Source organism: Ceratotherium simum, chromosome 3 (assembly GCF_057802395.1).
Source record: "Ceratotherium simum simum isolate JZ-2026a chromosome 3, ASM5780239v1, whole genome shotgun sequence".
NCBI lineage: Eukaryota > Metazoa > Chordata > Mammalia > Perissodactyla > Rhinocerotidae > Ceratotherium > Ceratotherium simum.
Genome location: NC_141902.1, coordinates 92,457,950 through 92,602,128, shown reverse-complemented (window position 1 = coordinate 92,602,128; position 144,179 = coordinate 92,457,950). Strand labels below are relative to the sequence as shown.

General features: G+C 43.9%; 2 protein-coding genes and 1 non-coding gene across 6 annotated transcripts; 1 reads left to right on the top strand and 2 right to left on the bottom strand.

The window, feature by feature from the left end:
• Positions 1-29,806: 29,806 nt before the first annotated feature.
• Positions 29,807-29,879, bottom strand: TRNAR-UCG (transfer RNA arginine (anticodon UCG)). Its single transcript has one exon. It is a non-coding gene; the product is annotated as a tRNA-Arg (tRNA).
• Positions 29,880-30,114: 235 nt separating this feature from the next.
• Positions 30,115-48,118, top strand: POLG (DNA polymerase gamma, catalytic subunit). 3 transcript variants are annotated; one of them, XM_004431939.3, is made up of 23 exons: positions 30,115-30,270; positions 31,006-31,755; positions 34,577-34,772; positions 35,658-35,822; positions 35,926-36,072; positions 36,221-36,300; positions 37,138-37,320; positions 37,424-37,578; positions 37,736-37,862; positions 38,800-39,036; positions 39,998-40,118; positions 40,331-40,417; positions 40,710-40,817; positions 41,549-41,709; positions 42,512-42,565; positions 42,674-42,791; positions 43,255-43,390; positions 43,496-43,742; positions 45,150-45,272; positions 45,401-45,569; positions 45,699-45,907; positions 46,860-47,020; positions 47,601-48,118. In XM_004431939.3, the coding sequence occupies exons 2-23, from the start codon at positions 31,154-31,156 to the stop codon at positions 47,675-47,677; spliced, it is 3,663 nt and encodes a 1,220-aa protein (XP_004431996.1). In that variant the 5' UTR covers positions 30,115-30,270; positions 31,006-31,153; the 3' UTR covers positions 47,678-48,118. The 3 variants fall into 3 exon arrangements, with proteins under 3 accessions (XP_004431996.1, XP_087285050.1, XP_087285051.1); XM_087428924.1 differs by having other exon boundaries at positions 37,397-37,578; XM_087428925.1 differs by lacking the exon at positions 46,860-47,020 and having other exon boundaries at positions 37,397-37,578.
• On the bottom strand, positions 47,305-139,910 carry FANCI (FA complementation group I). 2 transcript variants are annotated; one of them, XM_004431940.3, is made up of 38 exons: positions 139,772-139,910; positions 137,014-137,116; positions 125,142-125,214; positions 116,051-116,181; positions 115,454-115,610; positions 115,317-115,374; positions 113,894-113,935; positions 113,426-113,549; positions 112,451-112,536; positions 110,499-110,625; positions 106,068-106,160; positions 105,030-105,166; positions 100,194-100,374; positions 98,420-98,507; positions 81,901-82,031; positions 81,350-81,420; positions 79,956-80,070; positions 78,326-78,448; positions 73,736-73,804; positions 70,599-70,700; positions 69,416-69,589; positions 69,218-69,339; positions 68,536-68,700; positions 67,257-67,436; positions 63,013-63,179; positions 62,597-62,673; positions 61,502-61,618; positions 58,356-58,407; positions 57,393-57,520; positions 57,226-57,294; positions 56,950-57,043; positions 56,449-56,636; positions 55,317-55,370; positions 55,175-55,234; positions 50,959-51,027; positions 49,457-49,552; positions 49,059-49,166; positions 47,305-48,032 (listed from the first exon to the last, which is right to left on the bottom strand). In XM_004431940.3, exons 2-38 carry the CDS (start codon positions 137,095-137,097, stop codon positions 47,952-47,954), a joined length of 3,993 nt encoding a protein of 1,330 aa, XP_004431997.2. In that variant the 5' UTR covers positions 137,098-137,116; positions 139,772-139,910; the 3' UTR covers positions 47,305-47,951. The 2 variants fall into 2 exon arrangements, with proteins under 2 accessions (XP_004431997.2, XP_087285049.1); XM_087428923.1 differs by lacking the exon at positions 139,772-139,910 and adding an exon at positions 139,396-139,765.
• Between the last annotated feature and the right edge of the window lie 4,269 nt (positions 139,911-144,179).

Here is a 144,179-nt window from a genome sequence, read left to right as displayed (position 1 = left end):
GATTCACCTTCCCCCACCAGCCATCCATGGGACGCAAAGGATTAAATATGAAAAATGCAATATCTTTGCTCCCAGATGCCCCCAGAAAAAATGTCAGTCCAAGAGCTAGGGAGAGATTTGGCCGCAGAACAGTCCTGTTAATTCCCGGCTTTCAGCAGTCAACACTTGGGTTTTCTCTGCCCAGAGACTCCCACTGCCCAGGTCTTCGCAGAGCACGGTGGGATGGACAGAGGTACCCATCAGGGTCCATTCTGGTGGGTCCTGGGGCGCTGAGACACTCAGCCAGGCAATCCTGGAGATTTGCCTTTTTTCCAAACAGGGCAAAAAAGGATGGTTTGGAAAGGATTTCATGATTTTTCTAAATTTCCCGTTCTCCCCTAAAAATGACACATCTCCATTTTGTCAAGTTCCCGATTTCGTCAAGTGCCTGTAGCCCCACCGCTTGTCTCAGGTTTGTTCTATTTTCACCTGACCCTGAATCTAAGGCAGCCTGCATCCCACTCCCATCCCATCCAGCTTGTGCCAGACCAGGCCTGGCATATCTCCCTCCAAATCCCATTTTGCATACACATCGCTTTTTCCAGAAGGAGCACAAGAGCTAGGCAGAGCAGCAACGGTGGAGAAATGGAGAAGCCGGCAGCAGCCCTGAGGAAGAAGCCACCACCCGAATTTGGGCCCGAGACAGTTAATTCCAAAGGATTGCCATAATTGGGAGGGACCCCTTGCCTTCCTTCCTCCTGCAGCTCCAGGAACCTGCACTGTCTCTCTCTCTTGGTGTGTGTGGGCGGCCTCCTGAGCCCTAGTCCTTCTGGGCCACCCTGGGTGGGAAGGGTGGGGCTGTGGAGGCGGGAAGGGGCGGAGAGGCACTGTTCACCTGCAGGAGAGGGAGGGGAGAGAGGGAGTGAGGGGGAAGAGAGAGCGAGGAAGGAGCCCCCCCCCCCCGAGTGTGATTTAAGGAGGATGCTGCACAAAATGGCTCCTCAGCGAGGCTCACGGTAACACAGCGGCGCCAGAAGCCCGACTGGCAAGCTGAGGGCGGATGGGGGCTCTGGGAGAAAGAATTAAAAGCTCGATTTGGATTCAGTTCAGATGCAGGAGGACACTGTCATCAGGGCCACATCTCTGCTACCCTTTTTGGGAAACTGAGTCCCTTGGTGAGGAGCAGGTGAGGCCAGCTAGGGAGGCTCCCCCACCCTGCTTGAGTGGGACTGTCCCGGAATCAGCAGTCCCTCCATCTCCACCTCCAGCACCCGGCCATCATGCACCACTCCCAGGAAGGAGACCATGGTGAGACTCCGCCTTGAGAGCACAGGTTGTTGGGGGGAGGCTGCTCTGGTGGGTCAGGACTGGCTGCAGGTCTCCGTGGGCTGGTGGCCAGCCTCCACACACAGCTCAGACAGGGGCCCAGGAAATGGTCCAGATTGATGCCGGGCAGAGGTGCATTGTGTGGGCTGGGCAGCGACAGCTGAGAGTGGCAGGCCGATTCCAAGCCTGAGTGGGGAGAACCCAGTCAGCCCTGGCTCCAATCACTCCCTCATCTGCACGTTGGACCGGGTTTGGGTTCTATGCTCTTCATCCCACCCCAAGCCCCTGGCCTTGGCTTGCAGGCCTTAAGGTCACAGGGAAGTGGGCACTGGGTCTGACTGAGTGCCAGCGCCGAGACCAAAGCACTAGTGGTGGCGCCCGGGCCCTGGCCATAGGGCTGAGAGCTGCCCGCCGAGCCTCTCTCACCACCACTCCGTTTGTCCCAAACTTCCTCGGCCTCCTGGCCTCCTCCCCATAGTCCCAAACCCAAGCTCTAGGGGCACCAGCATCTATCAGGGGAAAGGAACAACAGCCGGAAAGGGAGCCCCGATGGCAGGTGGCTTTTCAAGAGGAAACTTCTCTCCAAAGCATCCCCACTGAGGGCCAGAGACTCCATTTTTCATATTCAAACCTCCACCAAAGGACAGAAAGATTCCTGGGCCCCCCATAACTGTATCTACAGAAATGCCCATTCCTGCTGCAGCCACATGTATGCCCTGTACCCCTTCCGATTCACACACCCTGCAACCCTCCCACCCCTACACACACACTTGGCCCGAAACCCATCTAGCTGCTGGCCTAAGGCAAGGGGCAGATGCCTTGCCGGTGCATGCACAAATGTACACAAGCACTCTTGCTCTTGTGCCCACCGGCAACCTCAGCTGCTTGGGCTCTGAGCTGGCTTTGGCCCAAGTTCCTGTTTCCTGTTGGTGGTTACACAACTCAATGCAGGGGCCCAGACGACCCACAGGAATGTGCCCACCCATTTCAAGACACAGTGAGTTAAGAGGTTAAGTGGAAGGAGAGTGGGCAGTTCTGACCCCAGCCAACAGCACTATGCAAGGCCCCCTGGTATGCTGTGACCAGATTTGCCCTGATCCAGAGGCTCGGAGCCTGCGACGGACGCAGCTCCCCAAGCTCTGGTCCAGGCACACGCAGCCACCGGAGCTGACTTTCAGCATGGAATTAGCGCGCTCCTTTCCCAAGTCCCTCTGGGCCTTAATTAGGAGACAGTGTCTGCGGTCACAACCTGGCTAAGTCCAGAGTACCCTTTCCCCACTGCTCCCTCCCCCCCGTTGCTCCTTCCTCAGGCCCAACCTTGGTTAAGCTGATCCTTCTATTGTCTGGAGTCTGGAAGTCCAGCACCAGACTAGCTCACATGGACCCAGCCTCCTGCACCCAGGGCCCCTGGGGCCTCCACGCCCACCTTCACATCCATGTGGTCAGCTGGGCTGCAGTGCCCTCTCTGGCTCCCACATCTTGCCTCCCTTTCCTCAGAAGCTGAGGCTAGGCATCCAAGGTATGAGGTCTAGGGAGGCCGAGGCTGGTCAGGAGCCTGGAAATGCCCCTCCTGCAAAGGCCTGGGCAGAGCAGCCCTGCCCTGGGGTCTCCAGCAGCTGGCATGGCTAGTGGAGGCTCCTGCAGTGGGACTTTGCATGACACCCCCTCAGTGCCCACCTAGCCTATCCTCCGGCCTCTGTCCCTTGATTGAAAACCAGACTCTCAAACTCCATCTTCTCCCTCTCCATAGCTGAAGAATCCACCTCTTTCAGGATATGGGGGCTCAGAAAAGGGCTCTTTTTAGCCCCAGCATCTTGATTTCTTCCCTGTCACAAAGAATCAGACTGTGTATTTCTGGATGCACTCACTGCTCCCATAATCTGACCCTGGAGCCTCTCCCAGCTTCTGCCACCTCCCTGTTCTGCTGGGGGCCAGCCTGGACACCCCCCCCCCCACCGGCTTTTCCCAGAGAACACCCTCACCACTGCCTCAACCTCCACTGCCGCCCTCATTCTTCCCAAGCTCACTGGAGCCTGGGCTGGAGGAGGCTGCAGAGATACCCTCAAACAGATCCAAGAGGTCTGTTCTGGGCCACGAAGAGGGGAGCAGAGCAGAAAGGATTTCCCAGCAACTTCCCACTACAGAGGGGAAAAGCGTGCCATAAATCTTGTCTAGAATGGGTGATGTGTGTTGCATTATTTTTAAAAACATTTTTTCAAGAAGCCACTTTCTGGGTTGTTTTTTGTGGGGGAGGGGATAAGAAGGAAGAGGAGAGTCGGGGCAGAGTGGAGGAATGGGCGGTCTGAGGACTGCCGGGAGCCTCACTTTGGAAACATTCCCTTCTTCCTGCTAAACCTGTCTCCAGTCCCACAACTTCCAAACGGCCCCGCGCCCCTCCCCTTTCTGCACACCCAAAGTCCTCACCCTTGGACGCTTCCCACTGCCCCACAACCCTTGACCTTGGCCTTGATGATTTGCTGGGGATGATGGGTCAGGCCCCAGAGGCTGAGCCCTGCCCTCCGCCCGGAGTCAGAGCGCACCCCTCACCCCGCCCGGCGGCGACGGGAAGCCCCGAGCAGCCCGTGCTGCCCAAGGGGGCCAACCAGGGATGCTCCAGCCCGTCCCCCAGTCCCGACCAGCTCCCTGACGCTGTCCTAACCGAGGCACCCGCCCTCGAGTCCTAGCCCCCGCTCCCCAGCCTCACCGAGACACAGCAGGCAGCGGCACTTACGGACCAGGAAGGGGGCCGGGGGCCCGCGAGGCAGCTGCGGGGGTGGGGCGGCTGCGGGGACAGCGGCTCCGCTGCCCCTGATTTGGCACGTCCCCGGGCTCAGGCCCGGCTCCGGCCGCTCTCCAGGCGCCCCTGCCCCGGCGGGCGCGGGGCGAGAGCCGCGGGAGGCGGGCACGGTGGCGGCGGTGCGGGGGCTCCTGGCGGCGCGCGGCTTCTCCGGGCTCTGAGCGGCTCCCAGCGCCGCCTTCTCGGGCGGGCACGGCCCGCAGTGACGTCAGCGCGGCTCCCCCCGTCCCTCCTCCCCTCACCCCGACCAGTGCGGAATGGAGGGGGCGGAGGCAAGCTGCGAGGGGCGCCCAGCCCCGCGCCCCGGTGCTTCGTTCTCCGCCCTGCTAGCCTCCCAGCTTTTCCCGGGGAGTCGCGGCGCCATTCGAGCCCTTCATTTCCCCCGCACTGCCAGGCTCGTCCAGAGCCACTAACAACCTGGGAGGTGGTGGCGAGCAGCGGGTTGGAAGCCTCGCTGGCTAAGGGGATCCGGGCTGCTTTGGGAGAATGGAGAGCTGAGAGAATGGGGGCGTCTACTCTCCGGGCAGAAAGGGGACGTTTTCTCTTTTCCTCCACGCAAGTGTTGGTTAGGCTAAGGGCGTCCACGCTGGATTGGCCGGTCCCAGGGGCCGCCGAGTGAGCTCGGATATTTTAGCTCCGGGAAACGTGTCCCGTCCGGAGGCGAGGGTGCCCTCCGGGCTGGGTCCTGATTCCCCAAGGCCCAGAGCTGCCCCTTATCCTCCCAACCCGCCCAGGGCTGTGCACCTGCAAACTCCACGCGCTGGGCCGACGGCGAGCCGGAGCCGCTGTCCAAATGCTGAACTCGGCCTCCTGAAAGGCTCGCTCGGGCGCCCGGTTCTGCGTCGCTCCGCATTGCCCGCAGGGGCGGGAAGAGGGTTCTGGGACACACAGCGCCGAGCCTGGGGAAACTTTGGTGCTTCAGGATATCGAAAAGCTCCAGGGGAGAGGGCAAGCGGCCAAGGGGAGGCGGGAGCCTAAAGGGCAGGCAGAGCAGCGCGCCTTGCTGGTCGCCCTGCCACACCGAACCACCGTCTTCCCCCCGCGCCCGGGCTGCTCGCAGCGGGTCGCCTCTGCCTGTGCGTTTCTCCTGCCGCCACAGCAGGGGAGGTCCCTCCGGCTGAACTTGTCAGCGGGTCTCACCATCCATCAAGAGCCAGACAGACAGGCCAAGTTCACGAGCAACGCTGTTAACCCCTTGCAAACCCAGCGCCTCCCGCAGGAGGGAGCTGCCCGGCCGGGGCGCACTCTCTCCGATTCCAGAGACGTTGCGTCCTAGAAACAGTGCCCACCACGGCTCCTTTCTTCTTTCCTATTTCTCTCTTTTCTAAACAACTTGGGGAAAGGACTAGAAGAGGGAAAGAGGACTCGTCTCCCCACTACGCCATCCCCCAATGCATTTCCTGACCATTTTTTTTTCTGTCATTTTATTTACTCTTCTGGTCTCCCTAACCTCTCTGGTTTCCCCTCTTCTAAATTAGTTTGACACGGTGTAACTGACTACTTTTCTAAATGTCTTTCCGTTCTCCCATTTTGTGACTGTGCTCACTGTGGAAAAAATTAGAAAGTTCAGAAAAATAGAAGAGATAAAAATAATAATTGGCTTTAAAGTCTACACCTAGAGGCCTGACTTTAAAAGAAAAAAAAAATCCTCATTAGAAGAATCTTGATTACTGGCTGTGTGGGGTAGGGCAAGCAGAGGATGGGGGCACCCAGCCTTTCTGAAATGGATGGGGATAGAAAAACAAAATGAAACTCTGAGAAAGGGATCAGAGAGGGAGACCTGTCCAGAGAGATCCTGCTAGAGGCGCCCTGGGAGAGATTCAGTGAGATGGAGGGTTAGCCAGGGACCCCGAGAGAGAAAACACTGAGAATCTGGCTGGGCAGGGCTGAAGGCTCCCTCTCAGTTCTCCACCCACTGGCCCCCAGTCTAGCCTCCAAAGCACAGAAGCCTCTCCTAGCCTCCCTGGCAGCCCAGCTCCTGAGCCTGGCCCAGAGCCTGGGGTGGGGGGTGTCCCTGCACAGGGCAAAGGTTTGGCCCTGCTGGGGAACCTCGGCCTCTTCCTGGAGAACTTTCTCAGCCTCTCCCTGCGGTCAGACAGGCTGGGACCACCCCCCCTCCCCCATTTCCCATTGAATTCCTGGCGTCTGGTAGCTGGCGGCAGCAAGGGTGACCTACCAACTTTTCCCCTGGGCATTTTCTCACCCCCTCTGCCCCCCCAGTGCTTTCTTTTCTTCTCCCTGTGCTTTTCTTGAAAGGAGGCACCCAGGCCCAGAACGTGTTCTGCAGTTTAACTACTTCCAAATTCTTTGTTCAGGTCACCCCGGGACTCCATTGTCCACTGTTGAGAGCTCGGGCAGGCAGGCAGGCGGGCGCGCCTCTGCCCGGCAAGCCTGAATCCATTAGGCCGCCGCTCTGGCCCCTGCGGCCCATTGAGGCGCCCGCCAAACCCGGGGCCAGCGGCCCCCGCCCGCCTGTCCTTAGCACTCCCACCTTTGGCTGCCTTTTTTGGAGGCGACGGTGGAGTCACAGGACGCTGCAGGTCCGCACGCGGTTATCGGGGTCTCCCTCTGTTTGGAAGGACTGGGCACAGGCGCAGGCCTCGTGTGATTCCTGCCGACTCTGTCGCAGCCTGCAAGCCCTCACCCAGGTACTGCCACTGCGAAACCCTGCTGTTTGCCCACCGGATGCTCGGGCAGCTATTGAGGAGTCAATAGACCAGACCTCAGGATTTGGGGTAAGGGGACAGACAGTTGCACACCTCCTCCGCCTTCTCTAGCCTCCCACTTGCACTCCCACAGCCTGGATTTCCCCTTCCTCTCTTTTCTTGGAGCCCAGACTCCCAGCTTCCAGTTGGGTCAAGTCTCCCCTGAGTTAAGGGCGTGAACGGAGCCGGTCCAGTTTAGGAAGGAGGCGCAGGAGGGAGCGCCAGCCCTGCCCTACGCCCAGCGTGCGCCCCGTGTTACCAGCAAAGGCCGGTCTCCCCAGCACAGCGACTCTTTCCCAGCTAACTGGGAAAAGACAAGAGGTGCCTGCCCTCGGCGCGACTTTCAGGCTCCCAGGGTGCTGGGGGTGGTGCCAGGGCTACCTCCTCCTCGGGCCTCACCCCTCTCGCCTCAGGACCCACGGAGACAGGTACGTATGAGGCCCCCAGGGAACTCAGCTCCGTGGTGCGCGCCTGGGGATCAGGCTCCGCCGCCTGTGCCCTGTCCAGTGCCCCCGCGAGCGTCCCTCAGGTCCTGTAGGGAGGTACGCTGTCTGGGCCAGTGAAAGGCCTAGGAGAGACAGCGTTCGGCTTGAACCCACAAAAGAACATCGAGGTTCAGAGGGGCTGGCACATCCAGAACGAGTGCCCAGGAAAGGGCTTGTTGCTATTAGCGGGTCTTTTCCTGGCTCCTGAAGCCTCTCTTCGTGCCGCCCGCATCCTGTCCCTCCTACTCCGGGATTATGGGTCACTGAGCCCTGGGCGAATACCAACGCCTAGCTCTAGAGGTCACTCAGACCTCTGGTCCCGCCTGTCCAGTCCCGTTCGAGGATTGGCCACGCCCTTCCCGGGAGGTGAACTCAAGACGAGAGCCTAGGAGGAGCCCATGGGCGGAGCGGGGATCCGGGGCTGGGGCCCCTGGCCAAGGACAGGCCGAGGATGGAGGCACAGGGCGCAGAGGAGAGAGCTGGAGGCGGGCGCCACTCCGTGCAGGTCGGGGATGGGGGGAAGGCAGGCGGCCTCCTCTGCACGGCCCCCGCCCCCGAGGCCCCACGCCTCGGATCCCAGGCCAGGAGTTCGGGGAACAGGTTGCGAAGGCTTCGTGGAACAGACCGCGGTCTTGATGGATAGCGGAGGAGGCTCGACTAGCGCCCCCTGGCGTCTCCGCTAGAGCTCGCACAATGCTGCCCTGCCATCCCTTTTCCCACCGGGTTCCAGACCCGAAGACGGGGAGGCTGAAGCCCGCGCACCCCTAAGACCTGGCTGGACTACGCCAAGGCTCTTGCAGGACACAGGAGCTCCTGAGGGTCTCCCAGGCTCCCACCCCACGTCCTCCTCTTTTCGTCCTCCGCACCCGTCCCGGATCCTCCGGGTGGCGGGCAGTCCTGACCTCCCCGCTCTCCCTCCTCGGAGAGGGGCTCGGAGCGCTGTCCAACAGCGCCCTCTGGGGGGAGTTCCTGGGAGGTGCAGGAGCACACGATTTAGGCTCCAGCTGCCTCAGGCTTTAAAGTCTCGGAACCTGCTGGGCGCCTGCCTGATGATCTGGGGTCTGGATGGAGACAGTAGCCTAACGAGAGCTGGGCACCTCTTCCCCCTCCTGACTCCTCTCTGCCTCTCAACCTGCACGCAAAGCACCCGCTCACGTGCATGGGGCCCTCCCACCCGTCAAGAAACAGGACTCATGGTAGTGGGGACACCAGTGAGGGAGGCAGCAGGACTCCAGGCCTAAAGCTCGTCTGCTCTTCTCCCTGGGACTGCGGCCTCTGCTATCCTGGCCTCCTCTGGGAAGGCCCTGTGGAGACTGGGGTGGATGGGGCAGGCTCAGGACCTTCCCTAGGTCCTTGCAGCCAGGCAAGCTGTGCCCCTGGTCCCTACAGCCGGCCATCAGTCCACTCCCAGCTTCACCCTCGCGATCTCAGCAGCTTCCCTTGCAGCCAGGGTCTCTCTCTCTCTCTCTCTTTTTTTTTTTTTTTTGTGAGGAAGATCAGCCCTGAGCTAACGTCCGTGCCCACCTTCCTCCACTTTATGTGGAATGCCGCCACAGCATGGCCTGACAAGCACATAAGCGGTGTGTTGGTGCACACCCGGGATCCGAACTCCGGCCGCCAGCAGCGGAGCGCGAGCACTTAACCGCTATGCCACTGTGCCGACCCCGCCAAGGTCTCTCTTACACCTGCAGGACCTCAGAAAATTAAGAAATAAAAGCCTCTTCTCTAGGTCTGAGCCTCTCTTGTTCCAAAGGTAAGTGGGAGATGGGCAAGAGGAAATGGTGGGACGTGCAGACAGGCCTGGGGTTTCAGAGTCCTGAGATTTCCCCCAGGCTCACGCTTCCAGTGGCAGGAGCACCTCTGCTGGCCCAGGCATGAGGCTTTGCTTTCAACCTGGTCATAAGTTTTGATGGGTTCTTGACATTGATTCAACAAATTTGTGGTGAGTTCCTACCATATGCCAGGCACTTCTGGGGACAAAACTCAGAGAGGGTAGGTAACTTGCTGAAAGTCACACAGCTAGAAATTGCTGGAGCCAGGATGCAGCCTCAGGTATGTGCCACCCTACCCCCACCATCTCCTCTCCCCCCTGAATGACTTCAGAGGTCTCCTAACTGGAGTTCCACCTCAGAACTCAGCCTCCTCCGACATGTGGTCCACCTGCTGGGCAGGGCCCCTTCTCAAGTGCCAGTCTGATCGTGTCTCCTCCACGCTTAAAGTCCTTCAGTGACATTCTCCTACTTTCAGGGTAAAGGCCGAAGATCCTCAGAGGCCTACAAGCTCCACGTGGGACCTGACCTCTGTCCCCTCTCTGTGAACCCGACACTCCGGCCATGCTGGACATCTGCATTTCCCCCGGGCCCAGACTCGGGCACCACTCGCTCCCTGCCTTCGTGTGCACCCACAGCTCCTCTGCCTGGAATACTCCTCTCGCGCGCGTATCTTTAAGAGTCTGGGCAGACGCCACCTCCTCCATGAAACCGTCGGACACAGACCTATCCTCTGTGGCCTCCTCCCTCCGCTCAAGGGCCAGACGGGCCCAAGCGGCCATGTTTGCGGCTCCCGCACCCTCCCCTCCTGACAACCCATTAATTGGATCAGGCGTGGCAACTGGCCCGCCGGGGCTCCTCCCGGCCCAGCCTGAGCCGGCCAGAGTCTCCCCTGAGCACTGAAGGGGGAGCCTGGCTGGGAAGGTCTGCCATGGGTCTGATGGAGCCTGTGCTGTGGTTAGCCCAGGAGACGAGCGAGCAAAGGAGCTGCGAGGAGAGCGGAGCAGACGGTAGAGAGGCCACAGAGGGAAGGCCACAGAGGGAAGGCCGTGAGGCTCCAGAGAGAGCGCCCGAGACTTTCTCAGAGGGCCCCGCCCCTCACCGGCAGGAGCCTCCGTCCTGCACTTTATAAGCCCCTTTCCACTGGCCGGCTTTGAACAGGACTCTGTTCTGTCACTGCCAGCTCCCTGACCCACGCCCCTCCTGCCGAGCCGGGCCCTCCTCCCCCTGCGCCCGCCCGCCCGCCGAGGCAGCGCCTGGCCGATGCCGAGGGGCGGGGTGCGCACCTCCCGGAAGCGGCCCTCCTGAGGACCCGGCTGGGGTCAGAACTGGCCTGATGCGCGTGTTTCTGTTGAGCCAGCAGCAGCGGCGCCACCTTGTGGCAACTGTGAGAAGCACCATTTACAACCCACTCCGCCGCCAGCTCAGAATGACGCGCATATTGATTAACGTTTAAAATGTTTTAGGATTCGCGTTTTTCAGATTTGTTCACAGGGTGAGAATTTGCTATCAGTTAGCGCTTACTCGGTGGATCTGTTGTACCAAACGCTATTCTAAGCACTGTATTATTAGTCTTCACCGCGTCTTTATGCCACAGATGCTCTTACTGTCCTCATTCAATAGATGGGGAAACCGAGGCACACAGAGGTTAAGTAATTTACCTCAAGCCACAGGTAGTCAGTGGCTAAACCAGGATAAGAACACAGAGTCCAAATTCTTTACCATCAGGTTACACCACCTCTTAATAATAGTTTTCTATTGTCCCACTTCCGGTTCAAATAATCCAAATGTCCACAAAACCAAGCAGCCAGTACTTATCAGGCTCTATTGTAAGTCTCTCTCTCAACTCATCGGTTTCCCCCACATGACTGTGAGCCCAGTGAAGGAGGGAATCCTGTCTTATTCATCTCCACATTCTCAGATCCTAACACAGAAGACGTGTCAACATTGGATGTACTGCAAGTCTGCACCCTTCTAGAGATAAGAAACAGTTGAAATGCCGCGCATGTTTCTGCTTATTTTCATTAATCCCATGATAAATTCTGGCACCTCTCTTCCAGAGACTGCAACAAAAATCTTTGAATCATTGCGCATACAACATCCCTATGCAGTGTACTCTAGGGCACGTTTTGGAAGAAAAAAAAGTCTAGGGTTCCTTGTGAACCACAGCTTATCCAACAATTTGGTGACAAAGGTGCTAACAAAGTTCCTAAAATGCCAGGCTGTACTGCACAACCTGGAAAGCAAAAACAACTTTATTCAGACTCCCTCGAAGCTAGCATTCTGGATAGGAATTAGGATGCACTAATTAGAAGCAGTTTGCAAGAGGGAAAGTGGGGGGGCATTTTCCAGCTGCCTTTGAGCAATGTAGTAGAGATGTGGGGCTTTTCCGCCGAGATCTTCCAGCCTGCAGTCTTCAGCTGCCCGAGTGTTGAGAGGCAATTTCCTAGTTGACTGTGGTAACCCTGATGCCTGGATCACAGCCACAGCAGTGTGCTCTTGAAGTCAACAGTTCCACTGGCCACCTCCTAACTTCCCACCTTCCAGACAGCGGTGAGGGCAGTAGCTCCTCTGGCAGGCCAGTTCTGCAGCGTTCTGAGAGTCATTCCTGCAGGCCCAGCCCACAACAGCTTCTTCAGTCCTTCTAACAGTTTTGTAATTGCTTAATTCCCTATATTAAATTCTATTAAATTCCTTTCTGCTTAGAACGTCAGACGGATCCTGTGCAGGCATCCTATGCAGATGCCTGATTGATATTATTTTTGCTCCTTCCTTTATTACTTTCCCAAATATTTCTTGAAAATATGGCACAAGTGTTCATGCCAATGCCGTGGCAAAGAAACAGCTCCTGTCCGCAGGGAGCCCCAGCCTCAGCTGGTCTCCTAGGGCTGTGTGGTCACACCACAGGGGGCCACTGCAGTGGACACTGTTGGTTCTCCACTCAGAGCCCCTCCCGCCCCTCTTACCGGCTCTGTCCTTCCGGCGCCCAGCACATGGGAGGCCTGGAACTTCCTTAGCTGCATGAGCGGAGAGCTGCAATTCTCTGGGAGTTTATGTGCCACTGCAGCCCCAAAGCCACCCGTAGCCAATGATGTCTCGTGCGGGAGTACGGAAGCCCAGCTTGCTCTAGGACGAACTCGCAGGTGTAACTCACATCTCATCTTTGCTTGGCTTCTGCCCCTGCCCTCTCCGCTTCCCCCACTCCCTTCCTGGTTCTCCTAGAGCACTCCATTAGCATGCAAATCCTTGCCTTGGGGTTGGCTTTGGGGGAAGCTGACCAAAGACGGCACCACAATTTAAAAGGGGCGTTGACTGACAGTGATCAGGCCAGTGGGGAGAGGTGTGTTGACGTCCCTGGTGCCTGCCAAGGAGGGGGCTGGAGTACCCAACAGCACCACCAGGGCCGCCAAGCCTGAGACCAGTGTTCTCACTGGTCCACCCACCACTTATTTGCTGTGGGACTTTTGGCAACTGATAACTTTTTTGTACCTAGTTTTGTCTGTAAAATGCGGCTAGTGGCAGCCCCTCCTGGTGGGGGTTACTGAAAAGATGAAATGGGATCAGCGTTAGAAAGTGCTGAGGACAACGCCTGACTGTAGGCGACCGATCCACATAGCCCCCCGGCTTTCCCTGTGCAATGGCCCCACTCCCCTGTGGTGTGGCCTCAGAGACTAGGATTACATGAGCAAGAGATTTTCAGTAGCCTGCTCTGCCCAAACAGGAAATGGGCTTCCTGCTGAGGGGGTGAGCTCCCTGTTGCTGGAGGTGTGTAAGCAGAGCCGAGTGGATGCGTGAACCAGACAGGGATGCCCTCAGGCCATAGTTCATCTGGGGCTTCAGGAACCATGTTAAAAGCCTGTGTGCTGTGCGCCCAGCCCTGTGCTGGCCCCTCTGATTCTAGGCTCTAAAGGCTGCTGGCCTCCATCTCTGTGCTTTCAGGAGCCTATTTTCTGTCTCTGCCAAGCCCTTATGAATTGGCTGCCTCTCTGGCCCTTTTGGTGATTGAAGCCACCCTCCCAGCTAAAGCCACAGGATGCCAGCCAAGGCCTGGGTACCTCCCTCAGGCCTGAGACAGGGAGTTTGTAGGTCCCTGCTCTGGCTTCAGAAGGAGCCTGGCAGGCATCCTCCCTCTCTGCAGACATCTCACCCATCCTGGTGACCGCAGCCCCCACACTGTGAGGGGTCCTGCTTTGACAGCTTATAGAGCAGCCAGGGTCAGCTGGGGGTGCCTCCTGAGCCAGGACCCCCAAGGACAGCTGTGCAGGTTGGGTACTGCATAACTCCAGGGGGTGCCGTTCACATGCGCCCTGGTCCCTCCTCCCAGGGGCACATGTTGCAGAGGGAGGGGATGTAGGGGAGCGGGTGCATATCAGAACTTTTAGGAGAGGTGGAATGACATTTTAAAAAATATACCTAATATTGGGATATAATTCCACTTGGAAAAGTGAAATTCTGCATTGTTTATGCAGTGCAACTGTAGAAAGCCAAGGTGGACAAAACCTTTTCTTCTGATGGAGCATGTGGAGAGGATCTTGATTCTCCACGGTGCGTGCCGCTGACGGGAGAGAGCAGGAGACGTGCATGTCTGTTGAAAGGCGATAAAAGAAAAAAGTTGAGAAACCTGGCTGTCCCAAAGAGTGGGAGAACCTCCTGGCTGCCACCCCCGAGAGTCCAGCAGGAAGTGACTGCACAGTGGAGGGCCCTGGACAGGCTTCCTGAGGGCCAAAGGGGCAAAAAGGCAGGGGACCCAGCCCCCCAGCAGCAGTGGCGGGTCAACGGGTGGCGTGAGGCCCCCATAACCTCCAGCAGCCGTCTACAGCTGTTACCGCACAAAGGGCACGATCTGCTTGCCGCGAGACAAAAGCCAATCGTCAAGACGCAAGACGGTGGCAGAGAAAGGGCAGCTTATTACAGCTTGCTAGCAAGGCGGAATATGGCCAACTATGTCCGAAAGAACCATCTTACAGAACAAAGACTACAGGCTAGTTATATAGAGGGCTGGTCTCCAGGCACGGGAGGCATCTGGTCCCAGGGTGGGGTCATCTGTCTGGTCTTAGTTCCTGGCAGTCTTTTGTTTTACTTGGCGTGCATCAAAGAGGGAGCAACACCCTCTACCCAGATCTTTCAGTTGTCATTGATGATGGCTATCAGCACAGACTCTCTGCCCAGGGGTCATCACATCACATTCCTAAGGAACTCAAAAGAACAAAGTTATCAACTTATAGCAGCTGGGAGGGGCCATAAAGCCTAGAGTTAGTCAGAGATCATTCCAAATCACAACACGGTTTCCCCTCTACAATATGGCTTCCCTTATGTCAACCCTGTGTTGAGCCAGTATCACAGCCGCCCCAAGGACACCGGGAATCGCCATCGCATCCTGCATAAAGAAGAGGGGGATGACTAAGTGGACAAGCCCGCTGCTGGGGCATGCTAACCTCGCTCCAAGAGCAGTGTGTCTCCGGGCAGGGCCCGCGGCAGGCATTCTCCTTGCGTCCTCCGAGCCTCAGGCAGTTCTGGACGCTGGTGGGTGCTTGGAAAACTAGGGTTGGCTTCCCCTGAGGCCTCTCTCCTTGGCTTGTGGATGGTCGTCTTCTCCCTGTGTCTCCCTGTCATCTTCCCTCTGTGTGTGTCCCTGTGTCCTAATCTCCTCTTCCCCTAAGGACATCAATCAGACTGGATTCGGGTCCACCCTAATGACCTCATTTTAACTTAATTACCTCTTTTAAGACTTTGTCCGCAAATACAGTCACGTTCTGAGGTGCTGGGTATTAGGACGTTAACACATGAATTTTAGGGGGACACAGCCCGCAACAGATGGGCTGCACCCCAACTCTGTTTCCCGTCTTGACTGGTGAAGTTCAGTCTGCTGGGGCCAGTGTGGGTTTCGGTCGCAGGGACTGTCACATCCCCATCCGTGTCCCAAGGTGTGTGGTCCAGGCCCACAGATCTTACCTGGTCACCCAGTCACCACAACTATCTTGCTCCCCCTCCCCCAAGTCACCACCACCCTTCCCTGAAGCTTGATGTGGCCCCTCACTCCCTGAGGGACTTGCTGTCATGTCCTGATTGCCACATGCCTGTCCCCATCTCTCACACACTGAAGAATCTGCCATCGGCTCCTTCTAGTCATCAAGTCCCCCATTCACCCTGTAAACTGGGACAGGCTGACCCTAGCCCTGATTTCAGCCCGGCTGGGGAGGGAGGCGCCGTTCTTTTGCATTTCTCCTGTGCTCTCCCTGCTCTGAGGCCAGCAGGGCCAGCAGGGCCAGCAGTGGACATGACCTGACTCCAAGTGAGAGTGGGTCATAAGGCCCGTCTCCCCAAAGGTCTGTTTTCATCTGTCCAAAGCCTCTTTGTTCTAGAGGCTGGTTCAAGATCAGGAGGGATTTTATGGTATAAATCAGGGCCCTGTCCCCGCAGCCTGTGCAGATGGCGTCCGTGGGTGTTTGTGTCTCAGCTAAATGGAAACGCAGCAATGCCACCCTTCTGTGCCACAGGCGCGGCTCCCAGCCCTGCCCCCCAGTTAGTCATCACCTTGGCAGAGCCCACGGATCCACATAAACCATCTGTGGTGAGGAGGACCATGTGAAGCAAGAAATCAATGGAAAACAGCCCAAGCGTCCAGGCAGTCACAAACACTGTTGTGTAAAGGGTTATGCACGGCCACAGAGAAATAATCACTCTGTAGTGTCAGTTGAGAAACAGGTGTGTGGGTACACTGCATAGACAGAATGACAAATATAGCAACATCACAAAGTGTACTCACCACTGGCTGGCCCGGTGGCGCAGCGGTTGTGTGTGCACTCCGCATCAGCAGCCCGGGGTTCGCAGGTTTGGATCCCCGGTGCGGACTGACACGCCGCTTGTCAAGCCCTGCTGTGGTGGCGTCCCATATAAAGCAGAGGAAGATGGGCATGGAGGTTAGCCCAGGGCCAGTCTTCCTCAGCAAAAAAAGAGGAGGATTGGCATCGGATGTTAGCTCAGGGCTGATCTTCCTCACACAAAAAAACGCCAAAAAAACCCAAAACACAGTGCACTCACTGCAATGTTAACAGTGATCATCTCTGGGTGATGGGTTTATGGAAGGTCTGAAGTCTCTTCTTTTTGCTTCTTGGTATAGGAGGTAGTGGTGAGACCAGCTTTGGTCTAAATGGGATTCCGACAGCCTGGGTTGACCTCATGTACTGATAGGATTTGCAGCCAGATGGGTATTTTCATGTTCCTTTGGGAACTACAATTCTAGTACCACAGTCCCACCAACTAGGATTTTGATCCCCAATTCCATTGTGTGTAAGGGGTTTTCCAGTGCACCAAGCAACTGACAGACCCCAGCTGAGTGTCCTACAATGCAACTCACTGTTGACACTGTCTCCCTGGAGACAGCATCGGATCCCACAGGTTAAGGGCTCAGTCCCACAAGACCGCTCTCCACTTCAGACGCCAAGTGCAAAGTCCAGGTCGTCACTGTGTTTCTGACCAATTGGCTATAAATCAGAGATTCCCCTGACCCCCTCCTTGGGTTCCATTAATTTGCTAGAGTGGCTCACAGAACTCAGGAAACCAATATACTCACTAGATTACTGGTTTGTTACAAAGAATATCAAAGAATACAAATCCATAGCCACAGGAAGAGATGCGTAGGGCGAGGTCTTGGACAAAGGAGCTTCTGTCCCCAGGGAGCTTGGGAAGTTCGGGGCCCAGCACAGTGGCACGTGGAGCACTCCGGGTCACCAACCTGGAAGCTCCCCGAACCTGCTCCTGTGGGATTTTTATGGGGGCTTCATGACATAGGCACGATAGATTACATCATTGACCATTGGTGATTGATTCAACCTGGTGGGGCCCTTGCCCCTCCCCAGAAATCAGGGGGTGGGACTGAAGGTTCTACCTCTGTATTCATGGTTGGTTCCCCTGGCAACCAGCCCCTCCCCATCTTTAGGAAGTTTCCAAAAGTCACTTCATCAACACGAGCTCAGTTGTGGTTGAAAGGGGCTTGTTATGAATAACAAGATGTCTATTTCACTCTATGGCTCTGAAGCGATTTCAGGCACTGAGGACAAGAGGTCAAATATAACAAAAGGTGCTCCCCTTATCACTCAGGAAATTCCAAGGGTTTTGGGAGCTGTGAGCCAAGAACCATGGAGGGAGAGCAAATGTGTATTTCTCATAAATCATATTATCACAGGAACCATCTGAACGTTCATAAGTTCTGTAATAACAATAATAATAGCTACTTTTATAGGTCCTTACAAAGGGCCAGCTATTTGCAAGCAGTTTGCTTTGATTTTGATGCATAGGTACCACTGGTATCCCCATCTTACGGACAAGGAAACTGAAGCCATGAGAGGTTAGGCAACTCATCAAAGGTCACACAGTGCTAAGAGCCCAGCTTTTACCCACTCACTGTGATCACCCTCCAAATTTCCCCAGGGCCTTGGCAATCACTGCCTTCCCTCTTCTCACCAGAGGAGCCCGGCACTCAGGGCGTGCGCTGGGGGCCTGCTGGGGGCCTGCTGGCATTCGGACAGGCCTCGGTGGGTCTACAAACTGTGCAACTTGTCCCTGCACCCAAGTGAGATGTCCCCAGAGGCTCTGAGAAGTGACTGGGGGGAGGGCTGGTGTCCCCCCTCAGAGCGCAGGAGCGGGGCTCACTAATGTCACCGAGATTCCAGCTGTTCCCACACGGTGGGGCCCCCGGGGGAAAGGCCACGTACAGGCCGCAGTTCCTGCTTTATTCCTGTTAAATGAAACTTTTAAAAATTACAAAAGTGACACAGGCCTCTGTTCACAATGCAGAGGTGTGTAAAGAAAAGGCTGTCATCTCCCCACTCCTTGTTCTCCCTGCCCCCGGGAGAGCCAGGTCGAATCTCTCCACTCTCTTCTCCTTGTTCCAACAAGCACAAAACACACATGTGGAGGCCTTTTTTTTTTTTAAACTTTGCTCTGTTTGTTTATTTTTTACCACTATGTGATCATGCTGTACCCAGTACTCTGCAACCTTCAGCTTCCATTCAAGTGACCATCCCAGGCACCTTCTGGATTAACAAACAGTCGAGGCCCATGATTCGCTGCAGTCGCGTCCTGTAGAGGCTCAGAGAACACTGAGTCAGTCAACGCTGGACCGCTGCTCCCAGGGCAACACCGGTTCAGTTCCTGCAGGCCTCGGGTCATGGCAGGTTCGTCAATCCATCCATACATACCTACCTAGCCTCGTTTTATGTACGTTTCTACTTAAAGAAACTTTATTTAATAGCTGTTGCTGGTTCATTAACACTGCACTCAGGGTCAACAGCACTGTGACTCACGTCTGAACAAAGCTCACCTAACACCCAGAATTCCTCCTTACGGCCCATGGTGGCCTTGCGCTCAGAACACCAGACGGTGCTTTAGCACTATGCTTGGGGGTCAGTTTTTTGTTTGTTTGTTTGTTTGTTTTTGTGAGGAGATCAGCCCTGTGCTAACATCTGCCAATCCTCCTCTTTTTGCTGAGGAAGACTGGCCCTGGGCTAGCATCCATGCCCATCTTCCTCTACGTTATATGGGATGCTGCCACAGCATGGCTCGACAAGTGGTGTGTCGGCGTGCGCCCGGGGTCCGAACCGGCAAACCTAAGGCCGCCGCAGCAGAGTGCGTGCACTTAACTGCTTGTGCCACCGGGCCGGCCCCTGGGGGTCGTTTTAAACATCGAAATCACCGACAAAAAGCACAAAGGTGAAAAACATGGCCCTGAGTAAACTGCCAAAGTGTCACATGCTGGCCGTACGGGGGCCGGAACAAGAAGGCAGAGCGTTGCCTCGCTGGACCTCAGCTGGAAACGCCAGCACCCGGCGACTCGAAGTTTCCCCGGCTCCGCGAACGTCTGCAAATGACCGGGAAAGCCTGTGTGTATTGATTTTGGGGTTACGAATAAATTTTAGAGAGTAGGTGAATTCACAAATGCAGAATCCATGAACAATGACAATGGACTGTATATTGATTAAAATATGTTTTCTAAAATTTCTACAATCAATGTGTGGGGGGTTTTCTTGGGGGGCGGAGGGTTGTTCTTTTGTAAACAGACAAAAAAATATTGGTTACTAAAAAAAAAGGCAGGGGTTGGGGAGTGGTGGAGCTTTCGTCTCCCCTGTTAACTCCACTTGACGTCCGGTCCTTCATCCAGAGTTAAAGTGGAAGCAAACTAGCTGGTCCTGGAGGTGGCCTTTGGGCCATGGTGGGGGATGTGGGAGGCCACAGCTCTGCCCACACGGCACACGGAACTCTGAGAAGGGCAGGGAGCTGAAGTGTCCTGAAGCTTCCACACCTGAGGGCTCAGCTGTTGTGAGGGAAGCAAAGGAGGCATTTTATCCTATTTTACAGATGAGCAGGTGGAGGGTCTCAGAGGTCCCAGCCTGAGGCCACACAGTGCTGGATGTGGCCGACCACCTGGGCTCCAGCCTTTCAGCTTGAGGTGTCATGCCAACATCCATCAAGTCAGTGCTTTGGGGCCCCTGGTGGGCAAGCCACCGGAAAAGATCCCTTCCAGGTGGGTCTGGCTAGAGAGCCTGGAGGGCGTCAGAGTCTGCCCCAAAGAGCGTCAGAGCCTGCAGCATGGCCAAGTGGGGGTCTCTGAAAGAAACGAGTTTAAATCCTGGCTCCACCTGTCCAGTTCTGTGACCTCAAGCTAATTACACTGGATCTCCCCGGGCCTCAGCGTCCCCACCTCTAGAATGGGACAGTAATGGCCTCACGGGGAGCTCATGAGGGTTAGCTGTGGAAACGTGCGCTGATTCCCTACTCGGAGGAGGCTTTGGTTGTGTGCCCACTCTCCCGAGCTGGCTGGCCCAGGGACAGGTAACGGCAGGATGGGGCCAGAGAAGGTGGCCAAACGCCTGTTCTTCATTTAGGCCAGCCTCCTGAATGCAGCATCCTAGGACTCAGCCGTTCCTCCTAACACTGAGGGGAATGGTCAGTGTTGAGGTCCCTCTGCCCCTGAGCTCCTGGAGGGGGCAGTCACAGCAAGGCCAGGCCCTGGCTCACTTCAGGGCTTGGGGGCGAGGGCTTTGGGACCCTGGATGCCAGAGCCACCAGGCCCCCCAGGCCAGCCCGTCTAGACCTTTTATTTTTTTTTTATTTTTATTTTTTTGTGTGAGGAAGATCAGCCCTGAGCTAACATCCATGCTAATCCTCCTCTTTTTGCTGAGGAAGACCGGCTCTGAGCTAACATCTATTGTCAATCCTCCTCCATTTTTTTCCCCCAAAGCCCCAGTAGATAGTTGTATGTCATAGTTGCACATCCTTCTAGTTGCTGTATGTGGGACGCGGCCTCAGCATGGCCAGAGAAGCGGTGTGTCAGTGCGCACCCGGGATCCGAACCTAGGCCACCAGTAGCGGAGCGCACGCACTTAACCGCTAAGCCACGGGGCCGGCCCTAGACCCTTTATTTTATAGAGCAGAAGGCCAATCACTTAAGATTCTTTTGGCTCCAAGCACCAGAAACTTGATTGAAACCAGTTTTGGCAGACAAAGGAGGAATTCATTGGCTCCTACAGCCAAACTGCAGAAAGGGAAGGGACGACAGGAACCTGATGTCATCAAGGTCTTGTCCAGCTCTCCCCTCTTCTTCCTGCTGGTCAGACCAGCTCTCTCCACCCCACAGGTGCACAGCTGCAGCAGCTTCAACTGCTAATTCACCCACATTTGAGACCTGACCCTCTCTTTAGCTATAGTTTAAAAAAATCACAGGCAAAGACCCTGAGGGCCCCGTTTGGATCACCGGCCACCCTTGGACCAGTCCCTGTGGCCAGGGAGGGGCTGCAGCTCTTTTGGGACCACCTGTGGGAGGTGGGGGCCTGCATGGGGCTGGGTGGGGAGCAGTAACACAGATGTGCCTGCTGGAGGAATCGGAGTGACTTGAGTGCCCAGGTCCCCTGAATGTGTGTCAACTATGGAAATGGATAGTATGTGGAGAGGGAAAATGACTGTTCTTTTTCTTTTTTAAGTTTTAGTTTAATGTATTATTTTTGATCAGGTAACAAGTTCACAATTCAAAATTCAAAAGCTACAGCGGGACTGAAGTGAAAAGGCTCCCCCTTGCCGTGTCCCTGCCCCCAGGGGCCATCCTTAGTGTCAGTTTCCTGCATTTCTGGAAGGGATGGAGCCTTTGGAGCTCCCCCAGGAACTTCCAGGGTGGAGGTGAGGCCAGGAGATGACCAGGAGCCAGTGTTTGCTGCTCCGACCTGGCCGTGGGGGCGCTCGCCCCTTGGTGGGCCGGCCTCCCCTCCCCGACCCTGTCATCCCCAGCGGAGCCCTGGCGGATGCCCTGGTGACCCTCTGTGCCATTTCTGACCCGGGCTGGAGTGTGTCATCTGCTTCCACAATGCCCTCCCCTCTCCACCCCCACCTGACGGAGCTTGGATTCCTATTCAGAGGCTCCAGCCTGACCACGGCCTCCCCCATCCCAGGTCTCTTCGTAGCCCGTCAGACCCGGGACTGGTGGGAGACTAGAGCACCTTGTCTGGGGGGTGGGGTCTGCCCTCTGCCAGGTACGAGTTGCTGAGGAGAGCAGACACACACGGCCCCACTCAGGAGGCACCAAAGGAGATGAACCACAATGGCCAAATTCCACCAACCTTGGTAGTTGAGGGGCAAGGAGCCCCAGGTCAGCAGGTGACGATAGCTACCTTTGTTCTCTGACCCTTGCAGTAGGGGCACAGTCCTCCCCTGGGTCCCTGCCTCTCAGACACTGTCACACTTCAATGGCCTTTGCTTACATCTGGGAGCCACCAAGTCTCTGCAAACCCAAGGAGGGGCGGCTGAGCCCTGCCTTCTCTTCCTGTGGATTCCTGGGGTTACACGGCTTGCCCAGGGCCCCACATGCTGGGCATAACCCTTGTCTGGAACCACCAGGCTTCCTCAGCAGGGTCCCCAGAGCTCCTCTGTCCAAGCCTGCCCCATGCCAGCTCGTGTCCTTTCCAAGATGCTGCTGGTCCCTGAATTGAGGTGGTTCAGGTCCCAGGGCCTGGCATTCAGCTGCTCCTCTCTGTCGCCTCGCAGCTCCCAGCAGTAAGGGTCGGGGGGTGGTTGCTGGCAGTTTTTAAGGGTAGCCAGGCAGCCCCTCTCCCAGATCCCCATTCCTGGGAACCCACAGAAACTGGTGGAGAACTTGGCCAGAAACATCGCTGGAGCACTTGTTCTCTCTGACCCTGTGCCGGGCCCAGGAGGCGGCAACGTGATGAAGAAACAGTCCTGCCCTCAATGCTGGGAGCCAGTATGGACCCTCCCAGGTCCCGGTCCAGGCAGACAGTGACAGTGGCAGGTCCAGGCAGACCTGTCACAGTGGAGGTGCGAATCAACAGTACAGGCGTGTCTGCTAGACATTGCCTGTTGGAACTTGGCCTCATTCCCACCCTCGTCTCTGTTCCCCCAGGAATGACAGGGGTAGAAGGCTAAGAACCACATTTCCCAGATGCCCATGCAGCCAGGGCTCTGGTTGTGATTGATGTTCCGCCTGTGAGACAAACTCACGAGAGAGACCAGGCCCATCTCCCACGGCCTTGGAACAGACCAGCGAGCTTGGGCTGACAAGACAGTTGTCGCAGCCCAACTCGGTGTGTCAGTCTCTAGCCCTGGTTTTGCACTGTGGTGGCAGCAACAGTGGTAGCCGTAGCAACAGTGCCTCCTTTCCTCTACAGTCTGGCTCCGGATCACAGCTTCAGTGGTGTGACCTTGAAGCAAGTCACCCGCTGACATCCACTCTGCCAGCCCTTCCAACCGTCTTTATTCATGTGGAAAAGCCCTGTACCACATCTCTTTTTGCCTGAAATAACCGGTGTTTCCTAGTGTTTGCTCTGAACTCTGAATGATACAATGGGTGTGGAGGTGAAAAAGAATTTAGTCTCACTGGGGAGAATCATGGGTTCATGTAGCAAATATTGATCGGGCACCTCCTTTGTGTAGGCACCACGCTCTGTTGCTGTTAATGCCTTTGAGTTGATTCCAACTGCTAGTGACCATGTGTATGGCAGATCCATGTGGACAGCAGAGTGGAAACCTGCCTGGTCTCTTTGCACCACCCTCTCACCTTCCAGTGCTATATCGGATAATGCTCTGCTGCTATTCATAGGGTTTTCACGGCCAATTTTTTCAGCAGTGGGTGGCCAGGTCCTTCTTCCTAGTCTGTCTAGTTTGGAAGCTCCACTGAAACCTGTCCACCATGGGTGACCCTGCTGGTGTTCAAAATGCTGGTGGCAGAGCTTTCAGCATCACAGCCACACGCAGCCGACACAGTACGACAACCGACAGACGGGTGGTGTGGGTCCCTGACCGGGAAATGAACTTGGACCACGGCAGAGAGAGCACCGAATCCGAACCACTAGACCAGCAGGGCACTGTGCTAGGTGCTGGGATATAAGAGGAACTAGACACAGCCACAGGGAGCTCAGGGCTGGGTGCGAGGAGAAAGCTGAGCCACCACAGCACGTGGGATCCACATACCACAGGGTGCGAGGGGAGCCCAGACGAGGGTCCTGGCATCATTCAGGGTTCAGTTTCAGGAAACGGAGACCTTTCTAGATATCTTAATACGAAAGAGTCTTAATACAGGGAATTAGGTGCTTACAAAACTTTGGAAGGGTTGGAGGGTGGGCTTTCGGCTGAGCCTCCAGAATGCCTTCCAGAACTGACTCTTTAGCAAACGACCACCCCTGCCACAATCACACCGTGACTGGAGCTGTTAACTTTGCTTCAAGCATCGTAGGGAGAGCTGCCTGGGCTTCCCGGGCTAGGATGGCCTGCTGGCCTCATCACCATGTGGGTGCAGAGCAGCTCTGGTGACCCTGGGCGTCTTGTCCTCTCAGATGAGAATGGCCCTGGTCCCTTCACGATTCCTGAAAGAGGATGCCATTGGATGCTTGGTCGCCATCTGGTTTGGATCACCCTGTTGACTGAGCCTCACTTCACTGACGTTTAGTTTCTCTCAAGCCTGCTGGTCCACAGCTACTTTGGCTCAGGCACCTGCCTGAGTCCAACCAGGTGCGGCCTGGGGAGCATGGCCAGTGGGGCTGCGCGCACGGCAGGCCCTTGTGAGCCTCCTGGCAGGACCCTTTGGCCTCTGACCCCTCCAGATGCCAACCTGAGCTGCTTCCCTGCTTTACGCTCAGACAGTGATGATTATGTGGTCACAACTAACCTCTGCCACCTGAAAGTCTTTCTGGAACAAAGCAGGGAATAAATAAATAAATGACCAGACCAATCCAAACTGAACGGCACTTTACCGTTACCAGATGTCTGTCATTTTCCCTGAAGGACAGAAGACAGAATCTTCTCTCAGAACCCTGACAACTAAATGCCAAGGCAAGACGGCCATTTTCTTCCAGAAGCAGGATGCTGGAAACATTCCCCTACATATAAACACCTGCTCTCGGAGAGTCTTGCTCTCATTTTTTTCCCCGTTGAATGAATGACAAACTTTTTTGTATTCCTGGGGTGGGGTGGAGTGGGCCCTTTTAACAGAAGAGCAAGACCATTTCCACAAAAGTTCTTGGCTCTTCGAGTTTAGGCCACTGTACTCCTCAAAGGAAATGTCTCTGCAAGAGAGAAATACGCATTTCTTTTCATCCCACAGCCTATGTTTTGAACTTAAAATCTTCTGTGACAAACACACTGCAAGAAACTCACTTACCATCTCCGGCAGCTGCCGTAGGTCAAGGCTGACCCCTGCGGGCAGTGCTGGCTCACCCCGCAGAGGGCACTGTTCCCTGGCTGGGCCTGGCTGGGATCTAACACACTGGGACAAGGGATCCACAATTTTGTAGCTGGCAAGACAGGCCCCAGGCCCCTGGCCAGGGCTCGGAGCCTGTGGATGTTTCAATCCTTTGGGAACTGAGGGTTCTGCCCTTCTGTCTGGAAGGACACACTGCACTGACGGCACAGCCCTCAGGGAGGGTCCTTGTCCGCAAATGCCCGCCATCGTGCGGACTTTCTTTTTTCAGTAATCTATAGAAATGTCACTTCCAGATGTCGACAATTGTTTAGTGCGTGAAGTATGTGTAAGTAAGCAAAAATATATCAGAAAAGGCAGTTCAATATCTTTTGCCTTTCTGGTGACATACACATGTGGATTGAGATTCTTGGGGCTAACATGAACATTTTATAAATGAAATTATCTTATTGACTCAGAACCTCATCTTTATCTTAAACTAAGGCACATTTACTGAATGCCTCCTTATTACAAAGTATTCATACTGTTCATTCTTCTGATGGAGGAACTTATCTTCAGGTATAGATTTTTGAAACTGGTTGAATTTCTTCGTGGTATTTGTTACTTTTAAATTTTATACACTAAATTAAATTATATATTCAATGATATTTAATATACAAATTACGTATTATATAGTAATATATAGTTGTATACATTAAAATTATAACGTCAGAGTTTCCAATTTATGGTAGAAATATACCAAGTTTTCTTTTGAAACACTCGCTTGTTTCAGAGATACCTGCAGTGTCATAAAACTGTGGAGCTGAGGTAAAATGAAAGAGTGTGCAAACTGTCAACCACAGGGCACTTTGCAAACATAAGAATCTCGTGTATAGCCCAGTCTTATCTCAGCGAAATTTACTTCAGTGAAATTTAGCTACAGACATAAAAAGAAAAGCTCAGTCATTTGTTCAGCAAATATTTAATGAGCACTCAGTCAGTGAGAGCTCTTTCCACACAAGTGACAGGAAATCCAACCCAAATTAGTGAAAGCAAAAAGGGGCTCTCCCATTGGAAATTTCAACACTGACCGACTATTTGATGATATGGAGGAAATAGTGTTCAGTTTTTGGTGGAATGCCTAATTGGCTCGGCTTAGTTAATAAGCCCTGTCCCTGGCTTCGGGGACTGAGTCAGCTCGTCAGCCCTGGCCAGGAGCCAGGGAGGGACTATCGGCTGTGGGGACAACAATCGTCTGCCTCTGTGTGCCAGGTCTGTGCTAGGGACACAGAGGTAGATGTGGCACAGTCTCTTCTCATCAGGAAGCTTCTCATCCACAAAACAATGATCTGCATTTCCATCAATTCCCTTTTCCCCATCCTTAAACTGCACAGGTGTGGCATACCAATTATCCCCCTGAAATATGAAGCATATTTTGAAAACAGCTTCTGGCTCTCATCCTGAATTTCATACACATGCCAATTTGATCCCATGCATGATAGACTGAGACCTGGCATGGCAGGAGCTGACCTCAAATGAGCCCTCCCCGTCCCATGTGTTTCTGCTAGAAACAGCTCAAAAGAGATAGGTGCCTTCTGCGTTCTGAAGCCCAGTACGGCAGGCCTGGTTATTTCAGGGGCAGATGCCCTGGAGGGCTCACAGCCCTGGTACAGCTTTTATGGAGGTGCTGACATAAGAATAATCATACCTTACGCTTCTCGAGCAATTACTCTGGGCCCGGCGCTGTTCTCAACACTTTACATACAGAACTTGTTTGACCCTGGCAGCAACTCGATGTGGTTGGTGCTATAATTGCCCCATTTTACAGACGAGGAATGAACTGCAGAGTAAATAATATTTGGTTAAAAGATGCCCCCCCGCCACCTTTTCCTCATCCTGGTCCTTTTGCTTAACTCCCTTGGGGGTCCCATTGGTCAAGCACAAAGGAGGAGTCTCATGAAAAATGCTAATAAACTTGCATGGTGCTTTCTGACAAATATTGGAGGGGCAGACATGACCATGACCTGGGATCCTGTGCCAACCACTGTGGCGTGGGCCAGCAGGAGCTGATGATTGGGGTTGGCTTTCTGTCTTCTCAAACTTGCTCTCTGGCCTGTGTGGTGTCCAGTGGGCAGGCAGAAATGCCTGGTGGCTTTGGAATCATCCAGTGCCTGGATTCTATCCAGACCCTGGACTCACTGTGTGATTTTTGGATAAATGAGTCAACCTCATACTTGTTACTGGAGCCTTTCTTTTCTCCTCTATAAAATGGAATAATAATAGTACCTATGCACCAGTAGGTACCAATGGGGTTATTGAGCGGATTAAATGAGATGGTATCTGAAGCATTTTGCCTGGTTCATTTGGAAGTGGTAGCTCTCGATAAAGGAAGAGCAGTGATATTTTCTCCCTGAGGCAGAAACTGCTGAAGCTGGGTTTGGCAAACATGGCAGAAACCGGTCACTGGGAAGTAAGCTCACTAGGGGGACACTGGAGGATCAGGCTGTGACCAGCGAGCCCAGAGAGTCAGCAGCGGTGATGTAGAGTATACACCCACCTGCACCCCCAGCGCCAGCCCAGGGCCTGGCACACGACCTTGGAGCAGGGATTCTCAGCTTTCAGGGTTCATGGGTAGTTACTGTGTAACGCAGTTGTTGAGATTCTGGCCCCTAGAGCGGGTCTCCCTGGGTTCAAATCCCAGCTCCACCACTTACCCTCTGTAGGGCTTTAGGCCCCTACTTCCCCTCTCTGTGCCTCAGTTTCCTCATCAGTAAAACGGGATAGTAACAGTAACTCTATCCTAGGGACAATGTGAGGATTCATGTAGCGGACTGTGTGAGCCCTTAGAATAGGACCTGACATCTGGTAAGTGCTGGTTGTTATTACCAAGCTACAGCCAGGCCCTGAAAAACAGCATACGATGAGACACAAGGGCAGTCTTCGTGGGAATGTACAGCAGTGGAAGCAGAGATTTTTTGAAAATCAGCATTTCTTACAACTGAGGTAAGTGTGTTGCAAGAAGGTACAGAGTGTTTTGATTCGGACAAGGGCTGCTGACGAACTCTGTCTCCTGCTACATGGGAGGAGAGGTCCAGGGGATTGTGGGGGAATTTATCTGATTTCTCAGGTATTACCAGCAGGAATAGACTTTTCTAGAAGGATGTGAAGGAGCTCCCAGAAAAGGAAGGAGGGGAGGTGGAGGAGGAGCTGGGCTCTGAATCCTGGAAACGGTGCAGTTTGGCAGGAAGGGCTCATGGCTCCGGGTACCCTCCCTCAGCAGGAATCAGTGTCAACCACTTTGTCCTTGCTGAAGATTCTAATTCCAGGGCCAGGACACCAGACTGGCCTGAAGTAGCCTTGTGAGAGGGGCAAGTATCTTGATGGACATTTGCTGGCACTGAACCTAGGATGAGGGTTGTTCTCCCAATGGATATCAGGCAGGCCCAAAAACAGCATCCCTTGGAAGTGACATTCAGTTAGGCCAGGGGTTCTTAGACTTTTTATGCCATAGACATCTTCTTAGAATAATGTTTTTAAATGCATAAAACACTTAGGACTACAAAGGAAACCAAAGGTAATGAAATATTAGAAAGAATAGGTGATACAATATGTATTTTTCTGTTAACTCATTAAATAACAAGATATAAGGGTGGCCTAGTAACTGTTATTTGAAGTACAGATGAGTGTAAACAATACCTTGAAAATCTGCAGCCACCGTAATGTGTTATGAAAAGATCTATGATTGCTATTGTGGACAAAGTCTCAGGTACTGCTAACACCCCTGGGGCTGGTTGCCTAACCCCATGGTGGAAGGAAATGCTAAATTTCAGGAGAAGTATAGAAGAAATAATGAGAATATTTTTCCCACTCGGGGACTCCCTGATTTAAGTTGAGAACCTCTTCTCTCGGCATTATGTAAAAATGTCAACGTTACAAGGTGAAGGGAAAAAACCCCAGATTACAAGATGGTGAGTTTTCAGTTGATCGTTGTTTTTGTTTTTGTTTTTTTTTGGTGAAAAGAAAAAAACAGAAAACCATTTTTGTGTATGTTAAATATACCTAGAAGAGTGTATGAAAAATATTTCATACTTTAAAAAACATGTATGGAAAGATCAAGGCGCAGTGCTACTGTGCTGCCTTCACAGGCCTTGGTCTGGGGCCTCTCCCTGCCTCTCCGGCGGCCGCGGGGGAGGGGGCCCGGATCGGCCAGCACGGCCGGCAGAGGACCCTATCCCTGTATCCCCAGGTATCTCTGCATCCCACTCCTGAAAAGTACCGAAGTCAGTTCCTCAGGCCAGCTCACGGTGTCCCGGCACATGCACGGGCTGGAAGATGCGGGCTGACTTGCAGCGAGGCCTGAATTTTGTCTGTAATCAGCTATGTGACCTCAGGTCGCTCTCAACTTTCTCTGAGGCTCGCTTTCCTCATCCGCGCAGCTGGGTCTCCAGCCTCTCGTTATTCACGTGGCCTTGATTCTGCGTGGTACTTTACAGTTTACAAACCACAGAGCGCCGAGAGCAGAGCTGTTGAGACACCTGGAGCAACAGCAGGTGGATGCAGAGACCGAGACCGCAAAGACTGGAAGGCACCCTCTGGCTGCTCCCCAGGCCGGAGGGAGCCGGACGCGCTTGGGCGGGGCCTTACGACCAGTGGGCAGGTTTGGATTCAAGGAAAGGCAACGTTTTTACCCATCCGAATTGTCCAGGACGAAAAGAGGCAGCACGGGGCTGGCGAGGGAGGGGGCTTCCCTTCAGCTGCGAACTCCTGCCATTTCCATGAATCCGTTGACTTTACATCGGGATCCGCACAGGATGCTTCTTCTCCATTCTCCTCCACCAGCGGGCGGGTGTGCGCGGCTGGTATATTTTAGAAATGCGCCCGGCGCCTGGGACACGTAGGCGAGTAGTTTCACAGGGACGGTCTGGGCGTCGTGCGTAGGAGCCGTTACTTCCGCAGATCCGGGCGTTCTCAGACCTCTATGTGGGGTGGTAACCGGCGACGACATTTCCTTCCGTCCGGTCACTTTATCCTTTGGAAGCAATAAGCCAAAAACGATAACCAACTCCATCCGACCGCGGCAGGACTCGAACCTGCAATCTTCTGATCCGAAGTCAGACGCCTTATCCATTAGGCCACGCGGCCGCCTCACGCCTAACGTTCTTTGGACAATCTAAAAAGCATCATTACCGCCCACGGGCTTGCCCGGGACCAATCCACCTGCTTTCTGAGCAGGGGAGGTCGGACCTTGGTTCCCAGAGTTCCGCCGGGAGGGCCCACCCGGAAGTCCCCTTCTCCCCCCGCGAGCGGGCCGGTCCACTTGCGGCCCTCCTATTGGTCGCGCCGGGAGTCGCCCGCCTGCTTCTAGGGTAGCCGCGGGACAGAGCTGGGCGCAGAGGGGAAGTTGCGGCTGCCAACGAGGCGAACTGGTCAGGTGCAGGCAGCACGCCACCCCGAGGCTGCGTAGGCTGCGCGGAGGGAGCCTCCACGTCTCCGGCCCCGGGTCGGGAGCCGGAGAAGCACCCGGCGGACCGAGGTTTCCGGCGGGTTCGGCGGGGGGAGGCCCTCCTCCCCTATCAGGGAGCGGGGCCCTGAGCCGGGTGGAGGCTCGTCCCAGGGCGCACCGCGGCGCCGCCCCGGGCACAGGCGGGCGGCCGGGAACGCGGGGCCTCCGCCGACGCCCCCTGCAAGGCGCCCCGGGCCGCTGGGCCTGGCCCGGGCGTGGGTGGGGCCCCGGGGGACGGCCGCCCACCCCGCGGGTTCGAATCCGGGCGCTGGCACCTCTCGGCGCTAGGCCCGCGCGCCGCGGCGGTCGCGGTGATGGATGGCAGCCACTCTGCCGGGCGCTTGCCGAGGGCCGGGCCCCGCGACATGTTCGCCCTGTGTCACGCACCCAGCAGTCTTGTATGGCGGGGAGAATCCGCAACCCCACTTCACAGAATAGGAAATTGGGGCCTAACGCGCTGGCCCAAGGTCACGCATCTCCTAAGAGCCAGAACCGGGATTCAAACCCGCGGAGTCCCACTCCAGTATCGGCACTCTCAACCGCTGCCTTGGCCTTCCCCAAGTTCACTGATGACCCCACGTGAACCTCAGTCTTCTCTGGAGGGGGTTGATATTTCCCGAGGTTGTTTTGAGGCTTAACTGAGAAAATGTGTGTGAAAGTGCTTGGCATGCTGCCTGGGATGCAGAAAGTGCTCAAGGAACGGTGGCTACTGATAGAGCACGTCGTCCATGTGTAATAACGCTGTGTATCATCTGTCTTCTCTAGGATTTGTGGGTGGAAGGCAGGCATGGTCAGACCCATTTCACTGACAGGACAACAGAGACAGGACGTGTCTCACAGCCAGTAGAAGCAGCCAAGCTGGAGCCCAAAGCCAGGTGTCCTGACTCCCAGCGGGGGGCTTCCTGCACCAACCATGAGCCGCCTGCTCTGGAAGAAGGTGGCCAGCGCCGCCGCCGGGCCAGGGCCGATTCCAGCTCCAGGGCGCTGGGCCTTCAGCTCCGCCCCCGCCCCCGTCCCCGGCGACGGGCAGCCGCAGCCGGCATCCTCGGAGGGCGGGCAGCTGCGGCACAACCCACTGCACATCCAGATGCTCTCCAGAGGGCTTCACGAGCAAATCTTCGGGCCCGGCGGGGAGCTGCCCGGCGAGGCCGCGGTGCGCCGCAGCGTCGAGCACCTGCAGAAGCACGGGCTCTGGGGGCAGCCAGCCGCGACCCTGCCCGACGTGGAGCTGCGCCTGCCGCCCCTCTACGGGGGCAGCCTGGACCAGCACTTCCGCCTCCTGGCCCAGAAGCAGAGCCTGCCCTACCTGGAGGCGGCCAACTCGCTATTGCAGGCCCAGCTGCCCCCGCGGCCCCCCACCTGGGCCTGGGCGGAGGGCTGGACCCAGTACGGCCCCGCGGGGGAGGCCGTACCCGTGGCCATCCCCGAGGAGCGGGCCCTGGTGTTCGACGTGGAGGTCTGCTTGGCAGAGGGAACTTGCCCCACGTTGGCGGTGGCCATATCCCCCTCGGCCTGGTAAGTAGGGGCCGGGGTCAGGGGACTTTAGCACACGTGGGGGGCCCAGCTTAATAGTTTGGTTGCGTGAACATTACCAAGCTCCCACTGTGTGCCTGCCGGCACTCTTCTAGGGACTTGGGATTGGATGGAGAGCTAAAATAGGCTTGACCCCAGCTTTCACAGAGCTTACTTTCTGGTGGGAAGACACGGACAGTAAACAAACACCCAGGCACATGCGGTGACAGGGGCTGTGCAGAGACTCACAGCAGAGTGTTGTACTTGAGGTGGACCCGGAGACCCCTTGAGGTCACCTGGATTTGGTGCCTTTACTCCCTCCGGTAATAGTTTCCTGAGAAGTTAGTCCAAGACGTTTTTGAACAGTGTTTCTATTTGGGCACACTTGGTCATTTTAGACAGGAGAGGTCTCCCATTTGTGGGACTGTCCCAGGGAGTATAAGACATTTAGCATCCCCAGCCGCTCCCTTAAATGCCAGACCAAATTCCCCCCTGCGTTTCCAAATCCCCCACGCTGCCAAGCAGCAAACCCCTGACCACCCCCAGTTGAGAAACATTGCTTCCTTCCCCTAGCCTCCCAAGCAGTCATTTTGGTGCCAAAAAGGTATATCCAGTCTCTCTTTTTAAATAAGTGCTCCCCAGGTTTCTTTTTCAGACAATGATGGCAGTACTGTTTCTCCCCTTTTTTATTCTTCATTTCAGGATTAAAATACTATTTACAACCTTAATGCTTTCAGGCATGGCCAGCAAAAAAGTTGGCAGTTTCTTTATTCCTATTGGAAGCTACATCTTTGTAAAGAAAGCTGCGAAATGTTAAATATGCAGTTGAAAATGGTGAAAACATGGCTAAATAGATAAGGTAGGCATTAATGGCTGAAAAGAGCAAAACGAGATGATTCTGCATTGATTTAGTTCCAGTTAGGATGAGAATCTCAGTGCTTACTATGTAACTTGATGGTCACAATAGAGGGAATACTGTCCATAGTTTGAGAAGGTAAAGGAGGCTGTGGTGGCTGAAAGAAAATCAGGAAACCAGTGACCTTTAGAGAGACTTGTTTTTTGCTCTCTTGGTCGTTTTTGGCCAATTGACCTGAAGTCCCCTTTCTTTTCTCTGCCTCCTCCTCCCTCTCCTGACTGTTCACCTCTCTCATCTCTCTCCCTGCCCTTCCCACCCTCCTCTCATTCTCATTCCGTTCTTCCCAGTGGTGCTGGGGGTGTTGCTCACTTTGCCTGGTGGCAGAAGTCATGGATGAGGCCTGGGCTCATGCTGGGACCATTCTCCTGGGAGCCTGACTGGTTGAGGGGGTAGGGGGTGCCAGAAGGGCCTCATAGCAGTCCACTTTTAACCTGGGCACGTCCCTGCCACGTGGCTGCCTCACGTCAGGTACCTGAGTGGCCTGCGGTTTCCATCGGAAGGGGGAAGCTGTGGACAGCCCACAGGGCATCTTCCCAAAGGCTGCTCGTCAAACCAGAGGGACATTACACAGGCCGTCAACATTTATCTAAGATTCACAGGAAAAGTGTAGTAGTAATGGCATTGGTTCTGACTCATCTTAAATTTACCAAAGGCGTTTGCACTTTGGCTTTCTTCTTTTTTTATCACAAATAAATTTATAATAAGATGGCTCTCGTGCACAGCTGTAGACCTGGATCTTGATCCCAATGTGGCTTATAATTTATTGCAACTAAAGTCATCACCATAGCCTCAAGTATTTGACATCCTTCAGCCTCTTCTTCTGGGTTGTTTTTAAGGGCTCTGATGTGCTGAATTGAAAGGGGAGGAGGTTTCGCTTGAGTCTCTGTGCAGATTCCCACCATTTGGAGTTAGAATTTACCGGGTTTAAATCCAGGAACCTCTTTGCTGGTAGCCCCCTCCTCCAAAGAAACTACTTGATGTTTGTTGAAACTGTTGAGGCAGATAACCCCTCCTCCCCCCACAAGGGGTGCAGGGAGCTCCTTTGAAGCTGTGGTGGCCGCACATGGCCTAGTCACTCACTTTCATGCTGAGTGCCCTTGACCCTTTGCTGTAACCTGCAGTTCACAGCAGGCTTTTCCTCAGCAGCCTTTTCCCCATGTTTAGCCTTGTGGATCTTGACCAGACTCTAGCCTTTTCCTGAGTCAGTGTGGGGCCCCCGCAGACAGCACTCGTCCCCTGTCCCTCCCACCCCACCCCAGCACATGTGCATACATTTCCTCCATTCTGGCACTCTCCCTGGTCTCTCACTGAGGGTGGTTGCCCTGAGAGGCCCAGCACCTTCTGGAAGGTGCACCATTTGCTCTTTGTCCTTCAGAATCTTTCCAGCCGTCAGATGATTCATCCCGTACGTGTGTGCAGCATTTGTCTTTTTTTTTTTTTTTTTTTGCCACTCTCAACTTAAAAAAAACATTTCCACTTTGGGTCTATATAGTTGTCTCTCTCCTTTACGAGCACTTTGAACACTGGCTGCTTTGTGCTTATAGACACGAGGGGCTGATAACGTTCGTCAGACACCTCAGAGCCAAGCACAGACTGGGCGCACACTGGACCTGACACACTCAGTGGCCCAGGCTGGATGCCTGTGTGCGACAGCCGGTACTGTGGCGCTTGGCTCCATTTTTATCTGTGAAAGTTGAAAAGTGAAAAAGCTTTTGTAACTGCCCCCTACACTCACCCCCCACCCCACCCCACCCGCCTCTAGCTCTGTGAGGGTTAGGAGCAGCCCCCGTCTATGCGTGTCCCAGCTGCCGGTGCAGCCCTGGCATGTGGTGGTAGGTGTGCAGTGGGCGTTGTGGAGTGAGCTTGAGTGCCTCCGTGCTGAGCCTGTCTGCCTCTTGCCTCCCGCAGGTATTCCTGGTGCAGCCGGCGGCTGGTGGAAGAGCGTTACTCTTGGACCAGCCAGCTGTCGCCGGCTGACCTCATTCCCCTGGAGGTCCCTGCCAGTGCTGGCAACCCCACGCAGCGGGGTTGGCAGGAGCAGTTGGTGGTGGGGCACAACGTTTGCTTTGACCGAGCCCATATCAGGGAGCAGTACCTGATCCAGGTAAGGTTCCTGGGCTGGCCGCGGGTGCCGGCATGGGGTGGGCTGAGAGCCCTGACCTCAGTGGCTAGGGAAGGGGTTGCTCTATCACCTTTGTAGCAGCTGCAGGGCCTCCTGTTGACCAGCCCTGCCTCTGGTCCCTGTCCTCAGGACCTAAGCTCTCACTGAGTACTAATGGCCCTGATCTTGGTGTGGCAGTGTAGAGCTTGCCATGGGTCTTTGGGGGCTCTGGGCCACACAGCCGGAGCCATCCTGCCTCAGCCAGTGACAAGCAACGTGAGCTCCTTACCATTCCTGAGCCTCCGTTTTCTTGTCTGTAAAAAGAGGGAGCTAGTCTGTAAGGAGCTTCCTTACAGGATTGTTAGCAGGGTTTGAACAGCACACATTGTCAGACACTCAGAACCATGCCTGGTATGTGGTGGTGGCAATCCTTAATGCTACGAAAGCACCTTTTCATTGTGTCCCACCTCAGCCCTGGGAGAAAGGCAGGGCAGGCAAGGGCAGCCCTGGCCTATAGCTGAAGGTACTGCGGCTCAGAGCCTGTTCACTTGCCCAGGGCCACAGAGCTGGTGAGTGGCAGGGCTGGGGCTGGAGGCCAAGCCTGAGAGCTCAGGAGGCCTTGTTCTGGCAACTCTGTTCCCAAGGTGCCCCTCAGAGCTGTTGCTGGATGCTGGGAAGGTCTGGGGTGTTGGGATCAAGCCAGGCCTGCGCCTTCAGAGGTGGCTAGGATTTGGGAGGGCAGGCCCCTCGGGTGGAGGGACAAGCATGAGCAAGCATGAAGATGTTGTGTCTTTGGTGTTGGAAGGCGGTGATGGGAGGTGAGGTGCGGGGGTCTGGTGGGTTGACAGCACTGAAGCAGTGGTAAGCTGGCCCCTTTGTCCTCCTCAGGGCTCTCGCATGCGCTTCCTGGACACCATGAGCATGCACATGGCCATCTCAGGGCTAAGCAGTTTCCAGCGCAGTCTGTGGATAGCGGCTAAGCAGGGCAGGCACAAGGCCCGGCACCCCACACAGCGAGGCCAGAAGTCCCAGAGCAAAGGCAGCGGCCCAGCGGTGAGAGCACACCTCTGGAGACCAGAGCAGGTTGCTTACGACCCCTCACAGCCCACCTGTCTGTTCTGAGGCCGAGCTCAGTGTCCCTTGCTCTGGCCCCCAGATCTCATCCTGGGACTGGCTGGAGATGAGCAGTGTCAATAATCTGGCAGATGTGCACAACCTCTATGTGGGAGGGCCTGCATTAGAGAAGGAGCCCCGTGAACTGTTTGTCAAGGGTAGCATGAAGGACATCCGTGAGAACTTTCAGGTATGGTGCTGGAGAGGGGCTCTGGGGAGGCGGGCTGTGGCAGACCCCTAGCTGACCCCAGGGAGTATAGCTGCCAGACCTGACCCTGAGACCCGGCGGTGGTAGTGGGATGGCTGCCCACGCAGCACCTTCATGTTGCCTGTGCCAGGACCTGATGCAGTACTGTGCCCAGGACGTGTGGGCCACCTATGAGGTTTTCCAGCAGCAGCTACCGCTCTTCTTGGAGAGGTGAGAGGAAGCCCCTGTGGGAACCTCAGGGGGTCAGTGGTTTCCTGATACTTGGGCCCACTGTAGTCAGGTGACGCTGGGTCTTTCTCAGGTTGGGGCCTTAGCCTTTCTGGGCCAAAAGAAGGGAGCCGCTGTCCGGTGATGGCCACCTGGGCCTTGGACTCTGGGTTTCTGCAGAGGCCCTGGAGGGGAGGGCTGAGGGCTGTGATTGAGTTCCATGTGCATGGTCCCAGTTTGTTAAGCACCCTCTCTGTGCCCAGATGCTGGTGCAAGGGCTTCACGTCCATCTGGGTTATGTTTGCTAGTGAGTCGGTCATATAATGTGGTCTGAGGTGTAAGCGTCAGGCAGACCTGGTTCGAGTCTTTACTGTTGTATCTAACTCATTTGACCTTGGGCAAGTAACTTGGTTTCTCTGAGCCTCGGCGTTCTCATCTGTGAAACATACACGAGTGTACTTGACTGCCCTAGCTGTGAGGTTCGTACGTGACCTTTTGTGTGTAATGGGGTTATTAGCACAGTGCCTGGCATGTAGTCTTTACTCAGCAAGTGGCAGCCGTTTTCATTTTTGTGATCTGTAATTCCCACATTACCCCTGAGGATGGGATGATTTCATTTCTGTTTTATAGATGAAGGAACTGAGGCTCAGAGAGGTAAGGTGACTTACCCAGGTCTCATGGCTAGGCCGTGGTAGAGCTGGGGTGTGAAGTCACATCTGTCTGACTTTAGAACTGTGCCATGTGGGTGGTTGGGTGGAGGCTTGCCAAACTGGTTCAGGGGTTGGGCTAAAGCCTTGGCTCCTGTGGTCATTTATGTCAGCCCTGGTGTTTGCCCCCCAGGTGTCCCCACCCAGTGACTCTGGCCGGCATGCTGGAGATGGGTGTCTCCTACCTGCCTGTTAACCAGAACTGGGAGCGTTACCTGGCGGAGGCACAGAGTACCTACGAGGAGCTCCAGCGGGAGATGAAGAAGTCGCTGATGGACCTGGCCAATGACGCCTGCCAGCTGCTCTCAGGAGAGAGGTAGCCAGGCCTTGGACTGGTGGCATCCAGGCAGGCGACGGGCAGCGGGGAGGCCTGGCCTTCGACTTGGCCTTAGCCCTGCCCTGGTGGACTGGCTGTGCAGGTATAAAGAAGACCCCTGGCTCTGGGACCTGGAGTGGGACCTGCAAGAGTTTAAGCAGAAGAAGGCAAAGAAGGTGAAGAGGAAGGAGCCAGCCACAGCCAGCCAGTTGCCCATCGAGGGGGCTGGGACCCCAGGGGATCCCAAGGATCAGGAAGGTGGGGAGCATGGGCGAGAGGTGGGGCAGGGATGGGCCCTGGGACCCAGGGGGCCCTTGGAAAGGGTTGCCCCAGCCTCCCAGAGATGAGTAGGCTGGGCAGGTCTTTTTGAGAGGCCCTTCCCCTGGTGCTGATTGTCCTCCCCCGCCCTGCACAGACCCCGGCCCCCCCAGTGAGGAGGAGGAGTTTCAGCAGGACGTCGCAGCCCGCGCCTGCTTGGAGCAGCTGAAGGGGACCACAGAGCTCTTGCCCAAGCGGCCCCAGCACCTGCCTGGACACCCTGGGTGAGCCCTCTCCTCCTAACATATTCAGAGTCTGCCCTTACCCCTCTCAGGACCCCAGCACGGGGTGGCGTGCGTGTGAGCCGTTAGCAGCCTGCTGTCATTGGTTCCTGCCGTCTTCCACTCCTGCTTCCCTGGTTCTCTCTGACCTCCACTTCCTGAACTCAGTCAGCACAAGTGCGCTGAGCGCCTGCTGTGTGCCAGGCCCATGGCAGCCACTAGGGGTACAAATAGGAACACAGCTCCTTTCTTTCCAGTAGCTCCTTCTCCCCAGGAGGAGCTAGGCGTGCAGACCAGCCAGTGCAGCTGGGGTTTCTGTCTATGATGAGACAGAAAAGTGAGCAGTGTTGAGGTAGTGCCTGACTCTGCCTGAGGAAATCAGGGAAGGCTTCTTTGAGGAGGTGACCCTTCATTTGAGCCTTACAGAGTGGCAGAGATGAGAAAATAGGGGCAACCGTGTTGAACAGCAGGGTGCTGATTTTGCACTCCTCCTCCCTGAGAAGGAGGCCTCCCTGAGTTTTGTGCCCTGGGTACCTTACTTGCCTCGTGCTTGTGTTGGCCCTGGTGAACAGCACGTGAGAGACAGTTCTGGAGGCCCAGGTGTGTCGCTAGATCAGAGGGGCGGCAGGTCTGCTCGCTCCTCTGGCCACAGTTACCCTGTGTAGAGTGGAGCTTGGGGAGGAGTCCCGCCCTGGGCTGTGCTTGCGGGCCCTGTTTTCTGACTAGTCCAGTGGGGCTGACCTAGGATCTTTCCTTTTGAGATATCGGAATTATTCTGGGGGACTCCATGGAGGTTCTGGCTGCATCCCAGACAGAGGGGACGGTGTCGATCAGCTGAGGTCACCAGAAAGCCTTGGAGCGTTGGAGGGGGGTGGGTGAGGCATGTCACGTGCTATCCTCCCCCACCGCTGTGACACTGCTCTGTTCTGGTGGGACATAGGTGGTATCGGAAGCTCTGCCCCCGGCTAGATGACCCTGCGTGGGCGCCGGGCCCCAGCCTCCTCAGCCTGCAGATGCGGGTCACACCTAAACTCATGGCGCTGACCTGGGATGGCTTCCCGCTGCACTACGTGGAGCAGCATGGCTGGGGGTACCTGGTGCCCGGGCGGCGGGACAACCTGGCTGATGTGCCTGCGGGCCCTGCCCCAGCATCGACTGGGGTGGCCTGCCCGTACAGGTAAGGCTCAGGCTCGGGAGGAAGGGGCTGGAGTTGAGGGACCCCTTTCCCTCGCTGGAGAAACCAAACCCAGCTCAGGCTAGAGAGGAGAGCTCGGGTCTGGGAGTCTGGGTTCTAGTTCTTTTTTCCATGGCTGCCCTTTCCTCTGGGCCTCAGAGCCTTGTGGGGGGTTGAGGGCGTGGCGCTGCGAGTGGGGAGGATGCGAGCGAGTAAGGCCCTGCTCTCGGGCCCAGCAGCAGAGCTGCCTTCACAGGAACCTGCAAGAGGGCTGTCGGAAGTGGCCAGGGAGATGGTTTTTTTTTTTCTTTTTTTAAGTATAATTTATTGAGCACCAATTATATTCTGTGTTAGTAAACCTTTTGCAGTGCTTCCCTCATTTGTTCCCAAGCAGCCCCATGAGATAGGATAGTTATACAACCCATTTTAGAGTTGACACAACAAAGACTTAGGGAAGTCAGTGGACTTCTCTGAGATCACACAGCCTGAGCTTTTGATAGGCAGATGTTGGGGAGAAGCCGTGACACTGAAGTGGCCCAGAACTGAGAGTCCTGGCTCTGCAGGGCAGCCCGAGTCCCTTGAGGGGCCTTTGGACAAAAGGGCCTGGGATGAGCCTTGCTCCGGGAGCCAAGGGGTGGATGAGTGGAGTAGCAGCCTGGGCCAGGGCCCCGTCCTGACTTCCCACTCCTCTGCTCCCAGAGCTTTTCTTGGGGAAGTGGCAGCTCTGTGGCATATGAAGAGCCTAGATTTGAGTCAGACCAGGCCTTGAACCCTCGCCTGCCACCAGTGTGCTATGTCATTCGATTTGTCACTCACTGTCTAAAACCAGGGAAAGTGCTATCCACTTTCTCCTCAGAGCTGATTCTGAGGACTAAGCAAGGGAACTGTGGAAGGCGCCAGCCAGCTGCCTGGCCCGGAGCTGGCACCCAGTAACCCGAGGCTGCTGCCGCTGTTCTCTGCCCAGAGCCATCGAGTCCCTGTACAGGAAGCACTGTCTTGAACAGGGGAAGCAGCAGCCGGAGCCGCAGGAGGCGGGCCTGGCTGAGGAGTTCCTGCTCACCGACAGCAGCGCCATGTGGGAGACGGTGAGGGGGTGCTCTGCAACTGAGCTCTGGGCCGGGGTCTCTGTTCCCTCCCAAAGAAGCGGCAGCCGTGTGGGTGGTGGCTGGGGCACTGGGTGCACTAAGTTGCTCACTCCAGGCTGGCCTGGGCTGTCTGCATGTCGCAGGGAGGGGGCTGGTGGATTCAGACTGACCCAGCCTCCTGTTTCACTCCCTGGGTACCTGGGCCCATCCAGGTGGAAGAACTGGGTTGCTTAGAAGTGGAGGCCGAGGCTAAGATGGAGAACTTTCGAGCGGCAGTTTCCAGCCAAGCCCCGGCTCTGGTGAGCGGGACGTCTGCTCAGGGTGCTGGGCGGCAGGGCCTTCTTCTTGCACCCAAGTAGCTCTTCCCCACCAGAGGGCTCCCAAGGGTTGGGGGGTTGGGGATGCTGCCCTGCCTTTGGATGGCCCCATGCTTGTTGGAGGCCAAGAAGGAAGCCTGGGACCTCGTGGCCATCCTGTCACTTCCCAGCTTACCTGCTCATCGTTTCAGGCCCTTTTCCACCCCCTGCCCCGTGGCCCTCACTGAATGTAGGTGCTGAAGCAGGGCCTGATCTAGATGTGTGGCCCCCACAGACTGCTGCTGGTGGCCCGAAAGCCAGCCAGCCAGCCTATCACCATGGCAACGGACCTTACAATGATGTGGATATCCCCGGCTGCTGGTTCTTCAAGCTGCCTCATAAGGTGTGTGTGCTGGCTCACGCCCTGTTCTGTGGTGCCCTCACTGCTTGGGGCTCCCAGCGGGCCTCCAGAGTGACTCACGCCAGCAGATTGCCCTTCATACGGAATGACGGTGTAGTGGGGGAGTGTGGTCTCAGACGAATACTGCCATCTCTCTGAGCCTCTCAGTTCCTTCTGAAAATTGGGTGGTGAGGGCCATGGTGGTGGAATTAAATGACATAGGGCAGGGGCCGGCCCCGTGGCGTAGTGGTTAAGTGCGTGTGCTCCGCTGCTGGCGGCCCAGGTTTGGATCCCGAGTGTGCACCGACTGCACTGCTTGTCCGGCCATGCTGAGGCAGCGTCCCATATAAAGTGGAGGAAGATGGGCACAGATGTTAGCCCAGGGCCGGTCTTCCTCAGCAAAAAAAAAAAAAAAAGGATTGGCATGGATGTTAGCTCAGGGCTGATCTTCCTCGCACAAAAATAAATAAGTAAATGACATAGGGCATGTTAGGTGTCTGGCACCACGTCGGTACACAATAGGCTCTGTTGACTGATGACTGTTATTGTGAGGGGAGCCAGGTTGGTTTGTATCTGCGTGTGTGCGTGTGTGTTGCCGTCAGGGATTTGTCCCAGATTGCTGTGCTTGAGGTTCTGGGCTCAGTGTTGGGCAGAGCCCAGGTACACAGGGCATCAGTTCCCCAGCCGGGGGTCTGCGTGCTGCCTCCAGCCACTGATTCCTTTGCCCTCTTCAGGATGGTAACAGCTGCAATGTGGGCAGCCCCTTTGCCAAGGACTTCTTGCCCAAGATGGAGGATGGCACCCTGCAGGCTGGCCCAGGAGGTGCCAGTGGGCCCCGTGCCTTGGAAATCAACAAAATGATTTCTTTCTGGAGGAATGCCCATAAACGTATCAGGTGGGTCACTGTGGGAGGGCAGAGACATGCCTGTCTGTGTCCCTGGCCAGGTTCCTGCAGCCCTGGGACTCCCTTTCCCCGCCTCCCACCCAGGGGTCCCTGACTCAGCTGTGCTGTAGTGGAGGGGTAGCCTAGCTATGGTCTAGGGGCCTGGCTGCTTGTGGTCCTGGTGTCATGTGACTGCAGGCAAATCTTTTTCTCTCTTCAGCCTCAGTTTCCCTGTTGATGTAAAAAGAGTGGTACTGTAGGGCCTTGATGGCCCCTCCTAGCTGTAAAAGAACCCGTTGGTGTGAGTGCTGGAGCCGTGGGGTGGGCTGAGGACCATGGAGGGCTGGTGCCTGTAGGCTCAGTTGGGGGTTGGGAGCTGGCTCCTGTAGGCTGAGAATGGCACATGGATTCATCTTGAAGGCTAGTTTCAAGGGGGTTGTGGCTGCAGCAGCACACTCGTGTGAGACGAGTGCTGTTGTGATGGCTTGGTGAAGGCTTCCTTGAGCGTGGGAGAGGCAGTGGTGGCAGGGCTGATGGTGGACACCTCACAGATACTCCAGGATAGGGGCAGAAGCTGCCTTGGAGGCAGCTGGCCAGTTCTCAGATGGCTTATGCCCCTGAATGGCAGATTCTAGGGCCCCAGGCCTTGGCTGCGCCAGGGCCCACCCTGAGTCAAGTCAGTGGGAAGAGGGTTGAGGCCAGGCAGGGAGTGGGCACAGCAGCCCCCGAAGCTGGGCAGATGAGGGCTGCAGTGGGATGGGGGTGGATTCTGCTCCCATGGCTGTGCTGAGCCTCCACTTGTCTGTCCTCACAGCTCCCAGATGGTGGTGTGGCTGCCTAGGTCGGCTCTGCCCCGTGCTGTGACCAGGTATGGCCTGCTGAGTGGTTGTGGGGACGGGAGAACTGAGTGGAGTGGGTCCAGGACCAAAGCAAGCTGCTGAGACTCATGTTCTCTCCCTCTCCCTGCCCGCCCCAGACACCCAGACTACGACGAGGAAGGCCGCTACGGGGCCATCCTGCCCCAGGTGGTGACCGCCGGCACCATCACCCGTCGGGCTGTGGAGCCCACGTGGCTCACTGCCAGCAATGCCCGGGTACGTGTCTTCTGTACCTCCGGTTCCTGCCATTCCTCACCCATGTTGCTAAAAACTGAGGTCGCAGAGGGCGTTTAGTGAGAAGCTTGAAAAGGCGCCTAGGAGCTGGGTCAGGCAGGACTCAAGTTCAAATCTAGCTTCACAACTCATCCATTCCTTCAGCACACACTTTCTGGGCACCTAGTCTTGTCCAGACACTGACAAGGCATGATAGCCACAGCTGTCATGGAGGTGAGGGGAGCTGGGCATCGGGCTCGCCATAGAGTAGGGCTTCTTTACCTCTCACCCCATTGCTGCTGGGAGGCAGCCCTGGAACTGTGAACTTTGGTGCAGTGCTGTCTGGCATTCCCTAAAACCAGCCCCACAGGGAAGGTGCCAGCATTCTCTGTCAGGTCTGGCTCCCGGAATGGGTTAGCAGTCCCACTGGGGTATCGAGGTAGGGCTGACCTCACTTTTCCTACAGCCTGACCGAGTAGGCAGTGAGTTGAAGGCCATGGTGCAGGCCCCGCCTGGCTACGTGCTCGTGGGTGCTGACGTGGACTCCCAGGAGCTGTGGATCGCAGCTGTGCTTGGAGATGCCCATTTTGCTGGCATGCATGGTGAGCAAGAGCCAGGCTGGGCAAAGTGGAGGCAGCCTGACCCCTCGGGCCCAGGTTGCTAGGCAGAATGGTTCTGAGCTTTTTCACTCCTGCCTTGCCCCCCAGGCTGCACAGCCTTTGGGTGGATGACACTGCAGGGCAGGAAGAGCAGGGGCACCGACTTGCACAGTAAGACAGCTGCCACAGTGGGCATCAGCCGGGAGCATGCCAAGATCTTCAACTACGGCCGCATCTACGGGGCGGGGCAGCCTTTTGCTGAGCGCCTGCTGATGCAGTTCAACCACCGCCTCACACGGCAGGAGGCAGCTGAGAAGGCCCAGCAGATGTATGCTGTCACCAAGGGCCTCCGCCGGTGAGGGTCCCACCTTCATCCATGTTCCCCCCAGGGCCTCAGGCCTGCTTTACTGCTCCCACCTTTTCTACCTCTTCCCATTACCTGAGCCCTCACCTGGCCCCTCTCCCTCCAGATCTCTGTGACCTACTTCTAGGATAGTTTGTCTTTGGGTTGTGACATTTGCTTGCTTAATAGTCAGCCTTAACCAGTTTTCCTCATAAGGTTCAAGCTATACTTTGGTGATGTTGTCACCAAGTGATAGTGGGTTCACAGCTCTGGTCATGCAGAACAAACAGTCGTGTGGGGTTGCAAACTCACATGCCTACACAGAACGAGAGGGAGTGAGGCGGGCGGGTGTAAGATAGGAGTTGACAGGAGGGTGCTGTGGAAAACCAGAGACTTTCAACTGATTTTGATGTAGGAGAAGGCCTTCCCAGGCTTCCAGTTTGTTTCCTCTGATAGTACTACCTATGACGTGCGCAGGGCCTCAGTAGGCTCCTAGGAGGGTTCCTGAAGCAAGTGTGAGCAAGAGGTACGTTTACAGCTTCCTTAGGTAGGCTAGATAGTGTCCACATGTAATTAGCTGACCTCGTGAAAGACTAACATTTTAAGTGGTAAACAGTGTAGCGGTGACTGCATAAATGCAGAAAAGGAGTTGAGTCTTGTCCAGAGTAGATGGGAGGATGAGGTGGGTTTTGGCGCAGCTTGCACCACGGGCAGTGTGTGCTGATGAAGGCGAGGGCAGTGATGACCGAGGCAGTTGGGCCTTAGTTGTGGAGACCTTTGAAGGCCTCACAGAGGAGTCTGAACCAAGGGCACAGGTGCTGGGGAATCCCTGGTGCAACTTTCAACAGGTGAGTGACATGGCTCTGGAGGCATTAGGGGACAGGCCTGGTCATGTCTGAGGTTGCACTGAAGCTGGGAGTCTGGGGCAGTGGCAACTGAGAAGGGTCAGCCAGGCCTGGCTGTATGTTGTCTTCTGCTTCTCCAAATGCCCTCTCCCCTTCAAGGAGCCCATTCTCTACCCACCCCCGCCCCAAATCTGGGGTGATTGCCCTTGTTGCCTCCTGAACTAATATATGGCACCTGTTGGTCATTGGGCAGCTCAGTGTCTAAGGCATTAGGACAGTACTAACAGTGATGGCTCTTGTGCTGGAGTCTTTGTTCTTTATTGGGGTACCATGACACAGCCCACAAAAGCCTGGGTTCCTCTCTGGGCTCCACCTCTTCCTGGCTGTGTGACCCTAGCAAGTCACTTAGCCTCTCTAAGCCTGTTTCCCCCTCTGAAGTAGAGCCTGTAGGGGATAGGCACGATCCCAGGGTGGCTGTGGAAATGGAATGAGATTGTGTGTGAACACTCCTAGCCCAGGGCTTAGCACAGAGGTGGCACTCCCGTGGGAATGATGGTGGTGACACTGCCCCCAGGTATCGGCTGTCGGATGAAGGCGAGTGGCTGGTGAGGGAGTTGGACCTCCCTGTGGACAGGACTGAGGACAGCTGGGTTTCCCTGCAGGATCTGCGCAAGATCCAGAGAGAAGCTTCAAGGAAGTGAGAACTTTCTGTGTGTTAAGGATGGAGGGAGGGTCCGGGCTGGCCCCAGGAGAGCTGGGATGCTTTGTTTTTAGCTGAGATGCTGAAACACAAAGCTTGCCCTCTCTTTGTTCCTGGCCCCCTAGGTCACACTGGAAGAAGTGGGAAGTGGTTGCTGAACGAGCGTGGATGGGGGGCACAGAGTCAGAAATGTTCAATAAGCTGGAGAGCATTGCCACGTCTGACACTCCATGTACCCCGGTGCTGGGCTGCCGCATCAGCCGAGCCCTGGAGCCCTCGGCCGTCCAGGGGGAGGTATCTTGTTAGTCTTGGAGCATGGGGAGAGGAGTGAAGGGAAGGTAGGGCTCCTGTACCACCTCCTACCCCCGAGTGAACTGGTGTGTGGCAGAACCCCTCTCACCTGTGCCCATCTTCTCTCCCTAGTTTATGACCAGCCGTGTGAACTGGGTGGTGCAGAGCTCTGCTGTGGACTACTTACACCTCATGCTTGTGGCTATGAAGTGGCTTTTTGAGGAGTTTGCCATTGATGGACGCTTCTGCATCAGCATCCACGACGAGGTTCGCTACCTGGTGCGGGAGGAGGACCGCTACCGTGCTGCCCTGGCCCTGCAGATCACCAACCTCCTGACCAGGTACGTGGGGGCCCACGGCCTCGCTGGCCTGGCCATATGCTCAGATGTGGGGTTTTGGATCAGGCTGAGTATGATCTGTGAGTTTTCATCTCCCCAGAAACGAATGTTTTAGCTTTCATCTCTAGTTTAAAAAAATCGTTCAAGTCTTAAAAAGAGTGGCCTCCACTTTTAAAAAAAAGATTTCTTGGGTTAGAAAGTGTCATATGCCAAGACCAATAGATCACTGACGTGGTGAGGAGGTAGGAGTCATGGGAGTTGTTCCGAAGAGTAGTTCTCAAATTGGCCTCCCCTAAGAACACATCTGTCTGTTTTGAAAAGCAAATGACAGAAGGCTTTTCTCAATTCATAGAAAATTGAAATGTTTTTCTTTCATCCATAAATGTTTTCTTAAGTGCCAAAAGTTTGTTATTCTGACTAACAGGAAACATTGTTAATGGGGAAACTCAAATGTGATTTAAAAAATATATATTTTATATTGAGTTGTATTTTCTCATAAAATTCCTAGTTTATATGGTTGAATTAAATAATATTAGTTCTGTGTTGATCTGCCACTCAGAACCAGTTTGGGAACCATGATCTATCCTGATTAATGGGGAAATAATGAAGGTTTGCAGTACTCAACACTGTCTCCACTGCCCTCTTAATCATCTCCTGGGGCGTTATGCTTAACAAAGCTAACAGAAAGTTCTAGTATATTCAAACCCTGACCCAGTGATTGACAAAAAGTTTTTACATCAATAAAGTGTACCAAACTGGAAAAAAAAGGTGTGTTATGAGTCTATAATTACATTTCGGGGTGTCAGGCTGCTGTATGGAGGGCGGTGTGGCCTTTCAGCTTGCTTGGCTGAGTGAACAGAGGGTTGGTCTGGGGGTCTGAGGTCATTCCTCCTGGAGTGCAGGGCTCTGCTCACAGCAGGGGCATGGCTGTGAGAGGAGATTGGGTCTCTTTCAGGTGCATGTTTGCCTACAAGCTGGGTCTCAATGACTTGCCCCAGTCAGTCGCCTTTTTCAGTGCAGTTGATATTGACCAGTGCCTCAGGAAGGAAGTCACCATGGATTGTAAAACCCCTTCCAACCCAACTGGGATGGAAAGGAGATACGGGATTCCCCAGGGTGAGCGCGACACGTTTGTTCCTTATTACGCATATGACATAAGGTGGACCACAAAGTGGTTTTGGACCACAGGAAGCTTGGGGCACCAGGAGATGAGAAATCCACTCTTGACTCATGCTGTGTATTAGGCTGTTTCAGTTTATAACGTGCCCTGGGTCCAAAGTGAATATGATGTTCACATCACAAAGGGATATGTTTCTAGAAAGCTGTTCTAGTAAATGAAGGAAGAAACCAGAGCTTCAGATATTCCATCTGTACCTTTCCCTCTTCAACCACACCAGAAATGTTTAAAGAAGATTTATTGTATAAAGTCAAAGTACATTCTTAAATGAAAAAAATTGTGCTTTGAACGCCAAACAAGTAAATCAGAAAGCTTAGTTTCTATTTAAAATGTATCTAAGACAAACATTTTATACAAAAAGGAAATGGACCCTCCCAAATGTAACATTCTCATTCTTGGCAATTCTCAACCCTTCCATCCTCCTTTCTGACCTTTAAACAGTAAACTCCTTTTCTCACTTATGAGCTCTGAGTTACATTTCTTAAGGAAGCATCCTAACCAATTTGCACTATCTTTCAGGTGAAGCGCTGGATATTTACCAGATAATTGAACTCACCAAAGGCTCCTTGGAAAAACGAAGCCAGCCTGGACCGTAGCTCTGCCTGGAGGCTCTGTATTTGCTCCCGTGGAGCTTCATTGGGGTGGTGCAGGCTCCCAAACTCAGGCTTTCAGCTGTGCTTTTTGCAAAAGGGCTTGCCTAAGGCCAGCCATTTTTCAGTAGCAGGACCTGCCAAGAACAATTGCCTCTAACTGAAGGTGCAGTTGAGTTCAGTGGGTCCAGAACCAAGATGCCAACATCGGTGCAGGCTGTAGAACAAGGGGCTCTACTGCTTGCTGGGTAAAAAGAAAGCAGAAGCCCCAAAGTTCACATTAACTCAGGCATTTCATTTCTTTTTTCCTTTTCTTCTTGGCTGGTTCTTTGTTCTGTCCCCTGTGCTCTGATGCAGTGCCCTAGAAGGGGAGAGAAGTAATGCTCTAATGTGATAAACCTGCTCGGAGGCAGTGGCAATAAAAACAAACAAAAATCCTTTATCTTCTCCTCAAAGCCTGTGTTAGTCATGCTTTCTCCCCTTTCCCACTCAGAGGAGGCAATTATGTTGAAGAAGAGGGGGACCTCCAAAGTGGAGTAAGGCAGTGCTAACTCCTTTCCTTTGGACTTTTGTTGTACCTGGGGAGATGCATGGGACAGAAGGACAGAGGAGGAACATCAAAAAAAGGCTCCATAACCCTCATGAACTCAAATGTCAAGTAGGTAAAGGGAGTGGATGGAGCCAGGTGCATGATGGCCAGGAGTATGATATCTAAAGAATGCAGGTTTGAAATTTTTGAAATGCCACAAATCCAAGGTGTTTTATGTAAACTTCCAATTTTGAAATGGGAATTGGCCACTGATTGGCTGCTTCTATCTTGGACAAACCTAGGATGATGAAAATTTTAGGTGCTAGAGGTAAGGAAACAGGAGTTTTGCTTCAAAGATGCTGTAGGGCTTGAGGTGTGCTACTGTAACTGGTAAAACTAAAGGGAGAGGAACACACCAGAGGGAAAAGGAGGATAACAAACTGGCATGAACTGAAGGAAGCCTTACCTGAACTAATCAAAGAGTGGCCCTGCTTTGAATGAGGGCGCAGCAGAAGAGGAAGTCGGCTGGTTTCTGAGCCAGGATGCCAGAACTAGTCATTTTCCAGTGGTTCAGAAGGTCACATGGAGAAGACCCACAGGAAGACCTTGTTTTGTCATCATCCCCCTTTGGGAAATGTCTACCCAAAATGTATACAAGTCTGGGCAACTTGGTATGGTTCAAAGTTTACAGTCCTTCTGTTGAGAGTCCTTAGTTTTGTCTCGACCACCGTTTAGCCCTTTCTCTCTCTGGTTGTTGCCCCTCCACTAATCTGCAGCAGCTCCCAGACAGGCTACTAACAATCAGTTAGATAAGGGTGGCCAGGGCTTGCTGCACTCCATTCACAAACAGGCACTCACCTCGTCATCTTCATCCCCCTCATCCTCTCGAAGAACCATGTCCAAGATGTTTCCTTTGATCTTGAAGTCTCGTGAGGTGCTGAGCTTCATGTGCTGCATCAGGTTCACCTGTGACAAAGTTGTAAGGATGGGCACTATTTTCCTACTGACAGATCCTGCCAGGGACAGCCTAAACCATTTTTGCTAGACCTCTGACCACCGCTTCAGTTCCTACTTAAAGTAAGCCGACACCCACTTGACCTGCTTTTCTATCAGTTTCCTGCATGTTTGGATTCAGGCCATCGGATCAGAAACGACAAAGGAGTGTAGTCGTCCTTGCCCCCCACAGTTGTGCTGCTTCAGTTTGCCAAGTCCCCTCACAGGGTAAATGCAGACAGTAGAAAATAATGAGTGTTTACCTTGGACTTCTTAGAAAGGTGGATGAGAAATTTTTCATACTGTTCAATGGCAAAGATGAGATTAGGGATTGGCTTGGTTTCCCGAAGAACTCTGGCCTACAAGGCAAAGAAGTGGAGACCACTTAAATTTCAGGTTCAAAGGTTTTTGAAGTTGTCCTCTGAAGCTGTTAGCAGAACTGCTCATGCCTTTGGGGAAAAGCCAGTCTGTCTTCCAATCAAATTCAGCCTTACTTATACAGTAATCTTTTTGGCAGTTCAGTCTCATCAAAGGATGTAAATGCCATTTACAGTTCCTAAGTATGTGCTGTTATCTAGACACTGGCTGAGGGAAGGATCATTGGTAGATATTTGGTTTCTTCTCTGACTTGGTATTCTTAAAACAATGAGCCAACTCTGCACTAGCTCTATTTCCTCTCTAGTCTGCACATGAATTTTTACTGCTGGGATTATATATCTTTCCCCCAATTTTAATTGTAACTTGCAGATCCTTCCAAACCTTTCTTATGCATATAGATGTATTTCTGTATTTTTTTAAAAACCCACAAATGAGGACATTGTTCTCAACTTTTTTCTTACATTATCATGGCGATAATTCCATATCTGAACATTTGGATTTGTATTTTTTTCATGTCTGCTTTGTATTCTACAGTATTAACCTACTATAACCCATTTAGCCAGTCCTCTATTAATGGGTATCTTAGTTTTTCCAATATTTCACTCTTATAAACAACATTGCTAAGTCCATCCTATACACAGGCCTTTACAGTTTACATCCTAAAAGTGTAATTGTTGCATTAAAGAATGTGTGTGTGTATATATATCTGCTAAAATTCAGCAGTTATTGCCAAATTGCGCCCTTGAGAGATCGTACTAATTTTCACCTTTGCCAGCAGAGTACCAGAGAACTCACTTCCCTGCACCCTCACCAACTCTTACACATCACCTAGGGAGCACCTTTTGCCCTAACTTTTCCTAGAACAATTCCTTCCCAGTGGGTATCCTAACCTATTTCTGTTTTTAAAGAAAAGAGCTCAAGATTTTCTGGTGCTTCCTGAATAAAGTGTATGTTTTTTGGTTCAGAGGAAAGATATTCCATCTGAACAAAAAGTTCATGAGCCGAGAAGCAACTATACATACACATTTTTGTCACAGCTTCATTGAGGTATAATTCACATACCATACAATTTACCCATTTACATTGTACAGTTCAGGTTTTTTTTTATTTTATTCACAGAGTTGTGCAACCATCACCATCAATTTTAGAACATTTTCATCCCCCCAAAGAAATCCTATACCCAATTTCAGCAGGCACCTCCCCAGTCTCTCCAATGCCCCCAGCTCTAGGCAACCACTATTCTACTTTTTGTTTTTTTAGATTTGCTTATTGTGGTCATTTCACAAAAATGGAATCATATGTAGTCTTTGTGACTGAATTCTTTCACTTGATGTAATGTTCAAGGTTCACCGGCACCCACATTTAATGATCGGTGTCAGCAGCTTACCATGGCTGTGGCAACAGCAGCAGTTTTCTCCTTTTCTCCTGTATGTGTTAGGCTCTTACTCTTCTTGTTCTAAAGAAGTAGAAACAAAGTCTCTCATTCCTGAAGATTTTTCTGTAGATCCAGCAGGTTAGTGGTAATTTTCTAGGAAGGTGATCACAGCAGACTATGGGAACTCTTAAGGGGACCAAGTCTGGGTGAAGAGATTATCCTGCTGCAGATGCGGGAGATGGGGAACATTGTGACACTTTAGAATCCTTGGATATTTTTCTACTTTGTTGTTCTTGGGAGGTTTACAATCTTGCTCTTAGAACTAGCACATGGAAGTGAGGGCAGGACCAGCCAAGGGCCCGGTGAGGTACAGAAGGATGGTTAAAACGGGGACTGTCAGGTGGTAGCAGGAATAGGTATTTCCCTACTAGGCAGTTGGCTAAAAGGGTTCCATAAAGGAGAGGAAGCTGGAGAGGCTGTTCCTGGGGTCTGCAGTCTTCCCACTCAGAGGCAAAGGCCAGATGTGTCTTATGTGCCACGTGGTTACATGGTCGAGGAGGGTTTAAGAGTCACAGGAACACTTACTGCCCTATGTTGCAGATAATCAGAGAATAAAAAGCTCCTGGAGAAAGGAAGAACCAATAAAGAAAAGGAACCAAGAAGTATAGGATTCTGATAAGGCAGAAGAAAATCAAGACTGAGTCAGGAGAGACTGAGGAGAAAAACCACCCAAACATGAGGTACACAAAACATAGGAACCTTTACCTGGAAAAGTTCTATGCCTTCTAGGAATGGAACATACCATGCTCCATGGGACAAGTAAGAGAATTAAAAACAGAGACCTGAAAATGGAGAGAAATTATACCACTGGAGCCACGTGAGAGGCAGGAGGCTTGGTCCATGTGACATATTCCGAAAAATAAGAAATCTCTTTTTAGCCCTGGAAGGCAGGGTAGAGGATGGTGATGGTAGATGGTGAAGCCCTTTTAAGGGAGAGGCAGGGAAGCAGCCATAGGTAGAACTCATGTGACCAAGTGGGAAGTGACCCATCTTTCTAGAGGTTGTACCCAAAACGGGACTGTTGAAACTCCCTAAATCAACCGTGTTCACTGCCCATTCCCGCTGATTCAGGTGGGACTAAAATTGTAGCCAAAAGAGAAGCATCTTTTAAAGGTGTACAGTTCTGAGCAAGGTGCTAACAGTTTTGGAGCAATGGCTTTCATTGTTTTCTTCCCAGTGAAATCCAAGGCTGTGGAAAAAAAGAAGGGGCTATCAGAGAATAAACAGCTCTCTGAAAGATGTGACAAACGCAATCCTGATGTCTGGATAAGAGTTAAGAGTTAATGGAACCACAGGCTCTTGCCCAGGGTCACTCATTAAGTACATCTCACAAAGTCAGAGAAAAATGTTTGCCTGAGGATCACCTGACTTGTCAGTAAGGCTTGAAGTCAAATATAGATGGGGAAAGGGGAAAATATCCAGAGAATACATAAAAGAACAGCAGTCTAGGAGATGCCTGGTGATTCGCAGAAGAAAATGCCTGAGGATGGAGTCAGAAACACAAAAACCCAAAACCTCTCCAACATTTTACATGTCAACGAATATCAAGTATGACTCTAGAGGGGTTGACCTACAGCCCATAGGTCAAATCTGGCCCACTGCTTGTTTTTGAAAATAAAGTTTTATTGGAACACAGCCATACCCATTCAATTGTATATTATCTATGGCTGCTTTTATGCTGCAACTACAGAGTTGAATAGTTGTGACAGTGACTGTATGGCCTGGAAAACCTAAAACATTTACTATCTGGCCCTCTATAGAGAAAGTTTGCTGACCCCTGTTGTAGAGTCAAACTATCTGGGTTCAAGTCTCAGCTCTGCCTCTTAACTAGCTATCTGTTCTTGGCATTCACCTCTCTAATCATGAAAAGAGCTTAACACAACACCAGAAGGGTTGTAGAGAACCAGAAAAAGGTTCTCTAAATGTCAGCTGTTATAAAATGAACAGGGTCTTACAGCAGTGTTTCCCAAGCTGTACTTTAGGGAACGCTTATTCTGCCAAATTAGTAATATTTGTTATTAAAAAAACAAAAGTTCTGGGCCGGCCCCATGGCTTAACGGTTAAGTGCGCGTGCTCCGCTACTGGCGGCCCGGGTTCGGATCCTGGCACGCACCGACGCACCACTTCTCCCGCCATGCTGAGGCCGCATCCCACATACAGCAACTAGAAGGATGTGCAACTATGACATACAACTATCTACTGGGGCTTTGGGGGGAGAAAAAGGAGGAGGATTGGCAATAGATGTTAGCTCAGAGCCGGTCTTCCTCGGCAAAAAGAGGAGGATTAGCATGGATGTTAGCTCAGGGCTGATCTTTCTCACAAAAAAAAGAAAAAAAAAGTTCTTGAATAGGTTTGAAAACTACTACTGAACACATTTAATTATTGTTGGACCTCTCAGCAACTTTAATATGCTAATGAGTACTATGAATCTCTAAGATGAAAAATATGTACAAGTATTTCTCACAGAATCCTTTGCAGCCAACGCAGCATACTTTGAAATATGGCCTTATAGGCATCATTAAAACTTGGAGATGGGGAGCTCAAAACCTGAATTTAGGAATGGAGGAATATATCCTATACACAGACAGATTTGTTTGAAAGAATGTGAAAATTTATAAGCATGAGGGTTGAGAAAGCATGCCTGCAAGTATTTGGGTGAGATAAAAGGACAGGACCAGAAGTAACAGCTTGATGAGAGCAGGCAATAGGCTGGCAAGACAGAAAACAGATGATACGTTCCTGACCCAGATCACAAAACAGGTACAAAGGCAAGGTGACAGAGAACCTCAACTATCAGCACACTACTGAGAAGTCCTTTGGCTAAACCCAGATGACAGGCTACTCAGTCACTGATTCTCAAGGGGAGGGAAGGAGGCGCCCTTAATACACATAATGAGGCACGCTACCGACAGGAAGATGTTCTGTTCATATACAATGCAGAGGCAGAAAACAAGTGGGGCATCACTATCAAAGTGGTCATAATTCATTGCTTTAACAACTGGCTCTAGACTCTTGGCTGGGACTGACCCATTAGTGGACATTCTCTTTGACTCTTCGAAGATGGGTAATAGCCCTGCAATCCTCTAACTGCAGTGACTAAGTGGCCTTGGAGACACTAGGTCTCCCAACACTTCATGTGTTTAGGCCAGTGGTTCCCAACTAGGGGCGATTTTGCCTCTTAAAGACATTTGGCAATTTCTAGAGACATTTTTGGTTGTCACAACTAGGGGACTGCTACTGGCACCTGGTAGAGGCCGGGGATGCTGCTCTAAATATCCTAAAATGCACAGAACAGGCCCCACAACAAAGAATTACCTGGCCCAAAATGTCAATAATGCCGAGATTAAAAAATGCTGGTTTATGGGGCCGGCCCCGTGGCTTAGCGGTTAAGTGCGCGCGCTCCGATGCTGGTGGCCTGGGTTCGGATCCCGGGCGCGCAGCGACGCACCGCTTCTCCAGCCATGCTGAGGCCGAGTCCCACATACAGCAACTAGAAGGATGTGCAACTATGACATACAACTATCTACTGGGGCTTTGGGGGGATAAATAAATAAATAAAGTTTAAAAAAAAAAATGCTGGTTTAAGCCAACAGTAAAGGGGACTCAAGTATTGCAAGAATCTGATGGTATCTGAGACCAGATGACACTTAAAATTTCTCCAAATCCTGCAAGAGCCCATTACTTTATTAATTTAGAGGGAGAAGAAAAGGGGTCTGGGCAAATGACAGAAAATTCCCTCCCCTTCCCTGAAAATGCTGCTGTCTCACAACACTTTGCCATCTGATCTCAGCCCTACTTCATATGCCTGCTGCTGCCTTACTCACATTCCCAAAGGATGCCCAATGGCATGGATTTGGAATTACCCAGAAATAAACCAAGTCACTGGGCCCAAGCATGCTTATTCCTTCCTTGCTCCAAATGCAAGCATATCAAATGCTTTCTCTCTCCAAATTGAACTACATTTTTTTTTTTTTTGGTATTACTAAAGATTTCCTTGCTGCCAAGACTTCAAGCTTTGGCTTGGTCTCAATTGGGCACCTTTTACTTATGGTAAGTAGGGAAGAAACTCTATATACACTCAGTACAGGTGACCAAGCAGTCCGCTGGGAACATAAGAAGTCTTTTCTTACTGGAAGATTTATTTTGGTACTGACTCTGAATCACTTACCTGTACGTAAGAAATGAAAGAATAGCACAAGGGGGTCAGATGAGAACCCGACAGCTTCACCTGCAGCAAAGGAGAAGGAAACCAATGTAACTAAAGGAATAAAATGCTTCCCCCATTCCTAGAAAAGGCATTCTCAACTCACCAGCTTTTCCATATTTTTGGGAATTCCTCCGGAGCTCTGACACACCTGGAGATACTAAAAGATTCCTATATTTAGCATACCACCCTATATAAATGTCCCATGAAACTACAGGAGACTCAGTGAGCTGAGTGTAACTCATCACTCTGGAGAGGGAAAAGAAAATAAGCTGCTATATTTATGGAGAATCCTAGACACGAGGCTTCCTTTTTCACTTCCTGAAAGCTCCAAAGCTTCCCAGACAACAGGCAATGAACGGTTTGTTTCTGACTTGTTCAACTCATCGCTTTAAAAATCCTTCAGGATGATAGTCCCTGCATCTAGAAAACCAACGACTTTGCTGTTTTTCCTTTAGAAAATGACAATAAAGAGAAAAGACTCTCAGTATTTCCATTACAGAAGCTTAGTAGCCACACCATGTAGCCAGAGCTGCACCTTATCAGAGATGGCTGCCCTGTTGTTTGGGTACACTGTAGGGTGGACTGTCATCTTCCTTGGGTTGACTATGCCTTTCTAAGTATTTAATATGGATCATTGCTAGAATCAGAACTTAAATACCTAGTTCCTATCACCTTCTGAATGTCTGCTGCGGACCAAAATATTTCAAGTGCAAGAAAAGAGTTTCTTGTTAACAGATACTAATAAGCATTAACTTAAACTCAGGGCAGAGTATGCTCTGTATTTTTAAAACATAAAGTTCCTCCCCACCCTAGTACCTGACCTGTAAGGCATTTAACACCTACTTGTTAAAGGGATGAAAGAAGGAATAAACACATTTTTAGTGTTAGACTGGTGTGAAATAGTCTAATTTTTGTGCAATAGAGAATCAGATTCTATAGCTATAGTCTAGATTAAGTCTTAGAAGGCATTTGAAGAGGCACTCAATCAGGTGCTACATACTCATATGCCATGGGAATAAGGGCCTCTAAAAGCAGATTTAGAATTATGCCATGAACTGTTTTTCTCCTGGCCTGTGGAGATGCCTGCCACCTACTGACCAAATCGGAATCAAACCCTGACTTGCAAAGAAATAGGCAAGTGCTCTGTACAGGGGCATTCCGTAGCAGTGGGCTGCTGCCTTGGCTAAGTCTCCTGGCTGGCTGGGGCAGACTGGTGGTGGTGCTCAGATACTCACATATCTGACAAGTGCTGTAAGAATGGTGTACATTTTGCAAAGGTCCTTTAACAAGGCGTCCACACAGCTGCCCGATGGCAGGGCTGTCTGCACCAGCTCGTGGAAAAATGTAAGCAGAGTTCCCAGTTGCATGATGATGGCTTTCTCAACGGGATGATTTGGCAGGGCTGCCTGAGAAGAGGCCTGTTCTGAAGGGAAATGAAATTGGTACATTCAAACCCAATTGGCCTTATTTTCTAGTTAAAGTGAAGGAGATTTAGAAATCAACTAAACACCATTTACTAGGAAGTCTGTAGGGAAAATGAGCATGTAATTCATCACGCAGTGAATTAATAATCATGCTGTCATAAGCCACACAACCGTCTACTTCTTTCACCACGTGAGAAATGGAGCTCAAATTAACAAACCGAGCTCAGGCCTCCACTTTTATGCAGTAATCATATTTGGATTTTGGGTGACTTTGCTCACAATTCTTGGAACCCCACCCTGAGCTCATCTTACCTGATATGATTTCTTGGCTCACTTGTCCCTTAAGCCTGGTGATTAGCCAGTCCACTTCTTCTAGGACCTTCTCAGCCTGACTCAGAACAAGTAACTGTGAAAGGAAAGAATGCCTGGCATGGCTCACGGCACACAATTGCTGGCATAATATAACCATGGCCACCTGCCAGTGGCTTATAGGCCTCAGGACACAAGCCACTATAATTTACTCTTCACATGGAACAAAATGGAAGGAATGACAAGGCTATTTCCCATAGCTTGGGGATCAACACTTACACAGACTGTAGGGGCAGCTGTTCTTAAATTCACCATTGCAAAGTGGTTTGTTTTCTCCACCTCTACATCCTGGGGAGGGAAAGAGAGGTGAGATATAATGGCAGGAAGGCTGTTCCCCTGACCTCTATCCCCACTCAGAATGTTGTATTGAAGGCTCACTATGGTACCTGGTCTATGTCTCCAAGCTGTCCGTGGATATCCTGGGACAAGTCACGCAGCAGGGTGACAGGACTCTTATACAAAACATGGAGGCTGAAGAGCAAATTCATCAAGCCCTTGCAAAACGAGGCATCCTCTAGGAGTAGAAAGGGAAGAAAATTAAAAGGTAAGTTATAATCCAGTTAGTCCTTCGGGGGAGGGACTAACTAGTCAGAATATGTAGTTTATCATGTCTCAGGTACAATATCCCAGTGCTGCACACATTCCAACCAAGGCAGCTCTCCCACAAGGGTGCACAAAGAAGGGACACGCTTCCCATTATTAGTCACTATCACTATATGCAACCAGCACACAATCAAGAAACAGAACATTACTAGCACCCCAGAAACCCCTCTCGCCCCACCAAGGAAACTGCCATCCTGACTTCTAACCTCATATCTAGTTTTCTCTGACTTTGAACTTTACCTAATATTCCAATTACAGTAAGTACTTTTTGTGTCTGGCCTCTTTTGTTCAACACTATGTTTGTGAGATTGCCCCACTTTGTGTGTCGGTATAGTCTGTTCATTCTCGTTGCTGTACAGTATTCCACTGTGTGTACACATCACAATTCCTTTATCCACTCCACTGCTGATGAACATCTGGGTTTGGTTTTCCTATTAAACTAGTGCTGCTGTAAGAATTCTTCCACCTGTTTCTGCTGGGAGTGGAACTGCTGGGTCATAAGGATATGTTTAATTTTAGTAGTTAGATATTGCCAGACAGTTTTCCAGAGTGGTTATACCAACTTACACCTCCACCCACCAGCAGTGAATGAGGGGTCCAACTGCTCTATGTTCTTACCAACACCTGGTATCGGTATTGTGTAGTTTTTCCTTTTGGCAACTCTGGTCAATGTGTAATTTTCTAAATGCTGTTTGGTGATGATGATTTTATATAAAGCCTAAAAGAAAACATGGCAGGAAACTTACCCCAGCTGTATTCCTTGCAAATCTTAGATGTCCACGATAACATCTGCACAAACTAGAGATCATTCAGATATTAAAGAAATATGCCAAAAGATAGAGACCTAGACCTTTCCAAATCTAAGCAAATCACCTGCCAAAACATGTACCTGGATCTAAAGTGGTAATCTCCTAAGAACAGCATAAAAATAAGTCCAAAATTATGAAAAGAATTATTGATACTTTTCTCATAATATAGCACATGACTTAATTTTCAAAGTCTATGTCCTCATTAAGGGACAAAGGTCCTGGAGGCTGGGTCTGGGCTCTTATTCCCTGAGTTTTCTCTACCCCTACTACCATGGTCTAGGGCTAAAGCTCCTTTTTCTCCTTTCCATGCCCCACACTCTCCACATCTGAGACATCTTTAAGCCTATTAGGCTAATAGAGAGGTGTAGGAGAGTAAAATCCTGGCCATAAAGATAGTAGAACTAGCTTTTAGGAGCCAAGAGGCCAGAGGAGGTTAGCAGGGAGAGGAAAAAAAAAAAAGAAAAAGAAAAGAGGCAAAAAAACCAGACAGTTTTCTTAGGCAGGTGAAGAGGCCAAGGTCTTGGGACAGCAGGGTCCTGCGTTGCCAGATACACACTCAGCTTTCTGCTTTGGCAGTTCTTTGGGACAGGCTTTCAGCCACAAAGGCACTGAAATGCAGTGACACAAGTGCAAAATGCCCGGTAAGAATTCAGTTTTTGATCTGCTAGGGAAAAAGATAAATTCAGAGGCTAACTGAAAGCTCTCTGTGAACTGACATAAAAAAATCTCCAGAATACAGTGTTAAATGTAATAAATAAATAAAGCAGGATGCTGAACAAGCTTTTGTGTGAAGAGGGATAGGTTCAGGAATAAAAGTCTATATTCATATTTGCTTATACAGGAATAAGGAAACTCTTGAATACATAAGAAACTAAAAAAAGATATTCACTTATTTGGGGAAGAAGAACTGAACAGATGGAAGACATGGATAGGAGGAAGACTACTGTAAATCTTTTTATAATTTCTGGTTTTCAAATCATAGGACTTTATTACCCATTTGAAATTAAATTTAAAAAAATTTTAAACAGACTACTTGAAGTTATGGTGGGGTGGGTGTGTGGTAAAAATTAAATTAAAAATAGTCTGTATATAACAAACGAAACCAGAATCAAGATGAACAGACAACACACCAGCTGGGAGAGAATATTTGCAAAACATACATCTGACAAGGGGTTGATCTCCATAATATATAAAGAACTCACACAACTGAACAACAAAAAAACAAGCAACCCGATCAAAAAATGGGCAGAGGAAATGAACAGACACTTCTCCAAAGAGGATATACAGATGGCCAATAGGCACATGAAAAGACGCTCAACATCACTAATCATCAGGGAAATGCAAATCAAAACAACCCTGAGATACCACCTCACACCTGTTAGAATGGCTATAATCACCAAGACAAAAAACAACAAATGTTGGAGAGGATGTGGAGAAACAGGAACCCTCATACACAGCTGGTGGGAATGCAAATTGGTGCAGCCTCTATGGAAAACGGTATGGAGAGTCCTCAAAGAATTAAAAATAGAGATGCCCTATGACCCAGCCATCCCACTACTGGGAATCTATCCAACGCACCTGAAATCAACAATCCAAAAAGGCTTATGCACCCCTATGTTCATTGCAGCAATCTTCACCATAGCCAAGAAGTGGAAGCAACCTCAGTGTCCCTCGACTGATAACTGGATTAAGAAAATGTGGTATATATATACAATGGAATACTACTCAGCCATAAAAAAGACAAAATCGTCCCATTTGCAACAACATGGATGGGCCTGGAGGGTATTATGTTAAGTGAAGTAAGCCAGAAGGAGAAAGACAAACACTGTATGATCTCACTCATATGTGGAATATAAACCAACACATGGACAGAGAAAACTGTATTGTGGTTACCAGGGGCAATGGGGGTCGGGGGTGGGCACAAGGGGTGAAGGGAGTCACATATATGGTGATGGACAAACAAAAATGTACAACCCAAAATTTCACAATGTTAAAAACTATTAAAACATCAATAAAAAAAAAAAAAAAGTCTGTATATATTAGCCTTTCCAAATCCATTTATTTTTCCTCAAATGTCCCCCTGCCCCAATTCTCTGTCCCTGTGTTTCTTTCCTAGTCCTCTGCTCTTTGCAGCAAAAGTAGCAGTATGAAAGAAGGAAACTGAAAGTAAAGTGGGGATGCGGTGTTTGGATTTAGGATGAAGTGAGTAGCAAAAGGGACTTTCTTTGGGCTACCTGGAACTAGGACAACAGGAAAATCAGGTCTGTTTTTTAGCCTCCAACACCATAATACCCCCAGGCTGTGTCTCCCAAAGACTAGCTCCTCCTGAAGCAAGGGCTCACAGAAGGAGCCTTGCACCCCCGGGCTCCAACTTGTCTTCCTCACAGGTCAGGAGTAGATGTGGTAGAATCACACAGCCCTAGGCAATCAAGGATGCTCTTCATCATCCCATAGGGAAATTACTCCTGAATGGAACAGACCCACAAAACGGGGCCCTTCTCTTATTCTATGCATGTGAACGCTCATGCAGGTACACAATTCTATGTATATGTGTGCACACCTACACACACATACAGACAACCTATCCAGACAGAGTTGTTTCTGCTTTGGGACTGTAGTCATGCTTTCTAACTTAATCACCTTTTGTTGAATTTCCCCCAAACTCAGTACCAGCCAACTTTGCTGAGAAAGCCAACTGCTCAATGTCAGCTACCTTCTTGATAATTAACATACTTTCATCTTAGAAAACACCAAGAGTGAGGAAAAACACAGGTTAAGAAGGTTGAAGGCACCAAAGATAAACAAGTTTTTTTCTATGGTGCTTACTGTTTACCATTGACCATGGCCAAACAAACAAAAGCAGTTCTGTTCTTGTCCCGTCTGGCTACATATAATTATGTCATGGTAGAAACTTTATGTAGAAAAGAGTACATCTTACTGATCTTACATTAACTCAGGAGCATAATTAAATATGTTATTTAAAATAAGCTAGACTTCAAGAGAACATTTAGATATACACTTCAAGATGCAACACTCTGCCTGCTGAGGGATGCTAGTTGAGACTGAATGAGTGGCACTCATACCTGAGGGGAGGAGGGCTCCAGCAGCTTGGACAAGCTGGAGAGAACAGTGACTAGTAGGAGGGCTTCTTTGCTATTGAAGTCTTCCTCTTGGCTGCTAAGTAAATTCAACAAGGCCCTCTGAGAAAGGGAAGTACACACAGAAACATTAGCAGACATGTTACTGTCAGGGAGAAGAGACATCTAGTCAGAGACTCCTACTGAGTCTCTCAGTAGGCTGAGACAAAAAATAGTCAAAGCTACCAAAAATCCAAGAGGATAAAATCTGAAAATAAACCTGGATTGAACAGGTAGTTTCTTATCCTGTTTTTGATCATAAATCTGACTGTTCTCTTGAAAACTATGGACTCCTTCTCCTCCACCCCCTGCCAAACGTACATTAGGAATGAACTGTGCACCCAGTTTGGGGTGGTTTACAACTCCCTGAAGCCCACCCACTGACCCCAGGTTTAGACCATGCCCCAGCCGCAGCATGCCCTACACACCTTCCCTGTTTTCCTTTCTCTATTCCTCTGTCACCACCTGAAATACACTTATGTTGTCTGTCCGTCTCTTCCCCACTACAACGTAAGCTACTTGGGGGTAGGGATTTTGTCTCTTTTGTCCCCTGCTGTATCCTCAGCACCTGGAACAGTCCCTAGCACACAGTAGGAACTTTAAAATTTTTTATTAAATAAAAAAGTCTTCTGTGATAGAAGATCCTGATATCGTGACAACTACTGGTTAGAAACGAATAGGCTTCACTGTCCAGTCTTTATGCAATCTGACACAGCTGAAGTATATACCATGAACACAAAAACAAAGACACAACCTCCATACCTTAACGGACTTCTGGCTATCTCTTTATGTCAACTCAAACTGATTCTTAAAGGCAATGAGTGTCACAGGTTGGGGTGGCCTAATACACATCCTCCCTAGAATCTTTTAAAATGCATTATCTTCCATTCTAAGAGCTATGTCCTGTTGCTTGCATAATGACCCAGAAAAAAACTCCTGTCCTACTTGCTCACTGTCTGCCCATTCTTACCAGCTGCCCCTGCTAACAGCCCCTTTGCAAGGACTCGCAGGCAAGTACAGCAGCTTCCCAAGGCTTCTCACCTGGAACTGCCGGATCTGGAATGCTGCTCTTTCATTGACACTGACTTCCACCTCTTCTTCCTCCTTATCTGTGACATCTAGGAAAAGAAAAGAACTCTATCTTCTTTGAAAACAACTTAGGCTTTTTTGGCCTTTTAATAGCTAAAATTTTAGAAAGCCCAAAAAGTCTGGAGGCAGATTTAAATACATTCCTAATATTCTGCAATTTCTTAATACTACATTCCCTTTTCCAGTCACTATGTGTGGTTAAGTGTAATCTAATAAGCGCCACTTCTGAATCCACTAGATGTCACTCCTTAGCAACATCAGGACTGTTCTCCAGTGTCCTCTGGTAGGTTAGCAAATAGAATCAAGAGGCTTGATGTTAAGAAAGAGAAACTCAGATCAAGCCAATTTATCAAAATTGAAATGCCCACCCAGAGCCCTGAGAAACTGATGAATCTTGGGCTGACAGAACTGCTGCACAGCACTGAAGACCTTCTGCAAACCCTCCAAGCACAGCAGTGAGATGCTCTTTCCTTTCTCTTTCTTTCCCAACTCTTCCACTGAAGTAGGAATGGAAGTATATCTCCAAAGCAAGACCCTGAAGAAGGGAAAAGTAATTTTATTTTTAAAGTCAGGTTCACTGAAGTACAATTTACATACAGTAAAATTCACACCCTGTGAATGTACAGTTCTATGAATTTTGGCAAACTTGCACAGTGTGTAATCAGCCCCACAATCAAGATATTTCCAACACCTCAAAAGTTCCCTGGTGCTCCTCTGTAGTCAATTCTCTCCCCATCATTTTCCAAGCAATCACTGATCTGATTCCTGTCTCTATGGTCTTACTATTTACAAAATATCATATAAAAATGGTATCATTCAGTAGGTAGCCTTTTGAGTCTGGTCAGCTTGGCAAGCATATGCTCTGGAGATTCACCTATGCTGCTACATGTATCAGTAGTTTGTCCCATTGTACTGCTGAATAGTACTCCCCAGTATGGATGTACCACAGTTTATCCATTCACCAATTTATGCATCTACTTGTTGATGGACTTTTGGGTTGTTTCCAGATTTTGCTATTACCAATCAAGCTGCTACACACAAACCATTAAATGGACATCTGCTTTCATTTCTTTTGGGTAAATATATAAGAGTGGAATGAGTAGATCTTATGGTAGGTGTGTGCTTAACTTTTTAAGAAACTGCCAAACTGTTTTCCAAACTGGCTGTACCATTTACATTCCCGACAACAGTGTAGAAGAGTTCAACTTCATCCATATCCACGACAACACTTTGGTATGGTCAATCTTTTTACTTGCAGGCATTCTAATAGGTGTTCAGTGATCTCTCATTATAATTTTAATTTGCATTTACCTAATGACTAATTATGTTGACCATTCTTTTGTGTCCTTATTTGCCATCTATATATTTTCTTTGGTAAAGTATCTGTTCAAATATTTCACTCATTTATTTTTAAATTCGGTTGTTTTCTTATTAACAAGTTGAAGAGTTCTTTATACACTATGGTTACCAGTCCTTCATCGGACATGCATTTTGCAAATATTTTCTCCTACTGTGTGGCTTTTTTTTTTCATTTCTTTTAAGAGTCTTTTTCAAAAAGCAGAGTTAAAAAAATTTTAAGTACACATTGTGCTTCTGGTGTTATATCTAATAAACCTTTACCTAAAACAAGGTCATAAAGATTTTTCTGTTTTCTTCTAGATGTGTTACAACTTTTGGTTTTACACTTATGGTCTCTGATCTATTTCAAGTTAATTTTTTGTATGTGACATGAGGAATGGATAAAGGTCCTTTTTTTTGCATATCAACATGCAATTGTTTCAAAACCATTTGTTGAAGACTCTTCTTTCTCCATTGCATTACCTTGGCGCCTTTGTCAAAAATCAAATGCCCATATTCGTGTGACCAATTTCTGAACTATATAACCTGTTCCATTGATTCTGCCCATACCACACTATTTTAAATTCAGTAACTTTATAATAATACTTGAAATCAAATAGTGTGAGTCCTCTAATTTTGTTCTTTTATTTCAAACTTCTTTTAGTTATTCTACATCCTTTACTGTTCCATATAAATTTTAGAATCATCTTCTCAAAACCTATAATAAACCTTGACAGGATTTTGATTGGGATTGTGTTGAATCTATGGATCAATTTAGGAAGAATTCACACCTTGATAATATTGAATCTTCCAATCCACTGTATATCTTCCATTTACTTGGGACTCCCTTGATTCCTCTCATTAATGATTTTTAGTTTTCATCACAAATCTTGTACGTTTGTTAGATTTATCACTAAGCAGTTCACATTTTGTGATGCTATTGTAAATGGTACTGTTTTTTAAATTTCAATTTCCAACTGTTCACTGCTAGTACATAAATGAAAATACTAAGCCTGTATCCTGCAACCTTGCTAAACTTACTTACTTAGATCTAGTAGCTTTTCTTTTTATTCTTTGGAATTTTTTATGAAGACAATTATAATGTCTATAAAGACAGCATTATTTCTTCCTTCCCAATTTGAATGCCTTTTCTTTCTTTTTCCTGCCTTATTGCACTGCCTACTGCACTGTACTGGACCTCTAGTACAATGTTGAATAGTAGTGGTGAGAGCAAAGTGAGGAAAGCATTCAGTCTTTCTTCATTAAGCATGATGTTAACTACAGGTTTTTTGTAGATTTCCTTTACCAGATTGAGAAAGTTCTCTTTTATTCCTGGTTTGCTGAGAGATCTTACCATGATTTATGTTGAATTTTGATTTCCTGCATCTAGTGAGATGATCATATGGTTTTTCCTTTAGTCTGTTGATATGGTGAATTACATTGATTGATTTACAAATTTTGAGCCAACCTTGCATCTCTGAGAAAAATCCCACTTAATTATGATATATTATCCTTCTTATAAATTGTTGGGCTGAATTTGCTAATATTTTTTACATCTATATTCATAAGGGAAATTGGTCTGTTTTCTTAAAATGTCTTTGGCTGGGTTTGGTTATCTGGCTAATTTATGTTCACCTCAAAAAACAAGGTGGGACATGTTCTCTCCTTTTCTGTTTTCCGGAAGAGTTTACATAAATTGGTAATACTTCTTCCTTAAATGTTTGGTAGAACTCACCAGTGAAGACATCTAGGTCTGGAGTTTTCATCGAGGGAAAACTTTGTACCATAAATTCAATTTCTTTATTCGAGATAGGATCATTCAGGTTAGCTATTTCTTCTTGAGTGGGCTTTCAAGAAATTTGTCCATTTCATCTAAGTTATCAAGTTTGTTGGCATAAAGTTAATATTCTCTTATTATCAATTTTTAATGTCTGTAGAATCAGAAGTGATGTCCCCTCTTCCTCATACCTGATATTTGTCATTTCCTTCTTCTCTCTTTGCCTGACCAGCCTGGCTAAGGTTTATTAAATTTATTGATCTCAAACAACTAGCTTTCTGGTTTCATTCACTTGCTCTCTTGTTTCTCTTTATTTTCAATGGTTCTACTTTGGTCTTTATTATTTCCTTCTTTATGCTTACTTTCATTGTAATCTGCTCTTCTTTTTCTATTTTCTTAATGTGGAAGCGTAGATTAGAGATTTGACCTTTTTTTCCTAATATAATCACCGATTGTTCTACATTTCTACCTAGACGCTGCTTTAGCTGGACCACGCAAATTTTAATATGTTGTGTGTTCATTTTCATTCTGTTCAAGACACTTTCTAATTTCTGACTTTCTCTTTGACTATGGGTTATTTAAAAACGCATTTAATTTCCAAATATATGGGGATTATCTATATATTTTTGTTATTACTTTCTCGTTTAGTTCTGTTGTGGTCAGAGAATATACTGATTTCTACTGTTAAAATTTGCTGAATTTGTTTTATGACCCCAAATATGGTACATCTTGATGAATGTACCATGTGCATATGAAAAGAATATGTTTTTTTTCCCTTTGGTGAGGAAGATTAGCCCTGAGCTAACATCTATTGCCAATCCTCCTCTTTTTGCCAAGGAAGATTGGCCCCAGGCTAACATGCCCATGTTCCTCTACTTTATATGTGGGATGCCTGCCACAGCATGGCTTGATAAGCTATGCGTAGGTCCACACCCGGGATCTGAACCCGTGAACCCCAGGCCGCTGAAGCACAGTGCACAAACTTAAACACTACGCCACTGGGCCAGCCCCAAGAATGTGTATTTTGAAACTGTTGTTGAATGTTCTATAAGTGTCAACAGTTAAGTCAAGCTGGATGATAGTGTTGTTCAAGTCTTCTACGTCCTTCCTGATTTTCTATCTACTAATTTATTGATTACTGAGAAAAGTAGATTATTATTTGTGTATTTCTCCTTCAGTTCTATCAGTTTTTGCTTCAAGTATTTTGAAGTTCTGTTGTTAGGTACATACACATTTAAAATTATGCCTACTTGATGAATTATTTAGTCATTATGTAACATCCCTCTTTATTCCTGGTAATAGATTAACATTTTATATGTGATTAACAATCCACACCAAAGCAGGACTGGAAAAAAGACCCAATATTAGTGACTGCACTTTCACTCTTAGGGCATATAAAGTTACATATGCCCTAAACCACCTTCACCCCCCTGCAATTTCCTCTCTTGGAGACTCCACAGCAAGTGGAACAGGTTTCTGAGTGTGAGAGTGGCTTACCGAGTTATGTCACAGAGGTTCTGAAAGATCTTCTCTGGGTTCTGGCCATCAGGGCCACTCACATGCCCTGTTTCCTTCAGCTGCTGTACCTTCTGCAAAGCCACACTCACCGCATAGCGCATAAACTCATTGCTGGACCTTAAGACAGACAGGCTCTCTTCGTGACTTTGCGTACTGTCCCTAGAGAGGAAAAAACATAGATCCCTTACTGCTACTGGGATCTGGAGTTAGGCTTTCTAGGGACTGCTCAGAACAGCAGCACCAGCAAGCTCTGAACAACAGACTCGAGCCAGACCATACCAGAGTCACTGCCATGGCTGCCCTTCTACAATTATCATTCTCAGTGTTACCTCATTTCCCCCCCTCCTCTAATTCTTTTACTTTGATAAAATTTAAATGTCACTCTTAGTTTTCTTTAGTTTTTTTTTGTTGTTCCTTTGGTTTTTCCATTCAGGTTTTTCTTTCTTCCCTTTTTATCTGTTACAGGCATACCTCATTTTACTGCGCTTCACTTGACTGCACTTCACAGATATTGTGTTTTTTCACAAGACCCACCACCAGCAAAAAGATTATGACTTGCTGAAGACTCAGATGATGGTTAGCATTTTTCAGCAGTAAAGTATTTTTTAATTAAGGTATGTACATTTTTCTTTTAGACATAATACTATTGCACACTTAATAGACTACAGTATAGTGTAAACATAACTTTTATATGCATTGGGAAACCAAAAAACTCGTGTGACTCACTTTATTGCAATATTTGCTTTACTGCAGTGGTCTGGGGCTGAACCTGGAATATCTCTAAGGTATGCCTATATTGTGTTCAAGCTGCTTAGGTAGATTTTCGTACACCACCTAGTGGGAATTCATCCCTATCTTTTCATTCATTAGTCCACTGTTTCTGATCTTTTTGTGAGCAAGATCGGCCCTGGGCAAACATCCAATGCCAATCCTCCTCTTTTTGCTGAGGAAGATTGGCCCTGGGCTAACATTCGTGTCCATCTTCCTCTACTTTATATGGGACCCCGCCACAGCATGGCTTGACAAGCAGTGCGTCGGTCCACGCCCAGGATCTGAAGCTGCGAACCCCAGCCCGCCGAAGCAGAGTGCACAAACTTAATTGCTACGCCACCAGGCCGGCCCCCTCCTGGCTTGTTTTTTTTACTGTATACACAGTAAGAATTGTGAATCCAAACTAGGTAATACTAGTGAACCTGGGTAGGTGTTATTATCTTCATTCTGCTGCTTGCTGTCTTGGAGCACTCTATTAGAACCTTACCTGAAAAGAGCAGTGAGAAGATGAGACACAAATTTCATGGACAAAAAACTATCATTTGTTTTGTTGGCTGTTTTAGTTCTGCCTTTACCAGCTTTTTCATTAAGGACGTCAGAGAGTTTCTTGTAACTCATAAATAAGCTCAGAACCTCCTCAAACTTATTCTTACTGTGTAAAAGGAAAAAGAGACCACCAAGGACAAGCATCAGAATATTGTGGTTTACTCTAGCATACAGTAATAAGATCACAATGCTTCTTTAAATGTCATATTTTAGACACCACATTACAAATGAATGGATCTTCATTAACACAGCACTCCCAAGTCACACCAATCTATCTGGGTTATTTTTTTTCCTTTCTTATTTATACCAGTCAATGCAGAGCACGAAAGTTCAATACTACCACCAATCAAAATTTCTCTATTAAAATCGGAAGTTCTTGAGTCCAGGGCCTGAGGAATTTTGAATAAATTAAAGCCTGCTAGAGGGACAACATTCACTGGCCTGTCTGGCATATGCTTTGGTGTTCTTTGGTAGAAAGAACATAGTTCGGTCTTAGGCCATCTAAGAGATAGTGTCATGGTCTGTGGTCTGTTCAGTCCCTAGCATATTGTTAGAGTTTAAAAAAATATACATATCAAATGGACTATTCATCAAACTGCAAGTAGAGTTATAGCATACCTTACCTGAAATTACTTATGGAGAAATTATATTCTATTAGGACCTCACAGACTCCCATTACTAGAAAAGCACAGATATTATTTTTAATGCCAACACCAGTGCTCTGAGAAAAATCTGCTGATTTATCCTAAAAGACACAAGATAAAAATTAATAAGCCACTAAAAACCTCCATTATTCTACACAGCTAAGACTTAAGAATTACCAGTTCAAAGTCCTCTAGTTCACTCTTAATCATTCTATTAGTAATAGACTCCAACATATCATCTAAGTCTTGGTAGAATCCTTCTTCTTCCTCCTCCTCTTCTTCCTGCTGTAGGGGCATCACTCTACTCTTATACCAGGCCAAACAGTGCTGAATACAGCACAGCAAATAATCCTGTAGAAGAAAATAATAAATATTTTTTAGTGTTAAAGGATAACCTATGAAGCTGCTGATAATCAACAAATAATCCTTATCTATAAGGCTAAAGTAAGTTATTCATTAGCATCACAAATTAAGTCAATCTGAATTAACAAAACTGGAAAAAAAATAATTGAACTAACAGAGGCATTGTTTTCTGGCCTTTCCCAAAGGAACTGGCTTCATAAGTAGCTGACACCTCAGAATGCAACATGAGATCTGCTATCTCTGATCTGGTACAAACACCACGGAGCCAGGCTGTGAAATTAAATGCTCTCTAGCTCCTTCGAGTCCCAGAGGCTATTCTAAAGATAGGGGTTTATGTTGAGGGAACCTTTGGGAGACCAACATAGCATCTCCGAACCAGGCTGAGGACATCTCATGGCACAGAAGGCCCAGGTATGAAGGCAGACTAAGACAAGTGAAGTACTACTCCCTTCCCCTGCCATGAGTTCTAAGTCACCTGGGGTGGGAGAGTTTCAGTTTTTATCTTCTCTTCCCTGTCTTTCTGAGGCTAGACAACAAGAACAGAAAACCTACCTGTCACAGTTCCTCTGAAGGTTCAACAGAGTGCCAATTCTAGCTCAGCCTAAATCATATACTCCCTCCAGACTAACGAAGCAGGTCCCCTGGGTTCATCTGCTTCTAGGTGACCTCCCTCCCGCCATTCTAAAGTATATTTATTTAGTATATATAATCAAAGAGGCAAAAATGGGAGATAAAACGCTCCTTGGGAGAAGTGGTGGATGCCTTGATTTAGTAAAGTGCTGACACGGAGATATCTTACCAATAGACTCAAAATGATAATGAGTTATAAAAGATAAGCAGGGAAGATTTAAAAGTAAAAATTCGTTTGGGAGTAAAAGGAACAAAGCTTCCCAGGGAAAGCTAAAGGTGTATCTTTCTGAAGATCAACCCTACCAAGAGGGTTGATATTTTTACTTAACAGTGAAAATAACAGTTATAGGAGGAATAAAAGTCTCACCAGTGGTTCTTGTAGAGCGATCTGATCTCCTTGGGTCAGAATACAAGCTTCTAATTTCAGAGGAGGCAGCACATCAGATTTTGGCTCATAGAACTGTTTTAACTGTGTATGGTAAGGAAAAGAGACATCATGGCTCATGAATGCTTTTCACTTTTTTAATTCATCAGGCTAATGGCACCTTTAATGTCCAATGTCTTCTAAAACATATTCCCCAACTGCCCAAAGAACGATGCAGCAAAATCTGTGTTGCTTTGGCTTGCCCACATCCTTTGCCCTTAATTTAGGCATCGTACTGATTGAGATCTCCTTTCCTATTCCAATTCCATTATCTCTCCTACAAAACATCATACTGTCTCATACCAATTGCCCAACTTGCAGAGCCCATCAGCATTTTCAGCATAACTTGATGGTTAAGAATACAGGCTCTACGGGCCGGCCCCGTGGTGTAGCAGTTAAGCGCGTGTGCTCCGCTGCTGGCAACCCGGGTTTGGATCCCGGGCACACACCGAGGCACCGCGTGCCAGGCCATGCTGGGGCAGCGTCCCATATAAAGTAGAGGAAGATGGGCACGGATGTTAGCCTAGTGCCAGTCTTCCTCAGCAAAAAGAGGAGGATTGGCATGGATGTTAGCTCAGAGCTAATCTTCCTCACTAAAAAAAAAAAAAAAAAAGAATATAGGCTCTAGAGTCAGACTGGCTGAGTCCCAAATCCCAGTACCATCACTTATTAATTATTTTGATAAAGATATCCATGCCTTGGTTCCTCATCTGTGAAATGAGGATATTATTAATATAAACATACAAAGCTGCATAAGCATTAAACATGCCAATACATGTAAAGGGCTTCAAACACTATTTGACACAAAAACAGAGCTCAAAAAAAGGTAAGTTGTAATTTTTCTCTTTCTTACTTTTGGAGTTTGCAGAATTTAACTGGTCGACATACTAACCTGAGTTGCTCTATGCCTTTAGTCATAATTTTCAATTCTTGTTAAATGTGCAAATGTAGATGGGCTGATCATTACAGTTTGAAAGATACAATATAGCTAGCAGGATATAAATTTTATATAGGATCAGTCCCAAGGCCTATTGAAAAGCTTTTAACAAACAGTATCGTACCTTCCAACAATCTCTACACGTCTGAGACCTTAATTTCAAATGGAGCTTCTTCAGCAGAATGATCACAAAGCAATGGCATAAAAACGGGAAAGAGAAAGAAAAAGAGAACTTCCATTTATAGCAAAAGGGTGGACTAGGGGTCTGGAGAAACCCTCCTGGTAAAGAACAACAAAAAATATTGCATTAAGGGGCCAGCGTGGTGGCGTAGTGGTTAAGTTCATGTGCTCTGCTTCGGCGGCCCAGGATTCACGGGTTTGGATCCCCCGTGCGGACCTACACACTGCTCATCAAACCACGCTGTGGCAGCGTCCCACATATAAAATAGAGGATGATTGGCACAGATGTTAGCTCAGGGCAAATCTTCCTCCCAGAAAAAAAATCACATTAAAAATTTTACATAGATATATTTTTTTATTAAATAGATAACCTAGATGATAGAAAAATAAGAGAATTCCTTAGAGGTCTGAATATGTTACAAAATGTTATAAAGCAAGAATCTTAGCAAATAAATGAGCAAATGAGCTCTGGAACTAGTGTCTACTCTGGCAGCATATGCCAAGCCCTGAGGCCTAGAGCTACAGTTATAGAAGGAATCATGGAATTGAAGACTAACTCATGGGGTGGAGGCTGTATCAGAGACCCTCACATAAAGCTGGAATTCTCAGAAGGAGAAACTATATCCACTACATGGAGGAAGATGGCAAGGATATGTACCTAACTGACCCGTGACTTTAGGTGGAGGGGGGAAAAAAGTCTCCTCTGGGAATTTCTAGCCACAACTAGTCTCCAAATGTAGTTGGGGCTAGAATTCACACTACCTGTGTGTCAAAAGCTAAAAATTTCATTTGAAGTTTAGATTAATGAAAGATAGTATATAACTTCCAAACAAATAAGGGAAAAAGAGAATAGGGAAATAACTAGACAATTTCAAATTTTACACAAACCAGAAAAAGAGGGAAGATTCCCTCATCATTTTACTAAGCCCCAACTAAACCAAGGAAGTTCAGTAGGAGAAATGAAAATTATAAGCCATTCCCTCTTGTAAACATATACGTAAAAATCCTAAATGAAAATGGAATCCAGGAATGTATAAAAAAGGTAATACATCATAATCAATTTGGATTTATCCCAGGAATGCAATGTTGGTCTAAAAGTGCAAGTGAAAGAAGTCAATCACAAAAGACCACATACTGTTTGACTCTATTTATATGAATGTCCAGAATAGGCAATTTTCCGAAATAGAAAGTAGATTAGTGGTTGCTTAGGGCTGGGAGAGTGGGCGAAGGATGGGAAAATCAGAAGGTGGTGGCTAAAGGGGTGGGCTTGTGTTCTGAGGTGATGAAATGTTCTAAAATTGATTGTGGTGATGGCTGCACAACTCTATGAATATACTAAAAACCAATGAGTTGTATACTTTAATGGGTGAATTGTATGGTATGCGAATTATATCTCAATAAAACTGTTATAAAAAAAAAGATTCAAATAAATGCTTAATGAATAGATGTTGGGAGTAAAAGGGCTTATTTACACCAGATATTCTCCAGCCAAATTCTTCTCATCATGATGGTCCTTTGAAACATTTCATAATTTAAAAACTTTTTTAAACGGAAAAATACAGAAAACAACCTAATAGACACTCATGTATATGTCACTCAGATTTGACTGATGTCAATATTTTGCTGTATTTGCTCCAGATCACTTTTCTTTCCTTTAGAAATAAAACATAACAGATACAGCTGCTGATAGCCCTTGTACCAATGGTTCTTCAAAATGTCCTTCTGACTTAAGATGTAGACTGTGAACTGAGAGGGCTAACTGTTACATGATGACAATATGGCAGGTAGATAAGTGGTGATTAAAATAAAGCAACCCCAATACCACATCATATACCCTAGGCATGTTCAAAATGTACCAGTGTACTAGTTGGGAATTATTTTATATTTTGAAAAGTATGAAAAACGTCAATTGCCTCTCAATGCCTCATTATCTGTTCTCTATATTCATAAAAATATATTTTACCTGTGAAAGCAGAATCTGCATGATTGAATTAGCCAGCTGAGAGTTCCTTCGAAGGACATCATAGAACCCCTAGAGGAATCAAATAGAGAACAAATAACCTCTTTAACAGAGATACTAGTGATCTGGACAATCCTAACTTTAAAATAACATTATATTTCTTTACCCTATTCTCAGTTCTTTGAAAAAGATGGAGACTGTATTTGCTAGAGGGAGAAACAATTCAGAAAGTTTAGGTTATTTGCCTCAGCTAAAAAGAGATCTCTGATCACTAAGAACTGAATTATAAACCGACCATAATCCTCACAATTTTTAAACAACAGGTCACTTTTGGTTTTGTAGTACTTTACACCTTCACAGTCAGGGATGTCCTAGGCCCTCATTCTTTCCTCTCATCCTACATGAGTGGCCTTCCTTTTTAGGACATTCTTTCCAGTTAGTCTCCAGTGCTTCAAAAGTGCCTCCTGGCCCCAAATTCCCTGATGGGAAGGACTGTGACATTTCTTCCCATCCAGAATTTCCCCATTTTAGTTAAAAACTGCTCAGATTAAAATCCTGGGGAGAACTTTCCTTTTGGAACCTGGAAAAGAGATTGCACAGTTCATCTGTGAGAAAAAGCAAATGAGAATTGACCAAAAAAATTTTTTTTAAAGAAAAGAAACAAAAGGAAGATTAGCCCTCACAAGTATTAAAATATTTTATAAATGTATAATGATAAAAGACACTTGTGGTCTTGGCACAAAAATCTACAGATGAAATAAAGGTATAGCATACAAACAGAAATAGACTTAGTACACATAAAGCAGGAAATAATGTCTAAACTATTGTCTAACGTGGGGAAAAAATTAGCTCCTTATATATTATATCAAAACAAATTCCAGATGAATTAAGTAGCTAAACATAAAAAACGAAAGCATAAAAAAATAGAAGAAAATGTTAGCAAATATTCATTGGAAGGATATGGACTCTCTACACACATAAATATTAGCAGAGGCCTCAAAGGAAAAGAGCAATAGATTTAACAATCAAAAATTAGTATTTCCGTGGGCCGGCCCCGTGGCTTAGCGGTTAAGTGTGCGCGCTCTGCTGCTGGTGGCCCGGGTTCGGATCCTGGGCGCGCACGGACGCACCGCTTCTCCGGCCATGCTGAGGCCGCGTCCCACATGCAGCAACTAGAAGGATGTGCAGCTATGACATACAACTATGTATTGGGGCTTTGGGGGGAAATAAAATAAAAATTAAAAAAAAAAAAAAATTAAAAAAAAAAATTAGTATTTCCATAGCTCTAAAAAGATGATGATGATGATAATAATAATAATAATAATAAAAAGTAAATGGCAATCTGGCACATACTTGCAACCAGTATGATAAAAGGTGTTTATATCAATAATACATAAAGAGTTTTTACAAACCAGTGATGTACTAAGTAAATCTTTGATGAATAAATGAACAACAAAATCCCAATAGATTTAGGTCTATGATCCCTTCCAAGTTAATTTTTAAAATTTGGAGCTAGATAAGGGTTGAGATTCTTTATTTTGCATACGGATGACAGTGCAGAAAAGAGTTAACATAGTAGGTCTGAGACTGCTATCCTTAGTAAGGCCTACTCGCAGGGTTTGCCCTTGGCTGGTGACTGGGAATTTGGCGGGTGAACAGGTCCTACACCGATATAAAACTTGCCCTAAATGTTAAGAGAGGTTTATTGTGCCTAAATTGTTTGTACAAACAATATGGTTTATGCTGAATACCTGATTTCCTTCTGGGAGTTAGGAATTCTGCTATGTGCTAGTAAGGGTGCCTGTGTAACTAGCCCCCAATAAAAACCTTGGATGCCAAGTCTCTAGTAAGCTTCCCTAGTAGACAACACTTTGCATGTGCTGTCACAACTCATTTGCTGGAAGAATTAAGTGCATCCTGTGCAACCCCACTTGGAGAGGACTCTTAGAAGATTGAACCTGCTTTCCTCTGGATTTCACTCTATGTGCCTCTTGCCTCTGCTGTTTGTTGCTTTGTATCCTTTTAGTATAATAAATCTTAGTCATGAGAACAAATATATGCTGAGTTTTATGAGTACTTCTAGAGAAATCACTACACATGGCGGTGGTTTTGGGGACCCCCCCCAACACAATGAGCAATTCTTCTCGTCGAAAAGACCATCTTTTCTCCATTGAATTACCTTGGGATCTTTGTCAAAACTCTACTGACCAATTTATACTTTTTCAATTGTTTTGTTCATTCTAGGTGCTTTACATTCCATATAAATTTTAGAATTAAGTTTTTAATTTCTACAAAAATACCATGGGATTTCAGTTGGGAATGTACTGAATCTATAAATCTTTTTGAGACTTAGAATATCAACAATATTGAGCATTCCCATCTGTGAACATCATATATCTCTCCAATTATTTAGCTTTTCTTTAATTTCTCTCAGCAATATTTTGAGGTAGGTCTTTAGAGTACATATCTTGCACATACTTTGTTAAATCTATCCTAAAGTGTTTTATTTTTATCTACTGTAAATATTACTTTATTTCAGTTTCTAATCATTCATTGCTGGTAAATAGAAAAATATAAGTATACCTTGTTTCATTATGCTTTGCTTTATTGCGCTTCACAGATATTGTGTTTCACAGATATTGTGTTTTTTATAAGACCCTTCACCAGCAAAAAGATTATGACTTGCTGAAGGCTCAGAGGATGGTCAGCATTTTTTGGCAATAAAGTACATTTAATTAAGGTATGTACATTTTTTTAGACATAATGCTATACTGCACACTTAACAGACTACACTATAGTGTAAACATAACTTTTATATGCACTGGGAAACCAAAAAATTTGTGTAACTCGCTGTATTGCAATATTCAATTTATTGCAGTGGTCTGGAACTAAACCTGCAATATCTCCGAGGTATGTCTGTAATTGATTTTTGCATGATTGCTAATCTTGTATCCCGCAATATTACTAAATTCACTTTTTGTAGATTCTTTGGTATCATCTACATATATTATGTGAATCAAGACAGCTTTATTTCATCCTTTCAAATCTGTATGCCTGTATTTCTTTTTCCTGCCTTGTTGCATTGGATAGGACTGTCAATACAATGTTGAATAGAAGTGCTGAGAACAAATATCCTTGTTCCTGATCATAGGGGATAGCATTCAGCCTTTTACCATTGAGATTAGATATAGGTTTCATAGACACCCTTTATCAGGTTGAGGAAGTTCCCTTCTAATACTACTTTGCTAAGAGTTTCTGACATTTCTTTATAACAAATGGGTGTTGAACAAAAATATTTTTAATGACTAAAAAAAATTCACTGCTTGCCAGAATATGCCAATAAACTTTAAAATGCTCTAATGAACCCAGCAATGTGGTCAGACATTCAGGTACAACAACAACATTCATAGTGAAAAACTAGAAATGACAGAGACCCCAAAATAAAACAGTTACATAAATTACTATATACATAAAGAGTAATATTTAGCATTAAAAATTATGTGCCAAACAACATTTAACAAAATGGGAAAATGCTCACAACATAATATTAAGAGATAAAAGCAATATAAATCTTATGATTCCAATTTTGCATAAATATACACACTTGAGTGGTGGGATTAGTAATATTTTAAAAAATATTTCTCTGTATTTTCCATATTTTCTACAATAAGCCTGAAAAATCCAGTGTCTGGTACAGTGCCTGGCAACTGTACCTCAATAAAAGTTATTTTTAAAATGTCAAATGAAAGTAATATAATAGCTGCTCTCTGAAATGACTTCCACTTAATCTACTTGCTAGATTATCTAATGCTCTCCATTCACCTATGAAATACGTATGCTGAAGTACATGGCATACTAAATGCTAGAAACCGTAGTTATCTTCCATGACTTCACACTTTTGTTCCCACTAGCTGAAATATATGCTAATCACAAGGCAGTAGTTGTATTTCTCCCACTCATTTTTTGCTAACTGTACTGTCATTATAATTATGTGATCTAATCAGACATGCTATAAACTGTTGAAAACCAAGTGCAAAATGAAAAAAAAGTTGTTCTTATAAACACTAAGGTGAATGTTTTAGAAAGAATAAATAAATAAAAGTAAATCTCTAAAACCAATTTCTGATGAATGAGGGGTAGAACAATTATAAAAAGTTTGGGAAAAAACTGAACACATCTAGAAGGTTTCTGTACTAAGACTGTATCTGAAGTGTCTTAACAGGTAAACAAAAACTTGAAATTATAAGCAATAAATTAAGGTTATGGTTTGTTTAAGAGAGAGAAGTTCCAAATGGCAGACTCCTACTCAAAAACAAAACAAAACACTCAGCCTTCAAACAAAAGACTAGCAAATTAATAGTATATTTAAATATTTCAAATTAAAATAAAACATTTAAGATATTTCAACTATTCTTTATGATTCCTCACCTTAAACAACTTTTTGGCTAACCATCACTAACCAGCGGTCCTAACTGCGTCAAATAAGAATGTATCTACTGTACTTTTATAATCAGAAAAAAAATTATTGAAATAAAAAGGATTACTAGTTGGGGGTGGGGGTGGTGCCACACTCCTTTCATTCTGCTGATTTACCTCATAAAGCATGAGTCGAACATCAGCCTGCTGGCCTAAGCATCTCCTCAAACTATCCATGATCTCAAGGCAAAACGTTTCATTGGCGACAGAATTGTAATGGCTGTGAACATCCACATGGACCTGAAAGGAAGAGAGGCCAGTTCTTGTCTATCTTACCAAAGCAGTTTCCATTAATGAGGTAAAATGAGCCTATGTTCTTCTTCAAAGAACCTTAGACTTAGCTTTCCCCATATACCAAAACCCAGGACTGAGGCAGACGTTATAATCATTACCTGGCCATGACAAGTGTCACTCTTATCCTGGTTTGGAATAAGAAAATTTTCAAGCATTTAAAAAAATTAACTCTTCCCCATTCCTTAAGGTTTTCCTTGGCAATGTCAGCTGCTTAGGAAGGCACTCCAGTAGCCATGATACACTTGATTTTATTTAAAAGGCCTAAAAGACTTCCTTAAATATCTTAAGTAGCTAGAAGAATTGAGCTCTTTTTGCTTCCACAAAATCCTGATCGGTTAGAGGTAGGTAATTTTTTGTTTAGAAATGGACATGACAAAGAATAAGACCCCTTATTTGATTTACACAATAAATTCAGCAATTATAGATCAAGAACTCCTAAATTTTACTACAGGCATCTTAGTGAAGCAGTTAATACCAAATGAGGTCAAATTCCAGTTCTACCCTCTATTGGTTCTCTCTCCTTGGGTAAATTATTTAACCTCTCTGTCTCAGTTTTCTTATCCTTAAAATGGGGATAATAATAATACACAAATGATACACAGGCTAATATTTAATCTATGCCATATGTTACACAAAAGTTTTGTATAGTTGTACCAGAGCAATAAAGATTCCTAACAAATTGTTATATAAGTATGTCTCATTTATAAATTGTATACTGCATCATTTAAATTATGAAGACAATTTTATTGCTCCAAAGCCCAGATTGCCAAATTATTGTAGAAAGTTTTGTTTTCTCAGATTATAGGGTTTAATAGATGTTCACGTGCGAAGTAAATAAACTATTAAAAACGGGAATATTGGTATCTACCCTCAGAGGATTATTGTGAAGAGTGAGATAATGAATGTAAAGCACTTAGCATAGTGTCTAGCAGTGCTGTCCAAGAGAAATATAATACAAAGCACAAATGCAAGCCACATATATAATCTTAAATTAATTAATTAAAATAAAATTAAAAAGAAACTGGTAAGATTAACTTTAATATTTTATTTAACCCAACATATCCAAAATATTATCTCAACATGCAATAAAAATTAAAAATTATTAATGACATATTTCACATTCTTTTATTTCACACTAAGTCTTCAAAATCCAGTGTGTATTTCACATGTACAGCACAACTCAATTTAGACTAGCCACATTTCAATCAAGTGTTCAGTTCAATAGCCACACTGAGGCTAGTGGCTACCATACTGGATAGCACAGTTGAACATACGGCAAATTTGCCATTAATAAGTGTTAGCTGATATCATCATCATCATCATCATCATCATCATTAGACTCTCAGTTTCAGGATCATTTCTACAAACAGAATGGGAGTAAAAGAAAACAGCTTGTACATCACGAACTCCTGCATTAACGCACACAGTATAAGCTGGTGTGAACAATCCTTACCTGGCTAACACCGACAGACTGACTGCACTGAGAAGATGACAAGCTGCCTAAAACTTTAAAATTCTTCAGAAGCAGCAAAAACCCAGCAACTGCAGATTTTCGGGCATCAAGCTGGCTAGCTCAGGAATAGACAGAGGATAAATTAATAAACAGTACTAATTTCACAAGAATAGGCTTCTGGGTCAGAAAAATTCAGTTAGTTCCATACAGAGAAGGAATATATATAAACAAGGAAACAGAGAGCAAAATAAATTACTCTTACATACTCAAAATAAGGCATTAGCTGTTGACAGCAATTAGCAATGAATCAAGCTTTTTCATTATCTACTTAACCTCATGACACTATCTGTACTTTCTTGTATCCTGCTGACAATTCTATGTTGGGAATGAGAACAAGAGTGCTGCGAGGCTGTACAGATGGGCTGATAACTCAAATGTAAGTATCAAATAGCAAAGGAAATTACTGATTTTCTCTGTGTCTAAAGGAGCACTTCCCTTCTTCATAGAAGAGTGCGTGCTTGGTGCCTTGTAAACCCTCCAATCAGAAAAATGATACATTCATCTCACCGAGGCTCATGATTAATTCATGTTACAGATGTTACAACATGTAACCTTGGCCTATCAGACACGCCTCCAGGTAAGGAGCAACAAAACCCTGTCAATTCTAGAATGGGGATAATAGTACACAGCTACTTACTAGTTGTTCCTCTAGATATCCAAGAGTGCATTATAATATAGCCAATGTGATATTAATTGGGAATCTTAAAAGTACCAAATGCTTTCCACCTCTTGTCTCATAATATTTTTTAGGTGATAGTATTATCTCTAGCTTATATACTAAGAAATAAAGGAAGAGAGGTCAGAAGGCATTGGCTAAGCCAAAAATCAAAAAACTCAGACCAGACCCCTCAACAATTTATTTGGTTTATAGTCACTAGACCACAATTCCGATGTTCACTTAAAGGAGTTTCTTGAATGTTTTCTTCTTAATTAAGGTGTTTCCCTCTTCAGAATTGTTGCCAGCTCAGGTTTCAGAGTATTTGGCACTGGAACCATATCTTGAACGTTATTCTAGGGGTGTACAGCAGAGTACTCGAGATGAGAAGCTCAAATTCTAGCTCCACCACCAACTACTGTTTGACTTTTAGTCACTTATATATTAAGCCTAAATTTCCCAATCTGTAAAATGGGAATTGTAATAATCACTTCATAGGGTTGCTCTGAAAACTCAATGAGATAAAGCACTTGGCACAATGCCTTATTTGATGAAAGTGTTCTGTTGAGTTAGGAATTTGCCCTACCACTGTAAACAGGCCGTACGAGGAGATGGCAGAGAGGACACTAAGCAGCATTAGAAAGAGTTACTTTCTGGGATCTCAAGGGATACTACATACCTGGCAAACATAGCTTTCCGGAGGACAATTATCAAAGAGTCTCTCATTGACATGCTGACTTTGAGAAGGGGCTGAAAGCAGAAGAATCAGTGGGTAAAAACAGAACAAGTTTGTTTATTAGCCTTACCTCATTTCTACCCAACACTGTTACTATTTGGCTTATATAAGGAACTTTCGTTCTGTTTTATATACGTTTCAATGTTTACTATACTTAGCAATAAGGACAATAGTATATTTTTAAATACCAAATTGAAACTAGCTGTGAATGCCTTTAAATCTACTGTCCTCGATTAATAATTTTCTAAGAGCCTTTCAATTAGTTCACCAACTTGAAAATGTGTCAAAGCAGAGAGAATAGTGCTATGAAGAGGATAAACTTGGAAAACGGAGTCTAGCTCAGTGCTCCTGCCCTTTTAATACAAAGTTTTATGTTTCAGAATCAAAGGAAATAGGATTTCTTAGACATACATATATATGAAGAAATGCATCCGACTTCCATTAGACAGTTCAACCCCAGTTTTGGCAAGCTCCTTAGGAGTCAGAAGACTTACCTGCACTGCCTTCAGCAGCCCTTGTACAGTTTGAAGGGGCAGAAAGGATATATAGTCAAAAGTTTCTGTGACTTTAGAAGAACAGCTTTGAAGAACTAACGGGGCATACATGACGATATTTGAAAGCAGGTCTGAAAAACAGAATCTATAATGAGTTGCCTCAAATAACTAAAGATATCTCAAATAAAAAGAAAAGAAATATGGGGAAAGGAATGGTAAAAAGTTTTTTGTTTCCTTTCTCAAGTCAAGTATACTGCAATATAAATTTCTACATATTCTATATATTTCTTCTGCGGGCAGTGGTCAGGATACTCTAACTTTCTTCTGCAATAGTGTAAAATTAACCTGTCTAAAAGAAAGGAAGAAACGCATTATACTGCCAAGTCAAGTAGCACACAATGTCTTCATATTTCCAAGCTAACATAAATCAATATTTATGAAGTTTTATTATGTGTAAGCATAATATGGCTCTATGAGGAATACACAAATGCATAAAACATGGTCTCTGTTCCTTCAAGAATTTTAATTTAGTTGAAAGTCAAGAAAAATATGTTTTAAAAGAATGAAAGACGTAAATAACAGAACGATACCAAATATCTAGTAATTCCAAACATAGTTTATTACCTAGTAAACAGTAAAAGAGAGTTTAAACAGGAGCTCAAAGGAAGAGGAGATCATTATGAGTTGGTGTGCTTTAGAAAAGCAATGAGGAGAAATTTAAGCTAGGTTCTGAAGAGAGAACCAAAAAGGCCTACTATATGTAAAGGGAAAAATATGAGTAAAAGTACAGGAAAGATAAATGTAAGACATATTCAGAGGGCGGCAGGGAAATCTGTGGAGATGGGGTGAAGGATTCAGAAAAATAAATAATTGAAGTTATCGTGGGAAAGGTAGGCTGGATCAAATTGTCAAGGACCTTAAATGCCAGGATAAAGAGCTGATAATTTATTAAAGAGGGTAGTGGTGATTTTTGAGTAGTAGAGCGGTATTTTAGGAATATTTATCTGTGGCAATACAGGCTGAATTGCTTCAGAGAGAAAAGAAAGCAGGGAAACCAGTTAGGAAGCTGTGGCAGTAGTCTAAATGCAAGGTTATAAGATTGGGAACTAGGCAATGGGTGAGGGGCGGGGGAGGGTATAAAAAAGAAGAAAAAAGTAACAGTATGAGGGAAGAATGAGAGAACTTAGGTACCAAGTGTGTTTGAGGAGATAAAAAGGAATTCCAGCCTCCAGGACTTAGAAGCCAGGCTTCAAATAACAGAAAGAGGGGCAATGGAAAGGGGAATTTGTTTGAGGGAACTGTATTACATTTGAGATAAAAGGAAAAAAAAAATACTAAATGAAAATATCCAGCAGAAACGAAAGCACTGTGAACTAAGGAAAGAGGACAGTCTTGACATAAAGATTTGGGACCCATTCCCACAAAAGCCCACAACAATAACTGAAATCATGAAAACAGGAATGACATCTATAAGTAAGAGAATGTATAAAAAGAGGAACAGACTTCTGTTTCCCACCATGATGGAATAACAGTGACCAGATTTACCCTCCCACTTTTAAACAACAACAACAATAATAACAAAAAAGGCCAAATTATATTAAACAGTAATTATCAGACACTAGACAACAAGCAGTATAGAACAATGATACCTGAGAGAAGGGAAATAAATGAGGTGAGCCTTATAATTCCCCCATCTTATTGCCTGGAGAGTTTCTAGGCAGCAGCACAGAGATGGGAAACTCAGAGTCCAGAGTTAAAGAGACAGTTGAAAATTCAGGAAAGCCAAAGCAGCTACAATTCACAGAGCAGAGAACTAGGAAAGAAAGAGCTGCATGCAGAGAACCCTGGAGATGTTCTGGGAGCTCTGTTTGCATGTCATCTGCATGTGTGTGAGGAAACCACCTGAAGTCAAGGAAAGGATCACCAGCAAGTGGGTAGATCCACTCTCAGAGGCCACACAGGACAGGAAAGAGTTTGCATTCACAAAAACCACAGTGGAGATACTTCATAATATACAAGGTTGAACACTCAGAAAGGCATTGCCTCAGTAGGGGAACCTAGTTAGCCCCAGATTAAAGGCTGCCTGGTCTTCCCTAACACACCATAAAAATAATCATCAAAAAGATTAAATGTTTTCCAAGAAACTTAAAACTTAAGGATATTTGAAGGGAAAAAACCCCAGCAAATCAACAGTGTAAAAATCCACAATGTCTGCCAGCCAATCAAAAATCATAAAGCATGCAAAGAAGCAGGAAAACATGATCCATGATGAAGAAATCAATCAATAAAAACAGATCAGAAATGACACAAATAATAGAATTAGTAGACAAGGACACTAAAAGAACTAAAATAAATATACTTCATATGTTCAAGAAGGTAAGGGAAGCACGTTAAGGAGAGAGAGAGAAGATGTGAAAAAGACACAAATCAAATGTCTAAAGATGACAAATTTACTGGATGAGATCAACAGCAGAAGAAAAGATCACTGCAGAGCAAAAGATCTGAGAATTTGAAGTGATAACAATACAAGCCACCTAAAATGAAACATAGAGTAAAAAAGACTAAAAAAAAAGAATATCTGTGAGCTGTGTAACAACTTTAAAGCAGCCTAATATATATGTAATTGGAGTCCCAGAAAAGAGAGAGAGAGAGAGAGAGAGAGAGAGAGAGAGAGAGAGAGAGAGTGTGTGTGTGTGTGTGTGTGTGTGTGTGTGTGAATGTGCCAGTGGGGAGGGAGATGACAGAAAATTTTCTGAAGAAATAATACTTCAGAATTTTCCAAACTTGATGAGAACCATAAACCAACAGATCCAAGAAGCCTGACAAACCATAAGAAACATGGAGAAAACTACACAAAAGCACATCGTAATTAAACTCACTAAAACCACTGATAAAGAGAAAATATTAAAAGAAAAAAGACATTATATAGAGAGGAACAAAGATAAGAATGAAAGCAGTATTCTTGCTGGACATGATGAAAGCCAAAAGACAGTAGAGCAACATCTTTAAAATACTAAAATAAAAAAAAAAAACTGTCAATCTAGAATTCCATACTCAGAAAAATATCTTTCAAAAACTAACACTAAATGAAGACTTTTTTTGACATAAAAAAGAATTCATCAATAGCAGATCAGTAGCATAAAAAAGAGGCAATCAGACAGAAAGTGATACTAGATGGAAACCTGGATCTACACAAAGAAAAAAGCACCAGAAATGGTAAACACATGGGTAAAAATAAAAGAAATTTTCTTATTTTTAAAAATTCTTAAAAAGATAATTGTTTAAAGCAAAAATAACAACGTAAATATAATTCAACAGACAGAGAAGTGAAATATATGAGAACAGCACAAAAGCCACAGGAGTAGGGGTAAGAAATGGAAGCGTGCTGCTGTAATGTTCTTATACTACATGTAAAGAGGTATACCACTACTTGAAGGCAAACTATAGTAAGTTAAAGATGTGTATCATAAAACCTAGAACAAACCAAAAGAAAATAAAACGAGGTATAGCTAATCAAATTAGCAAGATAAAATGGAATCATTAAAAAAAACAACTCAATGCAAAAGAAGGCAGGAGAAAAAAGGGAACAAAGAATAGATAGACAAAATAGAAAACAAATAGCCAGATGATAATCACATTAAATGTAAACAACCTGCCCTGATGAAAAGTCAAAGATTGTCAAATTGGCTTAAAAAAGTAAGATGCAACTGTACGCTGGTCTACAAGAAACTCATATTAGCTTTAAAGACATAAGTTAAAACTAAAAAAGTGAAAAAATATACCATGTTAACACTGATCAAAAGCAAGCTGGAGAAGTTATATTAATATCAAAGAAGACTTCAGAATAAATAATATTCCCAGGAATAAGAAAAGTCATTTCATGATGATTAACAGGTCAATTAACCAAGAGGACATAACAATCCTAAATGTTGATGCCCCTAATAACAGAGTTTTAAAATACATGAAGCAAAAACTGATTAACTGAAAGAAAGAGACATATCTTTAATTACAAAGTCAGAGATTTCAACACTCCTCTCTTAATAGTTAATAGAAGAAGCAGACAGAAAATCAGTAGGGACATAGAAGACTTAAATAATTTTACTTAACTGATTTGTAGAAAACTCCACCTAATAACAGCAGAATACATATTCTTTTCGATAGCATGCAGGACACTTATCAAAATAGACCATATTCTAATAAAACAAGTCTCAATAAAATTTTAAAAATTCATGTCATAGAAAGTATGTGCTATAACCACAAATTAGAAATAACAACAGAAAGACACCTGGAAAAACTCCCAATATTTGAAAACTAAACAACATACTTCTAAATAACTCATGGATTAAAGAACAAATCACAAGGGAAATTAAAAAGTATTTGGAACTGAATGAACAAAATTTATGGGATGTAGCTAAAGCAATGTTTGCAGGGAAATTTTTGTGTATCACTTACACTGGAAAAAAATAGTCTCAAATTAATGATCTAAGCTTCTAACCAAAGAAAGTACACATTAAACCCAAAGTAAGCAATAGAAAGAAAACAAAAAAGAGCAGAAATCAATGAAACTATAAACAGAAAAACAATAGAGAAATTCAATGAAAGCAAAAGTCGGTTCTTTGAGAAGATCAATAAAACTCTAAGTCTCTCACTAGACTGATCAGAAAAAAGAGAGAAGATGCAAATTATGACTATTAGGAATAAGAAAAGAGACATCAATATAGATCCTAGAGGCAATTAAAAGGAATATTGTGAACAACTTTATGGCAATAAATTCGATAACCTAGATGAAATGGTCAAATTCCTTATAAGACATAAACTACCAAAGTTCAACTGGAAGATTTAGATAACCTGAGTAACCTATTTGTATTAAAAAAGTTGAATTTGCAGTTAAAATCCTTCACACAAACATAAGGGAACTTGGAACATCAGGAAGAATAAGCAATGTAAATATCTATATAAATATTAATAGGCCGCAAGTTGGCACACTTTTTCTATAAAGGGCCAGACAGCAATGATTTTAGGCTTTATGGGCCATATGGTGTATGTCACAACTATTCAACTCTGCTGATACAGTGTAAAAGCAAGACAGACAACACATAAACGATTGAGCATAGCTGTATTCCAATAATACTGTATTTTATAAACTCTGAAAACTCAATTTTTCATGTGTCATAAAATATTCTTCTTTTGACTTTTTTCCAACCACTTAAAAGTGTAAAATAAACCCCCAAAGCAAGCCCAAGGAAGGAAATAATAAAGAGCAGAAATCAATGAAATTGAAAACAGAAAAAAACAGGAAAATTCAAACCAGAAGCTCATTCTTTGAAAGATTATAAAATTGACAAGCCTCTTAAGCCAGACTGATAAAGAAAAAAAGAAAACACAAATTACTAATATTAGGAATATCTTGATTTGCAGATGACGTGATTTCTATGTAGAAAATCTCAAGGAATTGTCAAAAAGCTACCAGAACTAATAAGTGGGTTTGGCAAGGTTGCAGGATATAAGGTCAACATTAAAAAAGCAACTATTTCTACATGCTAGCAATCAACAATTAGAAACTGAAAATTTTAAAAATACCATTTACAACAGTGTCAAAAATGAAATACTTAGGGATATATCTGACAAAAGATATGCAAGATCCACACACTGAAAACTATAAAACATTGCTGAAAGAAACTAAAGACCTAAATACAATCATGAGTCCCTTAATGAAGGGGACATGTTCTGAGAAATGCAGTTAGGCAACTTCATTGTTCTCTGAACATCACAGAGTGTACTTACACAGCCCTAGATAGGACAGCCTACTACGCACTTAGGCTATGTGATACTCATCTTATGGAACCACCATCATATTCTGAACGTCATTATGTGGCACATGTTTGTAAATGAGAATATAAATATTGAGTTCATTGGTTAGAAGACTCAATATTGTTAAGATGCCAATTCTTTCCCAAATTGAGCCATAGATTTGAGGCAATCTCAATAAAAATTTGAGGTTTTTTTTTTAATTAACAAGCTAATTCTAAAATTTACTTGGAAATGCAAGGGACCTGGAATAGCTGAAACTATTCTGAAAAAGAACTAATTTGAAGGATTTACACTATTTGGTTTTAAGACTTACTACAAAGCTACAGTAATCAAGACACTAACAGATACACAGATCACTGGAACAGAACAGATTCCTAAAATAGACCCACACATATATAGTCAGCTGATTTCAATAAAGATCCCATGGTAACTCAACAAAGACAAGACTACTTTTTCAAAAAACTGTGCTGGAACAATTGGATAACCATATGCAAAAAAACGAACGCTTTTACCTCACACCATATAGAGGCATACCTCATTTTACAGTGCTTTGTTTTATTGCACTTCATTTATTCACTTTATTGCATTTTTTGCAAATTGAAGGTTTGTGGCAACCCTGCATTGAGCAAGTCTATCAGTGCCATTTTTCCAACACCATTTGCTCACTTTGTGTCTCTGTGTCACATTTTGGTAATTCTCACAATATTTCAAACTTTGTCATTATTACTATATTTGTTATGGTGATCTATGATCTTTGATATTACTTCTGTAATTGTTTTGGGGCACCACGAACCGTGTCCACATAAGACAGTGAACTTAACCAATAAATCTGTGTGTTCTGACTGCTTCACCGACTGGCTCTTCTCCCGTCTCTCTCCCTCTCTTTCGGCCTCCCTATTCCCTGAGACACAACAATATTGAAATTAAGCCAATTAACAACCCTACAATGGCCTCTAAGTGTTCAAGGGAAAGGAAGAGTCAAACATCTCTCACTTTAAATCAAAAGCTAGAAATGATTAAACTTAGTGAGGAAGGCATGTTAAAAGCCAAGACAGGCTGAAAACTAGGTGTTTTGTGCCAAACAGCCAAATTGTGAATGCAAAGGAAAAGTTTTTGAAGGAAATTCAAAGTGCTACTCCAGTGAACACATGAATGATAAGAAAGCAAAAAGTCTTATTGCTGATACGGAGAAAGTTTTAGTGGTCTGGATAGAAGATCAAACCAGCCACAACATTCCATTAAGCCAAAGGCTAATCCCGAGCAAGGCTCTAACTCTCTTCAATTCTACAAAGCTGAGAGACGTCAGGAAGCTGCAGAGAAAAGTTTGAAGCTAGCAGAGGTTGGTTCATGAGGTTTAAAGAAAGAAATTGTCTCCATAACATAAAAGTGCAAGGTGAAGCAGCAAGTGCTGATGTAGAAGCTGCAGCAAGCTATCTAGAAAACCTAGCTAAGATAATTAATGAAGGTGGCTACACTAAACACCAGATTTTCAATGTAGTCGAAACAGCCTTATACTGGAAGAAGATGACATCTAGGACTTTCATAGCTAGAGAGGAGAAGTCAAGGCCTAGCTTCACAGGACAGGCTGACTCTCTTGTTAGGGGCTAATGCAGCTGACAACTTTAACTTAAAGCCAATGCTCATTTACCACTCTGAAAATCCTAGGGCCCTTAAGAATTATGCTAAATCTACTCTGCCTGTGCTCTATAAATGGAACAACAAAGCCTAGACGACAGCCCATCTGTTTACAACATGGCTTACTGAATATTTTAAGCCCACAGTTGAGACCTACTGCTCAGAAAAAAAGGTCCCTTTCAGAATATTACTGCTTATTGACAATGTACCTGGTCACCCAAGAGTTCTGATGGAGATGTACAAGGTTAATGTCAGTTTTCATGCCTGCTAACACAACATCTATTCTGCAGCCCATGGATCAAGGAGTAATTTCGACTGCCAAGTCTTATTATTTAAGAAATACATTTTGTAAGGCTATAGCTGCCATAGATAGTGATTCCTCTGATGGATCTAGGTAAAGTAAACTGAAAACCTTCTGGAAAGGATTCACCATTCTAGATACCATTAAGAATGTTCGTGGTTCACGGGAAGAGGTCAAAATATCAAAATTAACAGGAGTTTGGAAGAAGTTGATTCCAAGCCTCACGGATGACTTCAGGGGCTTCAAGACTTCAGTGGAAGAAGTAACTGCAGATGTGGTGGAAATAGCAAAAGAACTAGAATTAGAAGTAGAGCCTAAAGATGTGACTGAATTGCTACAATCTCATGATAAAGCTTTAACGGACGCGGAGGTGACGTCAGCATAATGGCAGAGTGAGCTTGCCCCACAGACTCTCCCCATCTAAGATCCAACGAAAAGGACATTCACATACCAACAGGGGACATTCACAGAACACAAAAGACATCTGAGAGACCCACACAGCCATACGTTTGAAGGTGGAGGTGCTGGAACGCCAGGAGGAAGTGGAAGGAGGTAATGAGGACTCCTCTCCTTCCCCGACGACAGCAACCCTGGGACCAGGTCCATGCGGCTCCCAGAGAGAGAGCGGGGAGGGGCAGCCCTCCATGGGAAAACTATCGCTCTCCAAGTTCTCTCACAGCCGGTGGGAAAGTCCCATATAGAGGGGACTGAACTGTTGTGGGGGTGCCTTCATCAAGCTAGCACCCTAGGAGAGCAGATAGCGAGGGAAGAGCAAGAAGCCCCTGGGATCGGGCAGGTGAAAGAAAGCGCCCCACCCCCAGTGCCCCAGCACAACCGGTCGGCCAGAGCACCCGCGGATCACAGTGGGCTCAGAATACACAGCTCTTGACCCCCACTCAGTGGCAGCAGGTGGAAGGTGTGACCAGATATTTTCAAAATGAGGAAAAAATAAGCCATGGCCTCAAGCAGTATGCAAAAATATATTAAATCTCCAGACCAGAAGGAAAATGACAAGCACCCAGAAATCAATCCTGAAGGCACAGAAATTTATAACCTAAATGACAGAGAATTCAAAACAGCTATCATAAAAAAGCTCAATGAATTACAAGAAAACACAGATAGACAATTCAATGGAATCAGGAACGTCTTCACAAAAGAGGTTTAAACTATAAAGAAAACCCAATCAGAAATGTTGGAGATGAAAAACACAATGGAGGAGATAAAGAAAAATCTGGAATCGTTAAAGAACAGAGCTGACAATATGGAGGAAAGAATTAGCCTTATTTAGGATAGGAATGCAGAAGTACTCCAGATGGAGGAGGAGAGAGAACTAAGACTAAAAAGAAATGAGGAAATTCTCTGAGAAATATCCGACTCAATTAGGAAATGCAATATAAGGATTATAAGTATTCCAGAGGGAGAAGAGAGGGAAAAAGGAGCAGAGAGCTTACTCAAAGAAATAACAGCTGAGAACTTCCCAAACCTGGGGAAGGAGCTGGAAATACAAGCAAATAAAATCAATAGATCTCCTAAATATATCAACATAAAAAGACCCTCTCCAAGGCATATAGTAGTAAAGCTTGCAAAAGTCAACAACAAAGAAAAGCTGTTAAGGGCAGCAAGACACAAAAAATAATGTACAAAAGAATCCCAATCAGGCTCTCAGCCGATTTCTTGGCAGAAACTCTACAGGCTAGGAGAGAGTGGAATGATATGTTCAAAATTCTGAAAGACAAAAACTTTCAGCCAAGAATACTCTATCCAGTGAAAATATCCTTCAGATATGATGGAGAAATAATAACTATCCCAGATAAATAAAAGCTAAGGGAGTTCATTGCCACAAGACCCCCGCTACAAGAAATGCTCAAGGCGGCCCTCATGCTTGAAAGGAAAAAAGAGAAAGGGGATACAAAGCTTTGAGGAAGGAGAAAAACAGGTAGAGAAAATCAGAAAAATGGCAGCTCTCTATCAGAATAGGTTAGCAAACACTTAATTATAACATCAAAGATTAAGGGAAGGAAAACACCAAAAATAAATATAACCTCATCACTTTAAACACAAACTCACAACACAAGATGGAATAAATTGTGACAATAATAACTTAGAAGGGGAAGAAGAAAGGGATGAAATTGACTTAGTCTAAGGAACTAAGAGGACATCACAAAATGGACTGTCTTGTCCACGAGATTTTTTATACAAACCTCATGGTAACCACTAAACAAATAAACAGAATAGAGACACATACGATAAACAAAGAGAAAGCTAAGAAAACCATCATACAGTGCTACCAAACTGAACTGGTAGTCTGAAACACATGGGATGAGAAACAAAGCAAATGAAAAAGAACTGGAAAATGAGCGATAAAATAGCAACATTAAGCCCTCATATGTCAATAATCACTTTAAATGTAAATGGATTGAATTCTCCAATCAAAAGACACAGAGTGGCAGGATGGATTAAAAACAAGATCCAACAATATGCTGCCTCCAGAAAATACACCTCAGCTCTAAAGACAAACATAGGCTCAGAGTGAAAGAATGGAAGACAATACTCCAAGCTAATGGCAAACAAAAGAAAGTAGGTGTTGCCATACTTATATCAGACAAAGTTGATTTCAAGATAAAACAGGTAATGAGAGACAAAGAAAGGCAATATATAATTATAAAAGGGTACTCCACCAAGAAGACACATCACTTATAAATATATATGCACACAACACAGAAGCACCAAAGTACATAAAGCGACTATTAACAAAAATAAAAGGAGATATTAACAACAACACAATAACAGTAGGGGATCTTAACACTCCACTTACATCAATGGATAGATCATTCAGACAGAAAGTCAATAAGGAAATAGCGGACTTAAACCAAAAACTAGACCAAATGGACTTAACAGATACACATAGAGCACTCCATCCAAATACAGCAGATTACACACTTTTCTCAAGCGCGCGTGGAACATTCTCAAGGATAGACCATATGTTAAGAAACAAGGCAAACCTCTACAAATTTAAGAAGACTAAAATCATAACAAGCATCTTTTCTGACCATAATGCTATGAAACTGGAAATCAACTACAAGAAAAACAATGGGAAAGTGACAAAGATCTGGAGACTATACAGCACACTAGTGAACAACCAATGGATCACTGAAGCAATTAAAGGAGAAATCAAAAAATATCTGGAGACAAATGAAAATGAAAGTACACTATACCAACTCATATGGCATGCCGCTAAAGCGGTCCTGAGAGGGAAACTCATAGCAATACAGGCCCACCTTAACAAACAAGAAAAATCACAAATAACCAACCTTTAACTACACCTAACAGAACTAGAAAAAGAACAAACAAAGCCCCAAGTCAGCAGAAGGAGGAAAATAAGAAAAATTAGAGCAGAGAAAAATGAAATTGAAACCAAAAAAACAGTAGAAAGGATCAATGAAACAAAGAGCTGGTTCTTTGCGAAGATAAACAAAACTGACAAACCGTCGGCTAGACTCACTAAGAAAAAAAGAGAGAAGGCTCAAATAAATAAAATTAGAAATGAAAGAGGAGAAATTACAACAGGACACCACAGAAATACAAAAGATTATAAGAGAATACTATGAAAAACTATATGCCAATGAATTAGACAATCTAGAAGAAATGGATAAATTCTTAGACTCATACAACCTCCCAAAATTGAATCAAGAAGAAATAGAGAATCTGAATAGACCAATCACAAGTAAAGAGATTGAAACAGTAATCAAAAACCTCCCAAAAAATAAAAGTCCAGGACCAGATGGCTTCTCTGGAGAATTTTATCAAACATTCAAAGAAGATTTAATATCTATCCTTCTCAAACTATTACAAAAAATAGAGGAAGATGGAATACTTCTAACACATTTTATGAGGCCAATATCACCCTGATTCCAAAGCTAGACAAGGACAATACAAAGAAGGAAAATTACAGGCCAATATCGCTGATGAACATAGATGTAAAAATCCTTAAGAAAATACTGGCAAACCGAGTACAGCAATACATTAAAAAGATCATACACCGTGATCAAGTGGGATTTATACCAGGGATGCAGGGATGGTTCAACATCTGTAAATCAATCTATGTGATACACATTAACAAAATAAGGAATAAAAACCACATGATCATCTCAATAGATGCAGAGAAGGCATATGACAAGATACAACATCCATTTATGATAAAAACTCTAAATAAAATGGGTATAGAAGGAAAGTACCTCAACATAATAAAGCCCATATATGACAAACCCACAGCCAACAACATACTCAACAGGGAAAAACTGAAAGCCATTCCTCTGAGAACAGGAACAAGACAAGGGTGCGCTCTCTCGCCACTCTTATGTAACACAGTACTGGAGGTTTTGGCAAGAAAAGGGAATCCAAACAGGCAACGAAGAAGTGAAACTCTCGCTGTGTGCAGACGACATGATTTTATATATAGAAAACCCTAAAGAATCCATCAGAAAACTATTACAAATAATCAACAACTACAGCAAAGTGGCAGGGCACAAAATCAACTTACAAAAATCAGTTGCATTTCTATACTCTAATAACGAACTAACAGAAAGAGAACTCAAGAAGACAATCCCATTTACAATTGCAACAAAAAGAATAAAATATCTAGGAATAAATTTAATCAAGAAAGTGAAAGACCTATACAATGAAAACTGTAAGACAATACTGAAAGAAATCAATGATGATATAAGGAAATGGAAAGACATCCCATGCAAATGGATTCGAAGAATAAACATAGTTAAAATGTCCATAATACCTAAAGCAATCTACAGATTCAATGCAATCCCAATCAGAATCCCAAGGACATTCTTCACAGAAATAGAACACAGAATACTAAAATTCATATGGGGCAAGAAAAGACCCCAAATAGCCAAAGCAATCCTGAGAAAAAAGAACAAAGCTGGAGGCATCATAATCCCTGACTTCAAAATACACTACAAAGCTATAATAATTAAAACAGCATGGTACTGGTACAAAAACAGACACACAGATCAACAGAACAGCACTGAAAGCCCAGAAATAAAACCACACATCTACGGACAGCTAATCTTTGACAAAGGAGCTAAGAACACACGATGGAGAAAGGAAAGTCTCTTCAATAAATGGTGCTGGGAAAACTGGACAGCCACATGCAAAAGAATGAAAGTAGACCATCTTCTTTTACCATACACAAAAATTAACTCAAAATGGATCAAAGACTTGAAGGTAAGACTTGAAACTATAAAACTCCTGGAAGAAAATACAGGCAGTACACTCTTTGACACTGGTCATATAGGGATCTTTTCGAACTCCGTGTCTACATGGACAAGGAAAACAAACAAAAAAAATAAACAAGTGGGACTTCATTAGACTAAAGAGCTGCTTCTGCAAGGCAAATGAAACCAGAATCAAAATGAAGACAACCCACCAGCTGGGAAAAAGTATTTGCAAAGCATATATGCGACAAGGGGTTAATCTCCGTAATATATAAAGAACTCATGCAACTGAACAACAAAAAAACAAACAACCCGATCAAAAAATGGGCAGAGGATATGAAAAGACATTTTCCCGAGGAAGATATACAGATGGCCAATAGGCACATGCAAAGATGTTCAACATCACTAACCATCAGGGAAATGCAAATCAAAACAACACTAACATATTACCTCATACCAATTAGAATGGCTATAATCACCAAGACAAAAAATAACAAATGTTCAAGAGGTTGTGGAGAAAAGGAAACCCTCATTCACTGCTGTTGGGGATGCAAACTGGTGCAGCCTCTATGGAAAACAGTATGGAGATTCCTCAAAAAATTAGAAATACCTTACCATCCAGCTATCCCACTACTTGGTATCTATCCAAAGAACCTGAAATCAACAATCCAAAGAGGCTTATGCACCCCTGTGTTCATTGCAGCATTATTCACTATAGCCAAGAAGTGGAAGCAATCTAAGTGTCCCTCGACTGATGATTGGATAAAGAAGATGTGGTACATATATACAATGGAACACTACTCAGCCATAAAAAAGGACAAAATCTTCCCATTTGCAACAACATAGGCGGACCTGGAGGGTATCATGTTAAGTGAAATAAGTCAGACAGAGAAAGACAAACACCACATGATTTCACTCATATGTGGAAGATAAACTAACACACGGACAGAGAGAACAGTCTGGTGGTTACTAGGAGGAAGGGGGTTGGAGGGTGAGCACAAGGGGTGAAGGGACGCATCTATATGTGGCTGACAAACAATAATGTACAACTACAAGTTCACAATGTTATAAACTATTATGACGTCAATAAAAAAAAAACTTTAATGGATGAGGAGTTGTTTCTTCTGGATGAGCAAAGAAAGTGGTTTCTTGAGATGGAACCTACTCCTGGTGAAGATGGTATGAAGACTGCTGAAATGACAACAAAGGATTTGGAATATTACATAAACTTACTTGATAAAGCAGTGGCAGGATTTAAGAGGACTGACTCCAATTTTGAAAGGTCTACTGTAGTAAAATGCTATCAAACAACACTGCATGCTACAGAGAAATCATTCATGAAAGGACGAGTCAATCGATGTGGCAAACTTCACTGTTGTCTTATTTTAAGAAATTGCCACAGCCACCCCAACCCTCAGCAACCACCACCCTGATCAGTCAGCAGCCATCAACACTGAGGCAAGACCCTCCACTAGCAAAAAGATTATGACTCACTGAAGGCTTGGATGTCGGATTTTTTAGCAATAAAGTATTTTTTAATTAAGGTATATACATTATTTTTTTTAGACATAATGCTATTGCATACTAAATAGACTTCAGTATAGTGTAAATGTAACTTTTACATGTCCTGGGAAACCAAAAAATTCATGTGACTCTGTTACAATATCTGCTATATTGCAGTGGTCTGGAACTGAACCTCCAATATTTCCAAGGTATACCTGCACAAAATTTAACAAAAATAGATCATAGATCTAAGTATTATAGCTAAAACTATAAAGCTTCTAGTAGAAAATATAAGAGAAAAATCTTAGTGACCTTGGGTCTGGCAAAGATTTTTCCATACATGACACAAAAAGCAGGAACTATAAAAAGGAACTGACGAATTGGTAATAGAAAAAATATTTGTTTTTCAAACAACACTGTTATAAAAATTAAAAGTCAAACCACACACTGAGAAAAAACATTTGCAAAACATGTATCTGACAAAGGACTTGAACTTAGAATATATCAAGAACTCTTATACTCAGTAATAAGAAGGCAAACAACTCAATTTTTAAAAAAGGACAAAAGATTTAACGGACTTTTGACCAAATATGATATACAGATATCAAATAAACATGACAAATGTTCAAGATCATTCGTCACTGGGGAAATGCAAATGAAAACCATGATGAGAGCCTGTCACGTATCTATTAGAATGACTAAAATTAAAAAGACTGACCATACCAAGTATTGGTCACAATGTGAAGCAGCTAGAAATGCTGCTGGTAGGAATGTAAAATGGTACAACCACTTTGGAAAACAGTCTGGAAGTTTCTTAAACCATTAAACATACACCTACCATATGATGTACCCATTCCACTACTAGGTGTTTTCCCAAGAGAAATGAAAGCATATGTCCTCAGAAAGACATGAATATACATGTCTTTATACATGAATGTTCATAGCAGCTTTATTTGAGATAGCCCAAAAGTGGAAACCTAAAAACCTGTCAACAGGTGAATGGATAAACAAATTGCAGCTACATCCATATCATGTAATACTAACAATAAAAAGGAACAAACTATTGATATACACAACAACCATGGAAAAATCTCAAAAGAATTATGCTGAGTGAAAGAAGCCAGACAAAAAAAGGAGTGCATGCAGTAGGATTCCATTTATATAAAATTCCAAAAATAGCATTTAATTTATAGTGACAGAAAGCAGACCAGACTAGAGATGGCAGATGGAGAGGAAGAGAGGGATGAAGGAACAGATTACAGAGAGGCAGCAGGAAACATCTGTGAGTGACAGATATGTTCATCTTGATGGTGGGGGTGGTTTCACAGGTGTATACACATGTCAAAAGTCATCAAACTGTTAAATACTTTAAGTATGTGGAGATTATTGTACTTCAATTCTACCTCAATAAAGCTGTAAAGAAAAGAAAAAAAGGAGAATAAAGCGTCAGGTACCGAACCTTGCAAAACTCCGACATTAAAGGGTAGAAGAAAGAAAAGGAAGCACTAAAGGAGAAAGAGAAAAACTGATCACAGGCAGGATAAGAAGCAAACGATTACAGTTATCACAGAATCTATCTAAGAAAGTTTCAGGGGAGTTGTAAACAGTGTTGAATGACGGAGAAATTAAGAAAGTTGGCGACTAAAAAAAGCCCAGTGGATTTAGGCATTAGGAGATGAGTGTTAAAACAGCAAATTCAGAGGTCACCAAAGAGATGAGCACTGAAGTCAGAATGTCAAGGGTTAAGAGAATGGGAGGTTAATGAGTGGCAGCAGCAGGACAGCACTCATTTGAGGAGTATTAAAACAAAAGAGAGAGAGAAAGTTGATGCAAGACAGAAGTTTCACTCATTAATTATATGCTCCTTTCCTTCTTGATAACCACAGACAATATAAATGGACTTACGTTTTACTGGCATCATAATCAAAGATATTGCATTAAACTACTGCATTGTTAAAGTTTTTTTTTTTCCAGGACCAAAACATGACATTTAAATGAAAATATTCCTGAGAACTTTATCCACCCTTTCAAAGTTCAATACCTAAGAAATGACTGATGGGAGAGGATGCTCTGGTAACAACCCTGTTGAGGACTTGCTCCAGAATTTCTTGTCTGATCATCTCATGGATCTAAAAAGAACAGAAGAACCAGTAAAATATTGCTTGGTAACCTTCAGCTTGCAACTGCATCAATGCATCTTAGGCAGAATTTGGATATGGGTAAAACTCGACTGTTTATTTCAAAGACAAATATAATGTGAATCATCTGGAAAGACAGAATCACTCAACTCTACCTTCATTCTGTATGATTCAGATACCCTCAGATATGATATGATACCCTCATTCAGATGATTCTTTAGCAAGGCAAACTACCATGTTCATTAGCCTAAAAGAGAGATCACATGAAAGTACTGCTACATAAAAGGTCCGACATCAAATAGGAATAATTCTACTTAGGTATTCATTACACGCCAATATCAATATTTCTGACAGTACGCATAACTTTTATTTCAAAATTTACAAGCCTATGAAAATTTCAGGAAACCTAAAGTCTTCACCAACCCCTTCCTCAATTTCTAAAAGCAGAGCAGTTGCCTAAAAGAAGGCTTGTTTTGAATTTTCACTTGAATTTTAGTTAAAATTCTTACCTGAATTTGATTACTTTGAGGTACAGACTAAGTTTTTTCAGATCACAGACTAACAGTCAGATTAGTAGTAGTCAATTATATGCTCTACAGATGCTTTGACAAAGCAAACATCTGTGTGAAATCAAATGGAACCTCCCTAGTTTTAAAAAAGATTAATTTAAAACAAAAGCTATTAAACTCTTATTCTAAGAATGTTTTTAATCAGATTACTGTTAAGGAGAGTCATTTATGTCACCTAACGAACTTACAATGCTCAAGGACTATCACATGGCATTCACTTTATAGTTATGGATCAGAACACTAGATTTACATTTAAATTAGTCTCCAGTAACATTTTCAGCAGATGCTTTTGGCGTGTAGCTACCTCAAACAATTAAATGTCAAGAAGATGACTTAGAGGAATCACTAGCATAGCAAAGTTGTTTAGCCTCAATGATCTAGCTTTTTTTTTACTTGAAAACAACGGTTTTTTTTTTTTTTTTTTTTGGTGAGGAAGATTAGCCCTGAACTAACAACATCTGTCCCCACCTTCCTCTATTTTGTATGTGGGTTGCCATCACAGCATGGCTTGATGGGCGGTGCAGGATCCAAACCTGCAAACCTCAGGCTGCCCAAGCGAAGCACGCTGAACTTAACCACTATGCTACCGCACCAGCCCCGAAAAAGAAATGAATTTTTGAAAGCTGTTTCAGACATTAAGATTGAGATGACAGTCATAATATGGCAGTGAATTAAAAAAATGTAAATTCCCCATTTGGGGTTCCTCAAAAACAATGAACCAATAAGCATGATTCTTCAAGCTTGATGTATTATAGTGACCTAAAAGATTATTTTTTGGATAAGGGAATGGCATTAAAAAAAAAAACATAAGATTTACTGCTGGAGGAAGAAGAGGAAATCATGGGAAAGCTAACTTATATTCAAACTTCTAAGAAACAGTCAGATAGAACAGAAATTAGAATAAGTAAAAAACTCATATAAATAAAAGAAAAGAAAGTATGCCATCAAACTGGATTCATAATGTTTTAATTACTATCCCAATCTCTGTTCCCAGAAACTGCTTACATACTCAAATCTCCTTGTCCCCCAAACTCCCAGGCAAATGTCATGCCCTATTTATGATATAATTTAACAAAATTAGGAAATGGTTGCCAAACTAGAGCCTCACCTTAAAAGTTTCCAACAGGATATTAGCTCCCAGCTTACATGCTTGCTGGTTTGGCATTCTAGAAAGACCTGAACTGGTTTCAATAGTTTTTCCATCAAAAATCTTCTTTGGCCCATATGAATCCATTAAAATGAAGCCAAGTTCCACCAGGCCCTGAGTAACATGATCCCAACTATGAACACTGCAAGAAAACAAAGCTTAGTTAAAAAGAAAAACTTAGTCAGATACCATACCTTTATACTCATTGTCGTGTTACACATTTCCCAAACTTGACCTGCATAACCTTCACATGAACTTTTTCTTTTTATGCATCCTTATCTGGCAGAATTCTGAATTCTGGGATGTACAGTAATGGGAATGGTAGGCAGCAATCTCCACTGACAGATAGAACACTGGGGAAATCCAGAAACTACTGAATATTCAAAAATATAGAGAAAAAAACAGACTATTTCAATATACTGACCATTAGAGATTTCCATCCAAGATTTCATGACTAGAAGTTTCTTGCTGCTGCTTCTATTGCCCCCATGACACTAACAACACTTACATATATGCTTACAAGTTTGCCTCCCTCCCTAGATTGAGATTCTTTATGGTAGAGACCATAACGTAGTCATATTTTTACCCATATAGCCTAGCTCAAGGCTGGCATATAGAAGGCACTCAGTAAATATTTATAGTAGGAATACTTATATTCATATGTTCATATTTATATCATATTCATATCTATAGTATGAATTGATGAATGACCTAGTTTCAAAAGCATGAGATAAAATTACAATAACCTTTTGTAAAGCAGTAGAATCCTTGGTGATTTTATAGCACTTAATGTTACCCAAAATAGCAGAAGTGCTACACATAATAACCTTTATATCATTATATCCACCTGCTAAACAGCAACAAATTATAATGCAGCACCAAAGAATGAAGGAGACAGCGGTGAATAGATTTTCATAGCATTTCAGCAGATTTTAATAATATTCCCACTCTGGAGATCTGGGATCAAGAATATAGACTGAACACATGCTCCATTCTTCCCACCCCAAATACCTACAAATGACAGAAAAGATACACACATCTGTGTGTGTATGCGTCCATATATGGTGTATATATACAATCCATAATAATGTGAAAAAATAAGAGGTGTTTTAGGCTGACTAGAAATTGCGAAGAATCCTTAAAAAGTGAAAGGAATATAAGAATGAAAGAGGAAGTCACAGTCACTTAGTGGAAAATCAAGGGGTAGCTCCAAAAGCAGATACCAAGGGCAGATATCCTGGGAATTGGAAAGAACCCTGGGACAACTTTTGTGGTGACTGGTTGGGATACCCCAGCATGAACAGTTTGGTACACAGCATCCTTCTCTACCTTCTTCTCCAAGGCCCCACTGCACCCCCAGTTTATGCCAAGAAGTGAACAACAATGAGGCCTGCTCTTAGATGGGATCTGTGAGTAGAGGAGCTTGGGCCTGAGAGGCAGAGTAGCACTCTGAGAGGATGACAACATGCTGGAGGAATAGGGAGGCCCCACACCTAGAAGATTAGCCCTTGGCACATCCTACCACTATCCTCAAATCACAGAGGTAGATTGTGTTAAATAGATATGGCACTCTCAGACAAACTGATCAGGAGCATCAAAAACAATAATAAGGAGACAACCAATAACCACCGAATACAAGAAAGAAATACCACCTTGAAAGAGAAGCAACAAACTCAACAAAGAGAACTAATACCTAAGGGAAAGGTTAATGGAACAAATAGGAGGAGATTTTAAAAGTCTAATGAATATCCTCAGAGAAAAAAGAAAGATTGTAGCATGAAACAAAAAACAGACTGTTATGAAAAAAAGAACCAACTGGAAACTTTGGAAATGAAAAACATGGCAGCTAGAGTGAAAAACTCAATAGACGGACCTAAGGGTAAAATGGACAAAGCTGAAGAACAAATTAATGAGAAGAGAGAGCTGAGGGATTTTTGTAGAACTTCATACAAAAAGACAAAAATATGAAAAGCAAGAAAGAAAAATTAAGAGATATGGCACACAGATCAAGAAATTTCAACAACTAATAGCAGAGTACAGAGAGAAAAATGGGATGGATTACTCAAAGAAAATAAAATTACAGAGCTCAGAAAAGACATGAATTCTTACAGTGAAAGGGCACACTAAGTATAAGCAGGAATGAATTAAAAAGGAACCTACATAAACATAAACTGTGTTAAATTTCAGAATATCAAGGATAAAAATAAAGTGTTAAAAGTTCCCATGAAGAAAATAGCAGATTATCTACCATACAAAGAATCAGATAATCATCACACTTTTCATCAGTAACTCTAGATGCACAAAGACAATGAAAAATGGTTATAAATCTTATATCAGATTTTTATACTTGGTCAAACTATTGTTCAGGTGAGAGGGAAAAATAAAGACATCTTCAGATATGAAAATATTCAGAAAGTTTACTATCCACAAACCGTATCAGAAAGCACTGCTGCAAAAACTACATACTTATGGCATATTTCTAAAAGAAAAAATATGAGATTCAAAAGATAGCAGTAAACAAAGAAACCAGTAAAATCTATTACACAGTCTAAGTAAGTGTTGTTTGTTAATAATAATCTTAATAAGGAAGTAGAGAAATAGTGTGTGCATTAAGGTTCTCAGCTTGGAGAGAATAGACAGTTATAGTCAGTTTGCTACAGAATGTCTACCTGTATGAAAGAGCTCATATACGATTGGTAAATAAAGGAGTAAGTATAACCTGGAAGTTGTATTGGTTCACAGGTGATATTTTCCTAGTACATTAATGTTTTGCACCTCCAAGTTTCTGCAGGTAAACATAAAATATGTCAACAGAGCTGAACACAGCAAACCATGGAGGAATAGGGTACTGTTCATGATGTCCATTACCCCGTTTTCTTCCTCTTGGCTGAGGCCACGTGCATATCAATTATCTGTCAAGTGCTTATTGTGTGGTTCTCACAATATTTTTGCATTTTGTCCTAGTCTCCATAATTCAGCCTCAATACTCCCTTAGTGTCCCTTTCCCGGTTACCTCAACTTGTTGTTTAAGGTAAAGTCCTATATTTACTGTAGTAGAACTCTTATATTAAAAATACAACAGATGTTAACGAGAACTGTTGTGGTGATCATTTCACAATATATACAAATATCAGGGGCCAGCCTGGTGGCACAGCGGTTAAGTTCACGTGGTCCACTTTGGCAGCTCGGGGTTCGCAGGTTTGGATCCCAGGCGTGGACTTACACACCACTTATCAAGCCATGCTGTGGCAGCATCCCATATAAAGTAGAGGAAGAGGGGCATGGATGTTAGCCCAGGGTCAATCTTCCTCAGCAAAAAAAAAGGGGGGGGAGGAGGGGATAAAGAAAAAAAGGGGAGTATTGGCAATAGATGTTAGCTCAGGGCTAATCTTCCTCAAAAAAATATATATATATACACATAAATATCAAATCATTATGTTGTACACTTGAAACTAATAGAATGTAATATGTCAACTATACTTAAATTAAAAAAAAAGAATATATCTTAACGCTCTGGTTACAAAGTCAAATATGTTTTAAGGCTGCTAGACCCTATTTTACCCACTGGTCCTGTTATTTTTAGAGTGTAATTTTTCAGAACAGAAGGTTTTTCAGGAGTATATCATGTTACAGCAGAAATTAACTCTACTAATTATTCTACTAATTAACTCTAGACAGTAACAGGCAAATCTAAGTCTAAATACAATAAAATACACCAAATATGCAATAAGAGGGGTCCAAAAATTCAATCACATAAAATGTGGGATGCATTATTTAGAGGTTAATTAACTGACTGGGGCAAGCATGTATAAAAAACCAGCCGGTTATTCTAGGGGGTCTAGTAATGCTATCCAAATCCCTCCTCAGTAAGGTTTGGTTCTACCTGGTTGAAACTGCCCACCCCAGCCTAATTATAGAAGGAGATGCATCCAGGTCCTATAGCTGATTGGGACTTCCAGGAGAAGGGCTGCTTTCCAGGAATTTTCTAGTTAGCTAATGCCTGTTTCTTTAGCCCAACTTGAAGAGACTCGGTTGCAAGAATACTGGAGATACAACTATAAATCTTAGGAAAAAGAAGAATAACCAGACACAGGAAAGATAAAAGAGCTTTAAAGCCTAATGGGTAAACCACTCAGAAACATGGGGTCTAGTCTCAAATTTGCCTCATATGCCAACCTCATGTAAATTCAATCTAAAGCAGAATTCCCAGATCTGGAATGAGATCAACCCTAAATTATGGCTTAAATTATAAAGCTTTAAAATATATTTAATCCACAAAGAAAACATGACACAGTAAAGACAGTTACAACAGCCAATGTATATTCTCAAATTAAAATAACAACCAGGATGGTTACCAGTCTTTTCAAAGTTTGGTTTAAAATGGATTGTCTAAACTGCTAATCAATTGTCTAAAACTGCTAATTCAATTCCATCCATCGGCCCCAAACTTCAACAGATAAAGTAAATAAAACTTTTAATGTTTTTTTTACTTACCTAAAAAGTCAGTGAAGACTCAGGCCAATAAAGAGGTATAATATCATGAAAGGAGCAAAGGTATCTACTTCAGTTTTGTATTGTTGCTATCAAGGTGGCCAGGAAATCAGGTCTTGGTATTTAAGGACCTTTCGATACAGGAAAAGCTTGCTTGATCCAATTTTAAGGGATTAAACCTTGATATGTAAAGTCAACAGCTGTAGTCATCAGTTTTCTCTGATAAGCCATAAAGTATGGTACCATGTTGCGTTTTCTAACACTAAATACCTTATGAACCTACTAGGGTATGATTCACAAACTCACCTATTCTTTACCACTTCCAAGATCATGGTTGAAACACAAGATCTATGAGGGACTAGATTCTGAAGAAATTTTGAGCCTTGAAGAAGCTGAAGATCCTTAAAGCTTTTTATAACCAAAGTCTTTAAAAGATCAAACACCTAATATAATGAAAGAAATAGGAAAATCAAGCAAAAAAAAACAGCTCATGCTATGAAATCTTAACCCTGTAACTGTTCCTACTTGCTGCCATACACTCATATCCCTACGACAACTGCTTCACTAGATGAGTATGATACAAAAATTATGACTTTCAGTGGGAACTTAAAACAGTCAAAGACAAGCCTTCCTTAGGAGAGAAAAAGGTCTAAAAATCAATACTGGGCCGGCCCTGTGGCTTGGTGGTTAAGTGCGCGCGCTGCGATGCTGGTGGCCCGGGTTCGGATCCCGGGTGCGCATCGAGGCACCACTTCTCCGTTCATCCTGAGGCCGAGTCCTGCATACAGCAACTAGAAGGATGTGCAGCTACGACATACAACTATCCACTGGGGCTTTGGGGGGAAAAAATAAAATCTTAGGAAAAAAAAAATAAATAAAAAAATAAAAATAAAAAAAATAAAAATCAATACTAACATTACCCACAACCAGGGAACACATACAACAAAAACAGGTATACGATTTTATATTTTCATCCTTGCAACAAACCTATTCTCATTAACTTCATCTCAAGCAGGGACAATTTCTTGGAAAGCTACAACATATTAAAACTGCTGATGAATACCCAGCAAAACTTCCCATTCTTGCTATTTGGACTGTGTGATATGTTTCCACTCTCATTCTTACCTCACCACCTCGCTTACCACAGAATAGGAAATAGAGGTATAAACCAACTACCTGGAGAAGTCTTCAAGCAGTCCCCAGAGAACAGTGTGGACCTACATGTCTTATAGAGGAATCTGCTGCTGGCAGGATGGGGGTGGAATTGTTTAGGAAAGGATAATAAAAAAATAGGCTCTTGTACTCCTTATCAACTACAGAAGGAACAAAAAAGTCAATAAATACCTGTTCCTCAAATCTTGGTATTCTTGTTACAGAGAGCAGGAGGGCAATGCTGAAGGGACATATATTATTACTGAAATCTCCTTGCTGTCCTGCCTGGCACAGACAAACCAAAAAGGAGTCATTACTTACATCTTAAAAGTATTACATAGCCTACTTAAAAAGGTCCTTAAATGAATCAGAAACCTAAATGTAAGAGCTATAAAACCATAAAACTTTTAAAAGAACACAAAGCAGAAAATGTCAAGACCTTGGATTTTCCCTAAGGTCTTGAAGATTTTCTGCTATGTGTTCTTTGCCTAGATTTCTTAGATACAATACCAAAAGCATAATTTATATAAGAAAAAATTGATCAATTGGACCTCATTAAAATTCAAAACTTTTGTACTAAAAGACATCATTAACAAAATGAAAAGACAAGCCACAGAATGGGATATTTGCTAATTATATACATAATAAAGGACTTGTACCCAGAACATAGAAAGAATTCTCTTTTTTTTGGTGAGGAAGATTGGCCCTGAGCTAACATCTGTTGCCAATCTTCTTCTTTTTTCTGAGGAAGATTGGCTCTGAGCTAAGATCTGTACCCATCTTCCTCTATTCTGTATGTGGGATGCTGCCACAGCATGGCTTGATGAACAGTGTGAAGGTCTGCAACCAGGATTCGAACCTGCGATCCCTGGGCCACTGAAGCAGAGCACGTGAACTTAACCACTATACCACCGGGCCGGCCCCCACAAACAATTCTTAAAACTCAGTAAGAGATGCAATCAAAAAGTGGGCAAAAGATCTGAAGAGACATTTCACCAAAGAAGATATCAGAACAGCTAAAAAACACCTGAAAAGATGCTCAATTATCATCAGTCACTAAGGAATTGCAAAGTAAAACCTCAATGAGATACTGTTTCACACCCATTAGGAGAGATATAGGGGCCGGCCCAGTGGCGTAGCAGTTAGGTTCATGTGTTCTGCTTCAGCGGCCCAGGGGTCACCAGTTAGGATCCTGGGCATGGACTTACTCACCACTGTTCAAGCCATGCTGAGGTGGCGTCCCACACAGAAGAGCTGCAACTCTACAACTATGATACACAACTATGTACTGGGGCTTTGGGGAGAAAAAAGAATAAAAAAGAGGAAGATTGGCAACAAATGTTAGCACAGGGCCAATCTTCCTCAAAAACAAAAATATATATATATAGAATAGATATAACAAAAAAAGATAATAACAAATGTTGGCCCGGATGTGGAGAAACAGGAACCCTCATACAGTGCTGGTGTGACTGTAAAATAATATAGCCACTGTGGAGAACAGTTCAGTAGTTTCTTAAAAATGTAAACAAATTTATCACACAACCCAGAAATTCCATTCATAGGTATCTATCCAAGAGAAATGAAAACCCGTCCACACAAAGACTTGCATGTGACTGTTCATACCAGCATTATTCATAATAGCCCAAAAGTGGAAACAACTCAAATGTCCATCAGCTGGTGAATAGCTAAACAAATTAATATATCCATACGATGGAATACTATTGAACAATAAAAAGGAATGAAATACTGATACATGCTACATCATGGATGAACCTTGAAAACATTATGCTAAATGAAACAAGCCACACAGAAAAGATCAAACATTGTATGATTTCATTTATATGAAATGTGTAGGAAAGGTAAACCTACAGGGACAGAAAGTATATCAGTGGTTGCCTAGAGCTGGTGCTGGGAACATGGATTAACAGTAAATGGGCATGAAGGATCTTATAGGGTGATGAAAATGTTTTAAAACTGGATTATGGTGATGGTTGCACAACTAGGTAAACTTATGAAAGAAATCATTGAATTATACGCTTAAAATGGGTGAATTTTATGTTATGTAAATTATACCTCAATAAAGTTTAAAAAACAGGTCTTTGAGGCCTAAAAGAAAAAATACCCAAGAAACAAAATAAAAAAAGGAATAAATATAAAATCAAAGATGAATAAAACAGAAAACCAACAAACAAACATAAGAGGGGAGCAAATCAAAAAATACAATGCTGGTTCTTTGAAAAGACCAATAATACAGCTAGTATAACCTAAATAAAAAGAAGAGTGAACAGATACAGAGAAGATAAAGAAGCTTTAAAATCTAATTCACACATCACGGTGTTTAAAAATTCTTTCCTACAAAAGGGACCCAGGGCTCCTTGGAGAAATGGCTGATACCAGGATAGGGCAAGGAAGATACAAAGTGAGCCTTGGATAGCTTATGCCACAAAAGTGCTCAAAGACCAGTGGGCATCTCAGAAGGACACATAAGCCAACTTGAAGGATCCAACTGGCCAAATATGGATCGCTTTGAGTAATGCATAATGAGTACACTGAATTAAAAAAGGTTCATGGGCGGGGCCGGCCCTGTGGCTTAGGGGTTAAGTGCTCACGCTCTGCTGCTGGTGGCCCGGGTTCGGATCCCGGGCGCGCACCGACGTACCGCTTATCTGGCCATGCTGAGGCCGTGTCCCACATACAGCAACTAGAAAGATGTGCAACTACGACGTAGAACTATCTACTGGGGCTTTGGGGAAAAAGAAATAAATAAATAAAATTAAAAAAAAAAAAAAAAAAGTTTCATGGGGGGCCAGCCCTGTGGCTTAGCGGTTAAGTGCACACGCTCCGCTACTGGCGGCTCAGGTTCAGATCCCGGGCGCACACCGACGCACTGTTTCTCTGGCCATGCTGAGGCCACGTCCCACATACAGCAACTAGAAGGATGTGCAACTATGACATACAACTATCTATTGCAGCTTTGGGGGAAAAAAGGAGGAGGATTGGCAATAGATGTTAACTCAGAGCTGGTCTTCCTCAGCAAAAAGAAAAAAAGAGGAGGATTAGCATGGATGTTATCTCAGGGCTGATCTTCTTCACAAAAAAAAAAAAAAAGGTTCATGGGTACATAACGATATTCAAAAAAACAGGGAGAGGGGAGGCTCTTTTTATAGAAGAAAGCCAGCTAACAATGCAGAAGGAATAATAGAAATAAAATTTTCTAATTTTAGTTCTATCATTTTGCAACTGTCAGTATAATTACTGAGTTAGGTTAAGAATCATCAGTAGATGGAAAACCAAAAACCACTGTGTGAAAGACTGCCGAGGAAAAAGATTTTCAATGATCTCAAATTATGATCCCATGAATTAATTTCTAACTACAAAAAGAAATATATATCCTTGCAAATAAAGAAAACTGATGGTCATTTAGTCTTAACCAAATGATTTAGCATCAACAGTAGTTAGGACAGCCTGATACTAGGAGCCTTGTGATCTAATGCAATAGAACAATGGTTGGCAAACTACAGCCTGTGGGCCAAATTCAGCCCACCGTCTATTTTCAAACAGCCCACAAGCTAAGACTGGTTTTTATATTTTTAAATTGTTGGGGGAAAAAAAATCAAAGGAAGAATAATATTTCAGGACACAAGAAAATTACATAAAATTCAAATTTCAGTGCCCATATAGTGTCACTGGTACACAACCACACTCATTCGTTTATGTGTTGTCTCTGGCTGCCTTCTTGCTACAATGGTAGAGCTGAGTAGGAGTGACAGAGACCATATGGCCTGCAAAGCCTAAAATAGTATCTGGCCCTTTATAGAAAATTTGCAGACCCCTACAAGAGAAAGTACACATCACTTACAAGTATTCTTGCCAAAAATGTTTAACTTGAATCTAATCACAAGGAAACAATCGAACAAATCCAACAATGTGAGAGACAAAACAACTGCGCTGGATGCTTCAGACACTAATCCTTATTCTTAAGAGACTCATGCGGAAGTATTCAGGCATTGAAGTGTCATGATTTCTACTTTTAAATGGTTCAGAAAAAATATAATGTACATGAGAGAGATAAAGTGAGATAAGGTAAATAAATGTGGCAAAGTTATTTAATAACTGGTGAAATCTAGGTAAAGGGTACATGGGTATTCATCATGCTATAGTGTTTCAACTTTTCTGTGGGTTAAAATTTTCAAAATAAAACGTTGCAGGAAAAAAATAGGTCCTTTATATACTACTTTTCTTTAAAAGAGTTCAAAACACTTCTAATTTTTATCATACTACTTCACAAATATTTAATGATGAATGACTCAGCTTCACAAAACCCCATAATATGCTACTGGAGATAGGCAATATCCCCAATTCATAAATGCGGTTAAGAGAGGTCAAAGTTTACGCTCACATAAGATGATGACGGAGTTAAGATAGTTTTGAGTTTCCTGCTGAATAGTCATCTTTTTTTTTCTTTTTAAACTTTAGAACATTTAAGGTATGGTTTTAAAATGGAACTTGCTTAAGAATGTAGTGACATCATATATTTTCCACTTTCAAAGTATAAAAGAGGCTTGATTCAAACATCCCTGTTTCATAAAGAGATCCTGGACCACCTTAAGAGTTTGATGCTACCTTTAACTGTTTCAGGAGTTCTCTGCCTAGTTCACAGTCCAATTTGATGGCAAACACAATGTGTAGAATGATGGTGCCTTCCACATGACGAAGTTCACCTGATGGCACGGTAACAAGATCCAACAGCCTAAAAGATTCAACAGAAATGTATGAGCTATTGTTTGAGCACGAGACAACAGTAGAACAGATGAACAAGTAGACCAACTCAAGCTGAACTCATGTTCACTGGAGGCAGGCAGTAAGTCCAAATTCTACTGCCTCATTTTCCGTTCCTTTTTACAAAACTTTCTGAAAGAATTGTCTATAGTCATTATTTCCACTTCTTTCTCTCTTCCCAGTTAAACCCAGTTCAATTAGGCTTCTTCACCCCCTTCCTCTCCCCCACAATACCATTTGTCTATTCTTGCAAGGGTTACAAATGATCTCTATGTTGCCAAAACCAATAATCAAATCCCATCTTAATTAACACCTCAGCAGATTTGACACAGTTGACCATTTCTTTCTTTTTTTTTTTTTTTAATTTTATTTATTTATTTTTTTCCCCAAAGCCCCAATACATAGTTGTATGTCATAGCTGCACGTCCTTCTAGTTGCTGTATGTGGGACGCAGCCTCAGCATGGCCGGAGAAGCGGTGTGTCGGTGCGCGCCCGGGATCGAATCTGGGCCGCCAGCAGCGGAGCGTGCACACTTAACCACTAAGCCACGGGGCCGGCCCGTCCATTTCTTTCTTGAAATACTTTCTTCTTTTAGCTTCTGGGGCATTGTCACTGGCCTCTTCTCAATTTTTTGTGCTGGCTCACCCTCCCTTTAAATGGTGGAATCCCTGAGCTCAGTCTTGGGTTTCTTTCTCCTTTCTCCACAATTTCCCTCGGTGACCCCATCCAGACCCATGGCTTTAGTCTCTTCCATTCTCTATCTCCAGTTCTAATCTTTCCCTATAACTCTAGAATGCCTGCTCAACACCTCCATTTGGGATGCTAACATACATCTCAAACTTAACATGGTCAAAACTGAGTTTACTTTCCCCTAAACCTGCTTTTCTTTCAGTCTTTCCTGACTCAGTATACAAGATCACCTTACAATCACTCACTCAAGCCAAGTAACTAAAAGTTATTCTAGATTAGAAGCAGTAGGCTGCAATAGGATTAATGACATGAACTCTGCAGCCCTTCTGCCTGGATTCAAATCCCAGCTCCACAACTTTATGGCTATATAACCTTGGGAAATTCCTTAATTTCTCTGTGCCTCAGTTTCTGCATCCATAAAATAGAGGCAAAATAGGGTTGTTGTGACATCTAAAGTGTTTAGAACAGCACCTGGCACAGAGTAAGCACTCTCTAAACGTCTGCTTAAAAAATTCCTCTTTTTCAGACATGCCATGCTGTGCCCTGCCTTTGTAGTAACTATTCCACTAACTGAGAATGTTCTTTTTCCTGACTACACACTACAGCTCTTCTCATTCAGGCTTCAGTTAAAACAGCACCTTCTCAGAGAGGTCTTCCCTGACCACCCAATCTAAAGTAGCTATGCTGTCACTATCACATCATCCATTTGAATTATCTGCATAGCACTTTCCACTCCAATATTTTTCTTGTTATTTATTTATTTTCTGTTCTCTTCTCATTTAAGCTCCATGAGAATAGAGACCTTGTCTGACCAGTTCATCACTGTAGTCTCAGGGCGAAATAGTTCCTGGCACAGAATAGACACTTAATAAATAGCCTTTAAACTTGCAACTTACTGAACAATTATTGCTATTTTCCTGGAAAGGTACAAATGAAAGAGTTGAAGAGGCTGCACTATTATTTAACTTTATTACTGAGCAGCTAGGAGAAGATTAGAGAAGCTCTGTGCTGAGGTGAAGGTACGGACTGAAAGGCTAGACAACAAGTAACAAATACACAATGAGAACATGAATTTGTAAAAATGATTTTATTGCTATATTACTCACTCATCACCACTCTGTTCCTCATTGTGCTGCTTATCTAGCTCACTGAAGAAAGCTATGATTCCTTCCAAAACTCTCTTTCTGCTTCCCTGAAAAAATATAAAATAGGTAAGGTCTCCCCATAAAAGACAAAATCACCAACTTGAACTTAAAAGTACTTTTCAACTTAAAGGATTCTCAAGAGTAAATGTATTTTTTTTTAATTTTTAATGAATTAATTTTTTTATTGCAGTAACATTGGTTTGTAACATTGTATAAATTTCAGGCATATATCATTATACTTCTATTTCCGCATTGAGTACATCATGTTCACCACCCAAACACTAATTACAATCCATCACCACACACATGTGCCTAATCATCCCTTTCGCCCTCCTCCCTCCCCACGTCCCCTGTGGTAACCACCAATCCCATCTCTGTCTCTATGTGTTTGTTTGTTGTTGTTTTTATCTTCTACTTATGAGTGAGATCATACAATATTTGATCTTTTCCCTCTGACTTATTTCGCTTAGCATAATACCCTCAATGTCCACCCATGTTGTCACAAATGGCTGGATTTCATCGTTTCTTATGGCTGAGTAGTATTCCATTGTGTATATATACCACATCTTCTTCATCAAGAGTAAATTTAAATAGACAAACAAATTACAACCGTTGAGTCACACTAAGAATTTACAGAACACTTTCATGTTGAAATCGGGTTTGAAATACATCTTAGTGTCAGACTTTTAGGGACCTATAGTCTACTCTTTCTGAGATCTTTATCCCTTTTACTACCACACACACAAAAATGTGGTAGTACAAGGCATAATGTATGTTTTCCTTGGCTGAGGAGCATGACCTTTTTACTAGATCAAATCATCATACATGAAATGAAAGCATCTCTGCCCTAGTATGTAAACAAAGAGTACAAATAAGCTGAATGGCCCTAACTGGTCATTCCACTGGAGTTAAAAAGAAATAATTTTTTATTTATACCTTTGAGGAGAGAACCAGAAGCTGATAGACCAAAGGTGGTATTTCTTGAAGATTCAACTTGGAGAACATCCTCAATACTTTTTCCATCACAAATTCCACCTCTTCTGCAGTCAGAGGGACATCCCTGTGGATCAAAGATTCTAAAGGCCAGAGTCTAAAAGCTCTGGCCTAATTTGGGAGATATTAGAATATTATAACTCGCCCTCTTGATTTTTCTCTAATGGAGAATCTTAAAGGAGACCAATAACCTTACCTAAGTAAAGTCAGCTTGGAAAAAAAATCATGAAGTTATACTTTAAATAAGCAATTAAAGCAAAAAAAACGGGGGGAGAGAATGCTGCAACAGAAAACAGAGGTACCAATACTCTAATTCAGGAGAGAGTGGTATTTGAGCTTGATACATTTCAATTTCCAGCAGGTAAGTTCACAAAGCAAGATATGAAGAGAAAAGGGAAGGATAATGCTTACTTGAACATGGAGGTGAGTTGGATTACATACTGTTGATTCCATCTGGTTAAAGAAAATGACAAAGAATATGAAAGTTTATCACATTTTAACTTATTTACATATTAACTGTGAAATTAGTAGGGAATAAAAAAATTAAGGCCATTTCAAGTTTTATTTGGTACCACTGGGAAATGACATTTAAAACAATGAAATAACAGCTTTTAACCTATCAGACTGGCAAAATCAAATTCTGACAATATTCAATGCTGGTCAGATTATGGGGAAAAATACACTCTTCATATACTGTTTTAAGGAATGTGCACTGATATAACCCATCTGGGAAGACAAGTTGGCAATACTTACCAACTTGAAAAATGCACATTACCACAGACCCACCCAACTTACTATTAGAAATATATCCCTTGTACATGCTTATAAAAGGCCACCTAGATATATAAGGATGTTCATTGCAACACTTTTTATAATAGCAAAAAACCAATAACCAAATGTTATTTATTGGGACAAAAACAAATAAACTAACAATTGAAGATATGCCAAATAATATAACAGAATACTATGGAACTATCAAAAAGAATGATGGAGAGTTGTATATGCTGACATGAACATGTGTTAAATGAAAATTTTATAATGTGTATTGAATAAACTCTTTTGTGTAATTAAAAACGAATAAATGGATAAATATGCATGTGCTGATACATGCCTAAAATTATTTACGTAAGGGATCTTATGTAAAGAACCATAAAAGCAGTTATCTCAGGTTTAGATAATCTTGGGTATTCCCTTCTAGTTCTTTTTAATATACCCAAGGGTAATAATAGTATTATACAACAGTATTCTATTTCATTGACTATATTGTAAGAATTTTCATCTTCGATGTATGTCTTTATATATTTCATTTCTAATGGGTATAAATTTCATGGAGTGACCCTACCTTAACTTACACAGTTTACCATAACTTATGTGTCTTTATTATTGTATGCTTAAGTTGGTCACAAGTTTCTGTGTTCAACATGTTCATGTATGAGGATTTTCTTATATGTTGGAGTCTCTGCTTAAGGTAGATTCCCATATTTCTGGTTTAAAGATACAAATATCACTTATATATCCCAATCCCTCAAAAAAATAGAAAAGATATAGCAGCAGGGTGACTTTCCAACCTTAAGGACCTTGGGACTCTAAATAATGCTAGAGGACTAAATTGCTGTGTTAAAATGGACAGTCATGAAAATAGAAACTATATGTATAGTCTTAGACAGAAAATACAGTATATAACCTCTCTCAATAATCTGTCACAGACTAAATGGTTTTATAGTGGTACGTTATAAACTAAAAAATGGATATAAATTCCTGAAATAAATGGTAATTCCCTTTTTGGCCACTTGTAGTCCTGAGAGAGTTCTACACATTATTGAGAAAGACTCACCTCCCAGAACAGAGGGTATTAATCAACTGCTTCTTACATTCTTCCCCATTTAGTTCACCTATAAATGGAAAATACACTGAGAAATAAATTTGATTAGGTGAACAGAGAAAAAGCCACTAGAATTAGAAGAAACTTACCTTTTCCATAAACCAGATTTTCCTTTTTGGTAGCAAGGGCAGTGAGAATGATGGGTAGTAACTCTAAAGATTTTCCATTCATTAGGCTGCCCTCTTGGATAGCACCAACAAACTCATTGGCTAATTCAACCAAAAATGGTCCTGGAAAATTGTGAGCCTAGTTTATGGGATAAAGAAAACGTTAAGCAGATATCTAAACGTTTGATATCTCTTCCCAAGAAATAGAGTCTTTTGCTGAATTAATAGAATTGGCATTGAAACCCAGAACTGGTCCTACAAGGGATTCAGGGAATCATTCTGCTCTGATACAAACTTATAATTGTAAAGGGTTTCAAAGGTCAGAATCCTCTACCAGTTCTCTAATGTTTTCAAATATGCCAACTCTTCAAAGAGAAACATGTCTATGATACCAGAAGTGTAAACATCTAGGTGGTTTATGGCCCATCCATCAACTGTTTTGTTTTTTTAACAATAGTTCTTAAATTTATTTATAGGAACTATGCTAGGTTTGGCACATTTAAGTTTTCGCTCCCTCAACAAATTACAAACGCCTCAAGATCCACCCAAAACCAAAAAAGTTTTTGTTTTCCATCTCACCTCCAGCATTAGTAATCCGATGATCTCAGATGCTACTTCTTTGTGCAAATCCCCTGACTCAACCAACTGGATACCACAAGTGTATACCTTAAGTCTCCTAAGAGCTCCAGCTTCCACAGAGCAGGGGGAACCTTATTGTTTTAAACAGGTGGTAAAGAAACAAAGAAAGAAATAAGAAGTCTTACAAAGTTGAAGGGCAAATAGGAAAAACAAGCAGCTTTGTAGTTTAATATAGAAATAGAATTATTAAACTACTGATTACTATGGTATTTTTTTTTAATTTATTTTTTTGTGTGAGGAAGATTGGCCCTGAGCTAACATCTGCCAACCCTCCTCTTTTTGCTGAGGAAGACTGGCCCTGGGCTAACACCCATGCCCATCCTCCTCCACTTTATATGGGACACCTGCCACAGCAGAGTGCGCGCACTTAACCGCTTGCGCCACCGGGCCAGCCCCTACTATGGTATTTAGAACAGCAATATTTAAGAGCTTTGAAAAAGTATTTAATTTACGCAGGTGACTGAAATGTCATCTTTTCTTCTTCCACCTATGTCATTAATTTTTATAAGTTCACAGTGCAGAAAGAGGAATACCTTCTAATATATCCTATAGCCTTCTCTACGTTCTGTAACACAAATTAAATGTCTTTAACGTACTTCACTTCAAAACTTCATCACTGAGTGATGTCAGCAGAAATGGCAGAGTAATAAAGAGCTCAAAAAATCCTCTCCTCCATAAAAGCAACAAGAATACTCACAAAAACAGTGAAAATCAACTTGTTCAGAACTCTGGAAAGTAACCAAAGGCTTGCAACAACTCAGGGAGTGTTTATTTAAGAAAAACAGTTGAATTTCAGGAAGAACAGTGAGCTTTGTGGTGTTTTAACATGCTTTCATCCCATACTCGCCCAACACAGTAGTCTTTAAAACCAATATCCCCAAAGTCATGGTGAAAGTCAACAGTCCAGCAGCCTCTGGAGGGGACAGAATATGGGTGGAGCTCCTCTAAAGCCCAATTCCAAGATAACTGTCATTATTTGACCTGTCCGGCTGTTCCCTAGAAATTTTCACTAGCAAGACTTGTCTTTATTTGATCTGACTTAGAACCCACCCAGTGCAAACAGCCTTTTACCTGGGGCATTTGTCTAAATCAGCTGCAACTGATCAATATTTTAGCTTCCTTGAGGCAGCAGTAACAGTTGGGTAAGCACCAAGCTGACCAAAAAACTTAAAAGGAAATCCTGGAGGATATGTGTATAAGGAGCTTTGAAATATTCTGACATAGTCCTCGGAATCTAGAAAGCCATGCAGATACTCAGGGCTGTGCACGTGGACAGCACTATGTGTATGACCAGGCAAAACCCAGGAAAACCCTAAGCTCTCATCTCTGGCTGACCTTGAGGCTCTGCACAAGCAGAAAGGCTAAGGAGAAGTTATAAACTACCTCCTGAGCATTGAAGGTGTGCCCCCAACATGCACAAGGCCCCTCAGCAAAGGCTAGGAAGCTCCTTGGTTCCAGACATTTAAGGAAATCTTTTGCCCAATCATTAGCAGTGGCCATAAACAACATTGCCCATACACAACAAACAATATATGTTTTACAAAATTAGTTCAGAAGAACCACTATAAAAAGAAAAGGAACACCGGAACAGCAACAACAGATGTAGGGGAGGAAAATGGTATCTGATTTCCAGAGTTCCCACAAAATATCATTTAAAATGACCATTTTTCAACAACAAAATAAAACCTATAAGACATGCAGGGAAACAAGAGTATGGTCCATACACAGGAAAAAAGGAATCAATAAAAACTGTCTCTGACAAGAGCCCAAATGTTAGATTAACTAGACAAGAATTTTAAATATGCTCAAAGAACAAAAGGAAACCATGTCTAAAGAACTAAAGGAAAATATAAAAACGATATCTCACTAAATAGAGAATATCAATAAAGAGACAGAAATTATAAAAAAGAACCAAATGGAAACTCTGGAATTAAAAAGTACAATAATTGAACTGAAAAAATCCACTAAAGGAGCTCAACAGGAGAACTGACCTGGTAGAAGAAAGAATCAGAGAACTTGAAGATACAGCAATTGACATTATCTGGTCTGAGGGACAGAAAGAAAAAGGATAAAAATGAACAGAGCCTCAGAGACCTGTGGATACCATCATGAGTACCAATACAGATAATAACGCAAGTTCTGGAAAGAGAGAAAGGGGCAGAAAGAAGAAATAACCACCCAAAACTTCCCAATTTTAATGAAGAACACTAATCTACACATTCAAGAAGCTCAATGAACACCAAGTAGGATAAACCCAAGAGATCCACACCTAGATATACCAAAACAAACTGTCCAAGTCAAAGACATATCATCATCTTACAGGCCATATGTGAAAAACCCACAGCTAACATCATACTCAAGGATTGAAGACTGAAAGCTTTTCCATAAGATCAGAAAAAATACCAGGATGCCTACTTCTGCCACTTCTGTTCAACACAGTATTGGAAGTACTACAAAGAGTAATTGTATTTAGTACCACTGAACTGTACACTTAAAAAAAAGTCAAAGACAAAGAAAAAAATCTTGAAAGCTACAAGACGGAAGTAACTCATCTGGTAAAAGGGATAGTTGATAAGATTAACCACTGATTTCTCATCAAAAACCATTGAACAGCAGAAGAAAATGGGATAATATAGTCAAAGTGTTGAAAGAAAGACTGTCAACCAAGAACTCTACAACCAGAAAAACTATCCTTCAAAAATGAAGGAGAAATTAAGACGTTCCCAGATAAACAAAAAAGAGAATTTGCTGCCAAAAGACCTGCCCTAATACTAAAGGGAGTCCTTCAGGCTACAATAAAAGGACACTAGACAGTAACATGAATCCACACGAAATAGGGAGCACCAGGAAAGGTAACTACATAGGAAAATATAAAAGACAGTATAAATGTACTTTTTATTTGTAATTATTTTTTCTCCTGATTTATGAGATACCTGTATAAAGCAATATTTATAAATCTGTGTTGATGGACATAAATGTGTAAAGATGTAATTTATACAACAATAATAGCACAAAGTGGGGGGAGAATGAAGCTATATATAGGGCAAAGTTTTGCAAACTATTAAAACTAAGTTGGTATTAATCTAAACCAGATTGTTATAAATTAAGATGTTAGTTGTAATCCCCAGGGCAACCACTAAGAAAGTAACTCAAAAACATAGTAAAAAAGATGACAAAGAAATTAAAATGCTACACTAGAAAATATCTATTTGACACATAACACATAAGGCAGTAACAGAGAAACAAAAATGACATAAGACATAAAGAAAATAAATACCAAAATGGCAGATGTAAATCCTACCTTATCAGTAACAACAGTAAATGTAAAGGGATTAGACACTCCAATCAAAATGCAAAGGCTGGCAGAACAGATTTTCTAAAATCCAATTATATCCTATCAACCAGAGATACAGTTTAGATTCAAAGACATAGCTTGCAAGTTAAAGGATGGAAAAAGGTATACCATGTACAGTAACCAAAGAGAGTTGGAGTAGCTATACAAATATCAGGAAAAAATAGACTTTAAGACAAAAATTATTACTAGAGAAAAAGAAGGACGTTTTATAACGATAAAAAGGTCAATCCATCATCAAGATATAACAATTCTAAACATATAAGGACATAACAAAAGAGCTCCAAAATACACGAAGCAAAAACTGACAGAACTGAAGGGAGAAATAGACAATTTAACAATAACAGTTGGAGACTTCAATATCCTGTTTTCAATAACGGATAGAACAACTGGACAGAAGATCAACAAGGAAACAGACTTGAACAACGCACTAGATCTAACAGATAGCTATAAAACACTACACCCAACAACAGCAGAAGACACATTCTTCTCCAGTGCACATGGAGTGTTCTACAGGATAAACCACACATTAGGCCATAAAAAAATTCTCAATAAATTTAAAGGACTATAATCATACATTTATGTTCTGTGACCATAGCGGAATGAAATTAGAAATCAATAACAGAAAGAAATCTGGAAAATTCACAAATATGTGGAAATCAACCCAATCTTAAATACCAATGGGTCAAAGAAGAAAGCACAGAGAAATTAGAAAATACCTTGAGATGAATGAAAAAAACCCCACAACATTCCAAAAGTTTTATCAGGATGCAGCTATAACAGTGCTTCGAGGGAAATCTATAGTTGTAAATGCCTATATTAAAAAAGAAGAAGGATTAGATCTCAAATCAATAACCCAATCTTCCACCATAAAAAACTATAAAAAGAGCAAATTAAACCCAAAACAAGTGAAAAGTAAAATCAGACTTATATGAAATAGAGAATAGAACAATAGAGAAAAACCAAGGAAACCAAATCTTTTTCTTTGAAAAGATCAACAAAATTGAAAAATTTTCAGACTGACCGAGAAAAAAAAGAAGACTCAAATTACTAATACCAGGAATCAAAGAGGGGCATTACTACTGATCTTATAGAAATAAAAAGGATTATAAGGGAATACTATGAACAATTGTATATGAATAAATCAGATAACTTAGATGAAATCGCTAAATTGGTAGAAAGACACAAACTACTGAAACTGACTCAACAACAATGTTTAACAAATGCTTCCAAAAAAACAAAATATGAGGGAGCATTCCCCAACTCATTCTATGAGGTCAGTATTATCCTCATACCAAAACCAAAGACACCATAAGAAAACTACAGATCAATAACCCTTGTGACTACAGATGCAAAAATCCTCAACAAAATACTAGCAAACTGAATTCAGCAATATATAAAAAGGATTATACTCTATGACCAAGTGGGATTTAACCCAAGAATACAAGATTGGTTCAATGTATAAAAATCAATGTAATATAGCATATATACAGAATAAAGGATAAAAACCACATGATCATCTCAGTAGACACAGAAAAAGCATGTGAAATATCCAATACCCTTTCATGATAAAAACACTCAATAAACTAGGAGTAGATGGGAACTTCCTTTAACCTCATAAAAGGCATCTATGAAAAGCCCACAGCTAACATCTTACTCAATGGTAAAAAACTGAAAGATTTCCCCGTAAGATCAGGAACAAGACAAGGATGTCCACTCTCACCACATTTATTCAACACTGTACTGGAGGTTCCAAGCAGGGTAATTAGGCAAGAAAAATAAACAAAAGGCATCCAGATTGAAAACAAAGTAAAACTATCTCTATTCACAGATGACATTATCTTGTTTATAGAAAATCCTAAGGAATCCACAAAAAAGAAACTATTAGAGTTAATAAACAAGCACAGGGAGGTTGCAGGATATGAGATCAATACACAGTATGCATTTCTATACACTAGCAATGAACAATTACAAGATTAAATTAAGAAAACAGTTCCATTTACAGTAGCATCAAAAAGAATAAAATACTTAGGAATAAATTTAATAAAAGAAATGCAAGACTTATACTCTGAAAACTATATCATTGAAAGAAATGAAAGAGGACGTAAGTAAACGGAAAGACATTCCATGTTCATGTAATGGAACTCCTATACTAAGATAGCAGTACTTTTCAAATTCATATATAGATTCAACACTATCCCTACCAAAACCCCAGCTTCCATTTTTGTAGAAATTGACAAGCTGATTTTAAATTCATATGGAAACACAAGGGACCTAGAATATCCAAAATAACCCTGAAAAAAGAAAAACCAAGTTGGAAGACTCACATTTCCCAATTTTAAAACTTACCATAAAGCTATACTAATCAAGATGCTGTGGTACTGACATAAGGAGAGACATATAGATCAAGGGAATAGAATTGTGAGTCCAGAAACAAACCCTCACATTTACAGGCAATTGATTTTCAATAAGGGTGCTACTGAAAATGGGGAAAGATGAAGTTGGATTCCTACCTCACAAAATTAATACAAAAATTAACCCAAAATGGATCAAAATCTAAATGTAAAAGCCAAGACTATAAAACTTTGAAAAGAAAATACAGTTGTAAATCTTCGTGACTTTGGATTAAGCAATGGTTTCTTAAACAAAACATAAAAAGCACATCATACAAAAAAATTAATTGGACATCAAAATTAAAAACTTTGTGCTTCGGGGCTTGCCTGGTGGCATAGTAGTTAAGTTTGCACACTCTGCTTCGGCGGCCTGGGGTTCACGGGTTCGGATCCCCAGCACAAACCTATGCACGACTTATCAAGCCGTGCTGTGGCAGGTGTCCCACATAAAACGGAGGAAGATGGACACAGATGTTAGCTCGGGGCCAATCTTCCTCAGCAAAAGGAGGAGGATGGGCAACAGATGTTAGCTCAGGGCTAACCTTCCTCACACGCACACAAAAAAACTTTGTGCTTCAAAGGATACCATCAAAAGAGTGAAAAGACAAGCCAGAACGGGAGAAAATTTTTGCAAATCATATATCTAATAAGGGACTTGTATCTAGAATATATAAGGAACTATTACAACTCAATGTTAAAAATACAAATAATCTAATTTTAAAAGGGCAAAGGATCTGAATAGACATTTCTCCAAAGAAGATATGCAAATGGCCAGGAAGCACATGAAAAGATGATTAACATCACTAGCCATCAGGGCAATGCAAATCACAACCACAGTGAAATACCACTTCACTCACTAGGATAGCTAAAATGAAAAAGACAGACAATAACAAGGGATGTGGAGAAATGAGCATCCTCATTCAGTGCTGGTAGGAATGTAAATGGTGTAGCCACTTTGGAAAACAGTTTGGTGGCTCCTTAAACAGTTAAATGTGCAGTTACCATATGATCCAGCAATTCTACTCTTAGATATTTACCAAAGAGAAATGAAAATGTGTCTACACAAAAACTGGTACACAAATTTCATAGCAGCATTATTCATAATTGCCAAAAAGTGGAAACAACCTAAACGTCCGTCAACTCGTGAATGGAAAAGTGTATAATATTCCATACAATGGAACATTATTCCACAATAAAAAGAAATAAAATACTGATACAGACTACAACATGGATGAATCTTGGTAACCTTATGGTAAGTGAAGTCAGTCAGTCACAAAGAACCATATATTGTATGATTTCATTTATATGAAATACCCAAAATAGGCAAATTCATAGAAACAGAAAGTACATGAGCGGTTTCTTAGTGCTGGGGTGGATCAGGGGTTTGGGCAGGTGACCCAAAATTAGGGGGTGCAGAGTTTCTTTTAGGGGTAAGAAAAATATTCTAAAATTGATTACGGTGAGGATGTGCAACTCTGTGATTATACTAAAAGTCACTGAATTGCATATTTTAAGTGTGAATTTTGATGTCAAATATCTCAATTTAAAAAAATCAATTGTACACTTTAAAAGAATGAATTTTTTAGTATGTGGATTATATCTCAATTTTTTAAAATGTCACCATTAGCTAATTACTGGTCCTCTACACTATCAATTTAACAGGATTAAAATGATTAGGAAGTAATTTCCACAAGTACTTGATAATTCATGCTGCTACTCTTAAACTAGGCTTTCCAAATCTATGTTTTTAAATAAGGTTAGTTACAGAAGTGGGAGCCAAAATAATCGGTCCCAGGTTTGTCTGTTCAAGAAAGAAATTATTCATTTCTTTCACTTACTAGTATATATAGGCAGCTGATTCTGATCTTTCATTGTTTCCTTTTCTCTGATATTTCTACAAAATAGTCATTTAGCAAGTTTCCATAAAGGTTGACTCAACCAATTTTGAAAGTTTTTTCATAAATAGGAAGATGTATTTTTGGAGATCCAACTTCCTTGCTGCAGCGAGAAAAATAAACCAAGTTAAAATATCCTGCTAAGAGTCTAAAGCCACTTTTAATTTTTGCCTTGTAGAATTTTATTCTACCACAATTCATAAAACCACTGTGAGTCACAACCTGCGACAATGTAGAACTTGCCCTTGTTCAAGATTCAGAAACAAATATGCCAAGCTGGGAATTGAGAATTGATACCAGCTCAAGAAAAACTCTATTGTAACTTTGAAGGACCTCTGACAAACTAACCCAGCTGGATATGCACCCTCCAGGAGATCTAACCGCTCTGTAGATTTTACGACCCCTGCTTGTACATGTACCACCTCCCAGCTGCGATAGGACGCTAACTTCGTTTTTTTGAGTTCCTTAGGAACGTGATGACCCCCGAACAGAGAATCTATGCTGATAGCCATCATCAGCTGAAAGATCTGGTGTGGCACTCCCAGTCTGTAACACCAGAAGGTCAACATTCCTAACCCCCTCCCCAATAACCCAATGGCCTATATAACTGCTGTAAGATTTTGTGCCCCCTTAAGATGGTTCTTTTGGGGCCGGCCCCGTGGCTTGGCGGTTAAGTGCGCGCACTCCGCTGCTGGCGGCCCGGGTTCGGACCCTGGGCGCGCACCGACGCACTGCTTCTCCGGCCATGCTGAGGCCGTGTCCCACATACAGCAACTGGAAGGATGTGCAGCTATGACATACAACTGTCTACTGGGGCTTTGGAGGGAAAAAATAAATAAATAAAATCTTTAAAAAAAAGATGGTTCTTTTGGACATGAGTCGGCCATCTTCCCTCTTGCTAGCAAGCTGTAATAAAAAAGTCCTTTTTCTCCTACCACCTTGCCTCTTGACTACTGGCATGTCTTACGGCGAGCAGAAGGCCCCACCTTGGGCGGTAACAGAATCTCTCTACATGTCACCCAAAATATTCCATTTCATTAAACTCCAGAGCTCCCTAGCTCCTTGTTAAGCACAGATTAAGTACTAAACATTGTTGTTCTCTTCTCCAAAATTTTAAAAGCACAAGTAAACCAAAGCGGATTTTATGAAGTACATCCTTTACAGGCCCCAAAACCAGCAATATAATCTCAGGTAGCCATTTCAACCCCCTTCAGTAAAATTATTGAAGCCCACAAGACAAGAGACCACTGCTTTAGCTGATTCTGTAAAATCCTCAAAACACATAAGTCTCTGTGGGGCTTCAAACAGTAAGAGAAGTAGCAATATGTGCCAAAAGTAAACAAATCTACCAATGAGCCCAGGGAGATAGAAGTGGCATTAATTGTCATTACCTTTGAAGATGGCTCTCAGGAGTGCTCCAGCAGCTTTTCCTTTCACTGCCTGGTTCTGAAGGAGATCAGCCAGCTGCAACCAAAGAAAGAAAATATAAGTCTCTGGCAACCATTTCTCTACCTTAGTGAGCTAAACTCCCAATATTAAAAACACTCGTCAGGTTCACACCTTCAGAGACTCCAGGTATCACAACATTTATTTAGATAGAGCAGGGTAGATCTTAACATTATGCTAGGCTGTCAAGACTGAAATTTATTCACATTCATTAACAAACATTTATTGAGTACGTAATCCGCACTAGGTATTGAGCTACATTTTTGGAGATATACATTCATTTAACAAATACTTTTTGAGCGTGTTTTTTTCCTAGGCAGTAGGGACACAAGGATGAACAAGATGGATATGATAATTTGACTCAGAGTTTATAGCAGACCAGAGGGGAAAAGATGACAAGAAAAAAATTCAGGGGGCTGGCCTGGTGGCATAATGCTTAAGTTTGTGCACTCTGCTTCAGTGGCCTGGGGTTTGCAGTTTCGGATCCTGGGCGCAGACCTACACACCGCTCATCAAGCCATGCTGTGATGGCATCCCACGTACAAAGTAGGGGAAGACTGGCACAGATGTTAGCTCAAGGCGAATCTTTCTCATCAAAAAAAAAAAAAAAAATTCAGAAAAAAATATTTGTAAAGGAAACAAAAGTCTACATAGATAATAATTGAGGAAAGGGAGGCAACTTCAGCTAAAGTAGTCAGGGAAAGCTTCTCCGAGGTAGGTGACATTTACGCAGAGACTTGGAGGATGAGAAAGAGCTAGTTACACAAAGGGGGGAAGGAGGACATTCCAGATAGAGGTATCATTATGTGCAAAGGCTCTAAGGGAGCAAAGAGCTTGGCACATTTGAGGACCTGAAGAAAAAGACCAACATGGCTGGAAAGTAGTAAGGAGAAGAGTGGCACAGGATGAGTTTGGAGAACAAGCACCAGATTATGAAGAATCTTGTAGGCCATGGGAGGAAGTTTAGATTTTGTCTAAGTGCAAGAGAAGTCGCTAAAGAGAAAAGAGGAGAGCGATATGTTTTTTTTTGTAATCAGTCTTGCTCCTTATGTAGAGAATGGAGCAAGAGAATGGGGGGGTGGTTAAGAGTGAAATAAGGATATCTGTTAAGAGATTGCTACAGTGTTCAAGTGAGAGATCATAGTGGCCGAGACCAAAGTAATAGCAAGGGAGATGTTATGGGTTGAACTGTGTCCTCCCAAAATTCATATGTTGAAGTTCTAATCCCCAGGACCTCAGAATGTGACCTTATATGGAAATAGGGTTGTTGCAGACAATAATTAGTTGAGGTCACTGGGGTGGGCCCTAATCCAATATGACTGATGTCCTTACAAAAAGGGGAAATTTGGACAGAGAGACATGTATACAGCGAGAATGCCACGTAAAGATGAAGGCAGAGATCAAGGTGATACAAGCCAAGGAATGCCAAAAACAGCAACAAACCACCATGAGCTAGGCGAGAAGTATGGAACAGATTCTCACAGCCCTCAAAAGGAAACAACACTGCCAACACCTTGATCTCGGACTTCTAGTCTCCAGAACTGTAAAAATAAATTTCTGTTGTTAAGTTACTCAGTTTGTAGTACTTTATAATGGCAGCCCTGGCAAACTAATACAGGAGATGAAGAAAAGCAGACTGAAGATATATTTGAAAGCTCAAATCAATAGGACTTTGCTATGGTCTGAACGTTTATGTCCCCCCAAAATTCATGTTTGGAATCCTAATGCCCAATGTGATGGTATTAGGAAGGGGGCCTTTGGGAGGTGATTAGGTCATGAGAGTAGAACTCCCACGAACGGGATTAGTGTTCTTATAAAAGAGATCCCACAAAGGTTCCACCATGTGCGGATACAATGTGAAGTCTGCGACCCAGAAGAGGGCCCTCACTCAACCATACTGGTACCCTCATCTCGGACTTCCAGCCTCCAGAACCTTGAGAAATAAATGTATGTTGTTTACAAGCCACCCAGTCTGCCGTATTTCATTACAGCAGCCTGAACGGACTAAGACAGACTTCCTCATGGTTTAGAAGTGAAAAAGGGGTGATGATGAAGCAAAAGAAGAAATCAAGGAGGACTCTTAAATTTCTGGCTTCAGCAACTGAGTAGATGATGGCACCATCCATTGATATGGTAAAAATCTGGGATTAGGCAAGCATCTAAATCACACGAAGGGCTTGTTAAAGCAGATTGCTGGGTATCACTCGTAATTTCTGATTGAGCAGATCTAGTGTGGGGCTCAGAATTACTACTCCTAAGATATCCAAGTGGAGACACCAAATAGACAACTAGATATGCCAAAGTGCAGCTCAGAGAAGACAGAGTTCAATGGGAACATATGACATCACCCAGGGAGCAAATGAAGAGAAGAGAAACACCAATACTCAAGGATTAAAAAGAGAAGCAGCAGCCAGCAAAGAAGACTGAGAAGGTGAGGTTGATAATATCCAGAGAAAAGAGTGTCACAGAAGCCAAAACTAATAAAACAGTGAATTTGATCTCTTCCACAACTACATGTGCTTGGTCTTCTGACTGCAGTCCATCTCTCTCCCTTCTTAAATACATAATAAGGAAGTACTTGACTGCTCTGCCTGGACCCTCCAACAGAATACTCAGCCCTTGACAGTGGGTTCTCAACCAGGGTGATTTTGCCCCTGCCACAGGGTACACTGGGCAATGTCTAGAGATATTTTTAGTTGTCAAAACTGGAAGGGTGCTACTGTCATCTAATGGGTACAGGCCAGGGATGCTGGTAAACATCCTAAAACACACAGGACAACACCCCTCAACAAAGAATTATTAAGTCCAAAACGTGAATAGTGCCAAGGCTGAGAAACTCCGACTTTTCTTGAAAACATTCTGTTTAAACAGAAGGCAGTGTGGCATAGGAGAAAAAAAAAAACTGGACCCAGAATCAGAAGACCTGGGCACGAATCCTGGCTGTGTCATTTACTAGCTTTATAACCTCAAGCAAGTTATTTAATCTTTGCTATGTGTGTCCATTTCCCTACCTCAAAGGACTGTTGGGAGGATTGAATTAGATGACAGGTAGAGGACCTTGCACAGGGCCTAACACAGAACAGGTGCCCAATGAATGTTAGTTCTCTTCTACTCTCTCTGTTCTCTATTCCTCTTCCTCCTCCTCCCCCTATTTACGTGATCTTTGGTCTTCCTTTATAATCTTACTCAGTTATGCTTTTTACTGCATTTTAAAACACAGAAGTAGACCAAATAAGATTAAGTATCCTTGTTATTCTGGAAGACTTTACAATTCTTCCTTTAATTGGTAGACTGGTCCCAAGTTAATGGCACAGTCCAAATATACTTTTTTGTGTGTGTGTGTGAGGAAGATCAGCCCTGAGCTAACATCCATGCCAATCTTCCCCTTTTTGCTGAGGAAGACTGGCCCTGGGCTAACATCTGTGTCCGTCTTCCTCCACTTTATATGGGATGCTGCCACAGCATGGCTTGACGAGCGGTGCATTGGTGCGCACGCGGGATCCGAACCCAGGCCGCCAGCAGCGGAGCACGTGCACTTAACCACTACGCCATGGGGCCAGTCCACAGACTTTTTTAAATGGAACATTCTTCATTTTGTGTTGTCTTATGTTTCCTCATGATTAGATTGAGTTTATGCATTCTCAGCCAGAACACAGCTAATATTGTGTCCTTCTCAGAGTATCACAGCTGGAGGCATGTGATGTTCATCTGTCCCTCACTGGTAATATTAACCCTGATCACCCAATCAGGTGTGTTGCCCGATTTTCCCACTTTTTCCCCCTCCCTTCACCACCAGTGAGCAGTTTGTAGGGAGACACTTTAAGACCATGCAAATATCCTGTTCGTTATCTAATTTTCCGCTTGTATACTAGAAAAGCCCGGCAGCAACCACTGTTACCAGGTTATCAGAGTCAATATCACTAGGAATGACACTGATATCATGAGCCACTGATACGATACACTAAAAAGGGCATGGCATCATTTTGGTGGTCCTTTTGGCAGGAATGCCTGACTTCAGTCAATCATGAGACACCAGACAGGCACTAACTGAGGGACGTTCAGCAAAATAACTGATCAATACTCTTCAGGGCTATCAAGATCATGAGAAACAAAGGAAGACTGAGGAAGTGTTGCAGATTGCAAAAAATCAGGGAAAAATAACAACTAAGTGCAATATAGGATCTTGAGTGGGATTCTGAAACATAAAAAAAAGACATCAGTGGAAAAACTACCAGGTAGAGTTCGAATAGGGTCTTTAGTTTCACTAATGGTATTGTACCAATGTTAATTTCCTGGTTCTTAAAATTTTACTAAGGTTACGTAAGATGCCAACACTAGGCGGGGGATACAGGGAAACTCTGTATTATTTTTAAAACTTTTCTGTAACTCTAAAAGTAGTTCAAAATAAAAAGTTAAAAAAAAATCTCTCTGGATTTAGCATCCACTGATGCTTCTTGCCTGATCCAATCTTTATCATGATGGTTACAAAATAATTTTCTAACTCTAGTAAGGTAAGCAGGAGACCTCCCTTCTCCCTATTTTTTTTTTTATTATCCGTATGGACTCAGAAATTTCTGTATTTCTCAATTGTTTATAATTCATAACTGAACTTAATTATTTTCATGTTCAAATAGTCCCAGATTTGGCCAATGGAAGCTCCTTCAAGCTGGCTCGTGTCCTTGTGACATGTCCCCATTTTTTGAGTATTTCTTTACTTTCTGGCTTAGCAAGATGTTCCAGGTTCCTCTTATATCTATTATGCCCACCATTCCAATCAGCCATTTCTCTGAAAAGCCCTGATTTCTTTTAGTGGGGAATGGTTATTAGGAACCAAAGATCTAGGTCATAGGTGTGCTTGTTGCTACTGCGGCTTCTTTGCTGCTTCTTAGTTCTTTCAGTGGACAGAACTAGGAAATATATGCATGGATATACAAACATACATGTGCACATGGATATGCATATACATACACATACTTGAGAAATCATAAGTTCACATCAATATCTCCATTTCTAATCTATCCCCACAGGGTTCTTTCTTGCCTTCCTACATTCCCTATTTGTACGCCCCTTCTACCCCTGTTAAGAACCCTGGCTCCCAATAGCAACAGACTTATTCACCTGCTGAACCCTATAATACATCAAAAATCGTTTCAGAATTGCTTCGCCCATACCACTACAATAATCAATCCCACTACAAAAGAGTTCAGGGATCATTTGTATTTCTCCCTCCAATCCTCTGCCCAAGACTGAGCATATACAGTCAAATATTTGGATTAGTTTTCTTTCTCCCTCCCTCCCCACTTTCAGTATGTTTATGGCATTCTTCCTGAGTTTCTTTTTTGTAATGATACACAAATATACGTATGCTTTATTTCCCTTCTTTCTTATATAAAAGATAGCATACCACACATTTTGCATTTTGTTTTAACTTAATATCTCCTGGAAATCACTCTCTCTCAGTTCATAGAGATCTTCTTCATTCTTTTTTACAGATGCAAAGAATCACCTTGTGCATAATATAATTTTATTTTGTTGGAGGTGTATCTTTAGGGTAATCCTAGAAGTGGGATGCGTGGGTTGAGGGGAAATGTATACGCAGTTTTGTTAGGTATTACCAAATTCTAATCCTGGTCTTACCATTTTGCATTCCTACCAGCAATGTATGAGTGACTGTTTCCCCACAGTCTCGCCAAGAGTATATTGTCAAGTTGCTCAATTTTCTTTTTCTTTTTTTGGTGAGGAAGATTGACCCTGAGCCAACATCTGTGCCCATCTTCCTCTATTTTGTACGTGGGACGCCACCACAGCGTGGCCTGATGAGCGGTGCATAGGTCTGCACCCAGGATCCAAACCTGCAAACCCCAGGCCACCAAAGCAGAGTGCGCGAACTTAACCACTACTCCACTGCGCTGGCCCGTTCAAATTTTTCTCATAAGATGATGAGTAAGCAATAGTATGTTTCATTTTAATTTGCATTTCTCTTATTATGAGTGAAATAGAGCATCTTTACTTATGTTTAAAGCCACTTTTATGTATCTTTTTTCTGATTACCTTCTTCAAGCCCTGTACCCTTTTTCTATAGGATGTTTGGTCTTTTTTCCCCTCAATTATTATAAGTTATTTATGAATTCAGGATATTAACCCTTCATCTGTGATATGTTACAAATATTTTTCTCCCAATTTGTCATTTGTCTTTTGATTCTGCTTGTGCTATTTTTGGTCACATAAACTCTTCTTTATTTATATGTAGATACATTTATCAATCTTTTACTGTATCTAGATTTTGAGTCATAGTTAGAAAAGCCTTTCCCTGCACTGAAGTTAAAAAAAAGGAATTCACTCATGTTTTCTTCTAATATTTATTTAGATTTGTTTTTTTACATTTAGAACTCTGATTCATTTGGAGCTTATTCTTGAGTATTATATGAAGGATAGATCTAATTTTAACTATTTTTTTCTAAACGGCTATCTAGTTGTCCCAACACCAGTTATTAAAGACTATCTTTGCCCCAGTTATTTGAAATATCATTTTATCATACACTAGATTTTATATGTAGTTGGGTCTATTTTAAGACTTTCTATTCTATTATTCAATTATTTGTTTTTCTCTTCATGCACCAATACCATACTCTTAATTACAGAGGTCTTTTTGGTATATTTAGTATCTGGTAGGGCTAGTCCTTCCTTAGAGGTCTTCCATTTCACTGTTTTCCTAGTTTTTCTTGCATGTTTATTTTTCTATATGAACTTTACAATCAGCTTATCTAGTTCCATAAAATAGCTCATTGGAAATTTTATTGGTATTGCATTAAATTTATAAATGAACTTAAGGAGCACTGGTATCTTAAGAGTGTTGAGACTCCCTAATCAAGAATAAAGAACGTCTGGGCCGGCCCCGTGGCTTAGCCGTTAAGTGCGCGCGCTCCGCTACTGGCGGCCCAGGTTCGGATCCCGGGCGTGCACCAATGCACTGCTTCTCTGGCCAAGCTGAGGCCGCGTCCCACATACAGAAACTAGAAGGATGTGTAACTATGACATACAACTATCTACTGGGGCTTTGGGGGTGGGGGGAAAGGAGGACTGGCAATAGATGTTAGCTCAGAGCTGGTCTTCCTCAGCAAAAAGAGAAGGATTAGCACGGATGTTAGCTCAGGGCTGATCTTCCTCACAAAAGAAAAAAAAAAAAAGAATAAAGGATGTCTTTTGGGTTGTTCAAGTCTTTTTATGTCTTTTCGAAGTGTTTTATAGTTTTCTTCATATGGGTTTTAGACATTTCTTAATAAGTTTATTCCTAAATATTTTATCTTTTTTCTTGCTAGTAAATTGGGCTCTCTCATTCGCTATGTCTTCTAACTGGCTATTATGTATGTATGAATGCTATTGATTTTTGCATATTAATTTTATATTCTGCTACCCTGCTAAATTCTCACTGTAGATGGTTTTATCACTGATTCTCTAGGGTTTCCCAGGTATACTACCACGGCATCTGCAAAGAGAGATGGTTTTATATCTTCTTTTCTATTCTTATGCCTCTAACTGTTTTCTCTAGGCTAACTGCATTGGCTAACAGACCAGAACATTAGACAGGGGTGGAGAAGGCAGACATGTTGCCTTGTTCCTGGCCTTAGTAGGAATGCCTCTCGAGTTTCCAATTAAGATGCTGAATTTAGGATTTATATATACATTTTATCATGTTAAGAAAATAGCCACCCATTCCTATTTTCTCAAGAGATCTTATTAGGAATGGGTATTGAATTTCGTCTAAGGCTTTCTCTGATTTATGAAGATAATCATACAGTCTTTATAGTAATATACTAACACTGAACCAACCTGTATCCCTGGTATAAATTCCACTTGGTCATGGTATATATTTTTTTAATATGGTATTGGAATCTGTTCCCTAAGATTTCATTTAAGATTTTTGTATCAATATTCATAAGTGACAACAGTCTATACAGTCAACCCTCCGTATCCAAGGGTTCTGCATCCATGGATTCAACCAACCGCGGATCAAAAGGCCTACAATGGCTGCGCCTGTACTGAACACGTACAGACGTTTTTTCTTGTCATTATTCCCTAAACGATACTGTATAACAATATTTACATAGCATTTACATTGTATTAGGTATTATAAGTAATCTAGAGATGATTTAAAGTATACGGGAGGATGTGTATAGATTATAGGCAAATACCTCGGCATTTTATATAAGGGAGCGGAGCACCCATGGATTTTGGTATGTAAAGTTCCTGGAACCAATCCTCCTTGGATACAGAAGGATGACTGTCATTTTCTTTTTCTACGCTATCTTTATCAGGTTGAGAGTACTAACGTTATACTTTATAAAGAGCATGTGGAAGTTCTCCCTATGTATGTACATCTCCTTACATACTACATATGCTCTAAAACAACTTACGTAGCATTGGGACTATCTACCTCTAACCTATAAAGGTTTGGTAGATGTGGCCTGTGCAACTATTTGGGCCTGGTGTTTTTGTGTGAAGTAACTGCTTAATAACTCTCTCATTTTTTTCTATGAAAATTGGTTTAAGCTTTCCATCTCAAGTTGGGTCAATTTATTAAACTTAACATGCCTAAGAAACTATCCATTTCCTCTAGTTTTTCAAATTCATTTGCATAGATATACACAAAATAGTATCTTGGTATTTTTTGAGATTTTCTCTGTATTATTTCCCCCTTGCCATTCCTTATTTTGTATATTTGTGCTTACTCCATTGTTTTCTTGATTAATGATTTTGTCTGTTTTATTTTTTCAAAGAACCAGGATTCTGATGTATTAATTGGATCTACTGTTTTTCTGTTCTCTCTTTTATTAATTTCCACTTTTAATAGTTTTGTCTTTGTGCTTTTTTTTTTTTTTTTTGCTGAGGAAGATTCACCCTGAGCTAACATCTGTTGTCAATCTTCCTCTTTTTTTGCTTGAGGAAGAGTAGCCCTGAGCTAACATCTGTTGCCAATCTTCCTCTACTTTGTATGTGGGTCACCGCCACAGTATGGCTGATGAATGGTGTAGGTCCATGCCTGGGATCCGAACCTGCAAATCCAGGCCACTGAAGCGGAGTGTGCCGAACTTAACCACTAAGCCACAAGGCTGGCCCTTCTTTGTGCTTTCTTTCTGGTTTACTTTGCTGCTCTTTTTCTAGGTTTTTGATCTGGAAATTTAATTCATTTACTTTCATTATTTCATTTTTATTGATACAGGTGATTTTTAACAGCATTCCATGGATTCTGATATGTAGTGTTTTCACTATTTTTCAGAAATCCTATAATTTCTGTTTATATATTCCTTTTTATCCAAGACTTGTTTAGAAGGTATTTTATTTCCAGGTAGAAGGGCCTTTTTTGATTTTTGGTTTCATTTCTCATTTCTAGTTTTATTGCATTGTGATCAAAAAGAGGGGTCTATAACATTTCTACCTTACAGGACCTATAAAGGCTTTCTTTGTGCTCTAGTATATGACACAATGATCCATTTTTGTGAACATTCTATGTGCTTAAGAAGATACATTTTCGGGCCGGCCCCATGGCTTAGCGGTTAAGTGCAAGCACTCCGCTGCTGGTGGCCCAGGTTCAGATCCCGGGTGCGCACCGACGCACCGCTTGTCCGGCCATGCTGGGGCCGTGTCCCACATACAGCAACTAGAAAGATGTGAAACTATGACATACAACTATCTACTGGGGCTTTGGGGGAAAAATAAATAAATAAAATAAAATTATTAAAAAAAAAAAAAGAAGATACATTTTCTTTTATTAAAGTATCCTCCACATATTTTAAATACTCTTCATATTTTGCATCTCTTTACAATCTTTGCTTTGTTTACGTATCCCCAGATCTGTATTCCACTTCACTAACTTTCTCTTTAGCAGTGTTCAGTCTACTGTTAACTATCTATTAAGGTTTTCATTTCTAAAAGTTTTCTCTGGTTGTTTTCCAAATCCATCCCTTCTTGTTTTGTGGATTCTATTCCTTCATTTACATATTTGAATGTTAAATATTACATTAAATATTTGTGTTAAATATTTACAGTCCCTTTTAGATTGCTCTATTCAAATCCTTGAATGTGAATTTTCCCATTGCTAGACATGTCAGTCTTTCTTGTCACAGACTTCCTTATATGTTTTATAATTTTTTACTCTAAACATATCTTCTATGGACTTTTTTTTAAATGAACTGAATATGTATATTGCAAGAATGCTTAACAAATTTGTAAAGGATATAAAAAGATGATTAATTCAATGGGCAACAGAATCAGGATACAAAAAGATCTTGATAGAATGAAATGAGATTAATCTAAAGAGATGATAATTAACAGATATAAATGTAAAATTTTTTTATGTGAGTTCTAAAAACTAACTACAGAAGTTCAAAAATGAAGGAAATTTAGCTTAATATCAACACATGCAAATATGACCTGGGGTTTTTAGTTGCTTGTAAGAGCAATGAGACAATAGTATGATATTGCTGCCAAGAAGTTGATTTTGCATTAATGAAAGAATGAGGGAAATGTTAGTACCACTCTACTCTAGTGGTAGAATACACTTGGAGCCTGTGTTCAATTTGAGGTATAAAACTTTAAGGGAAATGTTAAAACAGAAATGTTCAGAGGACTATGCCCATGTTGGTGAAGGAACTTAAAACTAGGAAGAGCTGAAGGAACTTTTCTAACATTTATTCAGCGCCTATTCAATGTTAGATGCTTTATATACATCATCTCATTTCATCCTCACAAAAATCAAGAGATAGGTATTCTTTTTGTGATAAGCAATAATCAGAAAAGTAATTCATAGCATCTGTTTATATCATGGATTTGCTCTAGTTCTTATTTTTGCTTATTTTATAGTGTAATGTTAAAGCCTCCTCAAATTCCTTTTGGAAGTAAAATATAAATTCTAAATAAATTAATTAAAAGCTGGTTTTAACCAAATCTTAAATTGTCTATAGGATGATTCAAGTTGCAGCTCACGCAATGGGCTGTCTCAAAAAGCTGCTGCAACAACAATCTTAGATAATTTCAAAGAAAAAAAAATCAGAGCACATCACTACATCAGTTGCCAGTTAGTGTCAGGTAACAGAGATTAAAATGCATCTAGCTTCAATGACTACAACACTAGCCCATAAAAATTCCCATAAAAACATAATACTCAAAGGCTTAACTTGTTTATACATATATATTAATATCTAAGGTTAATCTTAAGGAAGGATTCTTTTCCATGCAGGGACTGAATAAGCTGAGATCACTTATTATGGAAAAAGAACTCTATGAGGAGAGAAAGATTAGGAAGAACAAACAGCATAACACGTAAGGTGATTATTGTCCCATTTTATAATCACATACTTACAGTGACGACACAGTTGGTTTTCTCTTTTACTAATAACTTCAAATTATTTTACTGCTTATGAATTTATCTTCTTTAGGGAAAAATAGAAATAAATAAAGAAACATCACTAGACAAATCTAACGTCTCACATCAATAACTATAGGCTGGATATTACCTTCAAACAGCATTGTTCTAAAAACCATAAAAGTATACTAATTTGCCTATATACATACAGTTGCATAAATGTTGTTTAAATGTTATACAGTTGTATAAATGTACACAAATGCCCTTAAGTTGTCCATTTCTCTTCCTCTCCCTCATTGCTTTATATCTATGAGTTGTTATCAAATAAATCCTTGTCTCCTACGGAGAGTGGGGGGTAGATAAGTGGCAGAATCATTTTTCTATCTAACATGTCCTTTGAATTTGTCATCATGCTTGACATTTGCTTTTAGTAGAACGTGCTTCCTAATACTCACATCATCTTCTTTCAAGGTTTGAAGAAATTCCTGTAGTCTGTCTGCTGTTTTTTCTGCTGCCAGGGATATAATTTTCTGGTCCATTTTTGCACATATCAGAGAACTGTAAGGGAAAAATGTCAGAGCTGGATGAGATTTTTGGAAGTAAACAACCTTGAATTTTTTCCTTCCCTACCTGTTAACTGAGTATTTCACACATATTACAGACAATGTACGCAGTGGGTACACAACAGGCTAAGGACTACTAACTAGTATAACTAGGTGATTCTTTTCCAAACCAAAATAATCTCAAATTCCCTAGAATTTCCTGATTAGAAACTTGTATTCTAATCAAGTGGTTTCACAATTTTTGCCCATATTCTATCATATTTTTTAGCACCTAACCAGCACATTGCCTAGAACAAAGCTGTCATTTAACAGTATATCAAATATGTAATAAATTATTATAAACATTTGATAAATAAATGAATAAGCCAACAGCACTGTAAATACAAAGTGCCAATTAAATGGTATAAAAACAAATGAGAAGTTAAGGCTAAAGAAAGAAATGTGTGTTCAAATGTCAAGAAGGCTTCCCAGCAGAGGAAAGCTTGAACTGGAACTTAGAGATTAAATTTAGATAGTCAAGATAACCAGATGGTATACGTTATACATTAGTGGGAAGGAGAGCATCAGAAAGAAAGGCATTCATATGAGAATTTGAAAAACTTATTTGGGGACAACAAGTAGACTGCTTGAGGCAGAGAGTTCAAGTAGGGAAGTAGTTAGTAAGAAAGCTAGAAAGATAGGTTGAAAATAAACTGTGCACGATCTTAAATGCCAGGTTAAGGAATTTAGGTTTTATTTTGTAAATAATAGAGAGCAATCAAAATTTGGGAAGCAAAAGAGAATTTGACAAGATTGAAACAGTGTTTGAGGAAACTGAATCTGGCATCAATGTGCAGATTAAAGTAGAAAAGGAGTAAGGATAAAGAGCACAGGCCAGGAGGTTATTCCGGGCTATTTTAGTGTAAGGCAAAGGCCTGCATTAGGGTGGTAACTCTGGAAGTGGAAAGGACAAAATGGAGTCACATTAGACAGAAAGGATTTAGCAAGTAGCTATGGGAGTATTATGTGAAGGGAAAAATGCAGACTGGTGGAAAGAAAATCTGCTCCTCCTCCTGTACTTCCTCCTAATTTTCCCATCTCCATAAATTATACCATCATCCTCTCAGCAGCTCAAACTAGAAACATGGGCAACATTCTTAACTTCGCTTTCATCCTCCACACCCACTTCCAAGTCCTATCAATGTTACCCTTCAAACAACTCAAATCTGTCTACTTCTGACCAAGATCCACTACTGCCACTCTACTCCAAAGCCACCATCACCTCTCACCTGAACTACAATAGCTTCCTAACTTGTCCCTCACACAGCAACTAAAGTAATCTTTTTGAAAAACAAACCAGATTATTTGACTCCATCTCCATGTCCACTCTCATTTTAAAACTCTTCAGTGGCTTTCCATTGCTCTCATATCAGTCCAAAATCCTTAAGTCATAATAAACAAGTCCTGCAGGGTCTGGCCCACGCCTAACTCCCTTCCTCGCTCTATACTCCAGCCACACTGAACTGCTTTCAGTCCTTCAAACCACCGAGTTCCTCCTGTCACAGGCCCTTACACATGATTTTCTGTCTGGAACTTACACAAACACACTTCCTTTCACCTCCTGCCCCCTAATCTTTCATTGTTAATTCCTACAAATCCTTCAGATCGCAGCTCAATCCACACTTCCTCAGAAGCTCAGTCTAGTTTCAATGCTCCTCTATTACACCCTTTCAAGGCAAGAATTCTCTCTCTTACCATCACACTTTCAACATTACACCTGTCATTACTAAATTAAGGACTCCATCTCCCACTAGACTAGAAACTGCACGAGGGCAGGGGGCCATGTCTAGTTTTGTTTGTCACTGAACCTCCAGTACTTAGCACAGTACCTAGCCCAGAATAGGTGCCCAATAAGTATTTCTGGAACAAATGAATTACTGAACCCCTACAATGGGCAAGACTCGGCCCAGCACTTTACATTCATTAATTTGACCCTCACACCAACCCTATGAGGTAGGTGTTGTTATCCCCGGTTTAGAGGAAGATCTTTTGGGATTCAGAAACAGTAATGAAATTCCCCAGCTTAGAATGCTAGTAAGACGCAGAAGCAGAACTGAAGCCCAAGTCTGTCCAGCTGCAGACCCCAAGATCCCATGCTTTTAACTACTGCCGCCAGTTAGGGCCCGAGTGGCAAAGAGGATACACAAAAGGCATCCCGACCGAAAGAGCCGAACAGGCAAGAGAGGAATATGCCGAACTCAGTCTACTTCAGCAGGTACATTTGCTAAATCTGACCTAAAACCAGAGGTGCGTGGCAGACAGGCGGCCGTTAAGTCCCCGTGCGCACAGAAGAGTCCTCGTCCCGAGGCCCTCGGATCAGGGAGGCACCACTGAAGTGAAACGCCGCGGGTTTGCGCCGGGCTCCGCAGAGGGAAACTAGAAAACGAGGCGGCTGGCGATGTAGGCTGGGACCGCGCCACACAGGCGAGCGGGATTCCGAGACATTGCTCAGACGCAGGAGCCGAGCCCTGACGGCGCGGGAAGAGGCTAACAGAGCGCCGGGGGTGCGGCCCGCCGCCGGAGGAGGGAACGCGGCGCACAGGTACCCTTCCAGGCCGCAGAAAACACCAGAACGCCACCCCGGAACGGCAGCCCTCCTGTCCTCACAGACCTGCTCCCTCCCCGCGGATGAGTCCCACCGCCCGGGCAAGGCGCGAAGCCCCTAGGCACGGTCTCCTCGGCCTCTTTGCCGCCGCAAACTTCCAAAAATCCCGCGCAACCGCACTCCAACGCACTTCCGTCCCTCGCAAGAGCAGGTCCCGCCCCCGCGGCTCACTTCCGCCAGCCGGAGCACGCGGGTGGGGTGTACCATTAAGGCAGATGGGGTTGGGGGAACCGTCAGGAGTCGTCGGACGTTCCCACTCACAGGCGGGGGAGGCGCGGCCTGGGAACTCGAATTCCAGGCCGCAGAGTGAGCATGCGCAGCGTGGCCTGGGCGTAGCCGGCGCAGTGTTGACCGGTAAAGGCTTTCTGTTGTACTATTGCGGAGTCAGTGCGAGAGGACGAATTAAGTGGTCCTGCAGGTCTTTGTACTGGAAGCGCCTGGAAGGCACAGGAAGGTGTCCTACTCCTTGTGCCAGGCGAGGTGCCATTAACCCCTCAGATGTAAGCCCCATGTGGCCAGGGTTTTTTGTTATTCCCAATGCGAAACCCCAGCATTTAGCGCATAGCCTGGCAAAGCAATAAATATTTGTCAAATAAACAACTGATGGTAGAGCAAAGAGCAATGGAGGGGAGGGCCGAGAGTCTATTTTAGGAGCAGCTGTTGAAGGAGTAGCTTGTGCAAAGGGCCTAAGAGCAACAAGTGAGCGGGACATTGGCTGGTTCGGGAGGTCAAGGCACTTGGGGTGGGGGTGGGAAAGCAGGGGCTTGGAAGTCCTTTTCACACCAGGGCCAGTGGGGAACAGCTTATGTGGAAGGACATGTTTGTATTCACCTAGTAGGACTGTGTCTCTGGCAGGTGAGCACCGCAGAGATTGTTCAAAAGAGATGATGGGGGTAGGGAGGACTGAAGGCAAGACCCCTTAGGAGGCTATAAATTGTCCTGGAGATACATGGTGGTGGCCCAAATGGTGGCAATGGGGACAGGCAGAAAGGAGTGGACCTCAAGTGAAAGACATTAGGAAGTCGAGTGCACCGGGCTTGGGAGACGTGGGAGGAGGTGAGGAATATTCAGGCTTGAGCAACAGGGGTGGGAGTGGGTTGACACTGACAATTGACTGGCAGGGAGCACACGTCCAAGCTGCTACAAATTTGTGTGTCTGTGTAGCTCACACAGGCTCATTCACCTCTGTGAGCCTCCAGTTCTGCATCCCAGGTGCACTCCTGAATTGCCTGTGTGTCTACCTAGTGGCATGGACAATTCAGGGGTCTTGTCTCCCCTTGTTGCGTGAATGTATCATCTGTGTTTTCCATTAGCACTAATGGGTGTTACATATGCAAAGGAAGAGAACAGACTCAGATTCATAACAGGGTTTTCCACTCCAGTGTAAGCTTCCTTACTAAGCAGCAAATCTTATCCATCTGCTTCAACCAACTAGACTCCATAGACTGGGCAGCTAGTGATACACTGATTGTAGAAAATACTGCCAGTTAAAAACAGGTTTACAATAGTAGAACTAAATGTTCTTCAGACCTTGTCAATAGTTCATGTTTGTGTAATAACATTATAGCTACTAATATTTGCAGGAGTCCAGAGAAGAACTACAAATGGAGGCCCCCTATCATTCCCAACTCAAGTCCTGCAGTGTGAAGGGCTTCGTATGCCTGTACGTGGACACCCAGCCCAGAGCCACACCATGCCTCTCCCCTAAAGCTGCCCTTCACTACCCTTTCGGCGTAGGGCTATGCACACTAACAGGTCCCCTCTGAGGAGGGTGGACCTAGTAAGGGGCTTCTATAGACCAAGGAAGCAAGCTTGGGAATCTTTGGGAAGATACCCAGAGCATGCTCTAAAGGAGGGTGTTTGGGCTTCGGTGGATACACCCTCTAGGTTCCTTGGACTCCTCATCATCTAGGAAGGGGGCCAATAAGGCACCCACTCAGCCCAGGAGCTTCAGTTGCCTGGGTTTAAGGGCACCTTGCTTGACAGAATAATCAAGGTGGCATGTCTAAAGAGCCTAGCACTTAGAAGCACTTAATAGTGTTAGTTCCCTCCAGCAATTCCACTTCTGGGTATATATACAAAAGAATTGAAAGCAGGAACTCAAACAGATATTTCTACACCTATATTCATAGCAGTATTATTCACAGTAGCCAAAAGGTAGAAACAACCCAAGTGTCTGTGGATATGAATGGATAAACAGAATGTGGTATATGCATACAATGGAATACTGTTCAGCCTTAAAAAGAAAGGAAATCCTAGGGCCGGCCCAGTGGCTTAGCGGTTAAGCGCGCTCGCTCCGCTACTGGTGGCCCGGGTTCGGATCCCGGGTGCGCACGGACGCACCGCTTCTCCGGCCATGCTGACGCCGCGTACCACAGCTGGTCTTCCTCAGCAAAAAGAGGAGGATTAGCATGGATGTTAGCTCAGGGCTGATCTTCCTCACAAATAAATAAATAAACAAATAAATAAAAAATAAAGGAAATCCTGACACATGCTACAACATGGATGAACCCAAAGGACATTAAGCTAAGTGAAATAAACCGGTCACAAAAAGACAAACTGCATGATTCCACTCAAATGAGGTATCTAAAGTAGTCAAATTCATACACACAGAAAGTAGAATGTTGGTTACCAAGAGGCTGGGTGGAGGGGAAAATGGGGAGTTGTTTAATAGGTATAGAGTTTCAGTTTTGCAAGATAAAAAAGTTCTGTTTTACAACAGTGTGAATGTACCTAACACTATTGAAGTGTACACTTAAAAATGGTTAACATAATAATAATTTTAAAAAAGACAATACTCCCTGGGCAGCTCACAGGATTGTTAAGGAAAACCAATTGACTCCACCGTGAAGAAATTCCAGTTTGATAGGGTTTGAGGTAGAGGTTTAACAGCTCACTATTTGTATCCCAGTGTCTAGAAAAGTGGCACACAGTGGAGTACTCCATAAATGTTTCTCAATGAGGACCTTACTATCACTTACCCCTCTCTGACCTTAATCTTTAACCTGTGGCTTTCTACAGCTTCCCTCCTATAAACATGACCATAACAAAATACCATAGACTGGGTGGCTTAAACAACAGACACTTATTTTCTCTGAGTTCCAGAGGCTAGAAGTATGAGATCAGGGGGCCACAATGGTCAGGTTCTGGTGAGAACCGTCTTCCTGGCTTGCAGATGGTGCCTTCTCGTTGAGTGCTCATGAGGCCTTTCTCCATGTGTTCACGTGGAGGGAGAGAGCTCTGATGTCTCTTCCTCTTCTTATAAGGGTACTAATCACGAGGGCCCCGCCCTCATGACCTCATCTAAAGTTAATTACCTCCCAAAGGCCCCACCTCCTAATACCATCACATTGGGGGTTATGGCTTCAACATATGAATTTGGGTGGGACACAAACATTCAGTCCACAGCAAACACATCTTTTTCTTTGGTGGTGGAGAGTTAAAGCCAAGTTCCCATCTGAGAACACCTATTTGTTTTTCTTCATATTGTTAAACCTACTGAATTCTACAATACTCTTTGAACAGGCATACTGAGTGATTTTTTTTGTTCCACTCATTGCTTTAACCTCCCACTCCCCCACTGCCACAGGGCAGATCCTTCTTTGTGGAATGAGCATGCCTCCTGGAGGAACTGGAGCTTTTTAGAGCAGGAGGTGGCTGCCAGCCCTGCAGGTCAGCCCCCGCTAGTCAGGACACTTGCACTTACCACTGTGTGATTTTAACGAAGGTGCAGAATGTCCCTCGACCTGCATTTTCCCATTTCTCAAAGGAGGGGTTGAGACCCAGGCATTCCTTAGGGTCCTCCTTAGCCGGGGAGAATTATTACTAGGCAAAGAGGGAATTGCAGTGACCAGACTCTGGCTGCTTCCAGGAAAGTGAGGGGATGTTGCCTTCCCCAGGAGCCAGGGGGCAGGTATGACTTCCCTGGGCAGTCACACCTGTTTCCATCTTGCTTCTGGAGGAGAGGGCAGCCTTGTGTGTTGAATGATGAGAGGGCTTTTAGTGACCTGGACTCCACTCCTTGCAACTGTGTGGCTTCGGGCAGGTCCCCTCACCTCTCTGACTCTCAGTTCCCTATTCTGTAAAAAGGGGGAATATGCTCTCTACCTCACATCTGGAAGGACTGGATGAGATCATGCGGGTAAGGCACCTGCCCCAGTAAAGAATGGGGGCACAGCAAATGTGAGCCCCCTCCCTGCTTGCCTCCAGCCTGGCAGAGAGAGCTAGGAAGCCCATGATTTTCTGCCGATGTGGCCGGCACAGGTGTCCGGGCCAATGAGGGCAGCGTCTCCCCTTACACAGTGGCACTATTGTTCCAGGCGGAGGAGCTGGACATGAACGTGACTCTTGGGAGGGGGGAAGGGCAGTGCAGAGGCGAGAGAAGGGCTGTGAGCAGAAAATAATGCCGCAGAAA

Bases quoted from the DNA above. Each gene is read 5' to 3' on its own strand.
- POLG (XM_087428924.1), top strand. From the start codon at position 31,154: ATGAGCCGCCTGCTCTGGAAGAAGGTGGCCAGCGCCGCCGCCGGGCCA. The intron at 37,321-37,396 runs GTAGCCAGGCCT...ACTTGGCCTTAG, and splicing joins CAGCTGCTCTCAGGAGAGAG to CCCTGCCCTGGTGGACTGGC. The intron at 37,579-37,735 runs GTGGGGAGCATG...CGCCCTGCACAG, and splicing joins GGATCCCAAGGATCAGGAAG to ACCCCGGCCCCCCCAGTGAG.
- FANCI (XM_004431940.3), bottom strand. From the start codon at position 137,097: ATGGACCAGAAAATTATATCCCTGGCAGCAGAAAAAACAGCAGACAGA. The intron at 125,215-137,013 runs GTGAGTATTAGG...CTTTGGTTGCAG, and splicing joins AAACCTTGAAAGAAGATGAT to CTGGCTGATCTCCTTCAGAA. The intron at 61,619-62,596 runs GTGAGAAGCCTT...TCCCTTTCTCAG, and splicing joins TCCAGATCCGGCAGTTCCAG to AGGGCCTTGTTGAATTTACT.